At 35.6% G+C, this 144,179-nt stretch overlaps 8 protein-coding genes and 2 long non-coding RNA genes across 10 annotated transcripts; 3 read left to right on the forward strand and 7 right to left on the reverse strand.

Annotated features, from left to right (window-relative positions):
- Positions 1-16,641: 16,641 nt before the first annotated feature.
- LOC146728639 (uncharacterized) lies at positions 16,642-17,215 on the reverse strand. The gene is made up of 2 exons (XR_014928246.1): positions 17,042-17,215; positions 16,642-16,772 (listed from the first exon to the last, which is right to left on the reverse strand). It is a non-coding gene; the product is annotated as an uncharacterized LOC146728639 (long non-coding RNA).
- A 78-nt stretch (positions 17,216-17,293) lies between these two features.
- On the reverse strand, positions 17,294-20,842 carry LOC102809722 (uncharacterized). The gene has a single exon (XM_006817200.3). The coding sequence runs from the start codon at positions 20,840-20,842 to the stop codon at positions 17,294-17,296; it is 3,549 nt and encodes a 1,182-aa protein (XP_006817263.2).
- A 2,548-nt stretch (positions 20,843-23,390) lies between these two features.
- LOC146728640 (uncharacterized) lies at positions 23,391-23,941 on the reverse strand. The gene is made up of 2 exons (XR_014928200.1): positions 23,785-23,941; positions 23,391-23,515 (listed from the first exon to the last, which is right to left on the reverse strand). It is a non-coding gene; the product is annotated as an uncharacterized LOC146728640 (long non-coding RNA).
- Positions 23,942-24,241: 300 nt separating this feature from the next.
- LOC144351908 (uncharacterized) lies at positions 24,242-37,396 on the reverse strand. The gene is made up of 5 exons (XM_085495593.1): positions 37,236-37,396; positions 29,652-31,540; positions 28,683-28,905; positions 28,183-28,428; positions 24,242-27,143 (listed from the first exon to the last, which is right to left on the reverse strand). Exons 2-5 carry the CDS (start codon positions 31,401-31,403, stop codon positions 26,647-26,649), a joined length of 2,718 nt encoding a protein of 905 aa, XP_085351719.1. The 5' UTR covers positions 31,404-31,540; positions 37,236-37,396; the 3' UTR covers positions 24,242-26,646.
- Positions 37,397-42,435: 5,039 nt separating this feature from the next.
- On the reverse strand, positions 42,436-70,913 carry LOC144351907 (uncharacterized). The gene is made up of 21 exons (XM_085496134.1): positions 70,815-70,913; positions 67,051-67,245; positions 66,780-66,907; positions 65,425-65,596; positions 64,345-64,466; positions 63,092-63,228; positions 59,901-60,026; positions 58,966-59,184; positions 58,390-58,539; positions 56,997-57,120; positions 55,934-56,285; positions 54,818-54,872; positions 52,026-52,129; positions 51,237-51,424; positions 50,749-50,816; positions 49,841-49,920; positions 48,902-49,091; positions 47,893-48,008; positions 47,072-47,198; positions 46,723-46,793; positions 42,436-44,693 (listed from the first exon to the last, which is right to left on the reverse strand). Exons 2-21 carry the CDS (start codon positions 67,239-67,241, stop codon positions 44,660-44,662), a joined length of 2,754 nt encoding a protein of 917 aa, XP_085352260.1. The 5' UTR covers positions 67,242-67,245; positions 70,815-70,913; the 3' UTR covers positions 42,436-44,659.
- Positions 70,914-70,994: 81 nt separating this feature from the next.
- On the forward strand, positions 70,995-88,612 carry LOC100367012 (ectoderm-neural cortex protein 1-like). Its single transcript, XM_006816341.3, has 2 exons — positions 70,995-71,191; positions 76,752-88,612. Exon 2 carries the CDS (start codon positions 76,792-76,794, stop codon positions 79,048-79,050), a length of 2,259 nt encoding a protein of 752 aa, XP_006816404.1. The 5' UTR covers positions 70,995-71,191; positions 76,752-76,791; the 3' UTR covers positions 79,051-88,612.
- A 4,108-nt stretch (positions 88,613-92,720) lies between these two features.
- Positions 92,721-94,400, forward strand: LOC102807441 (kelch repeat and BTB domain-containing protein 8-like). The gene has a single exon (XM_006816340.2). It carries the CDS (start codon positions 92,721-92,723, stop codon positions 94,398-94,400), a length of 1,680 nt encoding a protein of 559 aa, XP_006816403.2.
- An 81-nt stretch (positions 94,401-94,481) lies between these two features.
- On the reverse strand, positions 94,482-98,925 carry LOC144351900 (uncharacterized). The gene is made up of 8 exons (XM_085495982.1): positions 98,803-98,925; positions 98,305-98,397; positions 97,658-97,715; positions 97,183-97,268; positions 96,208-96,334; positions 95,715-95,756; positions 95,379-95,579; positions 94,482-95,079 (listed from the first exon to the last, which is right to left on the reverse strand). The coding sequence occupies exons 1-8, from the start codon at positions 98,895-98,897 to the stop codon at positions 95,014-95,016; spliced, it is 768 nt and encodes a 255-aa protein (XP_085352108.1). The 5' UTR covers positions 98,898-98,925; the 3' UTR covers positions 94,482-95,013.
- Positions 98,926-120,303: 21,378 nt separating this feature from the next.
- On the reverse strand, positions 120,304-128,492 carry LOC146728641 (uncharacterized). Its single transcript, XM_085496136.1, has 6 exons — positions 128,441-128,492; positions 127,725-127,958; positions 126,070-126,291; positions 124,955-125,188; positions 122,949-123,215; positions 120,304-120,599 (listed from the first exon to the last, which is right to left on the reverse strand). Exons 1-6 carry the CDS (start codon positions 128,490-128,492, stop codon positions 120,304-120,306), a joined length of 1,305 nt encoding a protein of 434 aa, XP_085352262.1.
- A 12,271-nt stretch (positions 128,493-140,763) lies between these two features.
- LOC146728642 (prostaglandin E2 receptor EP4 subtype-like) lies at positions 140,764-141,606 on the forward strand. Its single transcript, XM_085496137.1, has one exon. The coding sequence runs from the start codon at positions 140,764-140,766 to the stop codon at positions 141,604-141,606; it is 843 nt and encodes a 280-aa protein (XP_085352263.1).
- Positions 141,607-144,179: the final 2,573 nt, after the last annotated feature.

Consider the following 144,179-nt stretch of genomic DNA (forward strand, 5'->3'; position numbering starts at 1 on the left):
ATCATGCACTAATTTGTTCATTACGAGATTCTGCAGAAAGCATATGACCCAGACATTCCACGGTAAACATGGAGCAACATAGGACAAAGTGCATTCCATATACCTTTTTTTTTGCTATATGTAGTATTCACTGTATGGATATAGAGCTTCACCTTTTTCACTAGCCATCAGAAACTACAAACTTTCAAAAGTTGTTTAAAATTTGACTGTCAAAAATGTACGTTTCGGTTGAAAAATATTTTTTTTCAGTATTTTACCCTCAAACTCACAAGAGTTTTAAAACTATAGGTGTTTTAATTCTGCACCTAGCTGCACATGTTTGGTATCAAATACAGGTGTTGGTCATTAATCTTAAAATAGTCCGAAAATGCTACAGGGCTCATACCACTAATTTAATTTCCATAGACGACAATGTTAACATATGACGAGATTGCCATATGAAAACTCTTGCAAATCTCAGGTAAACAAGACACACCTACTGTATTTGGATTGCACCTAGAGAAATCACTGGAAAAACACCAAGATTAGAACATTCAAATACACACAGAATAAACTCACAGGTACACAGTCGCCAAGTAGTAAATAAAAGACCACGTGTTGGTCTCACCTTTGACCCGAGTGATCACGCCCTCAAACAGGGAGCACCTGAGGAAAAAAATATTTAAAAAATGTCATTGGTTCTTGCTACGAGCAGCCATTGGCTGATTAGTGGCATGATACCTTAAGCGAAATAAGAAGGTTTAATACAGTTTCTGTTGATCTTATATATGATGGAATATCATTAGTCGAGTGATTTCCCATGCAAACAAAAAATAATCCCAAAATTTGAACCCTGGAAGTTATTTATCAAAATCTACCACTTGGTGGCGCCCTATACCCAGACAATTAGTTGTAGGAATTGGCAACATACACACCCAGCATAACACCAAATTGGATGGTAGGCAGTCAATATAAGCCTGATTATTAGATGCAGTACTGTAAGTATAATGTTCTCATTCTCCACATACAAGTACAGACCAACATTTGGCATGATTAGTAATTTTAATTAATTTCTAAAAATAATACATAGAATTATGACAATTTAAGGTAGTTTATCACTATAATTATATAAAACAAAATTTTACTGAATGAAAAGTCTCAATTCATCAGCTCATTATTTCTCCAATTAATTAAAAACAATTCCACGGTATCTGCATTTAGGTCGGAGACCTGTGACGGGCAACCTTGGATATACCAAAACACAACAGTGGTTTGATTTACCATGGCCACACATGGAATTTGCTCAACATAAAAAGCTTAATCACATCCTATGTGAAAAGTAGTTCAAAGAAACAATTTTATGATATAGATATAAAATACTCATATTACACATCCCTGATTAAATTAAATTCAAATCATTGGTTGATTAGTGGCATGAGACCTACAATGTTTTAAAGGTTTTATAATATATATATGAGTAAATACACATCATCATATAAAGACTGCAACACAGATAAACATTGTGTTCCTTTCCTGTGTGGTAAAAGTCTAACTCGCATTTATTCCAACAATATATTGATTAATGTAACTGTACGAAATTCGTCATATTAGAATGCGTGGAAGGCGCGACATTGCATTCTTCCATTTTCTGTTAGTTACGTCAAATATACAAACATTAATTCTCATTAAAATTTCATTTTATCTAAAATCGTGATTACATCGTTATTTAGATCGATGGGATGGCTACTATTTGGTCCAACGTTTCTTGAGACAGTAATTCTCCTGTAATATCGGATAATTTCAATAATTCTGTGTAAAAATCGTAGTTAGATCGATAATAACGATTGTTCGTTTTGAAGTTCTTCTGTTCTTAGATCAGTAACTCTCCGATAGAGACGTAGAATCTTAATATCCTTAATTATCAGAAGTTGGAATAATTTAATACCTCTAGTAGTCAAGACAAAATGTAATTATCCGATATTAGACAACTCCTTAATATTGATACTTTTATTGATAATTATATGGTAAAAAAATGCAGTGTCCCGTCAACTATGGTAATTCGTTTACTTATATACTAGACGGCACTTTTGCAATGATTCTATTCTTTTACCTTTTTTCTTTGTGAATGGTCAAAGAAGAAAATTCAACATGAAAGTATAATATGGTCTATCTTTTTTGTATTTTCACTGCATACTTTTTCTACATTATTTCTGCATACTTTTACATTTACAATTTGATCGTTATTGTCGTTTACAATAAATCATCAACAAATGTGTTTATGTTTTTATTGACATAATCATAACTCCACATTGCAACGTAAACAACAGTAAGCTTCTTAATAACACCTTTCCCACTAAAAAAAGAAATGAGGTATTATAGTAACTATAGACATTGTGCAGCGCGTAAAAGTTGGATACTGTGTGTAGACTATAATGATGTTTTGTTACTCAACTGTCGTATTTAGCTTGTATTTTAGTGTGTATGCCAACCGATGATACACAGGACACATGTTCACTTTAAAAAGGCACGCAGCCACACGGTACACACTTACTAGAAGAAGCGCCTACTAAACCTTTTAAATTATAGGGAACTTTAGTGGGTTCAAAGACTTTAACGGCAGTTATAAATAAAAAAAATCGCCAGTGCATCTTTTCTTTGCTTTTTGTTGGAATGATAATCACATTACGTAATACTGTATTACGTCATTTGAGAAGTTAATTAGAAAATTATAAATACAATATTAAATTATAAAACAATACATACAATAAATAAGATTATTGAACCCTCGAAATATTAACCTTTAACCCCTGAAAACAGCATATTTTTAGATCCACTACGTAACACACCAACAATCATGTTCTCCACGATACTAGACGTTTGGATTGCACGATTTTTTCACTATGGTATTGCATTTTGAAGTTTCCCGGACACTGAGTAAATAAATCCCGCATTATAATGCTTGGGTAGGATTGTGGTGAGTGGTTTTGGCAGCCATTTCGAAAACCTCAATTTTCTTGAAGACAGTAATAACAAATGAAATGTTTTATCAAAAGGTGGATCGCCATTGTAATACACTGAAGCCAAAAACAGTTATGTATGTTATACATTATGTATAAACAGGAATATTTATAAATTTAAACGGAATCAATACATTGTATACGGTAATACATGGATGTTGTCTCTTTTAATTTAATTTCTATCAGAAGCACGAACTCGTTGTCGAATGGGGAAAAGGCGTCTAGTTAGGCAATCCACGTTGCTTTGGGAGCAATCAAATCTTATCGTTTGGATGTGAAAGTAGTTTTAAGCTTTTCACCACCAGGCAATCTTGCCCAAATTGTTCTGCACATTTTTCTTATATATTCTTCAATGTTTCTGGAAATGAAGCCTGACTTTGGAGCCAACAGATAAAATTTGAGTCAATTTTCAGTTTCTACTAAAATTAATTGGATATTTTTGTTCCAATTCACTGAAAGAAAGGGCAGACTATAAACGGGACTAGTTTGTGATGAAAAGCGGGAATCGGTGGCGAAAAGGTCGTGGAGCATTTAGGGCAATCAGACATCAAAAAAAAAAGAAAACTAAATCCGCCCCCATATACGCAAAGAGCATTCATTCTTGAGAGGTCACTTCACTTTATTACTAGTGATGTCATCATTATTATATTCACGCAAATTGATCTTTAACCTAGATTTCGATGACAAACGTTTTATTTCGATCCGATCGTTTTGCGATTGTATTTTCTAGATTCTTTGATAGAACACAGCATTTACGTTGATACAGTGTAACAAAGTCGGCGCTGGTGGTCGGCTTTGATGCGCAACTAACCCCAAATAAAAAGCATGATTATTTGAAAAGTGCTATTATAAGATTGGTAGAAAGTGATACATTCTGCGCAAAAGTATTCAAAAAATCATTTTGGGCTGTTACCATGGCAACGGTGGGCTTGGAATTTTTTCCCGATGATACCACCTAACTAGAGTGAAGGTGGGAGTGACGCAACTGAGCTGATTAATTATATGTTGTTTAGTATGTAAATGAGATGTGAACAAAATGTGGCGTACACTCATGTCAGTGGTTGCCAGAGACACACTCAAGGACAAACTGAATATTTCAAGTATAAGGTTTTAAGTATAACGTGTCAAAATGTTTTTTTTTTAATAATCAGTATAGTGGAATTATGTTTATATTCTTCTCAAATGATTTGCTTTATTGAACACATACAACAATTGAACATTCCAACTGCATATTTTTATCTCTATTAAGAGAGCACACTCACATGAGTTTCGTAAATTATCTGGGTATTCACATTCTGTTGTACAGAGTAATAGGGCAGGGTTTGTTAAGCTCTATATTAGATCTTTTGATGAAATTCTTCCGAAAAAGACATTTAGCTTTATGAGTAGACTGCACCTTTCATCTAACCCCATTGTAACAACAACATTGTACATTTCAATTCATTCCCAGAGTTTAATATGGAAATTATGGGAGAAAAGGATTTTTTGACTTGTATTTTTTTTTTGTTATGAATTTTTTATGATCTGAAATAAACTATGATAACAGGAATACTATTATATAACAAAGGGCAAGATTACCAGAATTCAACTATGTTTTTTGGGTTGTTGCCATGGGCATTAGCGTGGTTGTCAGGGACACTTGAATCTTACCCTTTTTGATGATTGTTGCTGTTACCATCTGGTACAAACCTATATCTATAATAGTTTGCATATCCACCTGTTAAACATTGCAAGTCAGAAAAGCATACATATATATATATATATATATATATATATATATATTCAGCCCTCATAGTTACATTTTTTTCTAAGCAGCGATTGGCACCCAACTTCAAGTTATAAAAAAATTTGCAGCCAAGTACAAAACTGTTGGTCTCCAGATTTTTTTTTTTTACAAATACCTAATTAACTACACAGAATAAGAAATTTGTGTTTTTTTAAGATAGTTATTTGAGCATACATGACGTAAAAGACAGTAATCATGTGACATCATGCCAATTCAATTATGTACTCTCATCTTTATTAGGATGTGTGCTACAGTATATATGAAACATACGTTTTTCGTCCTTGTTGTATTTTACTCATGAAAATTACTTTGACCAATGCAGTTTAAATTTTCTCCCACTCTGACTGCTATTTGGATCAACATTCCATGGTCGTCTTGGATCAAATTTGGCAACAGACTCTGACTTCCCAGCCTTTTCAACATCAGAAACAATGTCCCCTGTAATATTATCGTCTAATTCCCTAACAATGTCATTTTTCACGGTACATGGTATAGGGAGTAATTATTGTTTTTGTCACTAGAGGGCGCTATAACAGGCTGGAGGAATCAGTCTACGAGCTACTACTGGGCAAACAACATCAACATTTTTGTTGTTTAATCTTGTTATGAACAGCCGGCATGGTTTTAGCAACTGTACCTCTAAAATGAAAAATGGCCTAACACTTTTCCAGAGTTTTTTTTAAGCCACATAAATAGTTTTTTTACTGCAAGGAAATTTGTTTCTATAAATGGTATTTCTTTTTTCAAGATGTAGTGCTTTGTTTATATGTATAACAGTGATACTTTTATTTGTAACTATTGGTTAATAAATGAGTAGCGTGACCACACAGTATATATTGGTAGTTAGTGTTGTTATAAAACGGAGTATAAATAAAACAAATGCGTTCGCTTTCAGTTACATCATTAGGTTGCAAACTTTGTGGATCTGATATGAAGCGATCGTCGATTGCTGTTTTATAACAATTATTGACAAAAATTAAATATGACAAATAATAACATTTTCAAAGTTTTGAATTGTGGGTAGAAAAGCGCCACCAAGAGCTGACAATACAGGAAGCTTTGTTGTCAGCCAGATTTTGTTTGGTCACTGAATGACGACCTGCATATTTTTTTTAAATCGTCAATAATTAAATTCAACCACCATGGGGACCGAATTGTTGAAATCTAGTGGGCTATAAATTTGCGTTCATTATTATAATGAAAATAAGCCAAGAACTACATGTATGAACACAAGGACGTACAACTGAGTATTTAATTACTACTGCCATATTCAACATGGCTCACTATGTATGCAGTCTTATAATTTGTCATTATTGACGGTGTTCCCATTGACAACTTTTATTGTTATGACTTTTTTTTTACTGCACCAAACATTTTGTATTTACTCAGGCATCCAGGGGTATACTATTTGCATGCAAACCTGCATATTTGGTAGTTCTGGGTTTCATAATTGTGGCTGTTGCTATCAATATTGTGGTAAGTATTTGATTCCATTTCAAATTATTTGTTTGAGCACCATTGTCAACTTTTGGGACCACCTACAAAATGATTTTGTAGTCTACTTCTTCTCATATAAAATGTTGAGATAAATTGACAAACCTTTTGTTCAAAAACTAAAAGGAATTACAGAAACTGTTCATATGTTCCAAAATGATGATGAAATTTAGTGACATTTTACAAAATATGAAAAAAATTGCACTGCATTATGGATAGGATATATCTGATGGCACTTCAAAGGGTTAAACAACATTTTTCTTTGGAAAGGATTCATGACCGTGGGGTTCAGCTCTCATTTTTTAGCTCTGCTGTCAACTTTGTCAAGCAGAGCTTATAATATGAGTGATTGTTAGTCGTGGTCTGTCGTCCACATCAACTTTTTATTTTTTTGACTTCTTCTTGAAAACTACAAGCCTAAATAAATGTTTTGATACTAGGTGTATGTCATGTATAAGATCTCACTTAAATTTGTTCATTTCATGTAAATATCTTTAATTCTCTAATCTAGATGAATATTTTTGTCATTTTTGGTAAAAAGTGATACTTTGGACTTTTTGTTGAAAACCGATAGGCCGATTACTTTGATATTATACATATAGGTACTACAGGTGGAATTCTCTCAGATTCGCTCATTTCATAATGATATATTCAATTCTCTAATTTAGGTATTTTTGCCATTTTGGTAAAAAAGTGATATGTTTGACTTCTTGTTTAAAACCGCAAGGTCAATTACTTTGATATTATGCGTATATGCATTACAAGTGGACCTATCTCAGATTTGTTCATTTCATGATGATATATTCAATTATCTAACTTTGATGAATATTTTTGTCATTTTTGGTAAAAAGTGACATTTTTGACTTCTTATTGAAAACTGCAAGTTTAATGGCTCTAATATTATACATATAGGTACCTCATGTGAACCAATCTTAGATTTGTTCATTTTGTGATGATATCTTCAATTCTCTACTAGTAATTGAAATGTGCCTTGCTAACAGCGGAGCTATCTCAGCCGAGAGGCTGCTTGTGTATTTAGTGACATATTCGGACTGGTATCCGCCAGATGGTGTTTATTTGGACTGCCTGTAGTGTACTGTGTGAGTTAATTGTTGATACATGTGTGATGCTACCGTATTTGCATTGAATATTGAATAAGAGTTTAATGTACTTTTGTAGGTTTATAAAATCAGTGAAACGGATATGAAAGTGACAGTCAAATATAAAACATGCAAACATGATAATGGATTGGAAGTGCAATCATCGATTGGTCGTATGTTGGATGACGTTCTTTCAGATGCATTTAATATGCATAATAAGGAGGATCAAATGCAATATTTTTCTAAAGGCAAACTCACATCTATGGGAATGACTTCACCTAGGAAATCTAGGTATGATATTTTTATCCCTACAGTACTTCTGTCATCTATAGACTGTTGACAGTCCTCATTCTTAATTTTTTCGTATACTAAATCGCATTTCAGCGAAGGCCGGGGGGGGGGGGCTGAGGACTGTTAACAGTTGTATACAAACGCCCTCACGCGACATTACATGGTTTTCCACTGGTACTGAACAGAGAATGATTGACAGCTCATGCTAAGACCTGATTAGTTTTGGATTGAAATTCAAGCATACAAGTTACCTCATTTCAATAAATGTTAGTACATAGATGCTCTTGGGTAATCCAAGGACATGATCAGTTGAATGTTAAAAACCTAATTTTCATTAGTTATTTTCTAATATCCGAAAATATCAGATTTAAATTGAACTGAAACTGGAATAAATCAGACTGCAAATCAAAAAATGTACAATCACAATTGTTTCCTATGCCTATTATAAACTTTAATAATTTTGGAAATCATATTATTTCAAGTTATGCATCTCAAATAGCAAACCTATATGTGTTGTCTACATTGCTCTTTTTTTGAAAGACTAATCTTAAATTTTGAATTAATTTTAAATTACCTACCAAGTATTTCTACTTCATAGTCCTTCACTATTTTCAGCACACAGTACTTCTTTCTACGCTTTGATTGGTTTTTGGTATCAATATTTGTTACTCATATTCTAGGGCCTGACTTTGAACAATAACCCATAGACTACACTGCGTACTAGTGCATTATTTTATAGATTAAAACATGGTCTCATCCAATCACAATAATGTGTCCATGATGCTGATGCACTGGTATATTATAATCTTCTGTTCTTTCATTATACCGGTACTTCAATAATTATTTCACCAAAATAAAAGTACTGGATCGCACAACTATACTGACTAATAATTCAATTATACTGAACATAAGTCTTTCAATTCATGTACATGAGTTATTTTTAGATAACATACTCTCAGTAAATGACTTTTTGTCAACAGATTTTGGTTGGTCAGCAATGCGGATGAAGTTGTCCATGTTGTTATTGAAGCATATGATTCAAAGGGAATCAAACGACAAGTTGGAGGTGATTTCTTTTTTGCCGTGATGTTCAATCAAGCCAAAGCAAGTACAGCAGGTAGAATTATTGATTACCAGAATGGGACATACAGTGTGTACTTTTATGAAGCTTGGAAGGGAGAGGCAATGATTGACATAACGTTGGTGCATACACGCGAAGCTGTTACTTGGCTGAAGACATTCTATCTCCCTCAAGAACAGCGTATAAATTGGTTCGGTACATTCAAAGATGACACATCGAAAGAGATCACATCATGTTATATCTCCAGTAAAATTATATGGGAGAACAAGTGTGAGTTCAGTAACAGTAACTTGGGAGAATCGGTATTTTTATGCGAGAAACCTAAAAATCTTTCCTGTGAAACACTAGAGTTGATAAAATATAACCGTGATTCCCTTGGATACTACGCCAATCTAAGTATTTCACAGTATAACACTAAATACTTGTTTGAAAGGTAAGTTAGATCGTCATTAATATATGGTACTATAAGAGTAATTGATTGTTTAATTGAATTTTAATATTACCCGGTACATCTGGTCACAAAGATTAAAATTGCATTTATAGATGAATAATATTTGCATAGTATAACATAAAGTATGATTAATCTTAATTTATACTCTATTATACTGTCAATATTTGCTTTATTTTACTGAATATATCCCATTTTTAATAGGCAAGATCTTCTTTGCCATAGTTAAAAATAACAAATTCCAAAAGGTGATGTTGACGAATTATGTGAGTGCCCACTGTGCCCATTAAAACAAGAGAAAATGCAATAAAACAACATGTATTTGATGAAATGAACAATTTCATTTATCTGCACTATAAGTCATACAATTATTATGAAGGGCATTGGTCGTCAAGCCAAGCATGTAAGATGTTTGTATTGATAAACTTTGATTTTCCACAATTCAATGCACTTTTTTTTAATGAAATTGCACTAATTACAGCTTACGACTCCATCGTTACCTTCAAACCACCAATCAATTACCTAGTTAAAGCTTGGTAACGTCTTGATTCGTACTTGGTTGGTCAAAATCGCCATCTTTGTTTGTAAGAGACCCATATCTTGACCATGTGTGGCGCAACGACCACTGCCCTTTAATGAAATAAATAGAAACACTAAGCAGTGTTATATATGACGTCACCAAATCCTGTATTATGTTTTACTACTGGTACACAATATGGTGACCTAGTATCTACGTACTGAAATATATAACTACTGTAAATGCATCAATTATTCACTGGGTTTTAATTTCACTGTTGAGTAAAATCAGCTAAATTAAATCTACCTTAAGTTAGAGATGCAGATTCGTGGGCACTCAGAGTGAGTTTTTTTTTTTTTTTTTTTTTTGCTTTTTCTTACCCAGACAGTCTTGGCTAGATAGTGTTAAATTTTCGGAGCATTGTCAATGTTAGAACATACTCAAAAATCGAACCGAGGTACGCTTATGTGATTAAAAGTCCCGAAAGTTTGTTTGCGTTGCTCTTTGATTGACAAGTCACTGTTGATGTTATATGCAAATGATTGCTGGCATCAGTTACGGAGCAGCGGTGTGCGACTTCCTATCCTGGCTCTCTGTTTACTTACCTCAAGCTCGATCAACTAGCAAACTATAAAAAAGAAAAGAAAAAAGACGTATACGCTTCCAGCTTGCAAGCGTAATGAAACAAAACATACAGTTGTAAATGATAAGTAAACTTTTCACCCTTAAATAATTTGATTTTTTATTTATTTTCATGTAGGAGGAAGCCTCGATAGGGCAATTTGATTTTCGTGCAAAACAAGACCACCATTTCTTTTTGTTTTTTTAGTGCATAGATTTCAAGCTTTTTCACATTGTGGGAGAAACAAAAAAAAATTTCCACACAGTTTTACTCAAACGGCATTTTAACACTTATTTTTCGTTTCGATGTAATGATTACCGTGCTGATGGAATTGTGATGCAATTGACAAACAACACTGCTGTTGCTGTCATCGATAACTAACTTTTCAGTGTCAAAATACACAAACGTAAAATGCTCGGTTAATTAAAAATAAAAAAAAAAATACCCTGGAAATTACAGAAAAATTGGCAACGAGACGCGGAAAAATCATGCACTCTGCGACGCCATCTTGGTTACCTTAATCGGAAACCCCCTTGTCAGCCAGCATGCACCGGTAGCGATAAGGTACGTTGTATGACCGTGATCGGCGACATCTGGTACTAAGGCACTCTATGAATGAGGTATTTCCCGAGGTCAGAGTTCGTTTAATTTCTATCGACCCGTCTCGTCTGTAGTTGTATGAAAACTGCCCCGATTAACAATTAACTCTTCCACTGTGACTTCATTTCGAATTTGTTTCACCGGCGTTTGGGTGATTGAGTAGTAAAAACTGCGAATAGCCGTTGTGTAGCAAAATATTACGGCCCATTTCAACCTGGTCGTCTAACTTCACATGGTTCATTACAGCAACGCAACAAATTTAGCATGCTTGCTTGAGCTTGGTAGGCTTCCACTTGTCATCTCAAGTATAAGGCAAATGCTGAAATATTGGATGCGATTAAACGACATGGATCATAATACATTAGTCCTGAGCTGGGCATTCAGCTAGATGACGCAGGCGTACAAAATTGGGTAACAGGAATAAAAACCAGACTAAACTTTCTAGACCTTGGTGACGCATGGACACAATGTAAACATAACAGCAATTACAGTCTACTTCATCCAATTTTAGATAGACTCATTAAACGTTTTAAAACAGTCGCTGAAAACAGCATGTATGATGACAATAAATCTAAAAATCAAAAAAACAAACTTGAAACCTACAGATTACTGAAAAAGGATTACACCTATGAAAAATATCTAACAGTAGTTAAAAATCCCAACCATCGCTCAGCCCTAACAAAACTACGTATAAGTGCCCACACCTTGCAGATAGAAATGGGGCGGTACAAAAATATTGACATTGATCATGGAAAATGCAAAGTCTGTGAAGTCGAAGACGAGAAACACTTTCTGCTAAAATGCAAACTACACCAAGAGGAGAGGATTAAACTGTTCACTGAACATAACTTATCCTCATACTTATACTTTTTTAGCTAGCTGTTGTTTATTTAAACAACATTCTTTATTGTATTATTTTCAAGATCCCAATAAGGATACGAAATCAATAAAGTTATTATTTAGTATTTACAAAGTATTTTTTTGAGGGAAGGTGAATTCAGACTCAACCCACCCAATGGCGATGTTTATATAACTGTATGAATATCTCATCGGCTTTACGTAATCCATTGTGCCCCTCCCTCAGCGAAACTGATAACACGACGCCATGACAGTTTTCACGCAAAGTTATGACTTCGCGGACGATTTTTTGTCTGTTTCCCTCGAATTGTAAATATTTTTATTCTATTTTTTGTACCTGGCGATTTAACATCAGCAAATTTCGGTTTATGGTGTATTTCTATGAGTTTCTTTTACACATATGAAACGAATGATTCGTTTTATCACTTTGTTTTTACAAAATGGCAATTATCTCCGTTTCATTTTTTACTCAAAATTTCAACTTTAAAACTATTTAACTTCTAGACGGTTCATTTGTTTTCAGCGGTGATTATTCAGGTCTATTCTAAGTAAGTGGCTTCGTATGGTTTCACTGTCTTCATTGGAACAGAAATAATAGAGCTGCCAATTAGCGGCTATGTTAATTGTGAACGATTCATAAAATTTTAATGTTTCAAAGTGCACTGTGTAAAAACGTTTCAATGGAAACACTAATAAATAAGCCATTATGTTCATAGTAAACAGAAGTTTTAAATAAGTGTTTTTAAATCAAAATCAAGGTATGCATTCAAAAGTTAATTAGTTTTAAGTGCACTTTCACCTAAAATGTATGATTTTAACCCAAAATCCACACCACTTAATATGGTATCAGAGTACATTATTATAAACCATAAAACTCAAAAGTTTAAATTAAGCTATTTCAAATGATATATAACTTAATGGGTAATGGTTATATATTACTCGTGTAATTACAGTAATTAGAGCCAATTAGAAATATAGTCTCCCAACCTGCATCTCTACCTTAACATGTAAAATAACAATTAAATTGTAAAACTTGTGGTTTTTTTGACAAATGCCTGAATTTAAACACGGTGAATATCCTCAAAACATCAAAATAGTGAAAATAAATGGTTTTACAGTATGCTTATTTTCCAATTACAAGTATTTACATAGAACACATTTGACCATTTGACATTACAACACATTTGACCACTGGAAAGTTGATGTTCAATTATATTGACTATAGCAAATGAATGAATTTGATTGGCTGGTAGGGCTATTAATGTTATTGTTTGCGGTTGGTGAACAATGCTCACTGAGTGTCAGCAAATCTGTAATATCTACTACTAGTGATTGGAATTATTATTTTGCATTTTATAACAAGCTGCTTTGCTGAACTAACAATAACAATATCCAGGTGTTTCTCAATTCAATTTTCTTGTTGACATTGTAATATTAACTCATATAATTCATATCGAAATTATTGTGACTTTTATTATTTTGGTGGACTAGATATAATTAGTCATCTGACACATTTCAGTAAGTGATACAGTGTTTACAAATATGATGTGCACACACATATTATTTTACTAACCAATTATTGAGCTGCAATATTAAAGGGCGGTAGTCGTCGCGCCGCGCATGTGCGACAATTGTGTTGACAGACATTGATTTTCCCACAATCCAATGCGCTCTTCTAATGGAAATCACAAATATGAGATTTGACAACTTGCACTAATTACTGACGACAACTCCTTTGATACCTTCCAAACACAACAAAAAAATACCTAATTAACGCTTAGTAACGTCCCAGTGTGTACTAGTTGGTGTGCGCCACAGTCAAAATCACCATATTTGTTTATAAGACCAATATCTCGCGCATGCGTGGCGCGACGACTATCGCCCTTCAGCATTGTCTACTTCCCAGCTTGTATATGGTACTTATTGTTCTGATACATTTACCTGAATTCCTTTTCTATTCAGTATATTTATTATTATTGTGCTGGGTGAATTATTAGCCTAATAGTGGCAAACTACGCAATGCGACTTCAATACTTGGTAGCCATATATTTATATTGTATATGCTACAATCCCAATTATCTTATCGAATTTGTGACTTTTTATACAGCCCGTATCTGATGACTAAACTAGCATCAAGCCCATTGAAGGCTATAATTAAAGGTAAGACCAGATCTGTAGTAGTAGGACATTGAGGTGCCCTCCCACTGTGTTGTGCATTTACCTACAATGTAGTTTCATGTCATTTGCATTCAAGTTAATAGCAGGGAAATTATGGCCAGTAACACCCAGATTTGACTCTTATAACTGCAGAAGACAGCATATTCTGTCGCTGATTACTTGGCAGGTTTATAACAAAGTTGTATGGGTATATCTCATGAGTGCAATAGGAATAACAGAGCTATTGAGTGTTGGCCATTGTTACTAGTGAGTGATCAATCTATGTTTCTGCTCAAAATAACATGCATATACATACTCATGCTTTTGATGTACATTTTTTAGATGTAACTTGTTATTTATTTTATTCCCCTGTTTCACGAGCGCTTCTCACTCCTTCACTTTCATAAATACTCTAGAGATAATACTAATGTGTTTTGTACATTCTTGACATCCACAAAGACACACTATACATTATTCATCATATATCTCACCATATATATTGTTTACAGGAGATACAAATAGCTTGATCGAAAACCTTCCGCCTTGCAATGCTGAGTTTCCTGTTAGTATTTCTGATGGTTTCTGGATTAATGGAAGTATATGGCAATCGCTCGTTTGTAAAAGCAGGCATTTTACAATGGAAGAAGCACTTGATTGTCTGCGTGGGAAAGATGTGTACTTTTTTGGTGATTCAACTCTTCGATTATGGCATGACTCCTTTATTAATGTCGGAGATATGAATATGACAGTGTCTAGAGATGGTGCACATCGTCTATTGACCAGTCATGATTATAATTTAACAATTTTGTTCCAATTCCATGCAATTAGGATTGGTTCAAGTAATGGCGATTTTAAAAATCAACGATTTGAATCTGGTGTGATTGACAGCCTACGTTCATGTTACGTCGTAGTCGTCTTGAGTTTAACTTATCACTTTGGCCCGTGGACAACAAAGTCATTCACAGAACGACTTCTCCATACACGAAATGCCGTTGAGCGGTTACTGTCTAGATGCCCTGGAACTATAGTTGTCATCAAGAGTTCCCATCCTAGAGATCACAATTCACGGGAGGGCTACGTTCACAGTAGTGACTGGACATTATTTGAGATGAATTCTATTACGCGAAAACTGTTCACTGGTATTGGTGTGCGATTTCTTGATGTCTATGACATGTCACTTTCACATTATACGAACAACCATGTTCATATGCAGGCGATAGTACCGCAACAAGTTGATTTGTTTCTTTCATATGTATGTCCATATTAATGGGTAAAGAATGGAGTTTATTAACACAACCACATTCATTAAAAGTAATATCTTGTGTTATTAGGTGTATTCAAAATTTCCCACAGTTTATATGTAGTTGCATATGATGCATTTTATTCATGAAAATACGACATGGAGGCAGAGTGGATTGAGGTGGATGTGACTTATATTGACTTTTATTTGATGAAATGTACAATACCATTCAATAAACATATTTTACAATTAAACTCGACCAAGTGTGAAAAATCTTTGTTGATTTGCCAGGAATAGCGCATTTTGTCATTGTTTTGTTTTATGATATTTGATTTGTCAGTTCCAAACATTGAATACCACTCTCATCTCTCCTGAGTTTTGTGTTTGCAGTGCATTTTACCACAGACTACATGACAGGACTATGTGAACATTTTTCCATTGAAATAAAATAATGGCAATTTGCAGTCTAAAGTCGCGACCATTAGTGATACCATCATACCTTGGATGTAGAAAAGAGAAGGTTTAGCCTGTGTTAATTCTATAAACATCTTTTGTCTTCGCTCTGGTTAGGCCACTTATCGTTTTTATTTAGAAGTCGTTTTATCTACATGATGATAGCCGCTTATTTACACCATAGACCTTAAGGTCTATGTCTACACAAGAAAACGAGAGTAGAACTGAAAAAATAAATTCCGTTTAAACATCGTCTATAAAATTAAATGCGCGAAACGTAAATAAAAGAATTGTGCATTATCGGATCACAAAGGTCATTTCACAATTGTAGGTACCGGAAATTCTCTCTACGGACGCTTCAAGATGAGCGATTACTTCTTTCCTGACATTCTTCATCGCAAAAGTCGTCTAAATTTAGGCATTAATAAAAAAAAAATCTGCAAATATTCGCAGCGAAATTTAAAAATACATGATAAGTTTATAACAAGATGTTTTGACGGGGTAGTTTTCATCGGTGGGGCATTAAGTACACTCAGCGTACGTCTTTCGCTGTATTCTGTATTATTGTTGACTGTTTGAGCATGCGCAGTGCGAAACACATAAGCCGATTAACGGTGACATTGTACAGCGTGTTTGCCAACTAATTAAAATGTGTAACAACTCCAAAGCATCATGAAACCAGCGGAAACAATAACGTCCTCACTCCTTCTCTTTACTACCTCCATGGCCATACTTACCTAAGGGTCTGCAGTCTTTCTTTGGCGTTCAACTGAACTCTGATATACTGATTATTGATGATATGCAACAATCGCCATGCTATTGTTCTCAATAATGCTGGTTAAACACACATTAGAACTAAATAAATAACTGACAATTTAAATTTCTTTTAACACTGATTAAAATGATTGCTAATAATTAGTATACAGGTAGTTGCAGTATTAAAAAAACCCATTGTGTTATATGATGAGTGTCGATTAAGATATTGACAAGTCACTCAGTTCTATATCACCAATATATCGTTTTATTCACTCTTCACTGTGTTCAACTTATTCACATGAATCACGATAAATCAGTCATGTGGTCCTTAATCACAGTTCACATTGGCAATCACAATCACAATCACGTAAAACTGTGAAGCAAAATAAAACAATAACAATCTTAAGTACACAAATACAATAACATATTATTCTGAATGAGATAGTGCGGTAAAACGCCATCAACGTCTAATACAAGTGTGAACGAATTGGGGTCATAGGTCAGACCAACACAACACGACCATTTTATACCACTCGGGTTCACGATCAGAAAACTCTCGATTTCTCTTGCAAAAGACTTCAAAATTACACAAAATCATATCGACTGAAATCGGTGTATGTTCAAAAAACTATAAAATCATACCTCGTTTCCGGGTCACAGCTAATAGTCATGAAAAACTAGAGAAAGTGGACGCACAATGCAACTGCGTCATAACTATTTAATCTTCGCTGGAGACCTTCAACCCCAGAGGGCGCTATGCACCAGAAGGTAAAACAGCACTTAAACAGCGCCAAAGCGCAAAACAAATAGACATCACTCCGCAGGAGTTACATGGCTCCCCTAAATTGGTAACAATTTATCATTTATCCAATGATATCTAATTAAATATAATAACTATGGCTTCTCGACGGGGATATCCCTTTTTAATAACAATATTAACTTGTGTACAGGTCTATCGTACACAGAACCTTTAGCGATCAGCCTAACTCTCCGAACAAGTCCGTCTTGTCCCACAAATGTCTCAATTACTCTGGCCATTGGCCATTGATATCTTGGTAAACTCTCATCCAACATCAGGACGATATCACCTTCTTGTAGGTTTGGTTGGGACTTCATCCATTTGGATCTCTGTTGTAGGGTTGGTAGAAATTCGACTCTCCATCGTCTCCAGAACTCATTAGATAGATACTGGACACATCTCCAACGCTGTCTACAGAAAAGGTCTGCTTTCTGGAAAACTCCAGGGGGAGGTGAAACAACCTTCGATTTCAGCGTCAGTATCTGACTAGGAGAAAGGGGTTGTAGAGAACTTGTCTTGGTCATATCGTCATAACTGAGGGGACGGCTATTCACAATAGCCTCGGCTTCTACCATTAATGTTCTCAACAACTCATCATCCAATTGATGACCATGAACAGATAGAAGTGCGGATAATGCATTCCGAGCTGACCGAATCATCCTTTCCCACACTCCTCCCATGTGACTCGAATGTGGGGAATTCATTTTGAAGGCTATCCAGTCACAGTTGTCCTTTAACAACTCTCTACTGATCTTACTGTCATCCATCTCTGCTAACGCTGCAGCCAGGGCACCTTTAGCTCCAACAAAATTGGTGCCTTGATCACTTCTGAGTTGACGCACTGGACCTCGGCGACCAACAAAACGGCGAAGTGCGTTCAAAAAGGAATCAGTACTAAGAGAATTTGCTACCTCTATATGAACTGCTCGTGAATTTAGACAAGTGAACAATACTCCATAACGTTTCAACTCACGTCTACCATCTTTAACAAAGAATGGGCCAAAGCAATCAACAGCGCTATATGTAAAGGGGGCGACAGTCTCTAGCCTATCAACTGGCAAGTCAGACATTTTCTGACCCGACAACAACCCACGCAACTTTCTACAAGTTACACATTTCCAAACAACACTTCCTACGCTTGCCCTAGACGCTACTATCCAATAACCATAAGCTCGTATCTCATTAAGCGTCATTCCAGTGCCTGAATGACCGATTTTCTCATGGTAATGTAATATTAAGACCTTTGTAACATGCCCCTTCTTAGGAAGTAGAATAGGGTGGGCAACATCCTTTGGAAGGTTAGCTCTACGAATCCTTCCTCCTACACGTATAATTCCCTCCTCATCTAGGTAGGGATCTAGTCGGAATAATGAGCTTGTCTTCTTCACAGTTGGTACTGATCTAGAATTCTCCCTGGCAGGACTTGTAATTCTTGAACTCTGTCTCAACGTCTGTAACTCATCGGCAAAGTCTCTGCTCTGTACCATTTTGATAATCAGCTTTTCAGCCTGTTGCATCTCATCCACATTCACGGGAATGTAGTTTTGTTTAATCGTTGCTGAATTCATCAAGTGTACTTTCGGTTTTGAAATCGTGTGGTTCATTAACCTCTGTTTAAATCTTAGACAAACTGCTATGGCTCTCTTTAATCGATGCCAGTCAGAAAAGTACTCTACTCTACTCAGCATATCTTCATATTCATCTGGTATGGTGCTTGTATGCAGAACTGATACAGTCTTCTTAATCTCTGGGTCTGCATTATCAAGCATAAATGGCTCTGTCTTCGATGTAGAGCTCTGAGATTCTACTGTGGATAGAAGTACTGGACCTTTCCACCAGATAGAATTATGGATTAAATCATCTGCACTGGAACCTCTTGAAGCAATATCCGCTGGGTTCTTCTTTGATTCAATATATCTCCACTGACTTGGCTGTGTATGATCTTGAATTTTCTGTACCCTATTGGCTACAAATATGTGAAAGCGGGTAGACTTATTTGCAATGTACCCTAATACAACCTTGCTGTCTGACCAAAAGAAATGAGAAATACCATCATACTTCAGTTCCTTATTTAAGAACTCACTCACCAACACAGAAGTGACTGCTGCTGTAAGCTCTAACCTTGGTATGGTGATTGGTTTCACAGGAACTACTCGAGACTTGGCCATCACTAAAGAACAAGAAACATTACCCTGATTATCTTGTAGCCTCAGGTAACTGCACTGACCATAGCCGAGAAGACTAGCATCAGAAAAATGATGCATCTCAACTGTACTAAGCTCAACAATATCATCACCCTTGTAACACCTAGGCACCTTGAGACAAGCCAAAAGAGACAACTCATGCCTCCACCTTTCCCATTGCGATCTTGTATCTTCCGGGACTGGATCATCCCAATCCATTCCATCCTTGGTTAATCTTTGCAAAATCCTTTTCCCCATAAGCAAGACTGGAGAGACCAAACCAAGGGGATCAAAAATCGAGCTAACAGTAGACAATATACCCCTGCGGGTGAAGGGTTTATCCTTTATCTCGATTCGAAACTGAAAAGTATCAGACTCTAAACACCAATACACACCAAGTGCTCTTTCCACTGGAAGATTATCATGACAAATATCAAAGCTCTGAATATCCTTGGCTCTCAGATCAACAGGGATATTCTCGACAACTCGTTTATCATTACTAGCAAATTTGTGGAGCTTAAATCCTCCCTTGGCACACAACTGTGAGCAACTTTCGATCAGATTGATAGCTTGGGTGGGATCAGGAACTGACTTGAGTCCATCATCCATGTAAAAGTCATTCCTCACAAAATCTGCTGCTTCGAGATTAGATTCATCACCATTAACATCTGCAGTAGTTTTCAATGCAAAGTTTGCACACGCTGGGGATGATGTCGCACCGAACAAGTGAACAGTCATTCTGTATTCTGAAGGTTCTTGGGTTAGGTCACCATCTTTCCACCAAAGAAACCCCAAATAATTGCGATCCTTAATATCAACACCGACCTGCATGAACATGGCTTCAATGTCACATATAATTGCCACAGGTTCCTTTCGGAAACGGCACAGAACACCAGTCAGGTTATTTAAGAGGTCTGGGCCCTGAAGTAGGTGATGATTAAGCACTTGTCCTTGATATTCAACACTACAATCGAACACAACTCGGACCTTCCCTGGCTTGTTGGGATTGTAAACACCATGGTGGGGGATGTACCATTTCAAATCGTTATCATGAGGGGCTGCTTCAGCATAACCACTATCTATAATTTTACTCATGAATTCAACATAGTCTGTCTTCAACTGGTCATCCTTTAGTAACCTGTACTTCAACCTTTGTAAACGTTTCTCTGCTTGAGCTCTGTTATTAGGGAGACTGATTTCAGGTTCTCTGAATGGGAGGGGAATTTCAAAATGACCATCTTCTCTTTGGTGAATTCCATCTGTAACAATTTGTAGGAATTGTCTATCCTCCAGAGATATCTTGTCTTCAGACTTCCTTTCGTTGAAATCTTGCTCAAACATTTTATTGACCTGTAAGGGGCTAATCTCCTTGACTTGGGTTCGGTAGGTGAAGTGACATCTTTTACCTTCAGTATTTATCACTTGACAGTAGCTACTCAGATCATAATCTGGACTATTCATTACACAATGACGCCCCAGCCAAGATCGGTTCTAACTGCATAGGGATCGTCATCATCACCAGGTATGACCTCCCTGGGTTTCAAAGCACGAGGACAATTCATACCAATCAGAAGACCAATCTCAATATCCTTTCTGAAAGGAGGTAAATACTTGGAAACTTGCATAAGATGTGGCCATCTGCTGACTGTATCAGGCCTTGCAATTTGGCTGTGACTGGCAGGTATACATTCTCGAGAGAAGACTGCTGGTAAGTCAATATTTATGGAACGGTCCATATTCATAACAACTAGTCCATCTATCTTGTTACACTCAATTACCTTTTCGGCCAGCATCGTTGATAACTTTATTTGAATGTTTGGACCATTTACGCCTATTTTCTCCATCATAGATTTTGTAATAAAACAAGAGTCAGACTGAGGATCCAACAGAGCATAAACAGTGGCTTGTTGGTTAGGTACGCTCTTATGGTGCAGGAAAACAGGAATTATAAGAGAATGGGAACATGGTAAAGAGGAATCCCTCTGGTGATCTATCTCGACTCTGTGTGAAGTGGCACATTCCAACCTAGGACTCATATCAACAGAGACATCTTCAGTATTTATTGGATCTCTGGTGGCATTATAAGAGTAGTCATGTAGAAGGGTTGGGTGTAATCGCTTGCAGATATCACACATCTTCTTATTGCGGCAATCACATCTTCTGTGTCCCCATTTAAAACAGGCTAAACATAAACCATGTTTTATCACTGTGGCGTATCTATCTTTCAATGTCATTCTTTGGAATTGCTTACAGTACACCAAATCATGTGTTCCTTTACACAATACACATCGTTTCAGGTTACCAGTGAAGCCAGTCTGAGTGGCTGAGTCTCCTTGAGTATTCTTTGTTTCTCCTGTTGCTGTTGCCAAACTCTGGGTAGCTGTCCATTTCTTACCACTTCTCGTCTTTGTTTCTGTCTTGCTGTCATCATAATTCACATTCAATGGACTGCAAGCTATACGTGCTTCTTTGCTAATGAAACTACAAAGCTGAGAGAAGGAAGGATATGACTGGTTTAGAGGATCGGTCAAACAGCCATCAACAATTCTTAACCACTTTTCACCTATTGACTTTGGTAGCTTTCGAAGTATTTTTCTATGCTCTTCGGGATCATTCAGAACCACAAGGTAGTTAACTGTATTCATTGCAGACTGACAATGCTGAAGAAAATCAGAAAATCGCCTTAACTCAATACTGTTACCATACTTGATGTATGGCCAGTCATTTATTTTCTTTCTGTAGGTGTCAGCGACCATCAGTGGATTACCATAGCGCTCAGCTAGGATTTGTTTTGCCTTAATGTAGGCCTCAGTGGTGTCTAAAGTCAGTAGACCTTGTACCGCTGTTTTAGCCTCACCACTTGTATACTTTCTGAGGTAATACAACCTATCTGTGGCCAACGGTTTCCTATCTTCAATCAGGATCTCAAAGGATCGTATCCACGCTGGGTAATCATATATGTTGCCACTAAAAACTTCTGGTTCCTTCCTAGGAAGATCATCTTGTCTACTAGCTAACAAATCAGCAAGTTTTGATAAAACATCAACTTCAACCTTACCATTTCCATGATTAGGGGATGCAAGTGGTTGTTGACATGATGATTTATTTGGAGTTAATAAGGTGTTGAACTCACGCTGTGGCTGGGTGTATATACACTCGTGTTTAACAGCATTAATATCAGTGAGAACATCATTAAGAGGGGTGCTTACATTTGTTTTAATGTCAGGTTTAAACTTGACCTCTGACCCATATTCATACTGTTCAAAGTCGTCTATGACCTTTGCTCTCGCATCACTTACAGCTATTTCTGCCTTTAATCTTAACTCTTCTTCTAGCCGCTTTAACTCCAATCGAGATAATTCAGTTTCATTTGCCAATCTTTGTTTTTCTATATCTAACTTGTGTCTTTCTTGTGATGCCGCCATTCTTGCGGCTAACTCAGCTTTACGTTGTTCTTCTTTTAGTCTCATTAGACTGGTGTTAGACTGCAAGGATGAGAGACTACCACACCTGCTTGTCTGAGAAAGCGAGTCACACTTTTCATCATCCTCTGTGAAGGAACTAACTTCTTCAAATGCGGCCAGGTATTCTTGTACAGCAGTTTTAAACATCTCCATATTTTGTCTTTGCTCAGAAAATAATTGATCATGTTGAGGCAATTCACTCTCACTTAACAACTCTCTGTATTTCTGTTCAGAGAGACTGAACCGTTCTGACAGTAGTAACCACTTCCTATAATGCCTATGTACCAACCTGGCATTCTCTTTAGCATTCAGCATCCTATAAATTTCATCCATCTTAAGGTGTAGCTGGTTATAAGATGTCTCGTATAATTTCTGTTTCTGTTGGGATTCATACTGGAAGCCCTTCTCTGTCATCCTTACGGGCCTACCAAATCTACTCACATATTGCGTGTCTTTTCCACTTGCCATGACTTTCAATAGTCCAACGGGCGAGTTTTACTGTGTTATATGATGAGTGTCGATTAAGATATTGACAAGTCACTCAGTTCTATATCACCAATATATCGTTTTATTCACTCTTCACTGTGTTCAACTTATTCACATGAATCACGATAAATCAGTCATGTGGTCCTTAATCACAGTTCACATTGGCAATCACAATCACGTAAAACTGTGAAGCAAAATAAAACAATAACAATCTTAAGTACACAAATACAATAACATATTATTCTGAATGAGATAGTGCGGTAAAACGCCATCAACGTCTAATACAAGTGTGAACGAATTGGGGTCATAGGTCAGACCAACACAACACGACCATTTTATACCACTCGGGTTCACGATCAGAAAACTCTCGATTTCTCTTGCAAAAGACTTCAAAATTACACAAAATCATATCGACTGAAATCGGTGTATGTTCAAAAAACTATAAAATCATACCTCGTTTCCGGGTCACAGCTAATAGTCATGAAAAACTAGAGAAAGTGGACGCACATTGCAACTGCGTCATAACTATTTAATCTTCGCTGGAGACCTTCAACCCCAGAGGGCGCTATGCACCAGAAGGTAAAACAGCACTTAAACAGCGCCAAAGCGCAAAACAAATAGACATCACTCCGCAGGAGTTACACTCATATATATCCCTTTTATAATCCACAGATAAAATTATATTAAAACTTCTGTCACCTAATACTGCTTGATGCACTCACCATCCTTTGAAGGGCGGTGACCTTTGCGACTATGAGCATCAGTCAGGTGAGAGGGCAAGGAAGGAACTGCACTGTCAGGCAAGCAGGTTGAATCAACATGAGAATCCATCCATGTATAAATATACGCTTCACAAATATCGGTAAATTTGTTATTACATCATTGGTTAGTCAATTTATAACATTACAGGTTAAAATCATATTAAATCGGTTTTATTATCAGTTAATTATTATACAATTGCATGTGACTGCTTTTAACAACAAAACACAATATTGTTGTAGAACATTGCAAATCTATGTTTGAAGAAATACAAGTATACTTATATTATATCAAATAATAATGCCATATCAATATGCTAAAATAATTGTTAGCATTTGTAGTGTTCACACTGAAGTTTTTCAGTACGACTTCAGTTTTGGGTTAAATGTTGATACTGGATCATCACGATATATTGTAAACTAAAAATATTTTGCAACATAAAATGATATTATTCATTTGACAAAATGAACATGTGAATACGCATCGGATGAGATGATGAATTGTTTGTGTTCTAAACATGACCATGCCCATATATTAATAAGCACACCTACTTTTGCAAAACCAAGCAAAAATTATAAATCTATGTTCAATTAACAGTTAACCAAACTTTGAGTTACGGGCAACATAAATTATGTTTCGAGTTATTAATTGTGGACGTTCAACACAAAACAAATAAAAATATATTGTCCGTAACTCGAAGTTTTGTTAACTATTAATTGAACATCGAGTTACAAGTCGAGCGTGGCTCAAAATTTGGCAGCGTTTCTATAATACGGGCGCGTGTAACTCAATGTTTTCGTAACTTGATGTCCTCAAACCATTCATCATCTCGCGGTGGAATAGTAGTGCGTATCAATAATTCAAATCGCATATGATTTGTATAGTTAATTATTGCATCACACGAATGTTATTTTGTACACAATCAAAACAAAGTGTACAAGAATAAAACACACCTGAATATATGTCAATATGCAGTTACAGGTGACCACAAATAGGCTTATGACAGTAAATACAAATTTAAAGTTGGGGAGTCGTCACCTGCGCATGCGTCAGATGGCCATGGCGTGTCAAACAAACATCTACCCATGAGCCTTTGCGCTTTTAGCGTGTGTTATCTTCGCTTGGGACTCACTTCCTGCGCTGCGCGGGTGACGACCCTCCCGCTCTAACCATCTGTAAAAGCTTTCATGAAACCAACTACGGTAGCCCGACTGTTTTGCTGGACAAAAAATCCTTGACTAACTAAAAAAATAACGACCTTACTCACAAAGTGGGAGCATGTAGGCATTATAATAGTTTGTTTATGAGTTCAAACAGTACGTACAGTAAATCAAGGTGCCTCACCAGGGTGAGCGAATAAAATTCACGCTGGCATGCAAACAATAAAATGATATGTATTAGAAACACCACAAGAAAGTGTGGCTTTACTGATACAAACCCACAGTTTTTTTTTTCTTGAGTAAAGTGTTTGGAAATTATACAATGAAACAAAAATTGTTAGCATTCTGTTGCATTGAAGTGCACAGTCCTGAACGCAAGATAATTTATATTATTACAAAATATGTATTGTACGTTTAGTCATATGCTCATAAATAATTCAAATCATGTCACTTGACAGTCAAATGACCTCTCTAATACCTGTTTTTGTTCAATGGCATCAGCCAGAAACTGCAATAGCCCAGTCTTTAGAAGCTTTACCTTCTGTGGTTGATGTTTTGAGTCAAACCCTTTCCTTGACCAACATTGATGTCACATTAGTTCCGATAACCAACACTTTCTAGTGGTATTTTGATTTATAAACATGCAGGTAGAACAGTGACATGTCACATGACAAATAAGCAGCTGCTCGGCTGATATAGATCTGCTGTTAACAATGCACATTTCAATTAAAGAGCTGAAGATATCATTAGAAAATGAAGAAATCTGAGAGAGGTCTACGCAAGATGTATAGCGTCAAAGCAGTCGACTTTCTGTTTTCAACAAGAATTCAAAAATATCACTTTTTACCACAAATTACAATAATATTCATCAAAGTTAGATAATTGAATATATCATCATGAAATGAACAAATCTGATATAGGTCCACTTGTAATGCATATGTGCATAATATCAAAGTAATTAACCTTGCGGTTTTCAACAAAAAGTCCAAAGTATCACTTTTTACCAAAAAAATGAGAAATGAGAAAGCTTAAGAGGGTTCTGCCCAAGGTACATATACAGTCGTGACAGTAAAAAGTTTACACATATGACGACGGAAAGTCACTCATATGATAAGATCTGGTCGACAACGGAGCTACAAAATGGAATAAGATATACATAAAATGCAGTATCTTGTGGAAGAGGGCTTGCACACATAGTAAAATGTTTGGTAAAATAGTTGATTTTGTAATTCTAAATAAAAAGTTGAATTTACAGTTTTGTGTACAAATTCAAATGTCTCCTAACCTTTTTTCAACAAATTGAAAACATAAATTGTCAAAATATACTGTTTAGAGACTCACATATTGCATACATACAAACATGAAAAAAGTGAGTCATGCAATTTCTTTGAGTCAACTACTCAAGATTGAATATTTTGTGAAGCGAACCATCTGTGAGGTCTTTAAGCACTGGTACATAGTGTTTCACAAGCTCATGCCTAGTCGTAGAATGCAGTGAGCTCATAAGATTGTGACTGCGAATAAAAAAATGACGCAATTCTCCTCTTCGAATTTTGTTTACAATATACTCCAGCAACTGTACAATCCTCTCATGAAGGTGTTCCTTTGTCCAATCCTCTGAGTTTGGCATTCTTAAACATTCATGTAGAAATGCTGTCTTTAGAAAATAAGAAGGAACTGAATCGTGATATCGTTTGTTTATCTTTTTCAAAAGGTTCATTCTTAGCAACTTGAGAAGACGAAGGCATTGCTTACGACAAGTTGTACCGCTGAGGTCATCTTCTCCTTCGTAGGTATGCTGTCTGCCCTTAGAGTCAGTTGTGTATAATATCTTCTTTTCCAATAATGAGTATGATATTCTCCACATTGTGGCCCGTCTTGGGTCATGTAGATCTGAAAAACAACAATACTGGTGTATTTAGTTAGATATTACTCTCATTCATTATATATATGTATAATACTTAATATCCATCAAAAGGAGGTGTCATATGCATACAATTCGACTGACATCTTTTAATAGTTATGTAAAATGGCTAACTATATTTATCTGAAATGTATCAGTTTGATGCACATCATGATATTATGAATATACAACATTGTCTTCATAGTTTAAAGTACTCATTTGGACCTTAGGAATAATGTATTGCACATTATCGAATTTAAAAAATCTAAAGGTGCCACGAGAAAAACAAGGAGATAACTACGCTGTTAGTAATGCACATTTCAATTGAAGAACAGAAGATATCATTAGAGAAATGAACAATATGTATAGTATCAAAGCAATCAGACTTGCGATTTTCAACAAGAAGTCGAAAATATCACTTTTTACCAAAAATGACAAAAATATTCATAAAATTAGAGAATTGAAGATATCAACAGAAAATGAACAAATTTGAGAGAGGTTTACCTGAGGTACATATATGTATAACATCTAATCAATCCGACATGCGGTTTTCAAGAAGTTGAAAATATTACTTTTTACCATAAATTACAAAAATATTTATTAAAATTAGAGAATTGAATATATCATCACAAAATGAACAAATCTTAGAGGTCAACATGTAGTACCTATATATGTAGAATCAAATCAATCGAACTTGCGGTTTTTAACAAGAAGTCGAAAATATCACTTTTTACCAAAAATATTCACCAAAACTAGAGAATTAAAGGAAACATCATGAAACGAACAAATCGAAGAAAAGGTCTACACAAGGTACATATACATCAAGTATCAAAGCATTCAAGTTTGTAGTTTCAATAAGAAGTCGAAAAAGTAAAAAGTTAACACAGACGACAACAGACAATCACTCATATGATAAGCTCCGTTCGACAAAGTCGACAACAGAGCTAAAATGCTTTTGATATGTTTTGAGCCAATCTCTCTCAAATGGGAGAGAGGAATAAATGTGCGTGAGTGAACATATTAACTTGCCTGGAGGAGGAGATTTTGCAACAAGGTGAAAGGGACATTTTTTCAGTTCAAGTTCTTCGTCTTGAGAAAACCAGGGATATAGTATCCAAGAATCATAGCCAGCAGGCCACTGTTTACAGTCTATCGCAATAGCAATCACAAGATCAACATCAAGGAGAAATTTGTCGGTTGGTTTTTCTGTTATTTGTAGCTGAACTGAGGGACTGCCATCTGAGTCATCGGGTACAAATATGTTAACATTGATATCTGTTAATAAATATAAAATGAATTTTAGGAATTCATGATAACTCTTTATTTAAAAATAAAGACTGTCATTTTAGAATTTCATTGATGAGTCTTTGTTTTTGACAAGCAGAGGTTAACCTATGGATGGCCACATGTTAATTGGAAAATGCAACATTTGCACCACCATTATTTGCATTTATATATCAAAACGTTGTCAGAAATTGTTGCCTGGAACAATAATACTTATATACAACATACATGTAATGTGAAAATACCTGGATAATGCATATGTTTTATAGCAGTTGACACCACCCCTTTGAAAGCTTTTAGAAGTAGCTTAGGTGAAAGATAACCATCTTTACAATAGCAAAATAAGGCATCAGATTGGTCCAATTGTAGTCGCATGAAACATTGGCAGTCTAAGGGGTCATTAATCTTCTCACATGTTCCCGTGGCAGCCAATTCAAACATTATATCTAGTTCATCTGGACTTGAGACCTATTAAAACAGAATGGTCAATAATATAATATAATTATAATTAATATTAGTAATAAGTAAGTTATTGTCTGGGCATACATAGATTGACTAGGATATGAATTTGTATAATGTCATTAAGAAAAATAAAACATAGTAAAATGAAACATAGTGTAAAAACCGAATCCCTTGAGAATCTGGATATTACTAGCAAAAAGCTGCTTGATACAATCATTTTTTCGTTGCAGGTCAAAGTTAGAATAAAGGTTCATGTCAAACTCATTTTTTACAGTAAATACGAACATTAACAAAGAAAAATATGGTCATCATAATAATGTATAACATAATTTATTATTCATATTTCTTTTAATGTGAGAATGTTTGCTTTTAATAAATTTGGACCAAGTGATTATTTGGCAGACTTTTGTACTCAATTTACGACCAAATTACAGAATTATGTTCTATTGGTTCTTCAAAATTGTATCTGTCTTATATTTTTCTTCCTATTTATTTTTTTGATGATTTGCACTAAATTATGATTGACTAGGAGGTTTAAAGTTGATCATATAAAATATTTCGAGTAATGATAATCAAAGAGACAACAGTAACAACAATGATTAGAACAGACATGTTCTACTCATATACTTTCCCTTTACCTAATGATGGTGGAGCATGGTAAAATTCAATGAATGATCTATGCAATTACAAACAATATACCAACAACAAAAAAGACAGTTCAGTGAACATGTTTATGAGTTCGTACTACTTGCCTTTAAATTCTCAAAGTGACTACCACTGTGGAACGTTTTCATATTTTCAAACTGTGGCTTTTTCTTGGCATATTTCAGGATCATACTTTCAATTTGCCCAACTAGTTTAGTTGATTCTGCAGATTTTTTTTTCTGAATTCGAATTTGCTCCTCAAAAATCGAGTAGAGCTTATAACTTAATGGAAACTGTAGAGACAGTGCTGATGGGGGTCTACCTCTTCTGCTACTACTACGCCGTTCAATTTGTGGGATTGCCTTGGTACAGTCATCTTGCAATGCATCTTCTTCTTTTACTTTTGCATCATGTTCACAATACTCCTGATAAGATGCTGAAGGACTCTGCCCACCTTTTCCTCCTCGCCCTCTTCTTGGCCTACCAATCTTCCTACTTGTTCCTCGTCTGCCACAATACACATCACTGTCACCACCAACTTCATCTCTACATTTACTCACACAATCTTCATCCTGTGATGACTGTGATGAAATCATCAAATCTGCCATTGATGATGTTATTCCAATGTCAGGAGAATCATTATCAGTCTGAGACTTGCATGGATGACCACGACCATATTTTCCTTCCATGCTCTCCGCATGAACTAATGACGAGGGTTGTCCAGTTTCTAAATCTAGTGGAGTTTCTGTAGCTGTTGTGAACACAGGAGATTTCTTTGGTCTACCAGGGCCACGTCTTCTTCCTCTATTGGAGGCTATACATGAATTATTCTCTTCTTTTACTTTTGCATCATGTTCACAATACTCCTGATAAAATGCTGAAGGACTCTGCCCACCTTTTCCTCCTCGCCCTCTTCTTGGCCTACCAATCTTCCTACTTGTTCCTCGTCTGCCACAATACACATCACTGTCACCACCAACTTCATCTCTACATTTACTCACACAATCTTCATCCTGTGATGACTGTGATGGAATCATCAAATCTGCCATTGATGATGTTATTCCAATGTCAGGAGAATCATTATCAGTCTGAGACTTGCATGGATGACCACGACCATATTTTCCTTCCATGCTCTCCGCATGAACTAATGACGAGGGTTGTCCAGTTTCTAAATCTAGTGGAGTTTCTGTAGCTGTTGTGAACACAGGAGATTTCTTTGGTCTACCAGGACCACGTCTTCTTCCTCTATTGGAGTCTATCCATGAATTATTCTCTTCTTTTACTTTTGCATCATGTTCACAATACTCCTGATAAGATGCTGAAGGACTCTGCCCACCTTTTCCTCCTCGCCCTCTTCTTGGCCTACCAATCTTCCTACTTGTTCCTCGTCTGCCACAATACACATCACTGTCACCACCAACTTCATCTCTACATTTACTCACACAATCTTCATCCTGTGATGACTGTGATGAAATCATCAAATCTGCCATTGATGATGTTATTCCAATGTCAGGAGAATCATTATCAGTCTGAGACTTGCATGAACGACCGGGACCATGCTTTTCTTCAAGGCTTCCTGGTCCATCTAGTGCAGATGACTGTACTGTTTCTAGCTGTGATGGGGACTTGGCAATGGTCGTTGATGTTGGGCATTTTCTTGGTCTGCCTGGGCCACGTTTTTTTTTGAAGTCTATATCTGTGTTATTGTTTTCTCTTGGAACAGCAGATATTTCTGAAATCTTCGGATCCGATGGTGAAAGACTATTTTCTTCTCTCCATTCTTGTCTGCTGGGAGATTGTGAAGACAAATTCAGAATCTGAGGCTTGCGTGGACGTCCACGGCTACGTTTACCTTCCATGTTTTCCAATTTAAATTAACAGTATGAATATACTTTGATCGATCTTTCTCCACCCAATATTGGTTCTCTCAATTCTTGATATGTATTATTATCTTCTGTTTGAACAGCAGTGACTTTGTGAAACATGCTTATTGTGCCTATATTGACAAAAAATATGTTATCAGCTTCTGTTTAATGCATTGATTTGTGTTAACAATATATCCCCTGGTGGTTATCAATAACAAATCAAAGTTAGGACATAATGAAGTAAGTAAAGTGTGAAGAACAAAAATATGTTCAAGAAAATCCTAAAACTTGACTTTGATGTAGTGATTTTTCCAATCTACTATACTGATGAATTAGGACATTAGAAATGTGTTGGTCATGATAATTGTTTTTTGGCGAAAACCCCCATAATACAGGTGTGCAGATGAATAACTGCATTTCTTTGTCGATGATTTACATTCATTTGCATTTGAAAAAAAATCTGAAATCATTGTCGCACGCACTATAAAAAATATAATGCAGTAGAATTTTTGAAAGCCAGAGATCATCTCCAAAGTACTTTTTTAAATATGCAGCAACCTATAATTATTACAACAGTTACAGTTAGTTTTAATGGATAACATAATCACGCAATATTTGAAAATGCTTTGGCCCATTATTTTTTCTCGCGGTCACTTAGTGCTCAATACACTGGCGAAATCCGTGTATCACGCCCTCTGTAGTTAGACATCAGTACAAACGTTGAGTGGTCACTTCATTGGTAAATTGGTGTCATTATCAAAAGTAAGTTGTTGTAGTACAGTATAATAAACATTTGTTGTTACAATGGATGTTTATTAAATAGCGTATGTCAGCGCGTGAAACAAATCGAACAACTGTGACGTGTACAGACATTTTCAATCTCAACTGCGTTACTTTGTTGTGAACTTTTACACACTGGAATTTGTGGAATTACGCCAATAATTTAGAAATACATCTGTCAATAATCCGGCTGTTGTTTACTTATTTGTCCGAGTCGAACGTCTGCTTGCCTGATAATCCGTAGCGCTCAGAGACTTCAACTGTAAGTTAAGCTAATTAGATGAAACCTGTGTGTGAAATTTGTTTTACACATACACGAATTAAAACGCAATTCCAGAGATACACAAATGGCCAAATGGTAAACCTGTTGAGTTTTTTTCCCCTGAACAATAGCACTACGTCTTTAGTTTAAATCGCGATGTTTGGATTTTCCGAATGTGGTAGGGACCATTGTTGTTAAGAACAAAATGTAAGTCACAATTACGTGGAAAGCGTTTTAAACTGCATTTGAGCTGAGTCATTGAAGTTTGGCATACTCTGCAAACCGCGGGGGCGGGAGACAGCAAAAGAAATGATTAATCATTGTGAAAAAATGCATGATCCTTCGACCCTTCAACAACGAACAAACATTTCAATGAATGTGGGAAATTCCAGATATTGACATGAAATCGACAACTCAGCAAATAGCCAGTGGGGCATGGTGTGATATATCATGCCTGATTAGAACTAATGCTATTTTAAAACTCTCCGAAAAAATAATTTTAAAAGCACCGTATACTTTGGATGTAAACTACGTCGAGATTTACATGAGATATCTAAAGGAAAAGCCGACAGACTTTCACGAAATAATACGATAACTCAGGGGCGATCCAGGTTTTGATACTGAGTACTGCCCAAGACTGAAGTATTTGTCATGCTATTCGAATTCTGGAGAATTCCTGCCATTTTTAGAAGTTTCTTGCCATTCTGACTACCGTGTGGGCGGAAGTAGGTGGATGCCTGGATCCGCCCCCGTAATGACTGGTGTTTTGATCATTGTGTGGAGTGCTAATAAAACGTACGGTACCGCAGGGTTGCAGTCGCGTTCGCATGTCCGAATCGCACGGTCCCGTGTCTTCAACATATAGGCTTCTAAATGATCTGTTTAGAGGCTTGGTCGAATAAACTTAGACCTTGGCTAGCGAAAATAGCTACAGTGTAGCTGACGGCGATTTCAAATTTAGTGCAAATAATGTAAACATTCTATTAATTAAAACAAATTAATTGTTAAATGTAGTTGAAAATCTTTCGCGTGGATGCGGATACAGTAGTTCAACCCCCCTTTTGAACCACTCGCGAGGTTGGTCATAATAATATGACCCCGCCTCACTGAGTCGCAGATTTTTCTTTGCCTCGTCTATCATTGGAGTCTTCGCTTTTATTCTGTTTCTCGTCATCACGTTAGTAAAATGGTGTAGAATATTGACTTTAAAAGAGTTAAAAGAAAATTGCGCAAAGTTATGACCATATTTTTTCCGACAAAGTCTTGATTGACAATATTGCTGACAACAGACTTAGATAAACACGCATTGTTTGCGCCAGGAAGCTTATCACCCGTTATATCAGAATCGTCAGCAGACACTCACCAGAGTATACAGATAATATGTTACATGTATCATTTAAACCATCCCAAAGATAAACGTTATGCAAATATCAACGAAACGGCAGTTGTGATTATTTGTGTTGGTTTTCAAAACACTAATTTGAGCAGCGTCATTCCGAAATGTCGATCTTTTCAAAAGCTTGCTCTCAAAGTTCGGCGCAATGTTGACGAAAGGTTGAAAAGTTCATCTCTACCATATATGGATGTAACAAGTGACCTGATTTCCTGAATTACCCTGTTTTGGTACAACTCGCCTATTCGATGAAACTTTTAGCGTATATTTTGAGTTACACCACCAGTTCCCTCTTTTCTTCACAAATTCACACAACTGCACTTTCCTTCAGAAGATTGGGACAAAAATAGACAATTTTTTGGAGTAAAAACAGAAAATTGACTCAAATTTTGTCTGTTGGCTCCAAAATTCAGGTTCATTTCCAGAAACATTGAAGAATATGAGAAAAAAAGTGCAAAACAATTTGGGCGTGAAAGTCTGGTGCTGAAAAGGTGAACTTGTATAATATATTTTTGAAGGAAAAAACCTAGTCTCTAGACATGTTTATGTTCATCTCGGGAAGATTTGAGTCCTATCTACAAACTCAATCGGAACGAAACCCTGATTGCCGTCGTGTGCGTGAAATTCTCTTCTCAAAACCTGCCGATGCTAGATCATGGCAAATGTTAGGCTTGTCTGTACCAATTTCCATCCGAAAAAAATTACTATTTATTGAATCTACCAACATTTATTTTATTAATTCGCGCACAAAAAATATGTATCCTATTAATTCAGTTCTTGAAAAAAATATATATTTTACTAGCCCCGACGCCGACCACACCGTTAACCACACTGAAGTATTTGTCTTGGCATTCGAATTCTAGAGAAGTTCTATCGTTTTTGTCACTTTCTTATCTGGCTTAATTCTAACCATTTTTGGAACGTTCTCGTCTTTCCGACTATCGTGTTGGGCGTAGGTGGCAGGTGAATGCCTGAATCCTCCCCCGTAATGACTGGTGTTTTGATCTTTGTGTGAGGCGGTCGTGGCGGTCGTGTTCGTGTTCGCATGGTAGCTGACGGTGATTCGAATTTAGTACAAATACCGTAAAAACTCTAGTAATTCATGGTCTCTATTTGCGCACTCAATTCATTAAAACAAATTCATTATTAAATGTACATTTTTATTCTCAGTGTTAAACAAAATATCATTTTAATTCACGCACTAACGTTTTTATGCAAAACATAGCACGGGAACAATGCATCGCTCTCATTGAGTTCGGCGTAATGCTAAGGCCAATGAAAGTTGAAAGGTCATCTCTAACATAAGCAAATAACACCGAATAAACGGCAAGGTAAAGACTATGTCTAATTATAGTAAATACGTACTGCGTGCGTGACTCGAACCAACGCTCGCGTACGGCACCTAATCGCCTAGCTTCACGCCACTACACGTCTTCCCCTCGGCCACCGGGCATCCCCAATAAAGGATGCTTAATAACCGAGCTTATTACGTGCAGAGAACGTGAAACCCGTCCACGCGATACGCGCCACACAGCATGGCCAGAATGCGGCAAAGGCCTTCAGATCTGGCTGTAGTAGGATGGTGAAAGTAATGGTACAGCATTTTAACAGTAAATAAGTACTGAGAAATAATTTTTAAACTCATAGTTGCTGTCGACATAGGAAGTAAAGTAAGCAAATAACACGGAATAAACGGCAAGGTAAAGACTATGTCTAATTATAGTAAATACGTACTGCGTGCGTGACTCGAACCAACGCTCGCGTACGGCACCTAATCGCCTAGCTTCACGCCACTACACGTCTTCCCCTCGGCCACCGGGCATCCCCAATAAAGGATGCTTAATAACCGAGCTTATTACGTGCAGAGAACGTGAAACCCGTCCACGCGATACGCGCCACACAGCATGGCCAGAATGCGGCAAAGGCCTTCAGATCTGGCTGTAGTAGGATGGTGAAAGTAATGGTACAGCATTTTAACAGTAAATAAGTACTGAGAAATAATTTTTAAACTCATAGTTGCTGTCGACATAGGCATAGACATAGGCATCTCTAACATATATGGATGTCACGTCATGGCAAATGTTACGCTTGTCTGTATCTATCCACATCCGAAGAAAAAACATGAATCGACCAAAAATGATTCATATATTAATTAATTAAATAGCGAAACGCCGGCCACATCGGCTAGCATTGTTTTTGATGGAAGGCTTCCAGAAGCTTCTAAGCTCTATAACCTCAGACAACTAATAAATAATTAGTTGTCTGAGCTATAACAAACACTATAGTATATGCACAATCCCTCTGTGGTATATGTTAGCAATGTTTTGGAGGAATTAACTGCACGGGACACAATGAACTTTTATTTACACTCGGAAAACATACTCTACCGTTGCTCGCAAATAACCTTGAATGTTACACAAAAAATTGAGTTGACCTTTTTAATTTTACAACAGAATCTGTCCTCCCCCTAAATAGACAGTGAAATGCACAAAACTGAGTCTTTGCTTTTATCACAGGGAGCCCAGGAACTATAATCAACTGTAATACGCAGTCTCTATGAGCGGGGGGGGGGGGGGTATCGGCTGGTATCTAGTGTAAGAAATAGACAAGGGATGAAGGCTCCAGCCAGCTCACATTTTTTAAAATCGAAAAAACAGACGAAAAGAATGAAAAATAAAATCTAAAAAAAATACCAGGTTGAAGAATATTAGTTGCTCCTTCGAATTTCGCCAAAGCCTTACCTACATTTTACCGATATCTGCAGAATAAATCAAAAAAACTACACAAATTGACTCCATTTAGGAATTCCTAACGGTTAGTCCGAACGCATGACACAGTTGGAGGCGTGGCCTGTTCAGCGTTTGTTAACTAACCAATCACAAGACTGGTTACGGTAGCCCAGGATCCCCCCAGGTTTTACCACCAACTAGAGTGAAGATATGACCTGCCTCAAGTTTGAACAAAATCGGCCCAACCAAAAAAATCACAGAGGAAATAATACGTGAAGACACTGGAAATTACACACACACACAGAAGTGATTTTATGGGCAAACCTTGCGGAGCGGATCGCCAACAAAAATTATTTTAAGGGCAATTTTAGCGGAGCGGATGGCCGGCACACAATTAAGGGGAATAATCCTAACGGAGCGGATCGCCCGAAATATCGAATCTCCCCATATGGTATGGTAAGCTTAACGTTTGGGTACTTTCGCTGGGAGACACAAATTGCTACAAAGAAACCCCAGGCCAAGCAATAAAAAAAACTACATCCCCGTTGGGTCCCCGTGAGCTCGGAAGTGTAAGGAACGAGGAAGAGAATCAGCGAATCAGTAAACTTTCAAGAATGTAAACACCGGAAGTGATAAATATAACGTACACATGCTTTACTTACAATAAACACGCCATAGACACGGTGGATAGATGGAAAGCGGACGATGTGGTAATGCGGATAGCCGGCGACAGAATACTAATACGATGCGCTCGCTGTTCTATTTGAAGGCAAGCCACTACCAGGAAGGACGACCGAGGGCAATGTGACTCTTTGTGTTGTAAGACGGGGGCGTGACACTTCTTCAAAGACGAGTATAGTCTGAAACAAAAATTACGTCATTTTTCCGGGAAATTCCCTCTGTCGACAAAGCCAAATAAACAACTCGTCTAGCCACGTAAGATGAACAAGAAAAATTCCGCTTACGTGTGCTTTAAGACAAAATATACTTTCAGTCTATATTATTACGAGTTATTGTACCACGTCTATGTTTAATTGGCAATTGAGCGTTCTCGAATAATCGGTAATTGTCGGGAGTGTCGAGTAATCGGTAATTGTCGGGTGTTATCGTACGTACATGTACACCAAATATATTATACAAGTTCACCTTTTCAGCACCAGACTTTCTCGCCTAAATTGTTTTGCACTTTTTTTTCTCATATTCTTCAATGTTTCTGGAAATGAACCTGAATTTTGGAGCCAACAGACAAAATTTGAGTAAATTTTCTGTTTTTACCCCAAAAATGTGTCTATTTTTGTCCCAATCTTCTGAAGGAAAGTGCAGTTGTGTGAATTTGTGAAGAAAAGAGGGAACTGGCTGTGTAACTCAAAATATACGCTAAAAGTTTCATCGAATAAGCGAGTTGTACCAAAACAGGGTAATTCAGGGAATCAGGTCACTTATGAGATCCATATATGGTAGAGATGAACTTTTCCACCTTTTGTCAACATTGTGCCGAACTTTGAGACCAAGTTTTTGAAAAGATCGACATTTCGGAATGACGCTGCTCAAATTAGTGTTTTTTAATATACCCTATATACATACTAAAATCATACTGTTTCCAAGTTTAGGTAACATGAGCTTTTTTTTTACTTCAGCTTGCGTACCATATTTTATTCACCCCCCCCTCCCTGGGATGTGAAGATCTATTTCTGAATGAACATAATTGTGAGTATATGATTATTCTCACCAGTTTTGCCGGCTAGAATTCAGGCAACATTATTCTCATTAGATTACGGTACGGTGTACGGTAACCCCATTTTTAAAAAAAAAAATTCTCTATACTTGTAACATGATATATCAAATACAATATATGTAATCAAAGAAAGCTTAGAAAGAACTCCCATGTGCTGAGAGTATTGGAGACACATTAAATATAATTTGAAATTACTTAGCTGAAAACTAATTATGCAAATCAGAAAATTAACATGAACAGATTTGAGTGTAAAACTAATGAGGTCTGCGCAATGTAACAAAAACTCTATGTACCAAGCTTAATTGAAATGTGATTAGAACCAAAAAATTATGAATTATTATGCTAATTAGGAAAATAATATGAACAGAGTTTTACCCCAAACTAATTAGGTTTGTACATTGTCCTAGAGAATCTTTGTACTAAGTTTCATTAAAATGGAAATTAGTACTTTAGATATCAGTGTGAAAGTTGGAAATTGGTTAATTATGCAAATTAGGTAATTAATATGCACAAATATTTACCAAAAACTAATTGGGTCTCTGCATAATTCTAGATTCATTGAAATGTGATGATTAGTACTTTAGATATCAGTAGAAAAGCTGAAAATTAATTATGGAAATTAGGTAATTAATATGCACAATTATTTACCCTGAAACTAATCAGGTCTCTGCATAGTCCTAAAGGATCTATGTACCAAGTTTCATTGAAATGCGATGATTAGTACTTGAGATACCCGTGGAAAAGCTGAAAATTAACTAATTATGCAAATTAGGTGATTAATATGCACAAATATTTATCTGAAACAATCAATCTCTGCATAGTCCTTGAGTATGTAAGTACCAAGTTTCATTGAAATGTAATGCTCACTACTTATATCAAAAGCTGAAAATTAATTAATTATGTAAATTAGGTAATTATATGTACTGATATTACCATAAAAATTATCAGGTCTGTGCAGTGTCATATGACATCTATGTACCAAGTTTCATTGAAATGTGATGATTAGTACTTGAGATATCAGTGGAAAAACCGAAAACTGACTAATTATGCAAATTAGGTAATTAGTATCCACGGATTATTACCAAAAACTAATCAAAACCTAGCATTTGTTCAGAGCATCTATGTACCAAGTTTCATCAAAATCCACTGAGTGGTTGTTTAGATATCAGTGGAACAGTCATGGAACCACTAAAAAATAGCTAATTATCATGCAAATTAGTTAATTAATATGCACGGATTTTTACCAAAACCTAATCAAATCTGCGCATATGTTCAGAGCATCTATGTACCAAGTTTCATCAAAATCCAATGAGTGGTTCTTTAGATATCAGTGGAACAGTCATAGAACAGCTAAAAATTAGCTAATTATCATGCAAATTAGGTAATTAACGAGCATGGAATTTTACCAAAACCTAATCAAATCTGCGCATTGGCCCAGAGCATCTAAGCACCAAGTTTCATCAAAAACCGATGTATGGTTCTTGAGATAGCAGTGGAACAGTCGGACACACATACACACATACACACACACACACACACAGACACACTAACTGCAAAGACTCCCATTTTGTGCTTCGCACATGGGAGTCAAAAATAAAGAAATGAAAATATTTTAACTTTTGAGTAGCATTTTACTTTAAATACATCACCTACAACAGTGTATGCCACGAAATATTGTGTATGATATTATTGCTACTGTGTACGGTTTTGCTTTTATTGTTACTGTTGCATTTATGTAACTACGAGATTATAAAAAGTAAATATTTATGACATAATTTGATAAGCAAAACGTGAATAAATATATTACCTACCACTGTGTCTTGTAAATGCATCAATAAAAATGTTTCGATTAATTACTATTCGATAATTACTATCGTTTGTAGTAGCTATATAGGTAATGCTCAAATTCAGCATGTTTATAGGAGTTGGTGTGCATCATAGATGAAAGCGCGGTAGTCGTCGCGCTGCGCATGTGCCACATTTGTGTTGATAAACATTGAATTTCCCACAATCCAATGCGCTCTTCAAATGGAAATCACAAGAATGAGGTTTGACCTTGGTGCGACTTGCACTGATTACCGCCAGCGACTCCTTTGATACCTTCCAATAACATGGAAATTACTTAATTGAAGCTTGGAAACGTCTCAGTTCGTACTCGTGGATCTGCGCAACAGTCAAAGTCGCCATCTTTGTTTATAAGAGACCCATATATCTCGCACATGCGTAGCGCGACGACTACCGCGCTTTAAGTTCACCAGTCACTGGTAGCATAGTGGTTGCTTGCTCAATATCCCAATTCCATTAGCCGAAATGCATCCACTAACCTTGTTAAGGTCCGTAGGTTCTTGTGTTCAATCGAGCCTGTTTGTTGCCAGATAGCGCATTAAATTGCCAAGGACGCACATGCAGTCATGCCATGTAGTTCCAAACATGAATATGGTTTCTGTGGCAAAAATGCACTAGCACTAGCACTTGTACATAGCACCCACCAGGAGAGACAACAGTGACATTCAATGTCCGGAACTGTCGCCTGGGACAAAAACATTATTAAAACAAGTCATTGAAAATAAATAACACAGTTCCCGTTAAATTTGTGAAAGTTCTCTTTGTGTTTGTCATATTAAAGTGGGGGGGGGTTGTTGCCAGGGAGTCCTTGAAACTTGAGTCCAAAGTGGTGTATACAAGAGATTGTTTATTTACATCAAATTCGAACACGCGTTGCGTGACGACCCCTCCAGTTTAAGACATAGCAAAGAAAAAAATAGATCATAAGTGAACGCATGTCCAAGTTATCACATTTTAAACAAACAAGATGGCCTCCAGTCGGCCATATTTGACCAAATTGCAAATTGAATTGGCATGTACATGTATCCATTTATGACATGCAAAATATCAATGAAAATGATACATGGGTGAGATATAGTAATATGGCCAAAAATAAAAACAGCCATTATTCGGCCATCTTTGATCTGATTATGAAACAAAGTGACATGTATGATGTATGTGCCAAATACGAATGAAAATGGTACATAAATCTTGAAAATATAGTAGTAAGGCCAAAAAGTCAGATGGCTGTCAATCGGCCATCCTTGATCCGATTTTGAAACAAATTGTCATGGATATGTATCCTAACATGTATAAAATATGTGCCAAATTTTAATGAAAACTGACAAAGTATGTCCAAGATACCACATTTGAAAAAATCAAGATGCCTGCAAGTCGGCCATCTTTTATCCAATTGCGAAAGAAATGCTCATGGGCATGTATCCTAACTTGTATAATCTATGTAGCAATTTTGAATGAAAACTAACAAAGCATGTCCAAAATACGACATAAAAAAACAAACAAGATGGCTGCCAGTCGGCCATTTTGAATCGAATCACTAAACCACTGCACGTACATATGCCCCACATAAAGTACTAGGCACATGCAACGAATGAACGAAATTGGTCCAAAAGATTCTGAAATATGACTCCGCACTGATGCACGCACAGACAGACGGACAGACGCATGCACGCACGGATGGACGCACACACAGACAGTCGGAGGACATGTATCCTAACATGTATATTCTATGTACTAAATTTGAATAAAAACTGACAAAGCATGTCCAAAATACGACATTTTCAAAAAAAACAAGATGGCTGCCAGTCGGCCATTTTGAATCGTATCGTTAAACCACTGCATGTGCATATGTTCCACATAAAGTACTAGGCACATGCAAAGAATGAATGAAATCGGTCCGACGGATTCTGAAATATGACTCCGGACGGACGGACGGACGGACGGAGACCGAATTATAAGTCCCCGTTTTCCGACTTCGTCCGAACGGGGACTAAAAAAAGTTTACAGTTTGGATGATAAGATCAAGACTCTTTCAGCTAGGTAGTTAGTATTTGAGTGCCAGCACACAACTGCACTTCAAGTATTAAACACGCAAGCTGACTGCTATTACCTAATCACGCTGACAGTTTCGATATCAAATATTACATTTTTACAACTTTTTCTACAGATTTATAGAATCTTAGTTTGTAATTCGAATTTATATCATCACTGAATTGTTGGGATAGCATCATCGTGTGTTTTACTGATCTTAAACTAACTTCACATACAAGAAAAAAGCATAATTTTGAAATATAAATATATTTAATACTGTATAAATATAACATTCGTCTGTCTTAAATATATTACTCTTACAAACAATGTGTTTTAAAATACATCAACATCGACTAAAATATAAGTAAAACAGTAAACAAGGTAAAAACAATAAATGTGAAGCAACATAAATCTCTAAAACTGAGTGAACCCTTGAGATGCTGAATTGTTCGGGTTACGGACATCGAGTTACACAAATGACCACGCCCATATTTTAGTAACCACACCCACATTATAACACGATGTTTAATTAACGGTTAACCAAACTTCGAGCCACAGGCAACATAAATCGATATTGTTTAACATCCATATTTAGAAACTCGGACTTTAATTAACAGTTAACTGAAAATTCAGTTACGGGCAACAATGATTTTTTGTTTGGTTTAACGTTGTATGTTGCCATAACCCAAAGTTCATTCAACTGTTAATAAAAGTTAAAGTTACTAAATATGGACGTTCAACAAAATCAAAAAGTTTTGTTAACTGGAAATTGAACATCGAGTTACAATTTGGGCGTGATTTTGTAAAAGTGAGTGTGGATTTTAAAATATGGGCATAGTAATTTTTGTAAATCTATGTTTCTTAACTCAATGTTCGTTACTCATTTCAGCATCTCAAACATCCCTTATAAATGAATTTATTGATGACATTAACATAATTAAACTAAAAAATTGGAAGAAAACAACAACATTTAAAAGTAACATTAAGCTAAATTAACAAAATACAGGAATACTACGAATATGCAGATTTAAAAACGTAATATTTCAGTTATATGGCAGTGTGTTCATGTGAACTGGTTTATTGCACAGATCCATCGTGGGGACAAACGTGAATCCATTATGGTGGAGTTGAAAAGTGTATGTTTGTTTAATGTATAACTTAATCAATCATGTCATGAATATTTTAATAAATATGATAAAAAGTTCATAAAAAACTTATTTTTGAGTAGCTGTTGATCATTTACCGTGCTAGTATCTAATGCATCAAATAGGAACGTGGAATAAATAAACAACTTTTGTAAATTGATTCACTTGACTCATTATTCTAGTATAGTTATTAACGCGATGGACAATTGGTTCATTTAAAGTTGCATTCTCAGATCGTTCCTATAGCTGATCAGGGATATTATTTGACATTTTTGATTGTATGTATATATGTGAATTGCAGGAAATACTTTGTGTTTCAGAATATAAAGGTGAATCCGCATGTGTTGGAAAACTATTCAAAAATGGTATAGAATGAAATTCGAACAAACAATGAAATGGGAAACCAAAACGATTGCCAGAATTCAGATGCACTATATATTAGGTAAATATGAACATTTGATACATTTTTCTCCAACATTCTCAGGAGAGGTACTCTGTGAAAGAAGTATGCAGTGAAGTATAATTGCCGGATTTTTTTCCAACTAGACAAGGAAGCCCAATAGGATTCCAACCTGAGAGTTTTACATTGGGAATAAGTTTGAAACAGCAATTTCATTCCGGCAGGGAGAGGTAGTTACGAGGGCGTTATTGTTGTCAGGCCAGTCTCAAATTAAGCTTACAGACTCAGGTGAGAATATAAACAACAATTATGCACACTAGTAGCTGTAACAATTTCTGCCAGTAGTCTGATACACATGTCAAGTACATATTGCTGATTATTTACCATTTCTACCACTATAGCTTCAATCTAGAGAAAGATGTGCAGTTTGGACAGTTTCTAACCTAAATGTTTGTTGGATGTACATGTATTTCTCCAATGAATATCAAAACCCCCAACATAACAGACATATGATACTAGAAAGTTGTTTTCTTAAAAAAATGTTGGCCACTGTTTAGGCAGCATCGAGGGACAGTTTGCAGTTGCAATATGTAATACTATATTGATAACAATCTGTCAGTGAAATATCCTTCATTCGCAGAATACTTATGAGAAATGCTAATACATTAATGTGCTATACTCAGGAGCACACATCAGCAATGCATGGTATTTCCTCCCAACCACTCCGGTGATGAAAACAGTGTGGTTAAGTGCGATATTTTCCAGCATAATTTTGATGTAACTTTGTAAATGTCTTGTATTTCAGTGTAAATATTTGTCCTACCATATAGAATTTAAATTGATAAAAGATGAATATTGAATAATGATGAAAGCAGTGATATACACTAATATGCACCTCCACTGAGGTGCAACTTATGTTCACAGATTACATTACGATTCCAGCTTCTTAATATCAGCCTCTAAACTGCAATGCAAAAACACAAGCATGAATATCCATTTTAGTAGCTGTCTTCCAAACCTTGGCATAGCCAAGCTGTGAGTTCAAAAATGATAAATATTTGCATGATTTTACAAATTGAGGACACTCACAGAGACACGGTTTCATAAGATACTTCTCATAACAATATTTGTGCAATTCTCTCAAATTAAAGTACCTTACAATTCATCATGAATATTACATCTGAAATTGACATAACAATTACAAGTGCAAAATTTCATAATTCAAATATATATAAATTGTATATTAGTTACAAAGTATCTACCAGTCAAATACAATTTATAATATATTATACTTATTAAATTGCGTATGCATAGAACTTATGCATATTTATTAGATCATATCTGGGTTAAACAACAATACAACCTGAGTGAGTGTACCACGCCATAGAGGGAAAAATTCAATAACTAATGAATTTGATTTTGGGGAATGTCATTTAAGGTCTGCCTAGCACAAAATAAACAAAGAAAGCTTAGAAAGAACTCCTGTGTTCTGAGAGTTTCGGAGGCATATTACAAATTTGAGATTAGCCTTTCAAACAAGAGGCTTGGCAAACGATATTTGTCAGCTATTTGAGACATAAAAACAATGTGATCCACAGTATTGTAGTTTATATTACTCACAGAAAGTAAATTTGATTGTTAATCTGTAGTTGTTTGCATTATAATTTAATACAGAGCACCTCTACCAATCAGACAAGTTCAATTTAAATCTGGCTTTTTGAGATAATCAATATGCTTTCAACATTAAACGAATCACGTCTGTGGATTACCCCAGAGCATCTATGTACTAAATTTCAATGAAATGTGATGATTATGCAAATTAGGCAATTAGTTTGCCGAATTTCAATTTAAAACTAATAATCACGACATTACCATTCTTCCCAGGCACTTATACACCAAGTCTTATTGAAATGCAAGAATTGGTTGTTAAAATATACATTTACTTATTATGTAAATTAGGTAAATATTATGTATGGATTTCAACCCAAATCAAATCAGGGTCTGTGTAATTTCCCGAGGTATATCAAGCTTCATCAAAATGTGATAATTAATTCTTAAATTATTGATGGAAAGCCAAAAAGTTAACTATTATGTAAATTTGGTAATTACCGGTATTATGGATGTATTTAAACCTAAAACTAATTAGGTCTTATAATATTTATGTACCTAGATTCATTGAAATGAGATGATAAGTACTTAAGATATTGATAGAAATTCTGAAAACTGATTCTTATGTAGATTGTAACATAAAACTAACAAAGTCTGTTTAATTCACAGAGCTCTATGTTCCAAGTTTCATTGAATTGTGATTAGAACTTGAGGTATTGATGGAAAAGCTGAATTATTGTGCAAATTACGTAATTATTATGAACAGATTTCAAACCAAAACTGATTAGGTCTGGGAATCATATTGTATCAGGTCTGTGCATTGTCCTAGAGCATCTATACTGAGTTTCATTGAAATGTGACGATTAGTAATTGAGATATATCATCAGAAATTATGGTCTGTGTATTGTCTTATAGCTTCTATGTACCAAGTTTCATTGAATTATAACAAGTGGTTCTTGAGAACATGGTGCAACAGCATACATACAGATTACAGAATCAAAAATGTAAAAAAAAATTTGCGTCATGTTTCTATTTTCTTATTAAATGCCCTACTTGATAAGATGACCCACGATACAATTTTCTATGAAACCTATTTCTCATATCTTGGAGAGGCAATATGGTAATATTTGCATAAAAAATGATTTATCATATAATAAACTATGTTGTTTTGGCAGCAACTAATAGGCACCTTTAATAACCTGTAGAAATTCAAGACGCATGTGCACTTGCATTTCATTTTATTTAAATAAATAAATAAATAAATAAATAAATAAATAAATAAATAAATAAATAAATAAATAAATAAATAAATAAATAAATAAATAAATAAATAAATAAATAAATAAATAAATAAATAAATAAATCAATCAATCAATCACTCTTACCTTTGTATCTGAGTAATGTAGTTATTCTCTTCTGCCAATATTACCATTTCATGGACATCTTGATGTGAATACTGTTGGATAGGTAAATGTAGTAAATTATATTATAAAGAAGTATTTCTCAATACAAGCAATAAAGTCATGTATGCAAATTCTGGTTTTCTACACTAAATTTCACCATAGACCTTATCATATACTTTTTTAGGTCATTTTTATTTGAGCACCGGTTTAGGAAACAAACACAACAAACATTATACAATAAAAATAGTTTGTCATGCTCTTAAAAAAAGGGTAGAAGTTGGGTTAAGATTTTTGAAAGATTACCTTACTAAAATCTAATGCAGTATATTACCTGTATATTCTTTGTACCATGGCGGAAATAACAATTTGATTTAGAAGTTGTATATATCGTACCACAAGTAGCAAAGATGTGGATTTCTATCACAAATGAGTCTTGAATCTGTCTGCGTGTTTTAGGGCTATGGAGATGAAAAGTAATTAGTCATCACATGGTTAAAGAGACATTAGGATAACTATACATATTTCTGATTTTGATTTTATATAAATTCCTTACAGTTCACAAAACCATATGAAGTGGATGATATTAACACACTCGATCTCTCACATACTGGAATCATGTGCAGAATAGCAGAACAGAGTTTCTTGCATGTATGTGTGAAATTTATTTATTAATTTATTTATTAATTAATTTAAATTTTTCCATTTAATTAATTTAATGTTAAGTTTGGAAATGAAATTAAATTAAAAAGAACTGCCACCGAGATGACTGTGGTAAATAACAAAATATATTAACAGTATATTGATTAAGTGTCTATACAACTGGTCTCCAGATTTGTAGCATATATTAAATGAACACCTATAGTCCCTTCCCCGGTTTTAAAATAATATTAGTATAATAGCTTGTATTAATTTTAAAATAATCTTTGAGATGTGCCAAATTAATCCATCGCAGCACATTTTTTTTACTAATCGTGATTAAAGAAGAATTGTTAAATAATTAGTTAATTCATTTATTTATTTGTTTGTTCGACCATACTTAACAAATCCTGTCCATTCATTTTCCTACAAATGGAGTTCTATAATTTCCAATGAAGTCTTGCATTTTTAGGAAAATCTCCAGTCATAAGTAGCAGCTAATTGACTACACGTTACCTGTTATATCCGTATACTTCAACGACTGGTGCAAATACAACATTGTATTTATTATGAGTTACACTAGGTATCATCTGAACCATAAGTCTGTCTACACCAAGACGTAGCTGATCACGCTGTTGGTAATATAATAAATATAACAACTTCATCACATTTTGTGTTATTCTTTCCCTTTCGAAAAGGCCATCTTATGTAGACAATAAATGAAGGAAAAAACTCACCTATTCTAATCTACTGGGTAAACCCTAACCCTAACACTCCACCCCCAATGTAATTGTAAATGCCCCTTCAGATAACTATAATGGTTCTGAAGAGGGACATATACAATTAAAGAGCAGTGGTCGTCATGCCACGCATGCGCAAGATATGGGTCTTGTACAGACAAAGATAGTGACTGTTGAGCAGGCCAACACAGTAAGTTACCAAGCTTTAATTAGGTAATTCCTTTGATGATTGGAAGGTATCGAAAGAGTCCCTGGTGGTGATTGGTGCACGTCGCGCCCAGGTCAAATCTTGCACTCGTGATTTCTATTGGAATAGCACACTGTTTATGACGGCATGATGACCATCACCTTTTAAAATAGCAGAAAGGCACTGGAAGGGCAGGGTTAGAATTAATAGTAGGGGGTTAAGGGTTCCTAATGAAGTCTTACCTAATCACTAAGCCTTTGTGTGCCAAAGTCAAGTTTTGTTTTGTTTCTTTGCATTTTTTTTTTTTCAAAATGTTGATAAAGACATGTAACCCATACACAGTTATGCCAACCTGGTCAAAAATTATCAAATTAAAATTATAAAAATTACAAAAATATTAGCACAATATTGCATCAAAATTTTGGAGGAACAAATAATGGCGTCCAAAGGGTTACATGTAAATGTAAGTGACCTATTTTCAGATTCATTTACAATGCAATACACAGGCTTGTTCAGCCGCCTCTTCATTCAAAAAACGTGTTTATTCTCAAAGATGGACTAACTTCATAATAAGCCAAGTAAGTTTAAATTACCAAACATGTAAAACAGCATTGTCAACACAAGTAATAGAATCTACACTTAATACCTCAGATCTGTTTGCAGTGATACCATAAACTCCATTTCTACAGAGACCAAAATAAATAGTGCCACCTCTACCAGAGTTTAGAAAAGCACAGACAATCTCAGATATGTCCAAATATGAAATTTTTTGTACTTCAGTCAGAGGCCTGGATAAATAAAAAATAATTAAGTAAGTCAATATTTTTTTTTCAATTTGAAAGTTTAACAGACGTTATTTGTAAATGGCCGCCAGGATTCCATTGAAAGCGGGAGAGTTATGTGACTTGTTTTTCTCCCAAATATCAGTGGTTCCATTCTCTACTGCCATCGGATCCACTGTTTCAAATACAATGGTTTCCATCTCCTGGGAAACAGTAAATGCAATGACATTAGTAAATGAAACACTATGTGGGGAAAAAAAAATCATATTTCTATCTCGCTTTCCCTATTAGGGTTTACATCCAATACATGGTGATGTTATGCCAACATTTGAATGTCTAGATAAACACATTAACCTTTTCACCACCAGTTCCAATTTTCATCACAAATTCAAAAGATTTGTACAAAAATAGTTTTTGAGTAAAAACTGATAATTGACTAAAACTGTTTCTGTTGGCTCCAAAATTATGGTTCATTTCAAGAAAAATGTGGACGAGAAAGTCTGGTGGTTAAAAGGTTAAACAAAACAAGTTTAGTAATGAAAAGTGCATAAGTCAGCAGTGTGTTTGATGTGGCTCCTATGTGACTAAAATATAAACAGACGCTTTGTGTAGACTGGTGTAGATGTGCTTATTTTGGTACTATATTTTTCTGAATGCAAACCAGAAAATGTTACGCCAATCTAAGTTATGACTTTATAATGTTTATTAGTAACACAAATTGCCAATGTTTTGTGTTTATATATTCCAGTACATACCTGATATCATGTGTATCATCATTCTCCACTATGGTTGGCATACCGCAAACATAAAATGGCAGACTTTCATCTCTAACAGTCTGTTACAAGACAATCAGTGAGTTTAGTATCAAACAAAGATTCATGCTCACTGGATCTAAGAGCCTTTCCTGACAGTTTAAGAAAACATATTTTTTTTCTTTTAAAATATATTTCAGTGCCAGACACCAACAGGACTTAATTAAAATTTTGGTAAAATGTGGAAAAAATTTATGTGGATAATTAGCGACTTTGGCACTTATTATTATGTCAGAATTTCAAGTACAAGTACAGACAGTGTATACATATAGCACATATTAATTGCCATATTAATTAACAGAAGCCATCCACATTTGGGATTACCAAACAGGACTGTGTGCATGGCCAGCTATTTATCACTAAATGTTGCAATTTAATGTGTTATCCTGGAATCCACCAGGACTGGTTAAACACAAGCATTCACAGACCTTAAACTATGGATCCGCTAAATCAAATCCATTGAGTCTGCGGCACACTCATCCAAAGATAGGAGATGATTTTTGGTGTTTAACACTGAGTAAGATTTGAACGCAGACATACATTGTTCAACAATTAGTACTAGCAACTGTTTTAATTTTACAAGTGATTTTTGTATGGTTGTACTCGCTAATACATTTATTTCACCATGAAAATCTTTTATGCATGTAACCAAGTTTCAACATTATTGATATGCTTAATTTTGGTGCATATTGGCCAATCAGGTGATAGATAAATAAGAGATGAGTTAAGGACTCAATTCATCTGCCAATCAAGAGATAGATTATATATAAGAAGAGTAAATAATGCTATTCATCTACCAATCAGGAGATATATTACATAAAGTGTGAATGTTAATGATATAAGTAGATTACCACTTGTGCTGCGTTGATGAGATTTGAATCTGAATGGGATATACTGATAGATGAAGCAACGCTTTCTTCTGCAGAAACAAAACAAAATACAATTCAATGGAGTTACACACGATTTTTTTTCTATTATTGCATGTATCACATTAATCTGGGTCCTGCGAATAATAAATTTGCTTATATACCCGAGTAATGGTGAATATTGTGGTTCTTTATTTTCTGTTTAAGTGCAAATTATACCCTTTTAGGAATGAGTGGGAAAGGGCATTGCTCACATTGTTTATGGCCACTGGTGGTATGTGTCCAAAAATAATTTAGAATGCCCAAATAAGGACACTTGCAATGACCAAATATGGACATTCAGAATGAATCAATAGGAATATAAGGAAAAATAATACAGATTCAAATTCCTATCATTTCTTTTACCAATCGTCATCGCCGAGTATAAACCATATGCAAATTTGTACTTGTATAGAACAACGACTGTGTCTAACCTAGACTTTTTACAACCACATCTGTTTTTGTTTCTTCATCGTGGTAGTGATCTTTCACAATTGTTGCTAGGCTACCACTGTTTTGACCATTATTGGGATGGTGATAATCTTTCAAAGATCTTGTCTGTATACTGCAATGTGATGGATCTGGAGCAGATGACACCAGCTGCAATGTCTGCATGGGAACACTGCAAATAAGAATATATAACATAAGGATAGAGATCACGACACACACACAGACATGCATGTATGTTCTTTTATTTCAAGTACACACTATGGTAAAGTATTAAAATGAAAAAAACCTGACTAGGACAACTCTAAACTGATTAACAATCATATTCAGACCGCCATTCACACAGCACACAAAACATGGATGGCTTTATGAGAATCCTCATACACTCAAGAAGGGTAAACAGCACCCTCACACACATAATAAACTAAATTTATTGAATGCGATATAATATGTCACAGATAGTTCACAACATAATTGAACTAGTTTATTATTATTACAGCAAAACCCAAAAAAGTCAAATAGAAAACAGAACAGATAATCTGGTAAAAAATATGAATTACGGTATAAAAAAAAAAATGTTGACTACATACTCATTAAACCTTTTCATCACCAGACTTACTCGTCCAAATTATTCTGCAAATTTTTCTTATATTCTTCAATATTTTTACTTAAACAATCTTCTGAAGGACTATTTTGTGAATTTGTGATGAAAAGAGGAAACAGGTGGTGAAAAAGATTAAGGGTAATATTTGAATTTGTGTATGATTGTACATCACCTTCGTTTGGTTTCTTCTTTATCTAATACTGCATTCATAGTACCAAGGGAATCTTTTTTCAGACAATCAACTTTATTCTCAGCATCCAAAACACTCCTAATTTCCTACAGACAACAATGATAGAACACATTTTCATCTTGTCAAGATGCAAAAACTACAGACTTTATTTTTTTGTTTGTCTATGAATTCTTAATCATTTAATCGTGAAGTATTAGTTAAAAGATGCCAAACAAAAACTCCTGATTACTATAGAATTATCGGAAGCAAAGACTGCAATTGTAATAGTTGTAATAGGTAATGGAAATATCACTATGTGCACAAATCAGTTGATCAAGTCTCATTTGTTGCAAATACCGTATAACCATGCAGTATAACTGACCTATTACACATATTCATTCATCAATTGCATTTTTGTCCCCAACTTGTGACTTGTACCACCTCAATTAAATATATTTTTCTATCTAATCAACTATTTTCTACATTGAGGATTGAAGAGACTGGCTCAGTCATGGTAATTTAATTTTTTATTAATTTTTTCATTATTCACAGATGTGAGTAATTAGAGTGTACATCCCGGATGCAAGGTGATGCGGAAGTGATAAATATGTGATACAAATGCGATTAATGTGCATAAAAGCATGGCGTAACTGCACAAACAATGAAAAATAGTGTGAAAGCCGACTATTAAAGTTGCCATATAATAGTGTATTCATAACATGATAGGAAGAAGAAATATGTGCTGTTCAAATATACCACGGAATGCAATAATGCTAATAATTAATATGTAAATTATGTAATTTTTATATCTGGATTTTAACGGCAAACTAATCAGATCTCTGCACATATGTACCAGCAGCACATACGTAGCAGTTCTTGAGTTGTCAGTGAAAAATACATGCACAAACATGACATGTACACACACAGGGGTCAAAGGTGAAAAATACATGCACAAACACGACATGTACACACACAGGGGTCAAAGGTGAAAAATACATGCACAAACATGACATGTACACACACAGGGGTCAAAGGTGAAAAATACATGCACAAACATGACATGTACACACACAGGGTCAAAGGTGAAAATACATGCACAAACATGACATGTACACACACAGGGTCAAAGGTGAAAAATACATGCACAAACATGACATGTACACATACAGGGTCAAAGGTGAAAAATACATGCACAAACATGACATGTACACACACAGGGTCAAAGGTGAAAAATGCATGCACAAACATGACATGTACACACACAGGGTCAAAGGTGAAAAATACATGCACAAACATGACATGTACACACACAGGGTCAAAGGTGAAAAATACATGCACAAACATGACATGTACACATACAGGGTCAAAGGTGAAAAATACATGCACAAACATGACATGTACACACACAGGGTCAAAGGTGAAAAACACATGCACAAACATGACATGTACACACACAGGGTCAAAGGTGAAAAATACATGCACAAACATGACATGTACACACACAGGGTCAAAGTGCTATAATTGTTGTACACTGAAGTAAATAAACAAGCAGCCTGTCGGCTGAGATAGCTCCGCTGTTAGCAATGCACATGGCAATTAAAGAACAGAAGATATCATTAGAAAATGAACAAATCTGAGAGAGATCCACATGTAGTACCTATATGTATAATATATCAAAGCAATTGGACTTGCGGTTTTCAACAAGAAGTCGAAAATATCACTTTTTACCAAAAATTACAAAAATATTCATCAAAATTAGAGAATTAAAGATATCATCATGAAATGAACAAATCTGAGAGAGGTCCACATGTAGTACCTATATATGTAATATCAAAGCAATTGGACTTGCGGTTTTCAACAAGAAGTCGAAAATATCACTTTTTACCAAAAATTACAAAAATATTCACCAAAATTAGAGAATTAAAGGTATCATTACAAAATGAACAAATTTGAGAGAGGTCCATATGTAGTACCTATATATGTAATATCAAAGCAATTGGACTTGCGGTTTTCAACAAGAGGTCAAAAATATCACTTTTTACCAAAAATTACAAAAATATTCACCAAAATTAGAGAATTGAAGATATCATTACAAAATGAACAAAACTGAGAGAGGTCGACATGTAGTACCTATATATGTAAATATCAAAGCAATTGGACTTGCGGTTTTCAACAAGAAGTCGAAAATATCACTTTTTTTACCAAAAATGACAAAAATATTCACCAAAATTAGAGAATTAAAGATATCATTACAAAATGAACAAATCTGAGAGAGGTCCACATGTAGTACCTATATATGTAATATCAAAGCAATTGCACTTGCGGTTTTCAACAAGAAGTCGAAAATATCACTTTTTACTAAAAATTACAAAAATATTCACCAAAATTAGAGAATTGAAGATATCATCATGAAATGAACAAATCAGAGAGAGGACTACCCAAGGTACATATACACCAAGTATCAAAGCATTCAGGCTTGTAGTTTTCAAGAAGAAGTCGAAAAAGTAAAACATTGACACGGACGACGGACGACGACAACGACGGACGACGACGACGACGACGGACAATCACTCATATGATAAGCTCCGCTCGACAAAGTCGACAGCGGAGCTAAAAATCACCTCTGGTTATTGTCAGCCCAGAAATAATTCTAAGCTATATGGACACTGGGTAACTTTGATTATGTTATACCGGTAATTACCATTTTATGTGACTCTCACAATCCAAGTCACAATATTATTATTTTTTATGTTGTTATTTATTTAGTATGTCGATTTCATTTGCATACTACTTACTTTGTGTGCTGGTGGAGAAACTGTACTAGTGGATGAACTGAAAACCTCCGCAATTCTATGAGAAAAAAGGAGACAAAAAAGAAGAACAAAATTACTTTCTTATCTAATTTTAAAAATGGACTTTAAAGGTCGGGAGTCGTCGCGCCACGCATGCAAGATATATGGGTCTCATATAAAAAAACATGGTGACTTTGACTGTTGCCCAGATCAATGAGTACAAACTGAGACATTACCAAGCTTTGATTAGGTATTTTAGGAAGGCACCAAAAGAGGCATCGGTGGTAATTAGTGTGAGTCATGCCCAGGGCAAACCATATACTTGTGATTTCCATTAGAAGAGTGAATTGGATTATGGGAAAATCAATGTTTATCAACACAAATGTCGCACATGCGCAGCGTGACAACTACCACCCTTTCATTGTTACCAATTCATGTTCTAGTGTTCAGAAATTATACTCTATCTAAGTGAATTTGTTTAGGTATGATAAGTCATAATTGAATGAGAAAAGGTGGAAGCCTACTCGTAAATGCAAATACCCTGAATTTATTCATTTTCCAATAAATTGTACTTCTGGGCATTATAAAAACATTTTGGGGGTCACCAACTTAATTTTCGAGAAACTTGTAATTTAGTGGATAGTGGATATTTTGGCAGTATTATAGTGCTTTCACCACTATAGGTATCAGAGATATAATGCCATATCTCAAATTTTTGGCTGGTGACATAGGCTGAAAAAACCATATATTGTTAATGATTGTTGTCTTAAGTTATTTAAAAAATCTAGATTTTAAAAAGTGTCAAAAAATGCAATTTTTCTTTACCAGCTTTAGGGAATTGTTCTAAAAATAGTGATTTTTTTACAAATAATTTATTGAAAAAGTTTCTCAAAATATGTTACTGTAACACACAACAGAATGCTATCATGTCACTGAGCACTGTCACAAGATTTATGACCAACTTTCTAAACAAATTATGAGTAGGCTTCTACAAGTTCCTATGAAGTTATTACCACAAAGTACCGGTATGCATGAAGACAGTACAGCTTCGGATCTATCGTCGTACCCGATTTCTGTAATTTCAATATTCTCATTTATTATTATACATGTTTTTTCTACTTGTAAAAATGATTTAATGAGAGATAACTGCCAGAAATGGACAAATGTGTGCTACGCTGTGTGAATGTGATGAAGTACGATATTACTACGATATTATTTTCAAACATATTTATACAGCATTTCACAGACACAGACACGAACCCAATTCTATTGAGGAGATTTCTAACAACACCAAGTGTTTGTTCTTTGATAAGGGCACTAGACGTTGATTGTATAATTTGTAGACAATCCACCAGTCCATCCCGTTCAGTGAACACTTTACAATTAGCTGGACATTCATAAAGGAGATTCCTCAGTGCACCCATGGCAACAAACAACACAGAATCATTGGTGAGAAAACGATCATAAAGGTCTGCAAGAAATGAAAAAAAAAAAGATTTATCCCTGTTATTATTACCGAAGGGAACATAAAGCAAAAACTATTTGTACTCAGATTGTTTTTATTTGTTTCACTGATGATCTTTAAAAAAAGTAGATTGGTCAGAAAAAAAATGATTAGATGGAAGATTGATTGATTATTAATTTGCTGATAAGTAAGTCATCTATGATCTGATTAGATTAGTATCTGTCCACACCGTAAAACAGTTAGTGGGAGAATTGAAAAACAAAATACTTGGACAAACTTTGTGAAAAACTAGTTCTTTAGAAAGACTACAGAAAAGCCACCATATTTACCATTAATTACTACCATATTTAGATATATAGATTTATCTATTAGACAAATTAGGTTTTTATTACTAATAAAAAGTCTCAGCCTTTGTTTTTTTGTTTTTTGTGTTTAATTCTTTGAATGCCAAAATCAAGTTTATTTCAGTAATAAATCTAAATAACTATTGGTGGTTACAATTCAAAGTTATTTTAATTTTAGGATCTTGCTTTTCAGACAACTGTTAACAAATATTAAAAACTTTTTTTTAGCCAAAATGAAAGTTGGACTACATGTATAATAACATTACAAAAGACTATGTAAAACTGTGTTTCTGTGTTTATTTCTATGGTATTTACCAAGCTGATGAAAGTATCACTTAACAAATTAGAAAAGTCTTTTTCTGATTTTACTCACCACATAATGCAGATATCCCTCCATTTCGTCCGATACGACCTCTCAGTTTAATATTCCTTGCGCAGTTTAGTAGAATACCTGCTGCCTTACAACAAATGGAAACATCTGGTGATTTGCATATTAACTAAAATTAAAACAAAGTTAAACAAAATGAAAGAAAATAGTAAAATGAAAACTAATGAATATGTGATCTGTTGCCACTTTGGTTCAGTGCAATAAAGTATGTGCGCCCTCTATCAAGAAAAGTCAGTTTTACATTTGTGCCATAGAGGGCTCACTTCATATATTCTAATTTGAGTAAATCAATAAACTAATTTTAAGTTAATAGCTGTCTTCAGTGATCAACATTTTAGATAAAATAAAATTTGATTAATTCAGCCTTTTGTACCAAATTCTCTAACAGTGTTAAAACTGGAGTTAGTTTTTTTTTATCATTTTCAGGACAGCTTTTGTAATTGAAACCAAAAACTTTGTTTTTTAGACATGTGATATAATCAAATGATCTGATTGAAGATATAAGTATGCAATTGTGATGTATGGTATATGATACGTGATGCAGATCTTGTGTCAATCATGTAAATTTCTAACCAAAAGCATCACAGTACAATTACATAGAAAGTTTGCATTGTGGATTACCCCCATATCAAAAAACGCAAAAAACAAACAAAAAAAAGGGTACTAGCAAAACAGCCTAGACAAACACCAATCGTATCTTTTACAGTCTTGTCATTTTGTATTTCTAGAAATATAATTTTTTACGCAATTTTGTGGTGCCCAACTCGCTATTCGGACAACTTTTTAAACTTGCACAACATCTTCATCCCAAATCACACTAGTTGCAAACATTATCATAAATCAAGTATAAACAAATTAGAATTTTCTGTAACCCCCCCCCCCTCAAAAAAAAAATTGTATGTGTAGTTGTTTTGAAACTTATCTGCACTTGTCTTAATTTCCCCTTATACTACTGTAAAATACTTTATTTTAGCTGGAATTAATTTTCGCTGAAAAGAATTTTTGAGTGTTTTTGTATGGAATTTATTTTCACTGATTTTTGACAAGTTGAATGTAAAATACAGAAAAAAAAGGTATATTCGCTTGATTTGATTTTCACTAAATTAAAATTAATTTCAAGCGAAAATTAAGTATTTTACAGTATGTCACATTATTAATCATCTGAATTCCAAATTGTCATTATTCACAAAATAAAATTTGCCGATTTTTTTCCACATTTTTACAAAGATTTTGATCAGGATCAGTATCCAATAAAAAATTATGTGCATTTAGTCCAAAATTAACAAAATTATATAAAAATACATATAAATCTGCAATATAATACACTGACATTTTGGAGGAAAAAAATCTAGCATTACTTTGGTTAATGAAATCTCACCTGAACAATTACATCTAAGTTTGATGTATTGACGATTGCGGGAGCATTGTTGATGTTTTGACTGAGATTCTCCAATATCCCAAGAGTGTTGCATACCACTGCTGTACTGATAGGAGGTGCATGTACACCAAACAACTTACACAATATTACCTAGATACAGAGAAGAAGCGATGCCTAGAGAAAGTCACTTCATAGCCTGATTTAATTAAATGCTGACATCTTCATGAACATGTCTATAATTTATTTAAATTTTAATTCTGATCTAAAAATATGGAATATGATAAATTGATATCAACAACTATGGTAATAACGGTTATTACAAATATCATTGACATATGACAGATTTGCAGAGGGGTTTGGTGGAGGGAATTAATGAGGCATCAACATAATCATTTTAGAAAATAACTATATATATAAAATTTATTCTTTTGCTAGAAAATAAATAAAGCAAGTTTAAATTAGGAGTATGAAAAATAATTATTATTATTAACACATTGTAATCTATGGGAATTGTGAAAAATATTAATAATATTATAATTATTAAATCTTCAATTATGCAAAAATTATTTCATGTACCTGGGCAGGTATGCTTACTAAAGATGGAGGAATGTCATACTGTTGTTTCCATGGCAACCTCTCAGTGAAACCATAATCTAGTGATTGTACCAGAATAGTAACAGGAGTAACATAGTTTAGTACCACTGCTCTGTATAGTTTTTTCCAGCCATCTTTGCAAGGGGAGGCTATAATCCAGTCACCTATCCTTGGTTGGTTAACTAGTTGTTGTAAGGGATCCTGCAAAAAACAACAAGAATACTATAAATGCATTAATTATTCACTGGGTTTTAATTTCGCTATATTCGCTGATAAGTAAAATCTGCTAAATTAAATCTACGTGAACATAACAATTATTACAAACCTCATTGTTTCCTTGACAAATTTGTGAAATTAAATCACAATGAATTTGCTTAAAACATCAAAATAGTGAAATTAAATGTCAGTGAAAATAAATGGTTTTACAATATTGTGAACTTTCATTCCAAACTTGTGAGACTATTTATATATTTTTATACTTTTCAGAAATGTCCCAGAATCACCATGGATACCATGATGGATCTAAAGGACCATATACACAAATTAAGTGGCCGCCAGAATCTCACTGAGGCTGAGAATGCCACAAGCTCTGTTTTTACCCCTCTAATAGTCTCCCATTCTACCCCACCATCAAGTTCCCCTGGCCTATGTAACCATGGTATTTGGAACAGAGGACTTGATTATGGGGTGAATGGTACACTATTTGAAGGGAAAAAGACAAGTCTTGGGAAACTATTATTATATAATTCTGTACATTTCACAGACCATCTTGATGAGTAGATGGTCATATGCAGTACAAAAACTATACCTTATGAATACATACATAAAACAACATAATGCAACCTTCCCAGCATACATGAAACCAGCACTACATTGCATACATGGTAGCCATGGTAACAGAGAAACTTAAACTTTACCTTATATTTGAGGACAGTTTCAAGAATTCTGATATTTTGTTTTGTATCTTCATTCAGTATCTGTGCCCAGAAATATTGTCCATCAATGTAATTTTTGATTACGAGATCACACCATGTGATGGTTTCCTGAAAATAATGTACATGAATAAGGGTTCCGATATATGAATCAGGGTTTTTACAGGTTTCAGGGTTTCTATATGAATTAGGGTTCCTACAGGTTTCAGGGTTTCTATATGAATTAGGGTTCCTACAGGTTTCAGGGTTTCTATATGAATTAGGGTTCCTACAGGTTTCAGCGTTTCTATATGAATTAGGGTTTCTACAGGTTTCTATATGAATCTGGGTTCCTACAGGTTTCAGGGTTTCTATATGAATCTGGGTTCCTACAGGTTTCAGGGTTTCTACATGAATCTGGGTTCCTACAGGTTTCAGGGTTTCTATATGAATTAGGGTTCCTACAGGTTTCAGGGTTTCTACATGAATCTGGGTTCCTACAGGTTTCAGGGTTTCTACATGAATCTGGGTTCCTACAGGTTTCAGGGTTTCTATATGAATTAGGGTTCCTACAGGTTTCAGGGTTTCTATATGAATTAGGGTTTCTACAGGTTTCAGGGTTTCTATATGAATTAGGGTTCCTACAGGTTTCAGGGTTTCTATATGAATTAGGGTTCCTACAGGTTTCAGGGTTTCTATATGAATTAGGGTTCCTACAGGTTTCAGGGTTTCTATATGAATTAGGGTTCCTACAGGTTTCAGGGTTTCTATATGAATTAGGGTTCCTACAGGTTTCAGGGTTTCTATATGAATTAGGGTTCCTACAGGTTTCAGGGTTTCTACATGAATCTGGGTTCCTACAGGTTTCAGGGTTTCTACATGAATCTGGGTTCCTACAGGTTTCAGGGTTTCTACATGAATCTGGGTTCCTATAAGTTTTAGGGCTCCTACATGAATCAAGGTTCCTACAGGTTGAATTTGAGTTCCTACATGGTTCCAGGGTCCCTACATGAATCCAGGCTTCTACATGTTCCCGGGTTCCTACATGAATCTGGGTTCCTACAAGATCAAAGTAGATCTGAATACTTCAAATATGTAAATTAATATTGTACATGTAAAGCAGAAAATTGACAGGGAACAAACAATAGGAGTTCAAACTTGCCTTCGAATATCAGAATTTTTTTCCTCTAAAAGTTTTTTCTGTATTTTTTGTAATTCTTTTGTTAATTAGAACCAATTGAATCTTATTTCCCATTAATCATAGATCACTGTCACCAGAACTGCTCACACAATAATTACATTTTACATGTTGATATTGGAACATTTTTAGAAATCTTCTTAATGCCAGATGTGTATTTACAGGCAAGCTGGTTATTCAAATAATTGTCAAAATTATGTGTTATAGTTTTACTATGATTATAAACAAGCCATGCATGGCACAGTCCCCGTTAGTTATCAAATTTAAGATATATAGTTATGTTTATATTAATATTAATATAGCTGGAATATAACCATGTCAGGAATATGATTTTTTTAACATTAAAATGATTGACATTTGTATCTGATCGTCAAAAAAGTACTTGTTCATATTGAGAAATATTGCTCTGGAACAGCATTCAAAATCAGCCATTTTGAATACAGGTATATATATATATATATATATATATATAACATGATGTATAACGAATATATAAAATTTGAATATAATCAGTCAAAGCATTTAAGAGATATAGCTCTAGAAGCCCAATCATTAAAACAAAATGGCCGCCAGTCAGCCATTTTGAATCCAATCTGAAAAATAAAATGACATGCATCAGGAACCTGTAATGTCTAATGTGTGTTTATATAATCCATCCATAAATGCAAGAAATGCTTTATATTCAAGGATTTTTTTAGCACAAAAATAGCACACCAATATATCCGTGACATGATGTATAATAAATATTAAAAATTTGAACATAATCAGTCAAAACAAGTCAGACATATGGGTCTGGAAACCCATTCATTAAAACAAAATGGCCGCCAGACAGCCATTTTGAATCTGATCTGAAAAAATAAAATGACGTGCATCAGGAACCCGTAATGTGTACCAGCAATGTATGTACCAAGGTTGAACAAAATCCATCCATAAATGCCAGAAATGCTATTAATATTTGATGATTTTTTAGTACAAAAATGACAACCATTCGGCCATTTTGAATAGGATCGTCAAACCAATATATCTGTCTATCTATGACATGATGTATAAAGAATATTTAAAATTTGAACATAATCAGTCAAAACAAGTCGGAGATATGGCATGAGAACCACATTGATTAATACAAAATGGCCGTCAGTCGGCCATTTTGAATGTTATCTGAAAAACAAAATTATTTGCATCAAGGTCCCATAATGTCTAATGCATATACCAAGTTTGAACAAAATCCATCTGTAAACAGCCGAGAAATGGTTGATTTTTATGATTTTTTAGCACAAAAATGGCCGTCATTCGGCCATCTTGAATCAGATCGTAAAACAAAATGATGTGCATCAAGGTCCTATAATGTCCAACGTATATACAAGGATTGAACAAAATCCATCTGTAAACAGCCGAGAAATGCTTGATTTTTATGATTTTTAGCACATAAATGGCTGCCATTCAGCCATCTTGAATCAGATCATTAAACAAATTGACGTGCATATGTATGATATCATGTATGATGTATGTGTGAAGTTTGATTGTAATTGGTCCAGGCAATTCTAAGATACAGGTCCGGACGCACGCACAGACGCACGCACACACGCAAGCATGGACGCACAGAGGTCAAAACATAAGTCCCTGTTTTCGGACTGCGTCCAAACGGGGACTAATTAATATAGTAACTACTGTGAGAATGTTTATGTTTTGAACTGCACAATTTCCATGGTTACCAACAAGCATTTCTGTTTTTATGACAGGTTTGTGGAACTCGTATAGAATGAATGTTTATTGTGTCACCATGGTTATCAACGTAATTCTTTCCTGCATTTCTTAACCTTTTCCCCACTAGACTTTTTTGCTCAAATTATACTGCACTTTTTTCTTATATTCTTCAATATTTCTGGAAATGAACCCTAATTTTGGAGCCAACAGACAAAATTTCAGTTAAATTTCAGTTTTTACTCAACAAATTTGGATTCAAAGGTTAAATCTAATTTTGCATCACTGTAATTTTTACCTCTATATTAATGAGTTTTCTCTCCATGGCAGGCCATACTATGTCATCATGTTTGAGCAGTTCATCACTTATCTTAACATCCTGGTCACTTGTCGTATCAAAGAGATCAACACCATATATGACTTCAACAGAAACCACTATCAGACATAGAAAACAGTTTCTGGTCAATTTGTTTTCCACAAGATATGAGCATTAATTTTTCTAAAAACTATTTATATTTCATGCAATTTCTTTGTTTGTAATAAACTCTGACAAAAACCACACACTTTTAACTAGCATTTTATTTTTTTGGCCTCAGGTGAATAGAGTAAATAAGAATTAAACATTCTATAATCTCAAATATTGATTCAGAATCAAATGTTTGAATATATTCTAGCTATCATTTATTATCTGAATCACCTCTGTTTCACAAGTTTAGATCTGAGATTTTGGATTACAGCAGATACAACATTTACTGTACAATCATTAAAGGTTTTCCCATGAGAACTACAATATTTTTACTGAGACGTGATGAATTGTGATGCAAAACATTGTAATTCATCTTTACTCCATGAAAAATTAATTTACCCTCAAAATTAGGTGTCAACATCTGTATTTCATTCAAAAAGCTGAATTCCAATGCATCGATAATTTTAGCTCATGCACACTGCGTAAACACATTCGAAAGTTAATCATTTTTAAAAACATTTTATTATTAATACTGTAGAATACTTTATTTTCGCTATTTTCGCTGAAGGGGTGATTCTGTGAAAATAAAATCCAGCGAATATACTTTTTTTCCTATATTTCACATTAAACTCATCAAAAATCAGTGAAAATAAGTTCCATTAAAACGCCCAAAAAGCCTTTTCAGCAAAAATTAATTCCAGCGAAAATAAAGTATTTTACAGTAATTCAAATTGGCCAAAATTAAAAAAAAATATCATCAAAAAACAAGCTTGGGTACCTGTTGTCACCATTGAAACAAGCTTTGGTACCCATTGTCACCATGGACACAAACTTGAGTATCCGTTGCCATCATGGAAAATGCTTGGGGACCCAATGTCACCATGGAGGCAATCTTGGATACCCAATGTCATCATGCGAACAAGTCTAGGTATCTGTTGTCACCATGGAAACAATCTTTGGTTACCACTATTTTACATGTTGTCATAGAATTGAGGTAAATATGAATAAATAATTCAATAAAATCACTTTGTTGTTTCATCCTGGTTTGCCATGAACTGTATAATAAGAACATTCAGATAATTTACCTGTTTTTGGCAACTGTTTAAAAATAGATGGGTCATCTTTTATGGAGATTCTTTTAAGACTTCCAACCAGTACTTTATCTTGGGTTAGTTTTCTCAGTAACTCAGTGGCTTCATCTGAAAACCTGATATGTCAAATGTTTTGTGTTTAGCATATGCTCATTCTTGTTGTACAGCTTTCTGTTTTTTATTTTATTTTTACTATTTTTTTATTACATTTAAACTATATTCTTTTAGGCTTTTATCAATTATGTCTATTTCTGAAAATTGTGATAATGTTTATACTGTTAATAAATTATAAAGCAAAAGGATAAGGTAATTTTTTTTAAATAGGAATAGATTTTTGAGCATATTAAAGGTTTTTATTTTTATATTGCATCATGATGAAAACAATATATTATGCTTTGTGCCGTTTTTTCTATATTTCATTGAACGAGTACAGCCATAATTTTTGCTCATAACATGAAGTATATATATATAGTTGTATCTTAGTGTTTTTATCAAGATATAAGAAACAAGGCATAGTCTCTATCATGCCATAGTAAGCAAAACTGAAAACTAAACAATTTTGAATCAGAACCTGATTCAAGTATAACATAATGTGTAAAGATTTATTTAAATGTTAACTTTGAAGTGGACGTCATTCATCCATCATCAATTGGATTGTGAAACAAATGTACTACATTTGTATATATGTGTGAAGTTTGTTTTTTTCTTTTGATTTTTAGAATGATCATCTATTAGCAACTTTATGAGTTGAGACAATGTCAATGACACAACATTAAATACAATATAATCTGGGTTGCTCTAAAAAGTTTGATGTCTTAAATTGTTATGTGTGAAGTTTGAACATGATTGGGTCAGACATACAAAAAGATATGGCCCCAGAAGAGTAAAGTTTTTTCATCAGTTACAAAGTTAAGCCATTTTAATAATTTTTACCACATGATATTAAAATTTTGATACTTATAATTGCAAATAATAAATCATGCCAAATTGGATCAAAATTTAATTGATAATTAAAGAAATAAAAACCATAATACCAATACCGAAATTTTGGTGCGAAAAATTAAAAAGTCATACCTGTTCCGTTCATTGCTATCTCCTTTCAACCCATATACATCACAGACATGGATCAGATGATCGAGTTTGAATTTCATTACTTCTTTCTGATTTTCAATATTTCTGAAGGTGAGTGTTTGCAGCAAGCTTGTCGTCTGCTCAACCATTACTATGAACTCATCAGGTACATCTACTGGAATAGAAACAAGTCCAAAAATTATATGGTATGTAGTTTCCATAATTTATTTTCATAATTCGTATTTTTTAATAAAACATGTTAAAATTAAGTTAATAAATAATTACTGATGACACAACAAACCCATTACCTTCATTTTTATAAATATCATGATTCAAACCGAACGGGAAGGTTTCTATTGGCAAATGGAATACAGTGAAAGGCCTTGCTTACAAACGCATTTATAAAATCTTGTAAATGACGATTATCAAATTTTATTTTATTTCAAATATTTATTAGTGAGTGCGCTAAATATTGTCTATGCTCATATTACAAGTGCACACCTTCTCATAACATATTAACTGCAACTACCAACATAAGGAGCTTGCTGATTGGATAACTATCTCATTAATATTAATTAGAACTAACAAAGATGTCACAATACTCTTTCTGGATTGGTCAATTTGAAATCTTGTATCCATTTTGATTTATTAAGATATAAAACTAAAGTTATAACAACCACAGATTTATGTCATTCACTGTAACATTGTAACATTTTCAAATGATGTCATTGCACGCCACGCTAATTTAACTTTCAAAATTTATATTAAATATCTATAAAAAATGAAGAGAAGGGGTTTATAGTTTAATCCAGTATGCAATCAATACAATTTCTTTCTAAGACGTGCTTCTATTTAAGCAAATACAATATATTAGACAAAATAACATTTGTGGTACCAAATGAGTAAAAATGTTGTATATATCACTTAGACAACTGGAAAACAACAATTATTTTCTAGCTGTCTTCTCACTATTATGTCAAGTCCAGATTTAACATCTGCCTGGAGTTTCTCCACCAATTAGAAAGCTTCATTGGCAGGTTTTATCTACATTGAATACCCAGTTTTGAAGTCTAACTTATGATATCATGTCAAATTCCAGAGCGTTTAAAGCAGAGGGGTCGTCACCTGCGTACACGCATCATAGCCGTCGTATTGTGAGTAGCCAACTAACATACAAATTTCTGATTCACAAATTTCGTTCACTGATTAACATGGGCCCTACACAACCAGTTGTGACATCATTGTCCATAAGTTGTTTTATCACAGAGACACACATATGTATACACAGATTTTATGGTTCTATAATATGAGAATTTCTTAGCAGTCATTTCATATTTTTAACTTATAAAACTAATTACCATAGAAACCTGAGGAGAAAGAAGTGATATCTTGAAATAATGACGTCAAGTTTCTTGATTTACAAATTCTTCGTTTAGCTTCATTATTACCTCTTGCCAGCAAATTTAGTAGCATACAGACATGAGATCTGTCAAGAAAAAATAGTACTGCATTTTAATTGTTTTATTTGAAGAGAATTCTCCCAAAATAATGCATATAAATCAAACATGGCAATTATTTCAATTGATTGTGATCTCAATTTCATTTTTAATTAGTCAAGGTCATTATCACCTGAAATAAGTAGTAAATTTCTTTGATCTCAGAAAACATACGCAGGTTGTCACTATGCCCAGTTTTTGCGAATACTCAATGTCACATGGTGTCTCTGAATGCCTTGTATGGTAACAGATGCTTTGAATGGCTTCAAAGAGTTGATCCTCTCTTCCATCCACACACTGCAGCATTCTCACCCCGTCTTCCATACTCCTGTGAGTGGTCAATAAATACCTTACAGTCAAATGATCGCTGAAATCTGATTGGGCGAGAAAGCCACGAGACTTGTCCCTTAAATAGTGTTGCGTTCTCTCTTGTCATAACATTGACTTTGCCAAATTCAATGGTTAGTACATATATCAACAGGTGAGATGACCGTAGAGAATAGACCCCTTTCATAAGTTGAACACCCTCAGTCACTTCCTGTTTGAGAATGACTGAAACGGAGGCCAGTAGGTATGAAACTGCACTGTTTCCATAGACAGGTCCTACTACTAGACATGCGGACACGCATGGGACTGTCCGGGCACACGTGGGGGTGGGGAAGGGGGGACACAGACACAGCAGCTATCCGGAAAGTACTGTTTTAAAAGTAAGAAACACTGTGAATTTTGAATTTATTTCTATTTTGACCCAGTGCTATGCTGAAAGATGATTCTATACTATGTTAATGAAGTTTTCAAGATTGGTTTGTGTGTTCTTTTTTGCTAAAAATCATATGAAAAAAAAAAAAAAAGAAACGTTGTTGATCACTATCTGCCATAGAGACCCAATTTGGGGTACCGGTAATATCTTAGTTTTTGTACTGGAAACTGCATGCATACAACTGATATATTTTCTATACCTACTAAGCTTAAATATCTACTGACCTCACTTTCAGTCATTCTGTAACAGGAAGTGTTTGAGGGCGCTTGACTAATGAAAAGGGTCTATGGAACTCTATTTTAGGGGGAAATAAGTCTAGCGACTGTCTCACTCTCAACAAGATTTGCATCTAAAGTATATTACGTTTAATAAATAAAAGAGAAAACAAAATAACTTAGTAATATACTGAGGTTTTTCCAATGTGTGGAATAACCACATGAGCATTGAGGTTGTGTAGATAATGTTACGAAGTGTTAAACATGTTTAAATAATTTAATATTTTGATAATAATTGAATTTCATGAGGGCATATGTGAATTGTCAAACATTCATTTATGAAAGTTGCAGTACATTTTGGCTGTATATAAAATATGAATAAAAATGTTTGCTGCCATGTTTGCTAGATATTAGAAGCACTTCTTTAACAGAAGCACATGGAAACCAAATATTGCATTTTTATTGTATAGTGGATCATTCAAATAAAATTATTTTTGACTCAGCACTGTCATTCACAAATGTACATGCACACTAATAGAAAAAAGATGGTATGTTTACTGTCTCACAACATTATAATTCCTAATTTATGAATAATCATATTATAGTACTGAGTTTTCATTTCCAATATACATAAAATAAAGTTAATTTACCATATTCCAAAATAGTTAAGGGTATCCCCATTACCTCAATGAAGCTGTACAACACCAGTATTCTCCAATTACTTATGGTACATCCCGTTTGGTTGTATATAGGTACGTGGGCTGGAGGGATTTATATACAAGTCATTTATATATTTGATAACAATTTCTTTATTCCAATTTTCTCCAATTCAATTACATTATGCAGACAATTTGGGAAGGGGGCACAATTATACAACCCTCCCCTCAAGTTTTCAAATAGAGAATCCTTTATCAATATTAGGTGGAAAATTTCTTGTGAATCGCTTGCCATGAAGAAACATATACCATGGTTGCTTCTTTTAAAAAACAACACTACAGGTAAGCCATGCACCATGGTTTTGGTCAAGGTTTACATGCAAACGTTTTTGTTTTGCACACAGGTAGATCTTGTTTGTCTAATGTCTTTGAATTTCTGGCTGTTTGTGCTTCAGGAGCTTGACAAGGGTATACCTGTTGATGTGGTTTATCTAATTTTGCAAAGGTATTTGATGAGATTCCTCATAGATAGCTTCCAAGTAAACTTAAGGTCACAATATGGCATTGGAGTAGAATTAATCAAATGGATATCAGCAAGGTTATACAAATGTTCAAGGCAGAAAGCAGTTAATAGTGGAGGGGCACAAGGATTATTTTTGGGACCTGTCTACGGTATGATCAGGAGCTTGACCCACTCTGCTACCCACTCTGCTGAGACGAATACGGGCAACATACATTTTTTGTTTGGTTGGTTTAAAGTTGTATTGCTCATAACTTTAAAGTTCAACAAGCAGCCTGTCGGCTGAGATAGCTCCGCTGTTAGCAATGCACATGGCAATTAAAGAACAGAAGATATCATTAGAAAATGAACAAATCTGAGAGAGGTCCACATGTAGTACCTATATGTATAATATATCAAAGCAATTGGACTTGTGGTTTTCAACAAGAAGTCGAAAATATCACTTTTTACCAAAAATTACAAAAATATTCATCAAAATTAGAGAATTAAAGATATCATTATGAAATGAACAAATCTGAGAGAGGTCCACATGTAGTACCTATATATGTAATATCAAAGCAATTGGACTTGCGGTTTTCAACAAGAAGTCGAAAATATCACTTTTTACCAAAAATTACAAAAATATTCACTGAAATTAGAGAAATAAAGATATCATTACAAAATGAACAAATCTGAGAGAGGTCCACATGTAGTACCTATATATGTAATATCAAAGCAATTGGACTTGCGGTTTTCAACAAGAAGTCGAAAATATCACTTTTTACCAAAAATTACAAAAATATTCACCAAAATTAGAGAATTGAAGATATCATTACAAAATGAACAAATCTGAGAGAGGTCGACATGTAGTACCTATATATGTAATATCAAAGCAATTGCACTTTCGGTTTTCAACAAGAAGTCAAAAATATCACTTTTTACTAAAAATTACAAAAATATTCACCAAAATTAGAGAATTAAAGATATCATCATGAAATGAACAAATCTGAGAGAGATCTACCCAAGGTACATATACACCAAGTATCAAAGCATTCAGGCTTGTAGTTTTCAAGAAGAAGTCGAAAAAGTAAAACATTGACACGGACGACGGACGACGACGACGGACGACGACGGACAATCACTCATATGATAAGCTCCGCTCGACAAAGTCGACAGCGGAGCTAAAAATGTATATTGCCCGTAACTTTAACTGTTGTTAACTGGCAATTTAACACCCAGTTACAATTTGGAAGTGGTTTCACAAAAGTGGGTGTGGTTTTTAAAATATGGGCGTGGTGATGTTTCATAATTCGATGTCCGTAACTCGAACAATTCAGCATTCCACAGTTGTGTAATTGTGAATTTCTGATTTGATCTCAGCTATTCTGAATTTATTTGGGGGAAAACAAATTATTTTATTCTCCGTCTTTGACATTTGATGTCACGTAATACAAGGCAGCTCTTAATTGGCACGGAAGACAAAAAAAATTCTTATGCTATTAATTGATGTATTTCAGTATTATGTGTCGGAATATAGGGGTGTCGCAAGTTACAATTGTGGCGCTGTACGTGCACTAGCTCACGGTTGAACTTTCACAAATCCGACCACAAACAAACGTCATAGTTATCGGCACAGTCGCGATATCGGTCACTATGTGACTCAACGAACGCTGGGTTGTTGACCCCATGCTTAAATAATGTTGATCGAATATTAAAATACCCCACAAAGATGACCTAGCATATTATACAAAGAAAACAAAGTATTACCACTATGATGTCTAAAATCCCATCAGATCACGTAGTTGGTTTCGTTGAACTTTGCGGTCGATATCGAAGATCGGGGTGCCCCATCGACTGTCAACAACATGTAACCAATCACGCGACTTGTTATTGTGTCTGTCACTTCGCTGTTTTTAGAACAGGATGTGCTATTGGGTGTTGGTGTTTGATTGGTTGGAGGTTGTAAACACCTAACAAACGAACGGTTTACATACAGCAGAATCGCGACTGCGAAGAAAGAGATGTGTTGTTGACTGCTGAGTAGAATATCAGCGAAATTTCGACTTCTGTCTAATTGAATTTCGACCGACAACAAATTAACAATTATCAGTAATGTAGAAGAACTGGTATATTTGAAAACTGAAGTAAGTAACTACATTTTTGTGTAAATAACATCATAAATCGTGTAATATCACTCAGACTGTCGGAAGATCCGTTTACAGCTTGACAATTCCTCCACCAAAGACGACATTTACCAACAACAAAAAACATAAAAAAAATACACACTAAACAGCGAAACCAAGAGATTCAGAACTACAGCTAGTTACAACATAAATTACGCCCTTGTCTTGAAATATGTCTGACATTTTTTTAATTTTTCGTCGACAAACTCTTATTCCCATGATGATTTGGACGCAGCGCGACCTTGGTTCTTTTCTTCGACGTCAGTTCCCCTTCCTACAAAGTTTTAGGAAGCGCAAAGTCAGATGGATCGTGAAACTGATTTTTAGCCGATATGCTGATTCACCGACCTTCATTCGTACGATTTTGTGATATACTAGTATATGAGAAGACGAATATCTTCGGCAATCCACTAAAATACATACATTGTGAGGCAAAACAATTATTGTTAATCAATTATTTCAGGTGAGTTGATTTGATAAAACACGTCAAACTTAAACCATGTCTAATGTCAAATTTAAGAGCTTGAACTTCGGTATTCCGTTGGAATCTAATTTCAGATCAAGGCCAATATTTAAAAAAAAAAATTAAGACACTTAACAGTGAAGAAAATATTAACTATTTTGAAAATGTATCAATTAGTGCATTATACATTGTACTTTAATATTTAAAAAATCATGATAACATTTTGTATATAATGTATATTACTATGGGTATTGTGTGAATTCTCCGCTAAAATAAATATGAGTGTTTGTCATGTTTGTCTTTAAAAATAAAATTGCTGTTGAATTGTGTATACAGATATACTCTTCCCTTGCATATGCTTGCATAATATGTTACAAAGCTACTAGTCTAAGAATATTTATTTTACGTAAACAAGGTTGTAATTTTTTAACATAAATGAATATTCTTATTGCCAGTATTTTAGGTTAAATTGAAACTTCATTTAATGCAATTTAGCTATGGACATTCATCATTGTTGCAATTTGTTTATTTACATTTAATCCCTTTATTCAGTTAATAATAAACCCACGTTGTTAAGGAAATCTATCATAAAAACCAACTATGGCCTCATTTGTCATGTCTGTAGTTAAGCCATAATTAAAAATTGATGCAATAAAAATCTACCTATCAGTACTTGGTATTATTTTAGCCCATTTCTGAAACAACACATTTGTATTATTTGTCTTGAATACAATGTCACATGCATGAATATATTCATAATAGTTTGTAATCTTCATTTCCTTATCTATGTACTTGAAGTGTAACAATGAAACTGAATAACAAGGTAGTAAAGTAAATCCTATAGATATGTGTATCTCTCATGATGAGTTTATAGTGTATTGAGTAGTGACCACACTTCTCGAAGTATTGCCTAAGATTTAAGTTAATCTTGTATGTTTGCATATCAGATGGACCAAATTGCGTTCATGCACTGGAGGAAACGGTGGTTAGCACAGGCTAAGCAAAACTTGCTAAGAATATACAAAAATCGTCAGTCATTTTGACGTTTTTGTTGTGTAACACATGCAAACAAATTCAGAGAGGTGCCCCTTAACTGTATTTTTACGTTGATTGACTGACAAGCAGTGGTCTTCATGCTCCAATTACCTATACCGTACTTATCCGGGTAAGAGCCCATGCTTGGACAAACGCCCACCCCGCACTTTTGACACAATAAAGAAGTTGAGGTCATATCCGGGCACACGCCCAGGAAGTCTTTTTCTACACAAAACAAAAAAACTATTTTCTATTCGTTGAAGTCTGTCGTGATACTTATAAAAATTGTTAATTGCGTAAAACAAGGGGTGAACGCAAAGGGCAGCGCGTTCACCGCTGATTTTTTTCAGAATCATAACAATCAGCAAGTCTATAAAAGTAAATATTAAATCAGGAACGGTAATTCTCTTTTTGAAATATGTCGTGGCCCTAAAAAGGGCCGGCCGTTTGGTTTGTGCTTCCTTGGAAACGATTCAAGCAAATCGTATAAGGAGAGCCGCTAAGCAAGTGTCGCACTCGTTCGGCTTTAGCGTCGTCGACAATGAAACCAATGTTGCAATATTGTAGCAACCCGTACCCGGGAGAATGGTTGAAGTCACGTTATTTTGGCTTTATAAATATTTTGTAGCAGCTTGCGAATCCATAACTGGGGCCAGCAATTTTGCAATGTCACGCCGAAGACTGCCAACTTTTTTACCATCTTTTATCACCGCTATTGCATTTCTGTCATGAAAACTATTCTTCTGTCGTTGGATAAAAAAAAACAAAAAAACTTCCTATTTCAAGTCCACCGCGATAATCATATAATGAGACATTCCAACCGCCGGAACTTGCAGAATGATAACTTTCACCGTGATTAACAAGCGTCGAGTCTGATAAGAAAGCAATGTCACGATTTGACCTTTATGATAAAATACGAGTAGTGATGTCATTCTTAGCCAATCAGTAAAGCAGATGCATAAAGGTCAAAGATGAGTGCTAGACTGTAAACAAAAGCATCGTGTGCCATCAGAGCGACCCAATTTTTCATGTCTCTTTATTATGATTAGACATGAATGAAAAGTGCCAAGCTGACAGACTGCGAAATCCGTGGATTAAAAGTGCTAAGTCCAAATTGTGTGGGACGATATCGACAAACTTCAGGAATAAGTTGTAGGGATTTTGTTCGACGACTACAGTGGACATTTGACTTGGACATTTGAGAGTTTTGAGTTTGACAAAGATGGCAATGAAAGTACGAATAAAGATCTGAGAAGTTTTTTTCAAACAGCTATAAATTTTTATAATTTTTACTGTGTAAATTCGTAAATTATTATTGATCTTGTATGACGGTTGATTCGTAATTTGTCGAGACCGGAAATCATTTTACGCAGTTTAACCCCTGACATTTTAATTCATTTTGGGCGTGTTTGTCGGCGGGAAAATCCTAATTCAAATGATTTATCACTGTCGTTTTTTATTATTTCTGGTTTATTTGTCACATTATAAGCAATACATTATTTTTGTTTTACTTCTAGTGTTGCATATTGTTCATTTATCTCCGTTGCATGTTTTCATTTGCCGTTCTATTCCCTGCCGCAGTTCAATCTGCGTTTTGTCAACTTTCGCGTTTTTTTCGTTTTTTTGCCGAGGATCTCCTGGCAAACGCCCACCCCTTCTTTTTGGCAATTTTCCATGTCCAGGACCATCTATATCCAGTGGCAATAATCAATTGACTATTGGCACGCCCCGAACCATACACTTTCATGGGTTGTTGTTTAAGCTTTGTTGTTCAAGGAAATCAATTCACAGTTCTAAGACTGAAGCCCAGATCGATGGCCTTGCATAATTCATTGTTTCAATTTCACTCTATCACTGCTTTCTACATGAACATAAGTTGCGCCTGGTAGTTAAAAAGATAAGGATCAGCAGCAGATATTACAAGATGGAAATAAGACTGGATAACAAAATATTCCTGTCTTTTGTGTACTTTTTCATTTAGGCCATGTAAAATGTCATAATATACATACATGCATACATATAAACTTGTTAGAACATGGAGCTATATGTTTGAACCAATTGGCATATTTCCAGTTTAACAACATATACAGGTCATTATAACAACCTATACTGACTCAAAATTTGACAGACATTTGCAAGCCTGCCTACTTAAAAATAAGATAAAACTAAATTCGGTTGACCCAGCACTAAAATTCAGTTTTGGACACCAATAAACTTTCTACATCCTCTGAGAATCATGGTCGTCAGTGTTGCTGTCGCCATATTTTCATTTCCTTTATGCTGACGTAATGTGTTCTTATCATTTTTTACACTGACGTAACTAATATGTAATATTTGTGCCAGTGCTTATATCCCTTTTCAAGAGGGGTTTAAAGTTGTTTATTTTTAAACCCTTTTACTTCAGTGTATTGTGTTCACATCTGTTTTTCTCTTACACTGACGTAATTTACATTGGTGTAATGGGACATAAAAAAACAGATGTGAACAAGGTATATATTTTCCCAAAGTACATGTCACAACTGCCTTTCAAGACTTTCACCTAAATATGTGAACCCCATACTTGCAACTGACCAATGTAAACATGGAATTGCTAAAGAAGATATCTTAATGTAATTCATGTGTTGCTATTCACAATATGCAAATTGATCTACAGTGTTGAGCTACAGTGTACAATGTCATACATTTTCAGAGAATGTGAATGACCACCAAGCATATATATTCATATTCTTCTATGGTTTGGCTTCTGAAACTTGATCTTGAATGCGTCTTTTTAGTACCAGTAGAGGCGTTCATGTTACACATCTGGATCCTGACCATTCATACACAAAAGTTGGCATTTGCCAAAATAAACAATCATGAGACCGAAACTCGATGCATGCCAATTTTTGCTGCCTGGATGCTTGGCACTTATTAATATGACAATCAGACATACATATAGTAATGGATGCAACTGATTTCTTCTTGCAATGCTGCATTGTCTTGAAAATTCTTTGAATCTTTCTTTGCCATTCATGTGTATGATGACTCATAATAAAATACCATCACAGCAGTATGCATATCTTCTGCCATGTTTGGGTCAAATAACAGATCAACAAATATCGCGTGTGATTTCCGCACAAGTCGAGAGGGTTCTGATGCGAGTCCTGACTAATGTGAACGCAACTGTTGTAATCCCTCGGCAACCGTGAAGTTATAAAAAATTCGGCATGTGTTGGTTCCTGTAACATTAACATGAACATGAACGTGTAGCTATTGAACTACATTTCAGCCATGGAACCCCATGATTGATACAACTGGTGTCGTCAGTTGCGGGTCTCTGATTTCCTCACCTTGAGTGACCTGTAAGTTTTTAATGGCTTAAATTTGTTTTTATTTCAATTGAAAATTACATTTACCACTAGCCTATGTATTGGTGCGTCATACATTTATCTTGTAGAGCTTGTTCAACACTGACTTATTTGTCGCTGCATATATAACAATACTAGTATATATTACAATATTTTTATAACCTTTTGGGTGCCAATTAAGTTTTTTCTTGCTTACATTTTGGTAAATTTGTTTACATTTTCAGTGAATTCAGTGACATTTTCATTTTCATTTTTATTTCATTTTGATCAAAAAAGGTTTGGACAATTTCACTGTCTACTCACAACCATAGTACAGAATAGGTAAATCAGTCATTTGGTCATTAAACGTACATTTGTAATAAACTACTGTGGAATACTATATTTTCGCTGGAATTAATTTTCGCTGAAAAGGCTTTTTGGGTGTTTTGTGTGGAATTTATTTTCACTGATTTTTGATGAGTTTAAATATGAAATATAAAAAAAAAAAGTATATTCGCTGGATTTTATTTTCACGGAAACATCCCTTCAGCGAAAATAAATTCCAAGCGAAAATAAAGTTTTCTACAGTAATTCAAAATCAATCTAATTTAAAATTCATTCTTTCACAATAGAACCCACAGTTTTGAGTTGCATGTAATTTATTATTAAATAATATCTATATTCTACTTTCTTATAGGTACAAACATTTATAGTGTTAACCATTATAAAAGAACAGAATGGAGAAATCAGAATATAATGACCAGTTAGTTCAGCATGCAAGTCAATTATTAGACTCATTGGAACGCCTTCGACAAGATCAAGTCTTAACTGATATCTCTATATGTGTTGGGAATACTCAAATTCATTGCCACAAATTAATTCTTGAGATCTGTGGATTTGATTTTATTAAACTGTCTGAGCTTGGGTCTCGTTGTGACAAGAAGTCCGGACTTTGTCCTCAGACTGTTATTAAGCTCAACAACGCAGAACCTGCTGTTATCCAAGAAATCATTCAGTACTGTTACTCTGGGAACCTCATCTTAACAGATGAAAATGTGAAGCAGATGCTAGAATTGGCCACTTTGATGGACCATGAATTTCTCGCTAATGAATGCTTGAAATTTCTTGATTCCCAGATTGAGGAGTTTCAACACCACCAGCCTCAGCCAAATTCATTTATTGTCTGCCAACCAATGCATGGGATAAATTTACTAACTGAATTACAGTGTTTGAGAAGTCAGAGAAGGCACACTAATATAAAACTTGTGTGTAGTGACGAGGTGTTTGCCTGTCATAGCTTAGTTTTAGCTGCTTGCAGCGACTACTTCAGAGCAATGTTTAGTCATGATTTTACTGAGAAGAAAGCCAAGAAGATTGATCTTCTTGAACCGGCAGATATAGTTGAAGACCTTCTCACCTTTATGTATACGTCAATGTTTGATGTGGAGTGTGAAGATTTTCTTGATCTTCTTGAAAGTGCTGCGTATTTCCAGGTCTACTTTCCTCCAGTCACTATAGAGAGTATTAAGACTATTGTCCAACCGGATAACTGCATCAAGATTTTCAATGTATCAAACGTCTTCAGTACCAATCTTAGGAACTATACATTGAGGTTCATCCTGAATTCTTTTCCGAAATTGACCAATCATGAGGATTTTTTAACCCTTTCGTTGTCTATGATGGTACAGATTTTATCAGATGATAGACTGAATGTCATGGCAGAGGAATCAGTGTTCTTGGCCGCTTCTAGGTGGTTGGCGCATGATATGGAATCGCGTGCTGCTTATGTTGATGAGTTAATGGAATGTGTACGCTTCCCTCTTCTCCACGAAAAGTTTTTGAGAAAGATCATGGAAAAAGAGCCATCAGTGATCAAGTCTCAGAAGTGTAAAGAGATGGTTGTACAAGCTTTGTGTACAAAAGACGGCCATGCATCTACGCAGCAGGCATTCAGCGAAAAGTTCCACCCTCGGAATTCGATGAACCAGGATGTAATATTTGTTCTTGCACAAGCGACTGATGAAATGTCCCCTCCACAGTGTGCTTTCATTGGTTTACGAGACCTTGCAGTTCATGATGTATGCACAAAGCACAATGGCCTCCCATTGGGATTGTCCCGTTTTACTATCATCTGTATTGATACTGACATATTTGTGATTGGTGGATGGGATATGACCTCGGAGGTTTGTTGTTCAACAACGTGGAAGTACAGCATCACTGAAAACTTGTGGAGCACCTGTGCTAATTTACAGTTACCAAGATATGACATTGGTGTATGTAAAATGGACCAGGTTGTCTATGCTATTGGCGGACAGATCAACTCACCAGATGTCTGCAACCCAGTGAATCTGGTGGAAAGATACGAAGTTGAGACTGATGAATGGTCCGAAGTTGCTCCGCTACCGTCTTCGCTCATCAAACCTGTGGTGACTGTCTTCAAAGATAGAATATATGCGATGGATTCGGCAAGCCATTCAAAGGTCATTCGTACTCTATGCATCTATTACAGCTACACTGGAATGTGGGCTATCGTGCCTGCAGGTGTCGGTTTGATGAACATGCGTTACATTCAGAACCTGTTTACAGTCGCTGATTACATACTGTGCTGGGGTATGTATGATGCTGCAGATTACCATCAGACTTTCAATGCCTTCCAGAATTTCAATGCTGAGAATTTCCCACCCAGGCGTGGTGGAATGTTGGTACGTCATCCACCCATTGTTTCTCCACGTATTCAGTATCCAACCAAGTTTGAGCCAGTTAACCTAGTTGGTTTGGCGCTTCTGAACGATGAGATACTGGTTGTCAGTGACGCCCAGGCCCGACGTGGTAGGTACCTACTTGTGCATAGGTATGATCCATTTGAAAATCAGTGGGTTGAACAGCTCGAAATTAGTAGTCGTCTGTCGCGTGGGATCACATCCAGTCTTCAGTGTGTGGCTTACAGGGGCTACATTGCCAGCCCCTGGTATGAGCAGAAAAGTACCTATAATTGAACGCAGGGCTTGAAATTCAGTGTTTTCATAGGAGACTGAGTGACCTACTAGTAGTCGGTTGTCTACTAATTTTGGCATGAATTAGTAGTCTCTGTGGTTGGGCTACTTCTAATTTCAAGTCCTATGGATGGAATGTATTTTGATAGAGCCTCTAACTTTTTAGTGAGTGTCCTGCATATTGAACTTAATGTGGCTGAGGATTACTGTGCATCGTTTTACGAGTTTGCTATACTCAGCATTGGCATCCTTGATCCTCCACACAATGTTTCATATTTGCTCTATTGGTAGTTGAAACGCTTATGTAAATAATCTCTGAAAAAATAATACCATTCATGGTTCAGTATAAGTAAGGTGTAATTAAAATCTCACCTAAACACTTCTAGTAGTGTAAAAATCATGTACTGTGTTTGCTCTATTAGTAGTACATGTAAGTGACCCAAGTTTGTCTCTGGCCAAACAGTCATATTTCAGCATTGATCTACTGTACACTAATTTAGCTAGAATTAATTTTAGCTGAAAAGATTTTTAGGGTGTTTTGTTTGGATTTTATTTTCACTGATGTTTGATGAGGTGAATGTAAAATATATGAAAAAAGTATATTCGCTGGATTTTATTTTCACTGAATCATTCCTTCAGTGAAAATAGCAAAAATAAAATATTTTACAGTATCTAGTACATGTATTCGATGAATACAATAATATTGACAGTGCTTGTAATAGAGCAAATCCAGTGTACAATGATAGCCTTTTTGTATATTAATTTGTGTGTATGGCATTTAAGTTCACTTGTATGACAAGTAAGTAAAATTTGTGTTGAAGGTAAACAGAATTTTCTGCTTGTATACAAAAAACTGATATCATTGTCATCCTAGATTGTACAACACATATTATGAGTGCAATTTCTACCTGCAGTCACTTAATTTATTTGGTAATTGGATACACATAATTAATCATTAATTTTCACTGATATTAAATTTCATTTTCATGGATTTAACTTCATTGGGTATCTCTTATCAATAAATGTAGTGAGATTATTGTTCCACGGAACAATTAATGCATCTACAGCATAAAATAGCTCCTATGACTTGTCGTATACATTGTTCTAATCCAGGAGTAACGATCCTAACCTTAGAGCTATTTAATTGAGAAATGGTGCTCAGAAATAAGTATTCTGTTCACCCTGTCATGACGTAGATATAAATGCTTCTATAATCAGCTGTGCTTACAAAACAGGTGCAATATTTTTCAAATCCAGCTGCGAGACTAATCAGCTTTCACTAAATCTGACTTGTATATTCGTTTTTCCTAACTGATAGACTCCATTTACACATTTTTTTTAAAATTCAAACCAAATTTATTATAATTCTTAATTACCTTTCATACGAGTTAAGTTACTCGCTCTACCTGTTACTAATCAGCTTACACCTTGGCAGTCTATATAATTAGTCTGCAATTTTTTTTTTACTTTTTGTAATTTATTGATTTTAAAAATTTAAGCAATGAAAATACATTAGACAAAACATAAGTTTAAATATTACATAAGCCATTTACTGCAGTAAAATGTATGTTGTCTGCTGTTTTTCTGCTTATTATGTAGTCAGTCTATTTAAATGTGTGCAGATGTTTTTTGTCCTGTATTAAACACAGTAAGGTGTATTCCTACACAATTTGATTGGATAGGTTATTCACAGACTGCTTTATCTTGGCCATTTAGGGCATGAAATCCAAAATAATAATTATCAAATATAAGCCCAGATTTTTTTTCACATGCAAGGACACTTTGATAGTGTTCATTAGTATACATAGGGCTTGTGTGTCTCTTGAATCTGTGGTAATTGCAGTACTAGTATATGCCGTATGCATTTTTGTTCAAGTAATTAATTTTCTATGAGAGATGTATTGAACTACAATTGTACAACTATCAAAAATGTAAGCCACTTATTGTACAGTGTATTTCAAATGTGCTTTTCTAGCAACAGTTCATAGGTATAAAATCTCAGCACATGTTCAGCAAAAGCATAGAATGTATTTTGATATTGTATTTAAAATTAAACATATTTTAAATACATAATTCAAGTAGGACGTAGATTAGATATTTAATAATTAGTGTAATTAAGATTATTATTTAAACTTTCAATTCTCTCGACTTCAGTTTTTGATATTCGTCTGAATATCGTAGCCATTTCACTGCCTAAAAGCCTCAGACATTTTCACTGCTACATTTTTTACAGAAAATTTGTACCTCATAAACTAAAAACGATTTACAGTAACTGAGATTTTGCTAACCCATCACCAACAGCAAATAAATTTAGATTTAGCTACAATAAATTGTCATTTCCAACAGCAAATGGCTGAGTAATTTATAACCATGAATTATTGTGCAAATATGGTCATTATTTAAAAGCATTTCATTACCCACAGAGATGTGCATATTACAGTAGAACATTTCCAATTTTATGATTTTTCATTTTCCCTCTTTGCGAAGTGGCTTCAAACCAGTATAAAATTGTCAGAGAACATCCGGGCATTTTCATCTCCTGGCAACCACAACCGGTGAGAACAATGATCGAGCTCTTTGAAAAAAAAAAATGCACTTTAGTTGTTGAGACTCCTGAACAGTGTAACAAGATTACCTCTACATGCAAAACATATATGAATTTAGTTGTTTTGGATTGTCTCATAGTTGAGTTTGTGCAGTTTTCTTGACTTTAGTTGTTTTCTCATCTTTAGCTGTTTTCATCAGCTCTTGGATCGGTGTTTCACATCAGTTGCGCAGAGCCCATAAAAATACATAGCAACATATAACATTATGTGATGTATTACCAATCCTGAGAGTAGTAATATTTACAGTGGATATTGATTTGTACTGGGTATACAAAATAAATCAACAATATATTTTCTTTTTTTTAAATTGATTAAGACCTGTAGACAATCTGAAATTGTGTCCATTTTGTTCATAATTAATAAGAAAGTTATTAAAATGTACATAAAAATGTGCAAAATGTTTCATTAAAATTCAGATGGGAAAAATTGGCATTTAAAAGATGAAATAAATTAACTACCCATGTATGTAGTATCACATTTTAAAATAAATGTATTGCTGTATTTCAGAATTGGAATATCGGCCTAGTGAATTATTTAAAAATTTCAAATCAATTCAAATCATGCCATTAAAATATATCTGTCGTGTTGTCATAGGGACAAACAAGTCTGTGGGAACCTAGAAACAGTAATTTATAATCCTCGTTAATAATACTATGCATGTGTTTGTGTTTGGTCTTAAAACTGCTCAAAATATCTCAAAATATGGTATATGTATTTTGTCTTTTGCAGGATTGATTTAATCAGTTGAAATGAAAAACATGAATAGACTTGACCTTGGTTCAAAGGTCAAGTGGGTTGAAAACAATATTAAAAAAAGGTGCAGTTTTTATAAGACTAGTTAAGATAGGATATGTAAACATATTTGTAATGCCAACATTCAGCTTCCTCTTTCACATTGGTGTGTCCATGCTAATCATGTTTAATAATCCACCAAATAAAAAACTAAGATTATGATAATTAGCTGAATAAGAAAAAAAAGATGCATTTATAAAATGCAACATAAATTTAGGCGATCAGTTGTACAGTTTTTCTACTGTTGTGTAGTTCTTGTAAGTTGGCATTCAAATTGAAATGAAAACATGGTTGTACGCTGTTCAGTTCACGTAGTCGTAAACCCCTACCAATTTATGATATCTGTGAATAACAACCCATTGTTATATCATAACATCGTGATAGCATGCAAGTTACTTGTTTATGTCACAGGTGATGTAACTTCAAAGGTTGCCGCATACTACATTATTTCAGTTCGGGTTAATACTTGGTATGTTTACGTGACAAGTTAACATTTTTGATGCGTCACAGGTGTTTCAAAGTACTTATTGTTCTCTATAAATCTGATAAAACTTGAATTCTATGGAATATTCTGTATAACAGAAATAGTTTAAATAGGACATTCATCTAGTATGCTGTGATTAGTGTTAAATCCAACATTTCTCTTTTAATTAATCCACTCTTTGGTTATATTAATTTACAGAAACACAGCTTGTGATAAGTTTGTCGATTGATTGGATACTCACATTTCAGTAAAAATGGTAAATAATAACAAACATTAGTTATTATCATTATTAATCAACATTGACAAATTCATGCTGTATAGTCATTGCAGTTGAAACAAACAGTAGGATACATCTGATTTAGGTTCATGCCAGTATTAATCAAACCACAGTCCCTGTGATCAATCTGACAATTTATTCAGTTGGAGACTTAAAACGACTTTGTCAAAAAAACAGTGAATGTGTCTATCAAATCCACATTAAAATCCATGTAAATATTTATGAAAATTGAAGATTTGTTGGATTTAGCACTTTCTGCTCTAGTCATAGGCTGTCTTCATTACCCAGGGATCATAGCTTGAGTGCTTCTATTGTGATAAATGACCAAAATAATGAATAAAATGCCAAGAAAACAGATACATGCATAATATGAGGATATCAATAGGGATCCATAAGAGTGTGGGGGTGCAGATATTAACTTTAATAGCCAAATTTAAAAACTGTTTTTTTAAGCTCCCAGACAATATGCACTTACCTAACACTAAATTCATAGATGTCTGAGAAGCCACTGCAATGTCAAAACTAATAAAACTACCAAATTGTAAAAATAGATAAGAAAATTGTAACACCTAGATTTGCATTTTACTGATGAATTTAATCAGGAATATTATTTTCTGTTAGAAAGCTAGATAATGATTAATATGAATGTAAAAGATGAAATTAAGATACATGCATTTTTCAAACATATTTTTTCACAAACTTAGCAAGTAATAGATTGTTTTAATTTTAATTTGCTTTTGGGAAATTATACAAAGAATTCCTGCCATGTGTTTGTTTATTGTAAATATATAACTTAAAACCATATATCCTACCAACCTTGAAAACATCCTGTAAGATGCATTCAATAACAGTCACATAAATCAACCACTCCCATTTAGTCAGGTAATTGCCTCTTTAATTTCATAATAAAACAATACGTCAGTGGGTTGTTATGTTATAAGGTTGTAAAATGGAATGTCTTCTTGGCTCATTAACTGACTAGCTAAACAATGTATAAAACATTCAGACGTTCAGTGATTCAAATGCTCACTGGACATCAGCAATTTGCTGGTATTTTTCCAATATTAGTTTCTTCTTTCAGACAGAGAATGTTTTTTTTTTTTAAATTTACTTTTTCACACACAAATGATTAGAAATGTTCTTTAGTTTCCATTTTCTTGTCCTAAGATAATTTTGAGACTGACTATTAATCCATAGACTGTATTAATCACACGTTTTTGTTGGTTGTACATATTAAACATGTACACCTGTATGTAATCTCCAGTTCTATATTTACCTTGTGCGAACTTTATAGCTTTTGTTTGAATAATTTATTCTAGTAAAGAGTACATTATATGTTTTTATTCATTATTCTTTTTAGAACATGTACTTTGGTCTTTTTTATGACACAATAGCAATATGTGTCAGCTTTAATTTTAGTTTTGACACCTGTTAATAATACCAGATAGAAACGAAAACGTAATTCTGTTTTACCAAAGTAAAAGTAGTAAAGTATTTAAGTTAATTGTATTCACATACAGGTATTCAGATATATGTATGCGTGAATTTGCATAATAATTGCCAATTTTCAAAGTTATTTTTAATTTCATAGAAACAAATTATTATTAGATGCTATAATTAATTTATTAGCAGTCGACCAAAAACATTTGTAGTAAATTTCCCTTGTTTCTTGTACACCTGGTCACAGTGACTCAAAATGTGTTTAATGTACAGTGTTTGTTGCTTTAAAATGAATGAAGAATTTTAATGTCAGCCTGTTTTATTTTATCTATGGAAACTGTCAATTACCTACTGAGAAGCATTTTCTTTCTAACTCTGAAGAAGAAATGTCCACATACAAGTACTGTAGTACAGATCTAATTTTAATTGTCAATCGCCTTTGACATTATTTAAATAACATTGCTGTATTTTCCCTGGAAATGTAAAGGTGTATGATGCCTAACATCTGGGGTGGAGCATTACTCCACAGATCTCTATATGAGCCAAATCTTACTTTTTACTGATTTAGTACTAACTTTGATGTTTGGTATTATGAGACAGGTTTTTGTTGTGTGTATTTTTTAGAAATGTACGATGGTAAGAGCATTAGCTCAATCAGAATTTAGAGGGGTTAATATTCACATGTGTTGGTGTCATGGACACCATGATGGATTAGTAGGTTTATTGGTTTCTCCTAATGTAAGATTTTGGATCAGTTTTAAAGTAAGCTAATCTTTTCTGAAGATTATTTTGTGTGTTAAATCATGTTTGTACGTGTTTGTAAGTGTTTGTGATTTGATTGATATTATCATTAACTGAAATCTAATATAAAGTGTGCTTTTCATAATTACTAAATAACGATCTGCTTGATGATGATGATTGTGTTGTATATTTATAAAGAAATGGCCGCCTTTCATTTCTATTCACCTATGTGTATGTATAATACATAGATCGGTATTAACATTTTCACCACAAGACTTTCAGACTCAAATTTGTCTGCACTTTCTTATATTCTTCAATATTTCTGGAAATCGACCCTAATTTTTGTAGCCAACAGACAAAATTTGAGTCAATTTCCAGTTTCTACTAAAGAATTTGGCTATTTTGTCTCAATTTTCTGAAAGAAAGTGTAGTTTTGTGAATTTGTGATGAAAAGAGGAAGCAGGTGGTAGAAAGGTTAACATTAGCTTACCAGTTGGACATCTGGCCTGAATGTAACTTGTTTCCATTTCGTATAAATAAAGCAATGCTTAAGATGCTAACAATGAAAGCAAATTATTGCTGATAACAGAACAAATGTCTTATGGTAGATAAACCTTTTTTTATTTTTTTGAATGATAATTTGATTCTACATGCAATTGCTTTACGCTATAATTTTTACGCTGTCTTAAATTGTTCTATTCATTTCAGACGTTGTCAGCTGAGGAGTTCCTTTTTAACAGTTGTAACATTTGAATGTGCCTTCCAACATAATGTATTGTATCTCATTGGCTGCATGAGAGAGGCTTGAAATAACCAGCAGTGATTGGGTAAAATAAAACCTTCATTATCATACTGCTAATGAGATGCAAAAATAGTATTTGAGTCATATTTACTCAGTAGGAAGTAATAAATCCAAGCATCTTGCCAAAAAGAATTTTAGTTTGATTTGAGATGAAGGAGGATGCAGGTGGTTTGTTGTCTGCAAATTTGAATATACCCACCATTCCTTCAAATTAATTAGCTTGAAATCTGAGCATGTAACTTTCTTGATACTATCCTGAAGAATATCAGATATATTTACATTCAAGAACGGTGTTTGTTACGAATTCTCCTGTTTCATTGAGAAAATTACTTATTACCATTTTGCTTTTCTTACCAAGCTAATAGTAGTAAAGGGAATAGTAAAGAGATGTGAGCTCTTCATATTTGTTGATTCAGGTAATACGGTACTCTGAATGTACACATGTGGTGATATGACATGTAATCAAGCATACATTTATCATAATATCATGAAAAAAAGCTGGAAATTTGAATATTGGATTAACAAATCATTTTCCAGCTGTCTGGTGTGTTTGCATATGTGTCACATGAACAAATCACCCCATGCGTGATTCATTTATCGCCACAAAGACCATTTTGGTTAAAAGTTATGAAAATATGATTAAATTATAAAAGAGCAAAATTATTTGTAAAACTGAACATTTCATTGGGATCCATAAGGCAATCCTCAATAAATGTTGTTCAAGTCAATTCATAAGAATTGATGAGGGACAAAATAATCAGTTTACAGTTCCCTCATTATTAATTAATCTTTGGTGCTATAGTGTATGGATATTCTAATTTGCAACCAACCTCCCACTGGAATTCCTCTGAATTACCGGGGTATTGATTATATATATTTTGTTTATGTATAAATCGTTGTCATTGATTTTATTTATTTTTATTTTTTGTGCACTGTATTGTTTTCTAAATTATTTAAAGTTTATTTAAAGGATTGGGCCTTGGCCATTGTATGTTTTAGCACTTGCACATAGATTACAAGGTCCTATCAGATTTTCAAGGTTCTATTTGTGTGTACATACATTGTGAGATATTTCATATTTACAAGAATTACATATACATGCATCAGGGTCAGACCTATGGTTAAAAAGTCAGCTAGTTTAAGTCAAATAGATTAAAAACGACCTTTCATAATACTGTAAAATACTTTATTTTAGCTGGAATTAATTTTCGCTGAAAAAAATTTGTTAGCGTTTTCACTGATTTTTGATGAGTTTAATATAAAATATAGGAAAAAAGGTATATTTGTTGGATTTTATTTTCACTGAATCCATCCTTCACCGAAAATAACGACAATTAATTCAAAGCAAAAATGAAGTATTTTTCAGTAATTAGTAAAGTGGTGTAATAACAGCTGTTTATCCTTCCAGGTTTGTCAGTTTTGTCAGTACTTACTGTACTAATAGCCCACATGGACTTACATGAATGACAGCAATGTGTTGAAAATATACTGTAACCTTGTCATAGTGAACACCTTTTATAATGAATTTCCTCATACAATAAACACAAAGCTTTCTGGCTCATGGCAGACCCAACGTATTATGTGCTTCATTATAGTGAATCACTCAAAGAGTTTGCTATAACAATGTTAAAATGTATTACATTTCCTCTGTTAGTAGTACATGGGTTTGCATATTTTAATTATCCAGTATTCTTGGGAGTGAACATCCCGGTATTTTCTTTGCAACCACAACAGGTTGAAAACAATGGTTACAAACAATTGTCGAATGAAAATCTGTATTCTAGGCTAGTGGTTGAGACTCTCCTGAACAGTGTAACAAAAATACACCTATATGTGCAACATATATAAATTTGGTTGTTTAGGATTGCCTCGTAGTTGAGTTGGTGTTTTTTTTCGAATTTAGCTATTTTCACCAGTGTTCCATAGCAGCTTGTGCAGAGCTCATAGAAATACATGGTACAGCGATGCACACTTTAGCAACATAGAGCTTTCTGTGACTTCGCTCTGCCCTAAGAATACATGATACAGATGTGTGCATTTGAACAACAAAAAATGTTCTGTTACATATTAAAAACCAGTGTAGAATTAATGCGCTTATAGTAGCAGTCAACAAGCCAATCCCCAAGTATCCAGTGCTGCTTGTGTGCACGGATGTCACACTATGATTTAGAGCTGGTACATGTATCATAGTGCATGATCGTCTAAAAAATATGCACCAAATAACAAGCTATCAGCACTTTTTCTTTGTATTACAAATTGTATTCAGATGTAGTGTCCATTGACAGTAAAGGTCTGACCCTGATGAATCTTCTAAAAAAAAAATACCTGCTTTACTTTTGCTGGTTGTGCATAGTGCAAACATTTTTGCTTTGTGAACATGCATTTTATTTGTAAATAAAGGAGTGTATTTCTGTCACTTTGAATACGTTTTTGTTTCTATTTTTGTTGATAGTTGTATGTTTATTATTTATCCTCAATTAACCATTATAATTTGCATATATTGATCATTAAATATGCAAATTTAACTGTCATGCATATACTTATGATTGAGTCATACACTAGCCTGGTCACCAGAGTATTTTTCTGCTGGTTACCCACTCCACAATTTTATGGAGTTGTCACTAAAATTAGTTATAATATCATCATACTATATTTATCAGCCTATCAACCATGGTGGAGCTAAGGTGAAATATTAGCAGTATGTCCAGACAATTTTTGAAGAGTTGGGTAACCAAGCTATGAAGCCACTTGCATGACATATTGCTGTCGTGAAGTGATTTCAGCAAATAAAACGTGGTTGTTATTAAAGATGGTTACTTTCGGGGTAGGCCGCTATGAAAAAAAAGGTCAATGTTTACAGCTTAAAGGGCGGTGGTTGTTCTGTTTGATATGGGACTCATAGTGACGTATACAACGCATGTTAAATGCATTGGTTATACAAAATATGAACATGTGCTGCTTGGCGACAACCAACCCTTTAACTTTTTATCAATTTTGTGAGATGGCTGCATTTTTATATAAAGTTTGGTGACAATGTTTGTTGTTTATTGGTCCTCATCTGCATCAGACAGCCTTGCATATCCATTAACCTATTGTTACTTTAAATGCATTAATTATTCACTGGGTTTTTAATTTATGTAAAAACTGCTAAATTAAATTTACATGAATATGTAAAATAACAATAAAACTTGTTTCCTTGACAAATTCGTGAAATTAAAACATCATGAATATTTGAATATGCTCAAAACATCAAAAAAGTGAAATTAAATGACTGAAAATAAATGGTTTGACAATATTGAGAATTCCTGTTAGTGTTGTCAAATCGATTTTGATTTATTTCTAGTCAGATGTGATTTGTCAAAGTTAGTATTGAAGCACTGTCCCCAGAAGAGTGAGGGGATGTGTGATGTAATTTGGGGATGTGTGCTCCTTATTAAAATGAACCATTTTGCTCTAGGGAGAAGTCTGTAACATGATCTACAATTGTTTGTTTCATATAAAGTCAGATGTAGATTTTGCATCAGCTTGTCTTGTACCTACATCTCTTTCAGTCAGATTAGTTCTGTCTAGGGTGATAGGTCATGACGTTATTCCTTCAGTAGGGACCTACTATAACGAGTCTTGTCTAGTGAAAGCAATTATTGGTTGTACAATTGTGGTTATATCACATAACTGTCACAAATAAAGTATAAATCTCAGTTATCAAGCTGCACTGTGTTTGATATAGGCCTTGTGTCTGTACATCACGTATCAAAAAAATGTTTTAATGAAATTCAAACACTTTCAGGCTGACTGCCTGTATAGGATCCCATATCTACTATCACAAATTCAAACAAATTAGTGAAAATACGTCATTCACATTAAAATTAAACCACATGCTAAAGAGTTTTGAGCCAAAAAAATAAACAAAATGCTGTATATTTTTTGAGAAACAAATGTCATGAAATATGGTCAATCATTTTTGAACTGGTTTCTATTCCCAAAATTTTGTTCGCTAATATGAGTTACATTTTTGTACATAAAGTTGTATATTATTCATAATACATTTCAAGTATTTTAAGTTTCAAGTATTAGCATGTTTTTCCACCCCCCCTTTTATCTGCAAGTTCTTTCCCATAATGCATTGCATATATGTGCAGCAGCTCAGTAATACAACATTTGAATTCAGCTCAAACTGTAGATCTAAAAACAGTTTATGACTAACCTTTTGAATGTGGAAAAATCAACTATTTCCAAAAATACATATTAATTTCATGTTTGTTTATTTTTTCAAAAATGATCAAAAGTTGTGGCCAATGGGAAATGTTTTCCCTTTAATCTGAAAATGATTATTATGTGTGTACAATGGGTTGGCTGGTGTGTTAGCAATTTAATTTGGTGGCGCATCTTGCCAATTTTTATGTATTTTTCAATAATTTTGGACCAACTGATCAACATTTTTTTATTATTTAAGTTTACATCTGGTTACAACATTCGTAAAACAAACCATGCGTCAATCAAAACTATGTCGAAATCTATACATTCTACCTGGCATGTTGAAAATTTGACCAGTGTGTTTAGCGCCCTCTGTTGATGATTATATTCAAACAAGTTGATTGACCATAGAGGGCGCCATATAGATGTTTTTGTTCGTGCATAATCGATGTGATTGTGACTGAATACATATATATTTGTAGCATTTGGAAATTAAATATTAATCATTATTTTTAACTCTGACTTATTATGCGTTGGTCTATCCGAAACTAAATATAGTAAGTATATGATATAAAAAACATGTCCCTGAAACAGTGTTCCACTCACATTTTTTGCATTGTTAGGTAAATTGCAACATGTTGTCAAGTTGTTCACATATTTATGGTACTATTTATCAGATCACGTCAAATTGACGTCATCATTATTTTGATATCACATATCTTGACAATACATAGCTGTCATTCCCCATAGCAAACTTTAAAGGGGATGAGGTCTTCCTTGTCATTGTATTGTAACAGTTACACATTTGAGCTGTTTATATCGATTGTCTTTCTGGCAAAATTAAATTCTAATCGGCATCACAAGTACAAAAGGTTGCACCTGACTCTATCGGAGGCTTGAACTCGTGTACCTGGAGAATAATATTGTATCCATATTTGAGTAAATGGGTGGATGATATTTTATTCTTGGATGGTATATCACCAACTTTTTAGGCTCGTTCGCAGTTTGTACATGAGGCACACGACGTCTCGTGCATACAAACAAACAAGTCCGGGTTTCTCATATTTTCTAATGAAACATTTACTGGTCATGCAGTGGTTCAATATATATATATTTTGGGGACGATGCTTGTGACAATTGCACGACTAGGCTACATTCGAGACTGCAAATTGTATGTCGTACTCTGACGAAAATACAACCTGATACTGAAAGCCGAAAGTCGTGTACTAAGTGATTGTATCGAATATATCGTCATACAAACGAGTTGGTGAATATTATTCAAACCATAATTTATGGAATTTTGTTAATAGAGATTTTGACAGTAGTTTTGATATTATTTTTCTTCAGCCACTGTGTTCATTACCCATTCTAACAACTATTGATGTTGTGGACAACTCGGAACTTTAAAATATGACAATCTTATATAAATCACGCCCTCTAGCCACGAACGGCTTCTGTGACGTAATAATGGTGTTCATGGTTTTCCTTCTTAGCGGAGCTATTATGTTTAATTGTCTGTCAATAAATTTTATTTCATTATTGACCATACCCACGAACATTATGTTGTTGTCAGTCTTTGAAATGTATAACAGTTATCGAAAGACAGGGCCACATAAACTGATTGTGAATTTCATCTACTATAATGATAGTGAAAACTTGATTGTAATGCATTCACGGAGGTTGTGCATGAATAACTTTCCATAATTGCATTCCAGCAGAAAAGCAATTGCTGCTCAACCATGTCCCATCGCCCTGAACAGCACTCACCTGAAGGGTGATAATCTTTGATTTGCATATTTGAAATTATCGGAACCCTTTTCTTCATAAACGTGTGCAGCTAAAGTTAGTAACTATGCATGTATATTGCATTCTGTCACTTCCTTATACAAGCTTGTGTGTGTTTATTTCAGAATGACGTCAAGCCAAGATTATTTCAACAGTAATGAGGTTGCATGCCTCCAAAGGAATTACGCTAAGGTCAAACTTGAAACTTTAGAAGAGTTAAGGACCACCAATGTCTTAACAGATACAGGTGTTCACGTATCATGCACTAGTTTTTGCAGCGAGTGGGTTGGATTTCGATAGCATTTGTACAAGGACATTAATTCCAGGTAACGACGGTGCTTGCATTGCTCATATTAAGAATATTCCAGCATCAGTTGTTCAAGAACTGTTAAGGTACTGTTATATCGGAAGGATTGTACTTTGCTATCTTGTATTCCTTCAACATGACCTTCACACTCAAATGAAACAGTTATTGAAGCCTTTAACACGGACCACGCAGCTACCCTGATACATCAATTCGAGGAAATGAAAGTCTCGCACAAGCTTATCGACATGGAAATTGTTTGTGACGGCAGAACATTTGCATGTCACAAACTAATTCTAGCTGCTTCTTCTGACTACTTTAAAGCTATGTTTACTCATGCATTCAGGGAAAGTTCGACCAACGTTGTCCGTTTACAGGAGTCATCAGAGATCTTAGATCGACTGGTCAGCTACATGTATAGTGGAGATGCCCGTAACATCACATTAGACTGTATCATCACTGCACAATACCTGCAAGTACATTTTCCATTCAACCTCATTGGCTATTTAAAGAACCATCTGGTACCAGCACATTGTTTGAAAGTATTACAGATTGCAGACAATGTTGATGAACAACTTCACAGTGACACTCTACAGTACATTCAACAGAATTTTTGTCCGGAAGTCTACCTCCAGGAAGAATTTATTAAAGTGAGTTTGGAGAATGTCATAGAAATATTGTCAAGTGACAACCTGAATGTGAAATCTGAGGAGGATGTCTTCCATGTTTGTTACCAATGGATTGCAATGAATAATATCAAGGATAGACATATCCAGCAGAAAGTGTTTGACTGTGTACGCATCCCACTTTTGACAGAATTATTTAATGGGCATGCTAGGGATCTGCTGGAGAATATTGGTGTAGAAATAATGATTTCAAAGCAAGACCAGCCACGTATGTTCTTCCCAAATGTGTGTGGATGTTCTAATGTATCGTCACAAATTACTCCGAGGAGATCGATGGTACACAAGTATCTGCTTGTGCTCAGAGAAGCAAGACATGTGGAATCAGCAGTGGAAATATGTATGGTGAAAATGGAGGATAACCCAATAGCTCATGAGTTAGTTTGCAGTGATTCACCCAAGGCACTGATAGGTTTTTGTACAGTATGTGTTGGTAACGACTTCTACGTTATTGGAGGATGGGACTTGAATGAAGAGTGCCCCTGTAGGTGTATGTGGAAGTTTGATTTAATAAAGCACACATGGGACCAACTTCCAGCTTGCATAACCAAACGAGTGAATGCTTCATGCACCTTCTCTGGTGACTTGATATACGTTATTGGTGGCAGGCCATCAGTTGATGATCAGGATTCAGTCTATCACAGTTTTGAAAAATACAATATTACAACTTCAACCTGGACTGCTTTAAACGCTTTGTCTGAGTTTGCTGGTTTACACAACCTTTCTCTTGCAGCATATAATGACAATCTGTTTCTTCTAAGCACTCATAATTGTGATGATACTCCAATGAATCTCTACCAATACTCTGTGAATGAAGACGTGTGGACTACCATGAATGTGAAAATGGGCATTGGGTTTTCCAGAACTATTCTGAATGTTGCAGGCTGCTGCAATGGCATTTTCTTTCTTGGGATGAAACGCGTGTTTGAATGGGGGCCATGTCAGTTTGTCTTCCTGACTTTTGAAAATGATATTCGAGGATCTGAAGAGTGGGTGCCATTTTGGCTTATCGACCATGGTTCGATTTCTAGCCCCGTGAGCAGTGATACTGTGATGCAAACTAAACCTATCAAGTGTGATAACTGCTTATATGTGATAATTAGTCATTCACAAGAAGATCAGTGTATCGATGTCCTGCAATATGATGTTAAAATGAGGACATGGAAATCGTGTACTACCGATTTAAAATTGGGGAGCAACCAAGGCAGCCATTTTCATGTTATTAAAGGATTTTACAGGAAGTAAAATGAGAATGAAAATCAATAATGATAAAGTCTGATGATGGTTTGTTGTTTTCTATTTTCATCCGACTAAAGAACATGCCTATAAGAATGTATGATAATATATTCATTTGAATCCTAATCATTCATATATATTCATTCATTTTACATTTCCTTTAATGACATAACCCGATAGATTACTACATGATTCTAAAATTTACTTTTCCGATTTTATATACATTGCAATTATAACCTTCGATGAAAACACAATCTTGAGTATAACATAGCAGTTGGAACACCAGAAGGACCTACTCCCACCCACTATCAAAATGTATGCAGTGCCAGTATCCAGGTGCCTGGTGAACAAAAATACGAATTGATGTATCTCAATTCCCTGTTGCGAAAATGTGCAAAATACACTTATGCTTGAAATATTGTTATTTTTTGCCAAAATTACAATTGAACATTTCAAACGCTGTTAATAAATAACTGATGCAGATTTAAATCAATCTGCTTTAAAAAAATGCTGCTCTTCTTTGCTTTGATGCTGAAATGCGTTAAATAGAATTTTACATTCTCCTGAATTATCAGTTTTCCTAATACTGTTACATATCCGTTCAGGTTGTTTTTCCCACTCTTCAAACTGAGTAATCATCTTGCCATTCCTCAGTCATGTCCGACATTCCACTTGATGGTTTAGTTGCCTGGAAATAATAAAACGACATGAAATCTATAGAGCACTTCATAAATGCCTAGGTACAACGCTAGTACACATTCAGATTCATGCGCGATGCACATGTAGAATTTCATAAGCTTCGCGAAACAAATACCATGTGTTTATTGGCCAGTTAAATATTCGGCACGGGAATGAATGCGCAAATGGAGGTCGAGATCACGTTGTGAGTGAGAGTGAGAGAGCCACGAGACTTGTTCTTACCCTAAAATGGTGACCCATTTGTGATGACAATACTAGAGAGTGAAAAAACACAAAGATAATACTTACTGCTGTAAACATCCCAGCTATTATGTTAGCTTTCTTTTTTTTCACTTTATTCTTCTCGCGTATCGATTTCAAACGCTGTTGTGTCCTCTTTCTTAGTTCTCTCCGGGCATCCATCCTGGCGTGTTCTATCCGTTTTACTTCTTTACAGGCATACTTGTAGTCGTCATCCCTGCAAAACCGTACTCTTATTGCAACCAACAGCTAGTGAGGGCGAAAAGAACGAAAGAGGTAGTGATATGGTAATATTGTTACAGCGGTGTGCACTATGGAAACATCTGAAAAAAAACACATTTTCGGTCAATAAATGTACCGTCCGCTGGAACATTTTTGACTTACCTCTCGATTCGTGGCGCAGATACTTAGGAACACTACAGATCCCTAATGAAAGAGAAGAACAAACACGATGAGAGATAATCATCAGCGAGAAGCTATTACATTAGAGAATATCCAGTAGCTGCAAAGACAGTGACATCACTTTGTGGCAAAAGAGAAGTTGAAATATTTTATTTCTATTCATTGCTTATCCATTGAAATTCGAACTCTATGTGTAACATGATATCCTTCCCTCTTGAGACACACATCGAATATTTTACAATGTTTTGACATGCAAGAGGGAAGCTGTACTTTAGTCTATATACACTGCTTTTATGGAGAGAACCCATTCAATTTGTAAACACAACCCAAAACTAATTGACCCTAACTAATTGATGGGGAAACATAGAACAGCACATAATCCCCGAGTCCTAAATTGCATGGGATTGTCAATTCAATTCGTTCCAATGCAAGATAACAACATTCAAATTTATGCAAATCTACAAAGCATACTCACGAATACAAAAGACGACCCCGCATATATATAATCCATGAGTAGGCTAGGGAGTGCATAGCTCGTCACTGCGCATGTCCAGGTTAGCATGCACGCTCCGTTTATTAGAAAAACAGAACGAAGATCTTCCCTGACAGAAAAAAAAATACTATATCACTAATCTGTTCTTTCCCCACATACACATGCATGCCGGATATCACTTTGTGCGTCCCCAGTTGACAAATAATAAGAAACAACGAAAAGGTGTTTCGAGAATAATTTGAAAATTTACACACTATGAAAACAATTATGAATTTAATTTTCTTCTATTTCTACCGTTGTATATACCTTATTGAACGTTAATCTTTGGTGTTAAAAGGCCTGTTTGGTAACCCAGATTGCGACTTTTGGAAATTTCGACTAAAGACAAATTCAATGTGCAGCATAGATAATACGAATTACTTTCTGTTCTCCTTCTGGCTCCTTTAAAGTCTTTTAAAATAGGTATAAAATGTGGTGTCCGAAGAAAACGTTTCCCGATGTATATATCAAACATGTGCGACGCATGAATTTAAACGATCTATAATATGCGTGACTGTCATCTTTCCCAATGTATATATTATTAGCATGCAACGTTTGAAATAAAACGATGTATTTTAATGGAAGTGGATGCCATCATTCCAGATGTATATGTTAAACACGATCTATTATAATAGGTGTGACTGACATCTTCCTCGATGTATGTATTACAAATATTTGACACAGGAATTAAACACGGGGAAAGTTTTTTAACAGGGGACGTTTTGTCGTACACTCATGAAGGTTATAGTGACATGTAAACTGCAGGAATCTGATTTGACAAACTCCCAATCTCAGCTAAACGTATTTAAGTACGTCAGGTTGATTAGCCAAACATGGATACTGAAACATCGAACTTATTGATAGTGCGCAGTAATGGCCAACCTTAGAATACAATTACACATCATCATCGATACTCACCAGAATTTCGTCCACTCCTTGTATTCATATTGTGATCGTTGTTTTTCAAACATGCGATGAGTGTAAACTAGCAGTATGTCGCCTAACTATCAAAATACAGTTAAATGCAATTAAACAATTAAATGCATAATATTTCACGATCACAAATATACAAGTACTACTTGGTGGACAGTGTGATAGATTTCTGGCATATTTAAATTTCGGCGTATCAATATATACTAGTATATGACTCGGCCGAAGCAGAAAGTAAAACAAAGATACATTTTCGATTATTAAAAACGGCAAACGAATAAGTCGTCGGGCGATACAATCCTTCAAGGTACAATACGAACTATTGAACCTGGTTTCTTACGACGACAACTATCGACATTTAATATTTAACATTTACAGATAGTAATATTCAGTGTGTTGTAAGCGAGTGAGCATACTTACAAATCAACGTACAAAACAAAGTATACACAATTACTATACATACCAACATCGTGAATCCAAAATAGGATATGGTAATTGCGACAACAACAGGCAACCAGTAACTGTCATAAACAAAGAATGGTGACGTCAGATATAATCTAATCGAATATGAAATATACAATGTCTCACTGCAGAAATGATCTCGTATTTTTAATAGTTGTCTGGATTATTAATTTGTTAGCCCAAAGGGCATTAATAATCCGACCATAACACATCGCATTTACATGTGTTACTGACCTTTTGACAAATATGTCAATAATCTCAATTTTCGACACAAAGGAAATATACTGACATAAACTTTTGTTTATATTTGGTCCAAAACAAGTTCTAGGAAGAGTAAACCAAATTGTGAAACTGTAGTGTTTACCACTAAAGAATAAAAAACACAGGTCAACAGCCCGTGAAGAAAATAGAGACTTACGAGGGTTATCACAACTGAATCTTAGCAGACACTAAGATAACATATGTTTTATTAAAGTATAAATAAACACAATACAAACATAAATTGAACATTGGAGTGTGTAGCACACATTTTGTTTTTTATGTAAACAATTGTAAATGCACAATAACACTGTAATTTCATTATTGACCATTGAACATGACGATTTTGAACATGTGTTACACTATTAACATATAACTATAACCATATACCTTGTAATATGTGTATATTGGGTTTTCCATATAACGGTACACGTTAATGTCGCTATGAAAGGTAGAATCCATCCAAACACATACCAACAGATTCTGCATAAAATACAATGAGCATAAAATTCGCTGATGATGTTGGAAAAATTATATAGGGTTGAATGATTTTATTGAGTACATGCCTTATCTTCTCTCCTTTCCTTTATTTTTAAGTTTAGAAGCACAAAATGTTTGATATACATGTCCCATGCGGTGTATACAATACGTGTCAAATGCATTGCTTGTTTACGTGGAATTCGACAAGGCGGCAGATGCGCTTTTGTGAATTGTATGGCCTAGATTTATTTATTTTATCATGTCTTACATGTCGAAAATGAAAACGAACTACAATAAGAACAGCTTATCTCATGTCTTACAATTCAACAGGAAAGGGCACTGAAATAAGAATAGCTTAGTTCAGTGAGTCATACATTTCGACAAGAAAAAAAAATTTTCACTTCTTACCTTACATGCTTCCTAGTATGTACAAAATGTATTAACCTGTACATAATCTCCAGGGCATGGGACAGTAACCACGATGCGTTACTCATCATTGCCATATGAATACCAACAGTAGAAAGTAGACATCCAGCCTGTGACAATGACCAAATCAGAGGTATTACAAAAGTAGCAATAACATCTTACCAAGTCGCATAGGCGATTGACACCGGGGATTGGCATAGACAATACAATACAATCCAAGTGTATAGAGTCAGATGTATGAATTGCTTAATCTATGTCAGTGGCCTCAGTCGAGGTCAATTTAAGAAATTATCGTCCCAAATGGCAATACCAGATTATCATAGGTATCAATTGATATACTGCCTGTGATGGCTCCACGATTGTAAGCCTGTGTACTCACCTCTGTGGAGCCAACGCCCTCGTATACGCATACCGATGACGGCATCAACATAAACGACACCATAGAGTGTCGCAAGGCAATATACCTGTCAGTTCGGATGCTAGCAGAAGGAAAGAGAGAAGAGAAAAACAAGTAATTACTAATTGTCTATATTACAGGCATCATAATATATCATATTTATATTATTATTAGTTTTACTTATGACACATGTCCAATATTATTAATATTTGTAGGCTATGCTAAGTGTAAAATGTAATATATATTTCAATATTTACGTCATTAACTCGCAGTATCAATCAAAATGATATATTCTGAAAACAATTAAATGTTACTTACTCAGCTAAACTTATAAGTATGAATGACGTCATAATAAACACAATGGATAAGACATTGCATACCATTATAAAAGTCATCCTAAATGCAATCGGGAAAGGCTAGCGGGGAAATAAAGGTAAATATTGGGTCCATTAAGAGGGTTAGCAGCAATAACAATTTGATACTATTTTACTATGTGTCGTCACCTGCGCATGCGCGGGGATTAAGTCCTAAGCGACGATAACAACGCACGCTAAAAACCCACAGGGGTGAACGCTTATTTGTAAACAAACACGTAATAGCCTTCTGTTGCATGCTTAGGTTCCGACTCTCCCAGCTGAAGGTATTGTGTATATTGCCACAAGGCCGTAGCTAGCGGGAGGGGGTGTATTTGGTTTGTACACGATTTGAAATAAAACATGGTAAGCCAGTTGCGTGTACTTTGTTTATATTTATTACTGAGCGCGTTGACACTTTGACGCACAGTGGGTCAAACGTTACCTTCAAGTATTTCTTATTGACACGTCAACCATGTCAGCTTCAAAGAAACGTTTATAGTACAAGCAGTAATGTGAGGAATACCAGTATGATTGATGTATGATATCGTCTGACAGTATGTATGGCAGTAAATTCAACTGAACGAAAAATCGATCACACTCGCCACAATCTGATGATATAAATCATTTAAATTACGGCTTCTCTCTTTTTGGAATATGTGGTGGCCCTGAAAAAGGCCGTTTAGTTTGGTTGCTATGAAACCACTAATCAAGCTCGATCACTTTATTATGATCTTCTTGGTGGTCGAGATTCCACAGGGTCTGCAATGCCTCGCGGTGGCGGGAAGCAATTGACAGAATTTCGTAAACGATGCGGAATATATTCGAAAATATTGAATGTATATTATCTTTTCTCGGATCATGTCATCCAAGATCTTGAGACGCGATTTGCTGATCATCACTGTGATCTGATAGCTGCACAAGCACTTTTACCATGCAGCATTGGTCAGCTCACATCAACCCATGTGACCTCAATTAACAACTACTATGGGAATTATTTGCAAAGGGATGAATTTTTGAAAATTGAAATTGAGAAGTGGATAACAAAGTTCAGTGATACACCAATTGAGCAAAGGCCCAATGATGCTGCTTCATCTCTTGCAGCCATGCACAGAATTCTCACAATATTCTTTACAACACCTGTTGGAAGCGTGTCATGTGAACGTTCTTTTTCTGCACTTCGGCGGGTGAAGTTATGAACACGATCTAGCGTGGCTCAAGACAGACTCAGTGCTCTGGCTATGTTACTAGTACACCGAGGCACAGACATCATTCCTTCCCCAAAAGTGATTTATTCAAGGTAAGCTAACTGGAGATAAATTAATATGCTATCGCCAAAGTTGTAAACATAAACCGTGTATTTTACAACTGTCAATTGTATTAATCAGTCCTGTACGTTACATTAATGTTGCCCCTATATGAAGATAGAACAAAAGTGTTTTGTATATATTCATAAAATATATCAAGATGATTTTATTGTTAAAAATAGATAGATATACCCTCCCCCCATAGCCATTAACTTTTGGCGCAACTGCACAGCTCTACGCCTTTATACATTTATACGCAACTTAAAAAAATACATTTGTGAAAAAAAGCTAGCTACGGCCTTGTGCCATGACGTCATAATGATCTACCTACCACTGGCTTCACTCCCATAACCGCGAGCAAGGCGTAGTTCGCTGTCTCGTTACATTCACACGTAGTGCTTTCAAAGTCCGATCTGATCAGGTGACATTTCATCGTGTCCCAAATGCTAACGTAGAGGGCAAAATCGTGCTATTGTAAGTACCACATATTCTGAAAGCTAACTGCATTGCTAAACTGAGCTTAGTTCATGCGGACATGCATATAAGGCTTCACGGCCGTTTCCCCGTCAGTTTCCGTATTCTAATCACGTATAATAACGTAAAAAACGGAACTATTTTGTGAAAGGCGTAGTATTTGAGAAAGGTGGTGACAAGTGTTGAACTAGGATAGTCAGCGTATCACTACACACTCCACACATGCGTGCAAGAGATATCTTTGAAGGTGTTTCTTATTGTGTCTAAAAGTAGAAGCCTACTTGAACAAAAAAATCACGACAATATGTATTGTCACCACATATATCTGAGACATTGAAGATGCAATATGGACGAAAAAAAACATATATATTTTCAATATAGTTGTTCAATTAATCTCAAACAAAAATGCAGCGTTTACAGGACACACAATAGTATCCGTCAGTAGAAAAACCAAAACCACTAATACGCATGTGCAGTGATTGTTATTATGCACAGCAAAACAACCGGTGCGCATGCGTATTAGAGAATTGCAATATTTTATCGAGGGAAAACTCAGTTATGTGATACAATAACAGCTTTTGCAATTTATAATAAATCATGATCGAAAGGACATTATTAAACAACAATATTAAAAATTATTTATTCTGGTTCACACTGCATCTTTAATATAATAACATTAACGTAATTCGAGATTTTATTCAGACACACATGATCTCGACACCCCGGAGCACCATCCACACATACAGCAAAAACGAATTAAATTGGTACTAATTGTCAGCAGCAGGCTTCTGCCTTTAGAACACTTGTAGAATACGTGTAGTTTTGACCCCCCGAAAAAACAAAAACAAACAAACATTCGAATTCGGGTTATTTTCTTACATTTCATCATTGTTGTGAACCATACTCACACAGACCGGGTCATATCCAACCTGGAATAAATTCATGGACAACAGGGCAACTATAAATTCACAACTACATTGGACTATAACATGAATCAAAATGTCCTGAATCGTCTGCTGAATAAAACAACTACAAATGTTACCGCACACGAGATTCATATCGATCACTCGCCTGTTTGTGTGTTAGTTCCAATGTCATTGGTTCCTCCAGTGCATATATTCCATCCGTGTCAAATAACTGCACTGTAATTATTGGCGAATTTATCCTCTCTATTTTCTTCACTGCATGTATGGACCTCACCCACTCAGCGAGTTTTTTTCTTGGAAATAAAACCGACAGCAGAAACTAAATATCTAAAAGCAACTCGATGAAACAAACAAACAAACACCCCTGAATCAGATCGACGGAAGATGAGCAAACTACTAACTGAAAATGGCACGGCGTATAGACTTTAGTCAAATATATCAAATGCTGCTCAACAAATTTAACAGAAACTGTAAAGACTTTTGAATAATATAGGGTCATTGAGGATGGTTACAAAACTTGATAATGGCGGTGAGAGTTACTGTAACTTAGTCGTAATAAATACAAGAATTGGAAACAACAAAAAAATCACATAGATTGTTATCATTTTGATTTTTTTGAAATTATTTAAACTTTGTTATGATCTTACCTTGGTGTTCCGGCATCTAAAGGTACAATATCGCCAGGATTGTGATAAGTGTAAGTAACGACAAATGATATATCTAGAAAAGGAATTCAGAATATTTTATGAATGTGCATGAATTCAAAGTGGGAGGGTCGTCGCCTGCGCATGCGCGGGATTTGAGTCCCAAGCGACGATAACACACGTTAAAAACGCAAATGCTCAAGGGTAGACGCTTGTTAGTAAACAATGAAACGCTATGGCCATCTGACGCATGCGCAGGTGACGACCCCCCCCCCCGCTTTAATATAATGTTAATGTGTTTACACTGTCCCATATTGTAAATCAATTATTAACCGCGATTTCGTAATTTTCGTAAAATCCGCTAAATTAAATTTACAGGAACATGTAAAATAACAATAGAACTCATTGTTTTCTTGACATATTCGTGAAAACCTTATGTAAACATATGGGACAGTCATTTTCCAGTGAGGTGCATATGGTTGCCAAATTTAAAAATAAATATTAAGACTCGTCTCTTTTGTAAGGCTTTCAAAATTAGTTTTTGTTCAGCGCCTTTAAACAGCAATTCGCACTGGATCCTAAATGTTTGTAAGTTATTTTGTTTTTTACACTATGTGGACTGTACATTTACCATCGCAATTAAACTCATTAGCATATGCAGTATAGGAGATAATACACGCATATACGATGCGATACGTCCACATTAAATCACGTGACGTGACGAGAGATACAACAGTCAGTTTACTACTCACTTGAACCATGTCTTGAAATCGTCTCTTTAATGTCGAAATAATCATTCCCGTTTGTGTAAGCTTCACTTCTATGCCTGATATTGTGATTGCCCACCACTTGTAAAGAGTGACTACTTTTCATGTGGTAAGCTTGGTATTCTATAAAGAAAACAATCAAAACATATATAATCACATTGCAATTAAAATTCATAATTCGTAAGCAGCCCGGTACACAAAACCACATTTTCAAATACATTATGACTATCGTTTTAATATGATGTTCAGATATTAAGTGATGGGACATATTAACACCATGGGAAGGGGGTCAGACAAAAATTAATTAGCGGTAAATATCTTTGCCAGCAATTTATGCGATTTGGTCACTCAACGTGGGGAAAACCTTGAATAAATTGTCGTGTCATGTCGTATAAACCACTGGAAATCAAGAATTTATATTAACAGTTTGGTAAATTAGTTAATAAAATATACAAAACGACTGACTTACATTAAATAAGCACACTTAACAACTTAGCTGAAAAATGTTATCCGAATGCTCTATGCTTTGTGAAACATTGTCCAGATGCACGGTAGTTATTACCAAACGCTTCAGCGTGGTATTAAGAGTTTGTTTTCAGGGGTGGGTGATACCAAAGTGGGAAATGGATGCACATATGGGGTTAATTCCTTGAATTGCAATATAGAGGGTTCAAGCTGAAATACAATATATAGTGTTTTCATGTTTCGTCTGATATTTCTGTGGTATTCTGCTGCTGTAAGTAATGCACGATTTGTTCCGAAATTCAGTATATTGTGTGTATTCCAGGGTTATTCGTTTTTTGCTAAAAACACCCCTATTTTTTTAGTGGCAGAGTCGAATAGTCTCACTCCCACTGGGAAATCTGCATTGTTGCTTGAATGTGAGTTAATTAAACACCTTTTCCAGACCGGCGAAAGAGTATACAACAGCCAATTTTAACAGCCTGTCACGTGATTTTAGTCTGAATGTCAACATGAAGAGGCTAGTCCATTTTACGCAGGAGTAATTTGGAGTAGAAAATGTGAGGGATAGTATCAACAGAGGTGTGTATAGTGAAAAGTAATATCTATCCTTCATTTGCATCTCTGAGCATTTCTGTTTTAGTATATTGGTTTGAAAATGTTGAACTTGCATGATTTGCAATGTGTTTTTTTAATTGGGACTCCCCTATTGATCGAATCCCGGGTTTGAACGAGAACGGCACACCACGTGATTCGTTTGAATACAATGCTGATGGTAAACATGCCGTTTTACTGCAGTACTGCACTGACGGAATGACTTACTGGTACTGCATGCTACAACTTCGCTTGTGATGTTGCATGTTAGCCATGGATTACATGAATCTTGATTACCAATCAAATGTTGCTCATTTGACGTTGGTAATCTTTATTTGGAACTGAGTAACTTCCTGGTACTTCGTACTATGATAAAAATCAGTCAACATACATCAAGTTCTCTCAATCGTAGTATTCCATGTGATGTACACCTAATATGCCAAAAATGTTGCTGAACGATTTGAACTGAATAAAAATAGCAGACGAAAATTTGTTTACAAAATAAAAATACTTCGGTTGCCAATGAAAACCGGTAAAAAACAAGCAATATGTTTTCGGCTGTTATCATGGAAGGGACATGAACGTGAAGCTAACGTCTGTTTATAACTAAAACCGGGCACCTTATACGAGGTTCGCAAAATAACATGGCAGTCATTAGAAGTCACTTTATTTTATTGTTAGGACGTATTCAGCCGTTAAATGTATTATTTCCAACCGTTTTGCGATAGTATTTTCTAGATTGGAGGCAGCATTTACATTTTATTCAAAGTTCAAAGCTGCGTTGGGATTCCGTTGACAGTGGTAACAATGTCGGCGCCGGTGATCTCTTACCAGTGCGCAACGTAGCCACAATAAAAGGCATGATCATTTGGGCACTGCTATTACAAGACTTTGGCTGTTGCCATGGTAGCGGTGGGTCAGGATTGTTTTTCCAATTAGTGATGGTACGACCTGCCTGTCAAGTATGAACCGTGACAAAATCAGCCAAGCCAAAAAAATCACAGAAGAGTTAAAAAGCCATTCCTGCTGAACAGTTACTCTAACTTCGGGGTCAACTTTCTCATTAATGAAAACAGATATCAAAAATTCAAATAGTAACTTTTTGCCCACACTCAAGCCGAGTACAATGAGCTATGTCTGAGGTGTTGTACCACAGGGAGTTGGACAAACTTATGTATTTTAATAAATTATTGAATAATAAAATGTTATATAACTTTTCTTTTACCCCCCTCCCCTTCCTGGTATCTATTTCAAGTATTTTTGTCAGGTTCAAATCGTTCACCAGCATTTTTGGCATGTTAGATGTACATCACATAGAATACTAGGATTGGGAGAACTTAATGTTTGTTGACCACCTGGAATCTGAGTTTTATAAATCTTGAAGGGCTCTCGGAAGATCCACCCGCTGCCTGGACCCGCAGTGAAATCTCCGATTAATATGGAGCCGCAACCATCAACATCGATATACCATGAGGTTTCTGTTGGCGACGTTGCGGCGTTACTCGGTTCCAAATAAAGATTACCAACGCCAAATTAGCAAAATTTAACCGGTAACCAAGACTCAGTCCATCCACGACAAGCAAGCAACATCACAAACGAGGTTGTAGTGTGCAGCTCACGAGTCAGCGACGACCGATTTCAACGAAAGTCATTCCGTCAGTGGAGTACTGCAGTTGCACGGCATGTTTGCCAATGCACAGATCTGTGGAGGAACTTTTAACTTCAACATCAACCGTGTATCGTAGTCGCCCAGTTTAAGTTCTGGTTCTGTCGTGGTCCCAACTAAAGGGCGACAGTCGTCGTGTCGCGTCCTGTTCAATATGGGACTCATAGCGACGTATACAACGCGTGTAAAATACATTGTTTATTTACATGAAATTCGAACACGCGCTGCGCTACGACCACCGCGCTTAAACATCCACGAGTTATTTATTCGGACAATGACTTAAATTAGACGTCTGATTATTTTATTTTCACACGTACAGCGACACGCGTTCTACACTGACAAGCGTTGCTAGGTCGCAGCACTGTCTTGGAGCATATTAATGGGCAATTGGGTTCCCCGATCTAAATTTCTATCCCGGTTTGTTGCACGTTCTTTTTTTAATATGAAATAATCAAATATGGGACATGTGTATAATAACAGAACCCCACACCCTCCCCGTGGCTTTGCTCGTGAAAGTACTGCAGCAGGATACACCGCATCACTCGTGAAAATAACTTCCATACGCAATGAAAGCCACGGGGAGGGTATCTGTCATAATACTTCATTATCACTGAAAACATTTTTCCCCTGAAATAAATTCCAGTGAATATGCCATTTCCCTCATACTCTATTGAGACACAGCGCAGTGAAAATTGGATTCACATGTAATGCTTGAAAACATGTCAGAAAAAATAAATTAAGTGAAATTCTACGTGACTTCATAATAGTTGGAAATGAACACATTACACCCGACCCTACCACTCTATATACAATGTAAACTACACCCCAAAACATCCTTTCACCCACAGTTACTACCGTGTTTCACCAGTGTATTCTATTTGACGTCAGGAGAAATTGAAATAAACAAATTAATTATAATTTCAGCCTCTAGTTGACCACTGATTAAATAAACTACCTCGTCTTTATGTCAACTTGTAGTTATTCGTTGCCTACACCAGTGACTTCAAAATATATGTTTCAATCCCAGGAATTTCACTCGCTGTTAATTGCATGGGAGTGGCAGTCTTTAAAGAATTTCTATTGTCATGTCAATTTCTTGCGATTACTCGAACATTAAGCTGTAACCACATACCGCCTATGTGCTGTAATTAAATCCTGGTGTAAGCACCATATGAACTATGAACAATGTATGTGAAGCCAGCTGTGGGGTATATTCAATCCTATAGATTTCTCATTGTTTGGTAACTATTTGCTGCAAATGCAACAAAAATCAATATAAAAAATATTACCCACACAGTATTCTACAGGTTACTTGTCTTGTTTATTTACCAGTGTTCAAACACTCACCTATATTGTTATACGTGAAATACAGATCCAGATCCTGTTCAAGTGCGAACGAACTTACTGCCAGGTTAAACTTATTTAAAGACTCAAAAACAGTCACAGAGCCATCATACCCTCCAAAGTGCTGAAAACAAAAACATGCCACGTGATTACTTTTGCACACGTATATTAATAATAATAATCATGCTAAATTAATAATCATGCATTGGGCAGGCCCTTTAAAGGTGACATCATAATACTGTATGAGTGCAAACTTTGCGTAATAACCTTATTATTGTACATCCTTTTCCTCCCAAGGATACATCATGGGAATGCCAAAATCCCAAAAAATTTAAACAGATTTAGCGAACTTCTTTGTGCGGAGTCCGGTCACACCCCGGGCTGCCATGTTTGTTTTTATTATTAGAGCACGCTTACGCGCGTAATCATTCCATATCTGGAATTCGCATTTCCTAATATGGTAGGATGAAAATACCCCGTACAATAACGCAACATTACGGCCTTACGGTGACAGATGTATAATAATAACCTCATATTATGTAAATCATAACCATTTACAATATGGTCTACTAAATTACTAGTACTATCATTTAATATTATTTAATTTATCGAAGAGTTCTGACAACAACATACTTTATGTATTTGAGTCCACTGCGATTCTTGGACGATATCAAGCAGTCCGTTTGCAATTTTCAAAAATGACTGTAGAAAAAAAGGACATCAGTTACAAATTGCAAAATGGCGGAGGCCAACGAACTGCCTAAGAGGGCACACTTAAATACACGGTCGACTGATAGGATCTTTTTATAGGTAATAGCAATGAGGCGATGATCCAACAAACGGAACTTGACGGGTGATGATAAAGATTTCCCTATATCCATGTTTTCAAAAGATATAAATACCTGGATACACATTGAGTAAAGAACCGAGATGGTGATTTCTGGGGTCGCAAGCTTTACACCATAAAAATAGTGTAAACCAAAAACTCTCACTCTCCCCTTACTTTCTCTCTGCATTTATATATTTTGATTAGCGCATCATTGAGCAGATTAACTGTTATAAATACAACATTCTTAAATCATTCAATTATAATATACTGTTTTCGATGCACCCGACATTCAAATTTCGTACGCACCAACTCGCTCACTCAGTTTGTTCACGACAGGTAACGTCATCGAGCAACAGCCATGTATAATTCAAATAGAGCATTATTTATTTTTAGAAACATGTAGTATTATAACAAATTGTTTTGTGGTCAGTACGTACGGACCGAATACTAAATATACTAGTATGCGGACAGACGCACAGGTTGATGACGTGCGCAGACACAAATACCACGTGACACAGAAGTTGTTTATTTACATACGTCGATGTAGTCCGTTGCATGCGGAACCTGTGAATTAATCAACATGGATGACGACGTCTCTGCTATTTGCTGTAAGATATCCCTCGTTAAGAGCACATCTCCGCCAAGACTATTGTTTGTCGTGGAAATCACCTCGTACGTTTTATCCATCAGCAGTAGTGCTTCTAGAGCGGTAGACACGGCACCGACCTGTCAATACGTGAAACATATATTACCTGTTTATGTGTGAATTATGTTGCATAATATATAAAGGACATTTCACGAGCAGCCCTGCACTATCAGATTTAATAAACTTTGAATCCTTTGTAAGAAAATAAATAATATTACTAACATAAGTTATTGTAGGGTTGCTCATGAAATGTGCTCCATGTATTATGTGTCATTTTTCAAATTCGTTTATCCCATGTATCTATCTCGCAGCCTTGAAAGGGCAAACCTAATATTTGCGCACGCATTCCGGAGATTTGCAACTGAATCTCCCGAGAAATTAAATGTGTGTTGATTGATCATGACTTGGTGCTGCTTATCGATTTAACATTGAAAAACGTTGTTAATGTCTCAATTAAAATGTAAACTTTTCTTTGCACACACAGGGAACTATATCATGGTGGTTCTGAACTACTAGTAAATAGACCTTTTCATTACTGATGTTTTCGCGGTGTCGAAAACGCGCGTGTTCAATGATTATCCCAAGTAGTGGCGACTACAATCTCTATGATTTAATGAGAAGGTCTGGTAGACAACGAGTTAAACACTGTGATATCATCGCGATATAGGAATAAATTATTAATGGTAAAGTAACGGTTGCTATGAAGTGCAACGCCATTTTGAATTAAAAAATGCAAATGTATTATTTGCATGAATGTTCGCCGTTGAAATGCATGAACATCGTTACGTGATTACAGAATATGTTTATTTGTTGGAGGCATCACTATATTTACTGTTTTGTTGGTAACGTGTCCTTACTATTTAGTCCCCGTTCGGACGAAGTCCGAAAACGGGGACTTATAATTCGGTCTCCGTCCGTCCGTGTGTCCGTGCGTCCGTGTGTCCGTCCGGAGTCATATCTCAGAGTCCCTTGGACCGATTCCGTTCATTCTTTGCATGTGCCTAGTACTTTATGTGGGACATATGCACATGCAGTGGTTTAGCGATTCGATTCAAAATGGCCGACTGGCAGCCATCTTGTTTTTTGAAAATGTTGTATTTTGGACATGCTTTATCAGTTTTCATTCAAACTTGGTACATAGATTATACATGTTAGGATACATGTCCATGATGATTTATTTCACAATTGGATCAAAGATGGCCGACTGGCAGCCATCTTGTTTTTTGAAAATGTCGTATTTTGGACATGCTTTGTCAGTTTTCATTCAAATTTAGTACATAGATCATACATGTTAGAATACATGTCCCCGACCGTCCGTGAGTTCCTGAGTCTGTCCGTCCGACCGTCCGTGTGTCCGTCTGTCCGTGCGTCAGTCTATCCAACGTCATATTTCAGAATCCTGTGGACCGATTCCGTTCATTCTTTGCATGTGCCTAGTACATTATGTGGGACATATGCACATGCAGTGGTTTAGCGATTCGATTCAAAATGGCCGACTGGCAGCCATCTTGTTTTTTGAAAATGTTGTATTTTGGACATGCTTTGTCAGTTTTCATTCAAACTTGGTACATAGATTATACATGTCAGGATACATGTCCATGATGATTTATTTCACAATTGGATCAAAGATGGCTGACTGGCAGCCATCTTGTTTTTTGAAAATGTCGTATTTTGGACATGCTTTGTCAGTTTTCATTCAAATTTACTACATAGATCATACATGTTAGGATACATGTCCCCGACCGTCCATGAGTTCCTGAGTCTGTCCGTCCGTCCGTCGGTGTGTCCGTCTGTCCCTGCGTCAGTCTATCCAACGTCATATTTCAGAATCCTGTGGACCGATTCCGTTCATTCTTTGCATGTGCCTAGTACCTTATGTGGGACATATGCACATGCAGTGGTTTAGCGATTCGATTCAAAATGGCCGACTGGCAGCCATCTTGTTTTTTGAAAATGTTGTATTTTGGACATGCTTTGTCAGTTGTCATTCAAACTTGGTACATAGATTATACATGTTAGGATACATGTCCATGATGGATCAAAGATGGTCGACTGGCAGGCATCTTGTTTTTGTTTTTTTATGCGGTATCTTGGACGTGCTCTGTCAGTTTTCATTCAAATTTGGAACATACATGTACTTTATACATGTTAGGATGCATATCCAAGACAATTTGTTTCAAAATCTGGTCAAGGATGGCCGATTGACAGCCATCTGACTTTTTGGCCTTACTACTATATTTCCACAATTTATGTACCATTTTCATTCGTATTTGGCACATACATCATACATATCAGTGTGTTTCATAATCAGATCAATGATGGCTGAATAACGGCTGTTTTTATTTTGGCCATATTACTATGACACGAAACACGTGTTTTGATGTAAATAAACAATCTGTTGTATACGCCACTTGGAACTCAAGTTTCAAGGACACGCTCGCGACAACCCCTCCGCTTTAATATGACGAGCACAAAGAGAACTTAACGGGGACTGTGTCATTTTCAATGACTTGTTTCAGAGTGAATTTAATCAGTGGCCATTATAATGACCATTTACACTTACGGATGAAACAAGTCGAGGATGAGAGTATTATCATGATATCAGAAGTTCATAATGATTGCTTTGACCAATCACATTACCGGGATCGTTATTGTATGAAGATATAGATCATTGTTACATTGCTTTATTACACTTAACTGTCGTGATATAAAGTTTGAATAATGTTGTATATACGTTACCATCACTTGGACACTAAGTAGAAGTGACGATTTACAAAATGTCGTGTCAATAGCTCCCCACTCTCCATTGTCTTCACACTGTCGTCGCATGTATCCTGCAAGACATGATATGTGATATATTGTGATCTGATGACCGTTTCATAGAGGAGTGTATACAATTATTCAAATTAGTGATACATGGATCTCAAGACAAAACAAGATTAGTATAAAACGATGTTCCTTTTTGTCAGCAATCTTATGTTCGATGAGAGAAATTGTAGGAATGCTGGTAATTCTCAAATGCAACGGCTGGAGCTGGAAATGTCTTTCAATATGCACTGCATACACGTTAACACAGTACATTTAAAAACGCTTGACCTAAACCTCCGAGTCCTATATACTATATAGTTGTCGATAAGTGTTTTATTTTTTTCACTGGAGTTTAAATAGCGGTGGTCGTCGCGTTACACATGTACGAAATATGTGTTGATAAACAGTGATCTTTTCAAAATCCGATGAGCTCTCCCTGTGACGAGTTTTTATCAGGGAGCGGTGTGCCCTAAATACCAACTTTGACTTTTTGAGTCATTCGATGCGCCCCAATCATCTCGGGTATTGTTAAGTTGAAATTTAGATAAATAAGATAAATTGTGTAACCCATGAACCTCTGCGCCATCGCGCGTGCGCGTGCGTCCATTCGCTTTAAGACTTAAATAAATAAGATAAATCGTATAACCCTTGAATCTCTGCGTTTTTGCGCGCGTTGCTATCGTCGCTTGCGACACAAATCCTCCCACTTTAAGTGACAGTCCATGCCATGCTTATGAATACACCGAGACATCAATGGTACTTACCATACGAACCAGAAGGACACACTTTCCAAACAGAAACGTTATTCGCCTTCGTATGCGGCCACATCACGTTGAATGTTGGATCAGGTTCACTTATGCATCTAAGCCCATTATCAGCTGCAATGAGGTGCAAATATAACATTTATTATTATATGCAGTTTGTGAAAACAATACATATCCTTTCAACACTGATTCGCATAGAGCTAGCTCCAACACATGACATACATGTTTCAAGCATTCGTTGAGCAAAATTGTGATTGGTGCACAATTTGTCTCATGAAGAGACGTTAGACACAAATGGCTGCCACAAATCTCGTTCATCACGAGACTTGATTTTTGCCCTTCAAATAGTTTTCATTTATGTCCTATCGAGTCCACCATTTTAATGACCTTTGTTACACCAATAAACGCGACTTTAGGAAACAATAAAAAAATTATGTGCGTGGTAAAAACAAGTCTCGCGACTTTTTGTCCCAACGAGATCTCAACGGTTATTTGTATCTAAGATCGGTACTTGGACACTTACCCACAATATGCTGCTCAGTCGCTGGTACACATCGACCTTTTTCTAGAACGTAACCCATATCACAGTGACATTCAAATGACCCCTCTGTGTTCCAGCAGTGGTTGTTGTTTTTCACTGAATCGCAAGTGTGTGTCTGTTGTAGACACTCGTCAATGTCTGAACAAGGAAAGTTTTTACATTTAATGACATTCTAGGCTTTGGTCAACACTTGTTAATATCATGTAAACATTTAAAATATAAGATTCATTTATTATTACGAAGAATTTGTTTTCCAAAAAATAATTATTTATGATTGGCAATATTAGTATAGGATGTTTCTATTAACTGGTTTTATATTGCACACAAATAACATATTGATAAAAGTGACATAGATATACGAGGGGCATTCAATAAGTAATGCCCCTGACCCACTTCCAGTTGTCTGATCTAGATGAAATTTTGCATGTGGAATGATCCTTACATCCTTATGGGTTATGTTGCTCTGAACTAATTGTCGTTTCTGATTTACAGGTGTTTGATCTTAGTCAGGTGTGAAATGGAGCCAGTTTAGTGTCACGCAATGATCCGGTGTTTGTATTTGAAAGGACGCACACCAATTTGAAAGGACACTTTTGATGAAATGAAAGAAACTTATTGTGATGATGCCCCATCATATGACCTTGTAAAACGCTGGCATCGTGAATCCATACATGGCCGAAAGTCTGTGGAAACAGCTCCCAGACCTGGTCGGCCCTCTTCTGCCATTGATGAGGCATCTGTCCGTCAAATTGAGGCAAGATCAACACACTACAGGGTCTGTAGAAACTGGCATTCAGGATCATTTGCATATGCATAAGGTGTATGCCAGATGGATTTCCAGGTTTCTCACACCTTTCCAGAAGCAAGAACGCGTTGAGTGCTTGAGGATAAATTTGGAGATGTGCCAAGAAGAAAAGTCAAAGTTTGTCAAAAGACTGACTACACAGGATGAAACTTGGGTCCATTACTATGAACCAGAGACCAAAGCCAGTCAATGCAGTGGAAGCACTTAGACTCACTACCTCTAAAGAAGGTAAGGGTGCAACCCTCAGCTGGCAAGATCATGCTCACAGTTTTCTGGGACCAGGACGGAATGGTGATGGCAGATTTCCTGGCAAAGGGTACCACAATTACAGGAGCCAATTACGCTTCACTTTTGATGAAATTAAGATAAGCTATCAAAATCAAGAGGCGGGGCAAGATCAGAAAAGTTATCCTCCTCCTGCAGGACAACGCTCCGGTCCACAACTTGCATGTCGCCAGATCAGAAGCACGGGCGTGTGGTTATGAAATCTTCCCCATCCCCCTCACTCTCCTGACCTTGCAACCTCTGACTTTCATCTCTTCCCAGCCATGAAGTTGGTTTTGAAAAGAAAGTGTTTCCCAGGTGATGCAGCCTTGATTTCTGAAGTTACGACGTGGTTGGAGGACCAACTTCGGGTGTTCTACAAAACGGTGTCAGAGCTGCATCAAACGATGGGAGAAATGCATTACTCTGGGTCGTTCCTATGTAGAGAAAGACTAATAACTGTACCAAGTTTCAGTTATCATCTGCTATGGAAAATGGGTCAGGGCATTACTTATTGAACGCCCTTCATACGTTATGATGTACTTGCTCGATTCTGTGTTTATAGAAAGGCATTTAGGGAAATTTGAATAAATGTTAGACATATATTGGATATGTTTTTTTAAGGCAATCAGTTCATAAAGGAGACAAAAATTAGTAAATTTGAGAATCGGATAAAAAATAAATGAAACAAATATTTTATATATTTACTCAGATCAACAGGAACATATCCCAATTAATGATTTGGAAGTCCAGCTTTGATGATGCATGCTAACCAACATACCAAAGTAAATACGTTATTTTTTTGCGCACGTGTCGGTAGTTGTTATCGCCCCTATCCCGCCATACATCATTTTCCCAAACTATTACCGCGTGATTGGATTAAGTAGGACGTACTGACTTCTCTGAAGAATTGTGTTGTGTAAACAGGCAGCCCGGGGAAGTGAACTTGAAGTCGACTGGGCGAACCTACAACATCTACGATGCGAGGTGAACACGTTTCTGTACGACATCCAGGTAATCATTGTGGATTCACATACCTATACATTCCGGAAGTTCGGGTAACAGCATTCCATTGTTACATACAATGTCATGGTGATGGGATGATTGCCATCCATCAGGACATGAATGTTCAACATCGCCCCCGTGCGGTACGATAGTCATCTTTTTGTTTCCATCATCCTGTGTTGCGTATATAACGCACGGTGCTGTGATAGAGAGATAACGTGAGAAAGAACTCTAATCATCTTCCGGTTAAAATACTTCCTGTAATGGTGGAACATTAGAAAATCAGGAAGAGACGATATAAACAAAGTATGTGCAAAATAGTTAGTCTTTTACTCTGCAATTTGTTTTTCCCCCACTGAGTGAAATAGATTTAAGCGTGCCGATTGTTTTTTTCGTTTATTGATCCCTGCAGAGGATTGTTTTCCATGATTTAGTTCCATGGATTTTTGTTTTCCGATTCTCCCAACGCTTGCCAGAGTCTATAATATTCAATCCCTAAATTGGAAAATGTAAACAAAACAGATCGATCCTCACCTAGATTGTTTACTATCAAGTACACATCAGTTGCGTTTCTGGTCCCGTCCTGACAGCACGACTCAGATGCGGCCCCGTACATATCGTAACGCGCATGCGCATCGACTCCGGAGACACATTTTCCTTCACTGTGGATCCCAAAAACGGCAAAGCCTTTCTTGGCAGCTGCCTCGGCGCACTTTCTTGTGGTCTTCGACCGAGATGGATACAGGTAACCAAGTGACGTCAGTGCTGGCTTTTTCGGGTTTTCGTTGAAACAACCAATATAAACGTAACGAGTGGGAGAGCTATTATCTGTCAGGGAGGCATAGATTTACATAGTTATGGCCCAACGCTTATCGTACTCAATTATGCATGGGCAGATATATACCACATACAAATATTCAGATTCGTGGGCATTCAGAGCCCTGAAATCTACTTGTGCTTGTATTATATTCAGACATTCACACTGCTAATTTTTTAAACACAAAATGTAACACACTAAAATTAATGATTTTTTTTTTCTGACACTAAACATAATTTGAATGAATGTACATAACATTAAAACATTTTGAATAAAATGAACCAAAACTGCAGCAGAAGATAATACCCATTTTTAATTGTGTAATCTCAGTTATTTTTTTATATATTTTATATCGTTTTGTACAGTCGGAATATAAGAAAATACAAACAACTAATTGAGGGCGTCGAGTGCCCGCGAACCTACAACTATACCAATCTCGACTCGACAGTTAAAAAACGAGTTCGATGCCATACTATATTTAGACAGCATAATATGCCTGTTTTCCCCGAGGTTGTATGTTTTCACTGACTGTTTGTAAAAGTTTATGGCGAATTTCAATCTACTAAATGTTTAATATCTTCGTTAATTATATTCCCCATTGTCCATTTTCACGTCATGGTTCATATATATACGGCGATTGACAGCGTCAACGTTTAGTTTATCAGTGGTCGTACGTCAATAAAAATGCAAGTTTTAAAGATTCGACTTATTCCAAATAATGAGCAACTCCACAAACAAAGTTGGTTTTTCGAACGACACTGTTCAGACCAAGGTACTGTGAGCGCGTCAATTAGTTATCAGGTCATTTTTGCTGAACAGATAAGTAAAAAAAAACTTTCGAATGTGTCGCTTTCCGGCCAAGCTCGTGAAGTTAAAACCTAGTGAAATTGCTTAAAATATCAAAATAGTGATATTAAATGACAGCAAAAATAAATATTTTCACAGTACGTCTTTTTTTGACGCCACAGAAGCGCTTCGTCGCTAGCGGGCGCTAGTTACGGAAAGGTTCATCAGGAGGCTTTGTTAAACTCTTACACTATTAAATGACACTGGGGAATTTTTATTCTCGTAAAAAATGGGGTTATCGAGCGTTGAGCATATAAAGCGGTACTCACCACTGAGGGCGTTAGTAAACGCGAACACGTCATTCGCCATTTCTCCTCCGGTAGGACGTGTACACTTCGTAGACAGACCGAGTTTATCGAAGTTGAGGCCAGCTTCGACATCAGACATGCATCGTCCACCATCCTGCACGGCAAAGACTAAATAACCGAGCTTCAATGCCGCTGCTAAGCACTTTTCGTGTGAATTGTGTCGTGTTTTGTATTCCCCATCCAGTATGTCACTGACGCGACGATCGTCCTCTATGGACGTTATGAGCATCTCGTTTTCCATGTCATTGTAACATCCTAGCCACACATACTTCGAGAATTCTGGGTCAAAATATACGTGCATTGTCGTTAGATCACTGTACTAGAATAGAGTATAACTAGCATGATATTATTATCTTTTCAAGACAAAGTTAAAAAAATATTGTTTTTTTTTTTTTAGATCTGTCTAGCTTAGAAAATGGCCGCCGAGATCTCATTGGGAGCGAGAGCTACGTGATTTCACCTCTCATTAATGTTGCATTCTCTCCCATCGAAATAAGCGGAGACGTTAGGAAATCCATTTAAGTGAAAGTGTTTCTTTCCCAGTATATACGTATTAAACAGAACGTTGTTTCTTCCCAGTTTTAGTGTATCACGTGCACCATTTCACTTCATAGTTCATGTGCGAACCAGACAACATACAATAACACTACTTTGCACAACGTAGTCCGCGATAAAATTTATCGTATTTACACAGAGGTTGGACACTAATAAATATTTCGGTTGTAGAAAGTTGTTATGTTAAACAACACTGTGGAAAAATTATCGTGCGTAGTGAAGTGATTAACCACAAAATTGAAGGCTGCCTGTAGCAGAGATATTATTGCGTCTAGAGCGCAAAGACATACGAGAAGAAGATTGATCGTATCTCTGCAACAGATATATGGAGTATGTGAAAAACCATGATCTCACCTATGAGTACATTGAACTCGCAAGTGCCGTTTCTGCCGATCACATCTTGTACAGTGCACTGGACTTGGGTGATTCCCAACTGGAATGCGTCGTTTGAAGAAGGGTTACATTCTGTTACTAACTCATGTTTCGTGTCTACGTTGTCAATAATCGTAATGTTGTAACCAGGCACGTGACCGACAAGGTTACGAGAGGTACTGTGTACATCGTAGCACTCTAGTAATGGCGGGTTTACGTCTGAAATTCGAAAATGTAAAACTGGGATAATCATAGAATGGGCAGACGTTAAAAAGGTACATTTGATGACGATAATCAACTACAGATATAATCTGACGATTTCACGTTCTACAATCATTAATCTGCCAAATAGAAAAAATATATAAAAAAATGGCCATATCAAACGAGGCTGATATTAGTCCAAAACACTTATAGTGGGCAGTCGTACGTTTACGTTATGTGCGCGTGCGCAGTAACTGGTTGAAGAGAACCGTCATTTGCGCACGGAGATAAAATAACGACGTTCTTTGCAGGTGTTTTTTTAATTAAATATACATGAATGTGTTCCTATTAATAAAACAACCTATTGGCAATGTTATCACGACGGATCTCGAGCCTATCTCGTTGACCAGCAAGCGACTTTTTTTAATCACACATTTGGCAAGAGATGTAAACATTTGACGTCACCGTGACAGTGCGACGGCCTATACAACAACATGGAATGTTTTCGAACGGATATACCACATGTATTTGCGACAATTGATAGGTTAGGCATGTAATAATATGAGGTTATTACGAGGATACCTCAAAGTATGCACGAAAACAGTACAGCGGAAGTATCGACCGACGCGCAGTGGAGGTCGATGCGACAGTGTACTGTCTTAGTGCATACGTTGAGGTATCTTCGTAATAACCTTATTATTATACATCTTTTCCTTCCAAGGATACATCATGGGAATGCCGAAGTCCAACAAGTTTAGAACAAAATCAGCGAACTTCTTTGTGTGGGGTCCGATCAAACCCTGGTGGCAGTCATGTTTGTTTTTATTATTAGAGGACGCTTACATGCGGAACCATTATCATATCTATGCCTGGATGCCTTTGAAACTACATATTACATGTAAATCTATCCATCGTAGCGCTATCAAGATTGAACTGATCACCAGTACCTGCAAATGGTAATCACTAAAACACGATTTGATATATACGTTTTCACGTTGAAACTATCGAAATTTAGCCTCAAAAACTTGGTCACTGTTCATACTATGAGTTTATTACGAGGATACTGCAAAGTATGCACGAAGACAGTATGGGCAAGTATCGACTGACGCGCAGCGGAGGTCGATGCGATCGCGTACATGTTTGAGTGCATACTTTGAAGTATCCTCGTAATAACCTTATTATTATTCCCCCCAGGAATACATTAGAAAATATTTAGCGAACTTCTTTGTGTGGGTTCGGTCAAAACCTGGAGGCACCCATGTTTGTTTTTATTATTAGAGGACGCTTACGCGTGTAATCGTTTCATATTTGGAATTCGCGTTTCCTAATATGGTAGGCTGTAAATACCCCGCAAAATTGCGGCATGCGTTACGGAGAAAGATGTATAATAAGATTTTTTAATATCAATAAATTTTCTTTTATCTTGTAAGTATTCTACTTATAATCGCATACTATCGACACAACCCGTTCCCCTCATTCTTATAATTCTGAATGAGCGATAAGGGAATGACATTGGACCGCTTTTAAATTACGTCATCTGGCACTGTGCTCATTGATTTGCTGGTTGGATTTGACCGACATTAATAATCATGAATATTAAACCAAAATGGAGATAGTTGCGTTTATTGGGTCGATGGCGCTGTTAGTTTTATAATGATGTATGTCATTCTCGGACAAAACAGCAACGTCGTCCATATTCCAATAAACTCAATTATTCAGTTATCTGTAACGCGCGCGTCTGCTAGGGTTGTGATTGGCTACCGTTCGCAGTACAAAGGTCATGCAAACTCAAATCTCTGTTGCGAGCGGAGGTGCAATAAAACAACAGTCAAGATGTTTCTCCACAGTGGGAACACCTTGCAACCTACCTGCGTATACCTCTACCTCACATAACTGCATGGGAATGTTATCCATATCTTCTAGCTGTACACTCACAAATTTTCCCATCAGATAGTCGCAGTCCAAAGTACTTTCCTCCGAAGTAATAACAGGCGTATCATCAATAACATGGCCGCAGATAGGATTTTCCGACAACTCTGAGAAACCCACTCTGACCACAGCGCCTGACAAACTCCGGGGTTCAACTGAAATAAATAAATAAATTAATTAATTAATATGTCGATGAATATGTTTTGCATATTTATGATGCATATGCGCGACTACAACATCTCACCTAGACTGGCGCAGTCGGGCGATTAATTTGTTTTTGTAGTTTAAATAAAATAAAAAAAATCGCGAAATGGAGGTGTTGATGATGCGATGGATTTTGAAGCCAATTGTTTTCGATAACTTTCCACTCAAATATATAACAGTTTTAGTCTGGTATCCAGTACAATCAATTCAATTGATACATACATCTGGGGCATTTAGAAACAGTTTTAGTTGTTAACTTTTTGATATGACGATTATTCTATGTCGATATTGAAATTTGTCAGACGGCCTAGGCTATATCGCTGATAACAAATGACAAATACTTGGCTTGTTATAATTATTTAATGTTTTACAGGTCGTTATTTATATTAAGCAATTTTATTTACTTAAAAGCTGTTTTTATTTTCACTCATACCCACAGATTGCACAGGCATGTATATGTCATGAATTTGTTTTCGCGTATCTGTTAATCGACTTAATTAGCTGATTACGAGCGAATTGCTGTGTTATGTCTGTCATAGTTTAGGCAGGCGAGGTCCTGGACGGAACTCGACTCAGTGATTTGGAACTAATTACGAGATAACCGTCGCTATTCGGACTACTATTTCTGACAGTTGGTATTCGTAGTTATTAATGTAGTGAACGATTAATCAAAAGATATGACGTGTTCAGTACTTAGTGTGATTGGCTTTATGATTGAAGGTTGCGCCCTAGAGTCTTTTTACTGCTTTGTAATTGGTTAGAGTTTTGAAAATGAATAAAGAGAGTTTTGAGTTGGTCTTGGCGAGTACACGAGGACAGACGCAGTCGAGAGTCCAGTCCTAGAGAGCCTTGAGGCAGTCCAGTCTTGGGCGAGTCTTGGGTCAGCCTTGCGATAGTCTTGGGGACTTTTCCCCAGGGCGCTGTGTCTTGTAGAGTGCTCAAAAGATCGACTAAGACGAGAGTTGAAACGTATTTGTTGTGTGTGTCTTATTTGACTGTAAAGCTTTAGTGACTTTCCCGATCCCGTACCTCAAGGGGACGCGATATAGAGACGAGACGAGATTCCCCCCTGACACGTGTGGAGAAACCCAGAGGAAAATATTTTACCCCCGTGATATATATCCGGATTTACTGGAATTATAATTATTTTTTTAACGAACAAATGTGACTAATGTTCGTGCAGCTGGACGCAGAATGCACCAATGGTGTTGACATAACTTTATTGTGTACTGAGGTCATTTAAATGGAATACCCACAATAATTGCATGTCCCTTTTTATATGGCCCATGTGACCTCAAGCCTCCATGGCACTTCTATTTTTAATATATTATTTTAACCGAATCGGTACGTGATACGACCATTGCTATCCAACACTATCACAAATGTTATCTCAGTTGCGCGTTTCCAGATATGTGAACTTCACACTTGCTTAGCAGATGTGAATATGTAGTGTTAATTGGTTTGACATGAGCGAAGTTATTATGCGGGAAGACGTGTAATAATATGAGATTATTTACTAGGATACTTCAAAGTATGCACGAAGACAGTACAGCGGAAATATCGACCGACGCGCGTAATCATTCCATATTTTGGAATTCGCATTTCCTAATATGGTAGGATGAAATACCCCATAAAATACCACAAAATTACGGCAGACTGTAACTTTAATGACCTTATTATTATACATCTTTTCCTTCCAAGGAAACATCATGGGAATGCTGAAATCCAAAAAGTTTAGAACAGAATTAGCGAACCTCTTTGTGTGGAGTCCGGACAAACCCTGGTGGCAGCCATGTTTGGTTTTATTGTTAGAGGACGCTTACCCGCGCGTAATTATATTTGGAATTCGCATTTTCTAATATGGTAGGATGAAAATACCCCGTAAAATACCGCAAAATTACGGCACGATGTAACTTATGGCATTACGGTGACAGATGTATAATACTAGTAAACATAACGACCGCGACTGCAGATTGTATTGAAGAGTGCATACCGTCCGGTATACTCGAAATAACCTTATTATTATACATCTTCCAGACCCACTTGATTAGTCGATTGACGTACAGAACTGAGGATGAGGTGACAGTCAGTGGAAATTGACGCTATTTCCTGTGTTTGAAAACAATCAATATCCAATCGTCCTAGAAATATCGCGTAGTCGTTGCAAATTTATAATTCGCATTTCCAAATAAGGCAGAATGCAGATTCCCCGCGCAATACCGTAACAATTACGGCACGTTATAACATAGAGATGCAGTAACAAATGTGAAATACCATATCTAAATGCAGTTAATTCTTACCAGAACAGCAATACCTTGCTTCATAGTTAAGACATGTTGGGTCGTTAGCACTATTGGCGCACCTAAACCCCGTCTTTATATCGTAATTTTGGAAAATCTGACCAGTATCTTCAGCTGGAATATGACCGTCAACCGTTCGTGCCTGCACATCTGTGGGAAATTCACACATCTCGTCTGGCAACGAATTTCGAAACCTGTTGATCGTTTCACCATCGTTATTACCCAGTGGACTATCCGTACTAAACCAACGTGTCCACTCTTTACAGCCTAGTGTTAACAAATAAGCACATGCAAAAACTGTAATGCTAAAATGGTTAGGAACAATTACAATGAGTAATGCGATATTCTGATAAACGTTTTGTAGCATTGGGGTAACTTCAAGCGAAAATACAATACACGTTTCCTATAAACCGCGTCCTCCAGTGACGAAATGCTTCTCTGACTTAAAGAGCGACGTATACAACGCGTGTAATATACATTGTTTATTTACATGAAATTCAAACATGCGCTGTGCGACGACCACCGCGCTTTAATTGTAGGATTACTAAGGTTGCGTCGATTTCGTCTTGATCTGTAATCGTACACCAATGAAGATTACTAGTATGTTTTAGGAGATTTTACAGAATTCTAGACGACGAACGACAACATAGCCAAGAACCGTGATCGATTTAAACGACATTCCCTTTATCAATATACGCCATTCCTTTATCCATATACGTCACACGTCACAGCTTCGTCCCAGAAAGTGAAATTTATAGATGATGTACTAGTATTGTGACATTGTAACGTTCAACTTGAAGTTTGGTCTAATATCCCTAATCCGAACCGTCCACTAGTGACAGTGAACCCTATGAACATTTCATTTGCCTAAATACATTTACAGAAAATAAAAAAATAACCTGATCATTGCGACCACCGTTCCGACGTAGAATAGACTTTAGAAAAAATAATACCGACCCCCCCCCCGTTCGTTTTTGGCGAGTCGTGGAAATTCTAAAATGCCCATTGGATTAAAATAATGTTTTCTGTAAAATTTGATAATTTGGATTTGCTGTTTTGTTGTGTTGTTGCAATATTTTATTAATTAATGATGCTTACATGACTTTGACAAATGAACAAGTAAGCTATCTGCAATACAACATGGGATGCTTTTAAAATGAGTCACGGTTAAAACAAGTAATATATTATCGGCGAAATGTGACTGTCAATTATAGTTGTTATATTTCCCTGTAAATATGTTGAAAGAAATTAAAACCATGTTAATTGTGTCTTAATATTCAGTTGGTTAAAGCTGACTGAGTTTAATTGCTTCGCATAATCATTTAAATTAATTTATTTCAAACTTACCCACATTCAATATCCCACACGTGTGTATGAAACGTACAACCAATCATTTGCATTAGCATATTATTACTCATAAAATATACGACACGTGACAGACATGTTATTGGTCACAAGGGAGTTTTTAATATTATTACAATATAATAGTTTATTTTCCGTTCACTGTGAGATCTCACGTTATGCGTGAACAAACAAAGGAAGTGGTTAGTTTTGTAAGGGTCTTACAACAAAAACATCGTTTTGAGATAAACACGGAAAACTAAATGTTTATTGAAGTGAACTTGGATAAAAATATGTATGGGTTCATTTAAGATTTACATGAACAAGGCCCCTTTGACGTGAAAACGAAAGCAAGTTTAATGCATAGTGCGTATAATATTGATATTGCTAACAGCGAGACATTTACATCTTGTATGATGTTTTAATACAGCCAAGGCCAGAGTAGCATGGCGGCTTCTCGTAAGGGATGACCGTGGAAATGTCTGTCATGCACGGGAACCAAATGCTCCATGTGGAGACACCCATACATACATACACGCCAAAACGAGACTAACATGGGAAAACACAGACGCAATATTAATAACTGGGTATTACACGCGACTACAGAGAGTAACGCACATAACTAACGTGATATTTTGTCCGCGACTGTATTATTAGCTACTCACCATATTCGATTTCAGTCACAGCTCTGATAATAGTCACATACTGGACAATGTACACGTCCTCTAGGTCCACGCGCCACCATGGCGATTTAGTGTAACCCAGGGTTATAGCGCACATGGCAAGATTATTCAATTTGTTCCCATCAACAGCAAAATTAGAATGTCCAATGAACGTACTGTTCCATGTGTAAGTAGAGCTCTGTTCCGTACTTTTGAGTAAAGCAACGTTTGGTAAATCTGTTTAGAGAATGTACGAACACTAGAATACAAATATGTTGCCAAGTTACGTAATGTATTGCATTGCATGTATTCACACAGTTTGGGAACATACCATTGCGTCATCAAATTTAACCTCGTTCGTATTTGCTTCTCGACGTACTCCCCGGTTTGTGCATACAAACAATATAAATAATATATATATATATATATTTACTATAATGATTAGAGGTTTAAAATAGATCAACAAATAAACAAACAAACGAGCAAAGAAACAAACACACACACACACTGATTGCATTACATCACAGCTGTATATTAAAGCAAGCCAATGCAAATTCAGGATTTAAGATTGACATACGAAGTACTATAAATTATTTAAATTATATTTCATAATGAAGATGCCATTTGAATGTACACGTGTTTATATTTATACTATCTTTCCGTATCACATGTAAAAACCGCCCTTTAAACTTGTGTTATACGTGGACATGAGCATAACATTGGCTTTGGCATGTGTGTAGTCTAAAATAGCTTGTGTAATGTGTTAAATATTCGGCTTTTCAATCAAATGAATAAATGTAAGAAGTGTCCGCGTGTACACTGTTTAGTGTAGCTAATAGCACCGACTAGCCATGGTGTTTCAGTGTAACACACAGCTTCTACTATAGGGGTCGACTAATTGAAATAATGCGGAGGGGGGTGTTAAATAATAACATTTCAAGCTGTACATCGAGAAAATAGTGCTCGAAAAGAAGATATTGGCACAGACAAGACAAATAATTAAATCAGCAATAGCGACATTTTTTCGCATAGAATGATGTTACCAAACAAATTAATACATATAGCTTAAAATTCGACAACGCATTATGTTGTTCAACATTGGGTGAGTTTGACCTTACCTTCCGCTATGACTTGTACCTCGCATATATCGAGAGACGGCTCGCCTTCAAACAGTTGTACACTAACGATCCGACCAAGCACTGGCTCCGTGCAGTCGAACGACATTGGCTGTCGTGCCGTTCCACAGTATTCAAGAGTTTTTCCACACAATTCATTAAGGAGAATATCATATGGAAATAAACCAACCCGGGCTTCAGCCACTACTCCCCACTGGTTCGCTGCTGGAAGTTAAAAAATCCTTCACTAACAATAATCTAGGGGATAAATCTCAGAAAAAATACAATTGATGTAGTTGGCTGCATTTACCAGTAGATATAGGTTTATTTTGAACAAGTATTATTTGTTGCCATCCTGAAAACAGTGTTCCGAAAAGCAACAAGGCAAGCTACGGACAATAAGTCGTATAATTTACACAAATGTATTTCCGTATAAATGCATTTAAAATATAACTGAACAAATACTACAGTGACCTATTATTCAATAAATTTCCCAAGTTAAGTCTAATGTCTTTGTTACGATTTAGTGCTACCAAAACCAGGCTTTACTGATTGAAAATTACCATGGCAACAAATAGTACAATGAATATTTAGTTTAAGTTAAATGATGGCCCATCAATCGTCTGTCAATCTAGTGTTAACTTTACTGAAATTAATGTCTACTTGGAAATAAATACATGGATTGCTTCCACATTTGTTATGCGCATGCGTTTGTTAATTGCAAGACAATATCTGCATTTTTTGATTAATTTCTTTGGGCAATTTGGATGAGAAATAATATTTCCGACTTTCCGAGTGTGAAAGTTTGTGTTGTTAGTTCGATCACATCTGCTTTATTCATTTTGTGACAATACCTAATTTTTTTAAATGCATTCGCATTCATCAAGAAGTCGACGATTCTTAAAGAATTGTAAGGACATATTGACTAGTGGCCGACAACAGAATATAAAGCGTTCGAAGTTTTGAGACGATCTCGTGTTACGCTACTCGTCAGAATGCTATTCGAATGCCGCGACTGAAATTCTGTAGAAAGGTGAAAATCCGTCATGGGTTTGAATATCTAATGAGTTTGATGCTTAAAACATTTTTTAGAAAGATTACAAAAATCTTGCGAAATATTAGCTTTTAATTTGAAAACGTCAGTCAAAATTGAAAAAGTTTTCCGACACAATAAATCATAAAATCATAAGCTTTTGAGATAAAATGATGTTAATAAGTTTCTAGTAATTATGACTTTGTTGCTCTAAAATTGAAATCTGGTTCAATCTCTTTCCGACGTTATATTCGAGAAGCTACATTAACAATTTTGAGGAAAATGTTTATTCATGGAACGATTTTGGTGTCAGATTTCGAGTAGGACGAAATACCTATTCTGGGATATAATCACAGAAAAAATAATTAGCTTCACATTTTAAAAAAGTTCATAGGTGAAACAAAAAAGTACGCAACAACTCAATTCTACTGGTGCCAAGAAACCTATGTCTACAGGGAAGGGTGGGATGGATGAGGTGCAGCCAACAATTAGCCTTTGAACGGAAATCGCTGGTCTGACCTATGGTAATATGGCAGCCTTTATTTCTGTTACACAACACGGATTGCACTTTATATCATCTATACAAATTATAAAAAAGATATGTGTAGTTTAAAACATCACTTACGTGTGATGACAATTACACGGAACACTCTATAGCTTCTTCCAAGGTCGACCATCAGCCACCACGGACTCTGTCCAAGTTCAACAGGAGAACAGTTCAACTGGTCTTCCCGCCACTCACCAATGACTCCGTCCACTGTTCGTGGTGCCTTTGTGACCAAGTGGTATTCCTTGTAATGCAGGTAGGTGAAAGCATCTTTGCCAACCGCGACATTAACCAGCGGTATTCGTCTAGAGTCTGAAAAAACTAATCGATTTATGTAAATGTATTTGAATTATATGTAATATACATTGAATTATTGATGTGCATTGTGACAACGCATACGAGCATATCATCTAACATCTATATAAATATTGATAGATATTGGTAAATATTTAAAGATATTTATATAACAGAACTGTATACATATGACTAGTACTCAGGGAACCTATTTTACCCAATATTTCGTGTTTTCCTTCATTTGGTATTAGTCAGAAACTATTACTCGTTGTATGTTTATGGTTGGAAATACACACCTCTATAGTCAGGATTCTATGAACACCACTCGGCGTTACAAGGATCTGACCAACATCACATGTTTACAACTCACTCAAACTCGCTTAACCGCCTAAGCATAACCGTCGGAATCCGCGTCGAAAATATATCGAAAATGACTTATTGAATTATATTCATTTTTCTACAGATAACAAAAAACAAAACAATGTATTTGAATCACTCACCAATTCCTGTGAGACATACGCAAACTACACAAAAAAACTGAAAGGCAATCATAGTGACAACAACATCGATTCAGCGAAGAATCGCTCCCAGTTTGTTTTATGGAGCAACACGTGATATCGTTGAAATATCGTGTATGACAAATAATCTCGAGCATTAGTCGTCGTTGACACAAGAGTGAATGGTGTTTACCGTAAGCACCAGCTACTAAAAATATAGCTTAACTGAATATGTTATTTATTAGAGTGTGATGTAGATGACTAATTAACAAAACCAATCAAGTAAGGATCCATTTATAATATTAAAGGGTTTCACATTAGTAGCCACGTGGGAATCATGAGCCGTTTATTGTGTATACAGTTTTCTGTGTCAGTTAATCGCGATACACTGGTGAACAATGCATTGTTATCGTGGCAGTGGTGTCACACGTGGTTGCGCTCAATTTTTATTATACATGCAGAAAACTCCCAGTGTGTGTTATCAATTCATCTTCACCTTGAACTCACGTTAGCCATGAATCATGAAATATTATCACTACCTTGTACATTTTTTTCCAAATTTGAATCCCCTTGCGTTTCAGCATTACAATGTACTTAGTAAGATCATCCACATGGCGAGAAGCGTCGTGTTAATAGGATAACACATCGGTTCATTTCATAGTTATGTTTCGACCAACTGCGTCAGCGAAACTACCCAAAGATCCATTCAAAAACATGTTGTTTTATATTCACAACCGATGTGCTGGTGAAACATCGAACAATAGTAGATTGCGATTTGTCTTTACTAGTAACTAGATCGCAAACACCCAACATGCTCGGGTCTACTGAAGCCCCCGCCAAAACGTTCACGGAGATGACTAGATAACACCTAAAATAAAGCCTTGTTTTCTCAACAAAAATAACGTATTGTATGCTCGAGTGATAGCTGCCATATAACAAGGTGCACTGATGCAGAACATAATTTACAAGCCTAAATATAGCAATAGCATAGTATACATAAAACATACGATGGTGTTATTTTAATGGTTAGAACTGTGTCAATTAACAATCGAGACTAAACATATGTAGTTTTTAAACACAACTAACTAGACGAATTTGACACAATATCGATCTCGGCACGTTGGTATATCTTACTTAGAGGTTGGAACAGAATTGAAGATTATATTTCATGTTATTAATACTTCAATTATTGTGGATTCATGGGATCAGGATTTCGAAATTTGAGCTTTAAAGTAAACTTTATACCACAGTCCAGAGGGAATGTGTTTATACTGTTAAATTTCAGTTCTATTATGGCATGACGTTCGTTTGACCAGTTCAAAGATGAGTGTATGGCAGGGAGTGGAAAACAAAATTCCCCGTCCGTATTGCACTCAGAATCATAGCAATGACGTACATATCTTGCAAAACGTCGATTCTTGAGTTTCCACAATGATGTGTCCACCAGCTTGGAACAATCTTTCGTCACAAATATTTTGTAAGTATACTGAGACACTGAACATAGTACTGTTGAGTTACATTGCACGATTCGTGCAAAAGTGGAGACGTCATGCCTGTGTTTGTCAACAAGGATGTAATATTGTAAAGACTAACATACACGGTACATATCCTTGCTTATTTTTACTGTCTCCCAAAGCTTATTCAATCAACTGATTCGGTCAACTAGATAAACATGTGCTTATCGTATATCTGCACGTCGTTTCAAAGTTACAAATACTGTGAAATACTTTATTTTAGCTGGAATTCATTTTAGATGTTTTCTATGAAATTTATTCTCATTGATGTTTGACAAGTTGAATGTAAAATATAAGAAAAAAAGGTATATTCGTTGCATTTTATTTTCACAAAATCATTCAGCGAAAATTTACTGTAACAGTCGTATGCATATTTTGCGAGTTGGATGTTCTTCTAGAGTCTATTGAGTTGTTAGAAATATAATTCTATTGCGATTATATCGGGATTATTTTATTGTATATTATATTGTTTATACCGGTATATTCAATCAGCATCATATATTTATTACCAGAGTAATGACGTCAGAGATTCCAGTGTACATTCAACAACGTGACGTGTGAATACATAATATTTTATTTGAAACCTAATTAACATAAGTGTGCTTGCACGTGATTCATCTAATAATCTTTAATAAATTATATTACTCATAAACCTGCATAATACAAGGTGAATAGGAAAAAATATCGAAACTCAGTTCTTTTATTTTGCCAGCATGTGCAAACAATGTATATCTGACTGTGAAAGTTCTTCAATCCGGAAGTTATTCCACTGTTATGTCAGTGTTGAATTTATATTAACTACACTTAAATTTAAATTTTTTTCGGAAAGGCAGGTATAATTCTGTTTAATTGCCATTTCGACCAATTATAGAAAGTTTCGTTGCGGTCTGTATCATATGGTTACAACCACCTTCCCAGCATGCAGCTGAGCATTGGTTTGTCGTAATCATGTGTAGAACCATGGAGGTATAAACAGATACCTCCATAGTAGAACCCACCGAGGAATACACATACTGTAGTATTCATTACCAGAAATCAATTACTTAGTCTATTGAGAATCTGTTTTTGAATAATTGTTCGAACAAAAGTACAGACCATGGCTCGTTTTCTGTCTCAAAAAATGCCGTTCATTTTAGAAATAGACTTGTGCACGCATGCACGAACTGTCATCGCCAGTCATGTGCTATCTTCCTAAGGAAATAGTTCGCTTGCGTGGAATAAATGTTTTTATTTCAGTTTGCAGAATAATGAACGGCCACAGTTTGTGTATCTGTTTGCAGAAAACCCATAATTGGTCTTTTAGTTTAAATTTTAGTAAACCGCCACAATTGTTTTCCATTTACAGATCAATAAACCGCCATATATTGTTTAAATTTCCGTTTGCAGATTAGTAACCGCCACAGTATGTTTTTGTTTACACCTTATTACACTAACATTTTTTTCCGTTTGCAAATTAGAAACCAACATAGCTTGTCATTCTGTTTGCAGATTAGTAAACCGCAAAAGTTTTGTTTTTCCTTTTGAAGAATAATCGTTTGCAGCTTAGTGAACCACCACATGTCAGTTTTTCATCTCCATATGAATAACAAGAAAAGTTTCTCATTCGTATAAAAATTAATAAACGCTAGCTTCATATGCATATATGTAAATTCTAAGACATTTTTGAACTTAAATAGTTTTTCTTGAGTGTCATCGTTTGGATTTCAATTGTAAACGTTTGCGAGCTGGTTTTGAATCGTGAGCACAGTGAGGGAAGGAATTAAGCATAACCCTCTACGATAGAGTCGGTGGCGAGTGTCCTTAAACTACATTTAAAGAGAACATTTCCGGCCACGTGACATAACATAACCTTTTTTATTTATTCAAACTCACTGACATGAATGACGATGAAAATGATGCCTAATTTGATGCGGATTGTCGTGGTATACTCACTACTTATAGTAATTTATGCGACTGTGATATATATGTTTTGTAGATATAACTAGTAGTTTCACGGTGAGTGGTTTTCGCAGTGAGTAACTTTCGCAGTGAGTAGGGTTTTGTCGCAGGAACCGGTCATCTCAGAGTTGAGAATTAATATTTATTGTGTCATTAACTGGCGTGAATCTGGGAATACCATTGTTATGAGCTGTTAATTTGTCCTTAAGATTTGTGCAGTTGTTCTAGCAGGAGTTCCTAAATAAGACCCATGCTCTGATATTATTGCCCCATAGTTTCTTACCTCGACCAAGAAATATTTGACTATTTATAGAATGGGCTTTGCATCACACATTCTTGTCAGACTGCTTAGTGACATACTATAAGTAATGATCTTTATTGGTGTTGCAGAAAGATAGTCGAATATTGTTTATTGAAATTAATTACCTCGTTAGAAACATGCTCAGGCAGAAAATTGGAAAACTTTCTTAAGGAACATAAATAACTGTTCCATAAATGTAAAGTTACTGCGAAAATAAATGCAGTTCGAAAATTGGATAGTGACACCGTGTTTGTATTATTTGAATACAGATTCCCGGGGAACAATTTATGCACGGAAATTTCACGACGAACGTTTCAATATTCAGTGTTTCAATGCAGATATCTGTGGTGTGGGAAAAGTCGAGGATAAATAAAAATGGTGACAGTGCTTCGCCTCTTTTGCCAATTAGTCCTTCGCGTCGCTAAAACTGTATGTCCACCTTTGTTGGGGTGCACATTTGTATTATTATACCGAATTAATCTTAAAACGGAAATTGTGGCACTTAATCATGGCAATCTTCCAGGTCATTCTCATAGAGCTGAAGACATATATGAACACAAATATACAAGTTGAAAGAGTTCAAGAGCAGTGATTGAATTCTACTGCTATTTTAATTTGAAATTCATGGTTGTATTCATAAACCTAATTTCTGCAGCTTCAACCTGACGAAAAATTGATTTTTACAAACTCATCTAGCGCCATCCTGTGCGCAGTTATACGCTACACTGCGTCCCAGTTTGCATTAGAACACTGAAACGAGCTGCACACGGCGATGCACACTGTTTGAGTATAGGTTTATGTCAACACCATTTTCTTTCAATAAATGCTGTGTACATAATATATGTTATATAGAGTCACAACCCGCAAAATATGTAACAAAATCCAACAAAACGGTGCCGTCACGACTCTCAGGGTCTTTGGGTAGACGAACTGCGCAATCGCAGATTGAATGTCTGGCGCAACGCATGGCAAGCGCGACTAAAAATCACTATTTTTTTCTTCAATAAGGTAGTCAAATAGTGAACGCAAACCTGGCAAACTAATCAGTTCATGATAATTATAAACAAATAATTTGGCAAGTATGTTAGATTCTCAATAAATCATGGAAATGCGTTGCATATTTATGAGCGTTTAACAGTTATTTGTTTACTAGTATGTAAACCACTGGATATTCATCACTCTTAAGTGTAAGAACTGAAATGCATGAAGGTATGTTTTCAAGTTATTGTAATTATATATAGACTTATATCTCAATATGCTAATACCGTAGATTGTGTAATGAGCCAGGATATATGGTAATTGGAATGTCAATGGATGACCACTGATTTGTACACGAAACAAATACAGCATAAACTGAACTTGGATGTTTCGAGTGTATCTAGAGCTAAACAAATATTTATTCTTTTGAAACAATTGCAAATTTATTTCTAAGAGGGCTGTTAGGGGTCTCGAGGGCTTGGCGTATTTGTGTATAATCGTTTAACTTGACATTATAGTATATCAAATATGGACACTTCTTTTGAAGGTATGGCTAAAGTTTTCAGTAAACATATCTGATAACGTTTGCACTTTGTGTTGTTGTCGGGTTCGCCACGAGGAGTTAATATGCAACAGTTCTTTGACCACCTGTCACCCAACTCAGTTTACTTGATAACGATGTCATTGATAATATTATTATATTATGTGTAGCGATTTTAATGCAAAGTACAATTAAGGTTAACGCTAATTGTTTCTGTAAAGACATCTGCATGTTAAACGGGAGGGGTTATCACAGCGATGATTACACCTCGGTTTCAGTTAATTTAATTTACCCTTGTTTTTGTCCAAGTATATCGAGTGAACTATCATCGTTGTCGTCACTAGACCAAAATGGCCAAATGTCGCCCTCTAGCGGCATAATGTTTTCTTCGAGATAACACGTCGTGTTAAGTTTCCACCCAGAGTTAGCTGGACCAGCGCAATATAAACGTGACCTTGATAATGGGATTCTGTTTTTCCTGAGTGTTCAAATAATAGAAGCTGATATTTTTGGACTAACGTTATGTAATTGAAACACAAGCCACAAGTATTAGATGGCTTACAAAAGAGGCTATAGTTAATATGGGCAAATAATTTGCTTGAGCCATTGGTAAATTTATGGAATTGATTTTGCTGTGATAATGTATACATGTATGAACAATTATGTGAATATGGTGTTGTGTGTTATAGGAAGTAGGTGATGTCTTAAGTCTTTTGGTTATGTCATTTGAATCAAGAGGGGGAGGTTAAAGTACTTGATTGGAAAGAATGATTATATTTGTTCTTTGGCAGTGAACGACTTATTTGTACTTGACTCGATTGTAATTTGGCCAGTTGCTATTAGACATCACTAGCATGACTAGTTGGAAGACAACCATGTAAAAATAGTGTGAATAAAATAATCGTCTGTAATGAACAAGGAAATAATAAAGTTTAAAAAAAACATTCGAGTAAAAATAAAGTAAAAATAATTGTCAAGTTTAACCAGTAGGAGGTACAGGTGCTGGTTGAAATATCTCGCCTGGAAGAAAATAAAAAAACAAGTGGTAAGGATTATATAAAGGTAATGAATGATTTGAGTATGGTGTTGAGTAGAGGAATGTTCAATAGGAAGAACATTGTTGAAATAGATAATGCTTTGGAAATGATTGGACTTTCCATTATTAAATCTTGAGGCACATTGTAAATAACTGGCGAGAGGATGCTGAAAGCACTGCCGTGCATTCAAGCATCCTCTCATTGAAAATAAACACAGGTTATGCACATTAACATTATAATGAGGTAAATTAGTGTTGTCAACAGAGTGTCATGATTAAATATGGTATGATGTGCATGAAACGACTGACTCGTGGTGCAGAAGCGCATAAGTGTTGACGGAAGACCCAAATGATGGTATCACCACCAACAACCAATTTGATAGTAGTCATATTGCCGAAAATATTATATCTTGTTGTCTGTATATATGCAGCAACAAGAAACTGTACAAAACCAGTAGTTAACTGTTTACAACATTGTACAAGACAGTATTATAGACCCATATCATGCAAAATTACAGGGTGTCGTACAAATATACCCTCTTACTTTTAGAGTATTGTATGTTCATGCAACTGTCCATTCAGAATGAATCGAAAATAAACTAGGTGCAAAGAGACTATATCAAATGTAATTGTACTTCATAGGAATATCATTGATGATATCAATCCCATCAGACTGATAGAACTCGTAATGAATTTAACGCATGGCAATGACAATGTGCCATCTGACATATAACCCAAGTGAATTGACCATGTGCAAAGACAGCATTGTTGGTTTGCATAAGACAGCCCACACACGTGCTATAAGGAGTAAAATCTTGGTATCACCAATGACAGGGCTGTAAATGAGTCAACATCAAACCAGAAACATAGGATGTAAATGCATGGACCTGTTTGTAAAGAATACCAGTTTACCCCTCATTATTTATGTGGACCATGTTGAAAAGATCTCAAACCATTATAAGGCCAATGAAAAACAAATCTGGTGTTTCCAGTATTAGGTTAAAAAATATTGGGCAGTTAGGCAGGGATTTTATTATTTTAGATTTATTTTTCCCCAACATGTTCATTCTACATCAAATACAATCATTTTAAACAATTGTTTTTTTACATGATGATATTAATATCAACTTGTTCATTTTAGAAAAAGGTAACTCATTTCCATAAAAATAAAATTTGGCCTTATTAACAAATGACAACACATGTCATTGTTTAAGGTTGAGGTGAGTGGCATGAACTGTTGATCGATGGCACCATTTCAAAAATGGCAGCTGGTGACAGCAAAACTTTCACTGATGTACATGTGTATGTAGACATCAGCACAAGGAATTGGCCCCTATCAGTTTCTGCCTAATAAATGACAGTTATGTACATTCCTGCTGTGGCCATTTACCTACAATAGCAACATCACAAGCATGATAAGAGCATTTTTGATGTACACATTGCAGCTCTTGCTGTTTCTTGCATGTGACAAAAATCCGCATAAATAACAAGAAAATTGTAGTGGGCCAAACAATGGTCATGAAAAAGTAAGAATGAGTACAGCCAGCCATGCCAATTTGGTGAATGCAGTTTTTGCATGGCTTTCTGCTCAATATTATACAGTGTGTGGTAGCCTATATAATCAATGGCGTGGTCACAAATGATTAATCATGATCACATACTCAATAGACACTATAACATTACATTAGTGGGTGACGACTATAAATCATATCCATGTACTAGACATGGCTACATTCGAGGTCTTCATTTTGCCAATGCCATTCTTGCAATTTCATTATTGCTGGCTGCATAGACCAGATTAATGTACAAGTATTTACACATATCGGCCTTATTTTGGTTTTAGATGCTATTTTATTGAGATGCATCGTGACAACTGTGGCGTGAAGGCCCGCTAGGTTAGGTAATTGTTACTAGTCGCACCGTGCATGTGCACATTGCACAAATCATACGAGTTCACAGGCCATAGGCCTAGTAAATCGCTGTCATCATTTATGTACGATGCAATACTTGGCGATTTATTTTTGCCCATTAGATTCCCCGATTCATGACATTATGTGCCAATAAATCCTGAAAATCGGCTTTGCTCAACGATGAGTAGTTTAGTTCAAAAAACTGAATGATCATAGCATGGTGTGCAGAGTTTTATAGGTAAACCAATTTAATTGTTAAGAATATATTAAAATTTGTGGAAAAAGGCAAGAGCTCTTACCTTCTATTAGTACAATCACAGTCCCTTGGTACAATGTTTGTACGCGTAGGGCGTCCTGGGCTGGCTAGAAAAATAACCTACGTCATCAAAAGATGCGTGTATGTGTACTATAGACAATTTCCATGACACTGCATTGCATATCATTGCATATTTGTGCGTATCAATTTTTCTCCGCTATTTTCAACAAATAATTCACTTTTTTCTCCTGGGAAAACGTCGTCAATCTTATTTTATTAACCTGCACTTTGTATTGACAGCGCAAATTATACTCAAATAAGCGTCTTTGGTTGATTTCTGGCACCCAAAATTGATTCTCGTCTCAGTCCTAATTACGCGTTTAGGAATGACCTGGTGATCCAAAATTGACCTCGCATGAAAATACTGCCGCCTACGGCGGGTCCCGGGATCATTGCGTCAAGTAATAGCGAAATAAGCAATGTTGAAAATCATATTAATTTTTTTCTGTTGCAAAATTGTGATTGAGCTTGTGTATTTCAGTGAATCAAGAATGTGATTGAAATTTTTTTAAATCTGCAAATGAAGTACAATTAATGTAATTTTTTCTCAGATTAAAGTTCCGATAGATTTACTAACATTTAATTTGTAATTTAACACCAGCTTGTTTTAAAGCGGGGTTTCAATGTCTATGCAAGTTTTTGAAACGAAGCTAAAGTTATCGGGAATCTAAAAATGACTGCTTTCACGTTGACGTTTATTTCGGCGGCGTTTTCTCAATAAATCACCTCTAACATCTGTAACATGTAACTTCGCTCAAGTAATGTCAGATAACTTGGTGAGCAGAAATGCTCACCAAGTTATCTGACATTACTTGAGCGAAGTTGTTATTTACTAGTATATAAATGTTATGTAACAATACAACTATATGGCCATGTCGGTGTATAATCACCATACTACGTTCGTGGCTAACAATAAACATTTCGCGCGGCATTTCATGATTTGTTGACGTCAGAGTCGTAAAATGGTCTTTAATTTACTATTATTCCATCAACACTCCCTGTGTATCGTGCATTTATGTGGGTTCGATTAAACTGATTATTTCACCGGAAACGTGTTGTTTTATTTCGCTTTGAGTGGCCCGACTGTGCTGTTTTTGTTTGTGTGCCGCGTGTAACATGTAAACAGAGTAGCTTCTGAAATGAACGACGGTTGTCCGTAGCTTGTTTATTATAATATGCTATGATACCGTATCTCCAGTTTTCAGACTATCGCGTTAATGGCATTATATAGACAGCTAACACTGGTACATTTCTTGTAGCTATTTTATGAAACATACACATGATACATTGCCTAATGTAATGTAACTCATAGTGTCACGATTTCAACTAAAAGCCAAGGTGGAGATTCCTCGATGTTTCCCGGGTTGAACTATTACCAAATATTGACACAAATGTATGGGATAATATATTTTCATTTATAGTACTTGTAAATAAACCAACAATATAGCCATAAACATATAAATGAATTTACACCACTCAAATATATAAATAAAGTTACATTACAAGGCATTTTTTTTACAAGGCATTTACAAGGCATATATTTCTAAGCACAGGAAATATAGGATCTACTTATCAAATAAATGTCAAGTATATTCCAGCTGGACCGACTGGCGAACGAGTCTTCATCACATGGCCGGTCTTTGTGGTACCATGAAATTGGTAGAGCGACTTTCTTTCGTCTTGATGTTGCGAACAAGTTCGTACAGGGACATCGGTCGGAACTGACGAATTTCGCGAACCACAGGAACGACTTGAAACAAAAGACACCTAAAGAAACTCTTTAAATTCACAAAGGAAACAAGAAGGGAAAGAAGCTAAACCACACACGTCGACGGTAAACCAGAAGGGAGAGCAAAATTCATGGCATTCTTGTGCAAAGATTTGTGGATTTAAAAGCGCCACCAATTGTCCAAACCATATTTAACCAAACACATGAGAGGGCGCTATTACATTCATTTTCTAAATATTTCTATTTAATTTAAGCCACACATAACAACGGGCTGACGTCATTTTGTATGAAATAGAAGAAAAAAAAACATTTATGAAAGATACACAAAGCTAATGATGAACATTAAACTATTGTTTGAAAGATTTTTTTGTTTTCATCTTGTTGTGGTATGAAGTTGCGTGCAACATTTTACCGTAATGTTTTGAAAACGTGCTGCGTGTTCTGTCAATTTGTTTTTATGTTTTTTAATCAATTTAGTATAGAGAGTGAGCAACCTTTGCATTATAAGATGAATACACGGGTCACCATCTTGGCAGCTGCACAGAAATACAAACTGATTTCTTGCTGTCTGTGATATATTAGAATAAACACAGAACACGTGATAGATATATCTCCCCAGAGGCGGATACAGGATTTTTTGTATGGGGAGGGGTCCAAACTTTAAAATCGCCAGACTAAGTTAATGTTTTTTTAATATTATACATAAACAAATTGAATAAATTTTTCAACGGGGGTGGGGGTGGAGGGGTGGGTGGATGGGTGGTTAGGTTTTAACCCCAAGAACCCCCCTCTAGGTCCGCCACGGCTCCATGCCACTGCTCCCTGCTTTTTGTAAATTTTTGTAAATATCTATAAATTTCATAACTGAAACGAAAAGTTTCTAATGGTCGATTGAATAATATTGGAACGTTTCTAACTGACCTTATTGCGCAATACACTTGGCTGTTGGCAATTCCAATTGAGATTTATGAATATTTATAAAGATGAAGGAAACGGGTTTGTTGTGCCGAGAGTACCTAAAATGCAGTTGGTATTATTTTAAATCGAAGACAACTTGGAGCGCGTGTGATCAAGCGACGGCAATATTCGTGGTGACGTATCTTTGTTTACAAGAGAGGTGAATTTCTTTACCGTATCGATATATTGTTGTCAAGATGCTGGTTGAACGTACTTAACATGCGGTGTCATCAAATCATTCCGCCATTCAGTGTGTGACAGCTAATGATATCCGTGCGCTGATCTGCTTAAATATTGTTAACCGCGTTTCGCAGTATAGCGGGTAACTATTGTCTGTTCGAGATGGCAAACAGACGGGTATGGTATGTGGGTTCATGTGACAAGGGGTATTTAAGTGGAGGACAGAAGGTTGAATGTCAATCTAGGCCAGTCTCGCTACAGTGCAGTTTTCAACTTGTTGTTTTGTAAGTTTGTTGTATAATACAGGGCGACACCCGCCACCTTCCCCTGGGCACGATCGACAGTGCGACGGGTACAGGTTTCCAGGTATTTTTTTCCTTAAAGAGTTTTTTATTCCTGGTTTTTCCTGGGCGGTCGGCGTTCCAGTAACGGGGGTTACTATTTTGTCGATGTTTTTGTCAGTTATTTTGAATGTTTCTTTAACCGAGTAATGTTGATTTCGAGCATCAATAGTCGATCTTTTTTGCAGTTCATGTAAGTTATTTTTTCTCTCATTTAGTTTATTTCAATTTGAACACTACATGCAATGTAATGGCAGCCGTTTTTAGTCGGCTTTATTAGTATGTTTTGTTAAATAAATGGTTCGCCGGACCGACTGCGCATACATGGCCGAACCTGGCATGAACCTTACCTTATGTAAGTGTGTGTTGTACATTGTCGGATGTGACGAGTCTAGTAAAGACCACACATGAAGGAGTATTTCTCGCCCAGAAGCGGCGCTGTTGATATCAACTCATTGGATATAGCGAATGGGCAACCCACCATGCAATGGTGCAAACAATGTCTGACGTCATAGTTGTGGAGGAAAACACACCGATGAGCAGACGATGAGCGGTTAATGTGACCGTGCCGGCAAACGTCGTAAAATGGTGTTAACGGAAAGAGGAAACTTCACCGATGGTGAGACTGTGGCGCAGTGGTATTCCACGGATCTTAGCATCGGGGATATAGACGCTGTTATTTCACCGATAATATGTTTGGCCACATTTTTCACAAACCTCTGCACAGTTGTGCTCATGGGCAAAGCGGCAAATATGAAAACGCGCACCGCAAACGTGCCAATAGTGTTAGTACTGGCGTTGTCGGGCACCGATTTGTTAATCGCCATGTTGGGCGAATCGTTCTGGCTGTTTTCTCACATTAGTGGTACCTGGTTGGGAGGTCTCTCGTCGTGCCAGTATACGTTTTTTGTGATGACTACACTTACAACGTTATCGAAAAGCATAGTCGTGCTCATGGGCATCGAACGTTTTCTCTCAATTCGGAAACCCTTTTACTACGAGAAACACATTTTTCCGCAAACGGCGGTAGTAACGGTGCTGATTTTATTTTTCTACTCTTTTATCAACGGTGTCCTACTCCTGTTCGGCGTACGGAGCAATCTGGAAATTGTCAGCCACGCGACTGGCCTTCTGTGCTTCATCGATACGACAACCACGGATATTTCAATACAGGTTGTCGTTTACTGGAGTTTCGCTGAAGAGTGCCTTTTAACCATCGTTCTTATTTTCTGTAATATCGCCGTGCTGGCTTCCATGAAACAAATGAAAAGCAAGATACAGTTGATATGCCCTCGGAAAAAAGAAGACTACCTAAAGCAAGTAGACATGATTAATGGTATCCACGCCGAGTTTTCACGGCTAATGATTGCCATAACTGTAGTGTTCCTTCTCACTATAATACCATTACAGGTAAATGCAATTACGTGACTTGTCACGGTTTACTTTTTATAACCCAGAGTGAACTTTTGCTAAAATATAAACCTGCTTAATTATTTTTTTAACATTTTTTTACACAAATTTTGAACCATTAGAGGGTTTCTTAGGAAATACATTATAAAATGAGCAAACTGTTGCGTCAAAATGTTAGCAAGAACATTTGTGGCGTCTTAAATATATTTTACACACCGTTATTATTTACGTACTGTCGTCGTAAACCGACCCCTGGTAGAGTATGTGCGTGCTGCTGTGTATTAATGGTATATACACGACATAACATATGCGACTAATATAGCCTGGTTTAAAAAATAAATACCATCAGTCGAATCGATTCACGTAAAACGACGTAGTCTTTTGTTAACCTGACAATTGGACGCCGTAGCACAGTTCGATAAAAAGAATATATATTACACAGAGTGAGGTTGTGCTTATACCAATCACATATTTAGGTCACGGGGAGAGCAATTGTGCATTTTATTGACGGCACATCGCACGCTTCGTTGAATTCAAAACTAATTGATACGCAACTCGCGTATGTTCGTTTTTATAATGAGGGTTGATATTCATAACCGAGGCCTTTTCAAACCGATACATTGTCTGCCGTGATTTATAAAAAAAAAAACACCGCTTGGTTAGTTTTTAAAATTTAATTTAAGTTATTAGTCCGTGTTTCTCTCAACTGCCAAAACTTATTCAAAGGAAGGCGGGGGTTACTGCGTGATATTCCATGGCGGGTGAAGGGGGTAAGCGAAACATTTAATCGGGTGCCGGTTATTGGTTCGCTAACAGCGCGGATCATAAATTGTCCAACCTTGATGGATTCATTTTACAGTTGGTCTAACATAGCGGTCTTTAAACCAAATGGATTATTGGCATAACTAATAGGAAACTACTTAATGAACGTGTTTTGGCAAAGTCGTTCCATTATGAGACTCAAACCTATACTCACTGTATTTTACTCACGCTATTATTTCTGTAGAATCGCTGGCAATCTGAGCATTTTCCTCAATTCAGGACTTGTATGTAATATCATGACACTAATATATTTCTTGTATTTTCTAAAAATTTTCACAAACCACTGTTTTTTCGTCTGTAAACATTATTACATTTTATTGCATGATGTATCTCAAAGCTATTACGTCGATGACATTATTCCAAGATCGGGAACGATTCTATTTCGGTGGGTTGTACAAAGTCGTAGCTGAATTCCACGTATTCCTCACGTTCAAGTTGTATGCGGGTGAACATGACCACGCTACTACTAAAACGGAAGTCGAGGTCGAACACGTGACTGTATTAGGAAATAATACATTCGTTATATAGTGATTTAGTAATGTAAAGCTTACGTAAAGTTGTTGACTGAGTTTCTCAAATAGTGACGTCATCAATATCAATAACAGCATAAAGACGCAACTTATGAACGAAAAGGTATTTTTTTTTAATATTGTTGTTTGATACTGCATGTTGGTGACCAACTAAAAATGTTGCTTTTGTACTGAGAACTAATAGCAGTATTCGTTTGATAAAAAAATGAGAAACACTAACCAAATAACTATTGTACGCATTAAAACAAACAGTGGACACACGATTATAGAATATTAGTGTATTATCGATAGAAGAATTAGTTGTGTGACAAAGTAACAATGCTTTTAATTCATGATAAAATACGTGCAAATACGTGAGTAACCAAGATGTTCATAGTTCGGAAAGGCGGGTGAAGGGTGGACCTGATTAACCGAGTAAGCTGTGGAATATGAACCAAAGTGTAACCTTACAAATCTTTAAATCAACGTTATCAGTTTTCTTAGTAGTTTTTCCTTTCTGTAGAATAATTTAATGTAACATGGATGGTTTGATTAGAGAGGAGCAACGCTCTGCTCTCTAACGTCTGTTAAATTAGCATATTTCTGCGCACTATAATGCTTCGTGTCTTTTACACGGTTCGTTATGTTATGTCGACACAAGGGCGTCGCTCTGCGCATGTGCCACATTTGTGTTGATAAACATTGATTTTCCCACAATCCATTGCGCTCTTCTAATGGAAATGTGTGTAAAGTATGAGGTTTGACCTAGGCCCAACTTGCACTAATTACCGCCAGTGACTCATTCGATACCATCCAATCATCTGAGAAATACCTAATTGAAGCTTGGTAATGACTCAGTTTGTACTCGTTGATCTACACAACAGTCAAAGCCGCCATCTTTGTTTATATGCGACCCATATATATCGCGCATGCGTGGAGCTACCGCCCTTTAAAGGAGCATGACCTGCGTTTTTGCCAGTCCTCTTGTTTATTTGTGTATATTTCGTCTACTAATTAGCCAAATGCCATTCTACGCGGCGTATACCTATGCTAATATAATATAGCTGAACAATATTTTTGATATTGAGAACAACTTTTATTTTTGGGCTGTCTATGTAGCATAAATGTTTTTAATATTTATTCATGTTAAACAATTAAATAAATATTCATAAATAAACTGTTCTTATAATACGAAACATGTTTTTGAAGGAGATAAATAAGCTATCTGCTGAGACACGTTTGACAACAGGTTAGCATGTA

Source organism: Saccoglossus kowalevskii, chromosome 22 (genome assembly GCF_978046115.1).
Source record: "Saccoglossus kowalevskii chromosome 22, keSacKowa6.1, whole genome shotgun sequence".
In the NCBI taxonomy this organism is placed as follows: domain Eukaryota; kingdom Metazoa; phylum Hemichordata; class Enteropneusta; family Harrimaniidae; genus Saccoglossus; species Saccoglossus kowalevskii.

Excerpts from the sequence above, each read along its gene's own strand:
- LOC102809722 (XM_006817200.3), bottom strand. The coding sequence starts at position 20,842 with ATGAATAGTCCAGATTATGATCTGAGTAGCTACTGTCAAGTGATAAAT.
- LOC144351908 (XM_085495593.1), bottom strand. The coding sequence starts at position 31,403 with ATGGAAGGTAAACGTAGCCGTGGACGTCCACGCAAGCCTCAGATTCTG. Across the intron at positions 28,906-29,651 it reads GTCACTTTGAGAATTTAAAG|GTCTCAAGTCCAGATGAACT; the intron begins GCAAGTAGTACG and ends CTGTTTTAATAG. Across the intron at positions 28,429-28,682 it reads AAAACATATGCATTATCCAG|ATATCAATGTTAACATATTT; the intron begins GTATTTTCACAT and ends ATTTATTAACAG.
- LOC144351907 (XM_085496134.1), bottom strand. The coding sequence starts at position 67,241 with ATGGAAGACGGGGTGAGAATGCTGCAGTGTGTGGATGGAAGAGAGGAT. Across the intron at positions 66,908-67,050 it reads AAATTTACTACTTATTTCAG|ATCTCATGTCTGTATGCTAC; the intron begins GTGATAATGACC and ends TTTTCTTGACAG. Across the intron at positions 54,873-55,933 it reads TCATTAAATCATTTTTACAA|AATTGCGGAGGTTTTCAGTT; the intron begins GTAGAAAAAACA and ends TTTTTCTCATAG.
- LOC100367012 (XM_006816341.3), top strand. The coding sequence starts at position 76,792 with ATGGAGAAATCAGAATATAATGACCAGTTAGTTCAGCATGCAAGTCAA.
- LOC102807441 (XM_006816340.2), top strand. The coding sequence starts at position 92,721 with ATGGAAATTGTTTGTGACGGCAGAACATTTGCATGTCACAAACTAATT.
- LOC144351900 (XM_085495982.1), bottom strand. The coding sequence starts at position 98,897 with ATGGCAATGATGAGTAACGCATCGTGGTTACTGTCCCATGCCCTGGAG. Across the intron at positions 96,335-97,182 it reads AAGGAGTGGACGAAATTCTG|GGAAGATCTTCGTTCTGTTT; the intron begins GTGAGTATCGAT and ends TTTTTCTGTCAG. Across the intron at positions 95,757-96,207 it reads CGGGGTCGTCTTTTGTATTC|GGATCTGTAGTGTTCCTAAG; the intron begins GTGAGTATGCTT and ends CTCTTTCATTAG.
- LOC146728641 (XM_085496136.1), bottom strand. The coding sequence starts at position 128,492 with ATGATTGCCTTTCAGTTTTTTTGTGTAGTTTGCGTATGTCTCACAGGA. Across the intron at positions 126,292-127,724 it reads CCGTGTAATTGTCATCACAC|CAGCGAACCAGTGGGGAGTA; the intron begins GTAAGTGATGTT and ends TTTAACTTCCAG. Across the intron at positions 125,189-126,069 it reads GGTACAAGTCATAGCGGAAG|ATTTACCAAACGTTGCTTTA; the intron begins GTAAGGTCAAAC and ends TTCTCTAAACAG.
- LOC146728642 (XM_085496137.1), top strand. The coding sequence starts at position 140,764 with ATGGTGTTAACGGAAAGAGGAAACTTCACCGATGGTGAGACTGTGGCG.